Source organism: Neoarius graeffei, chromosome 20 (genome assembly GCF_027579695.1).
Source record: "Neoarius graeffei isolate fNeoGra1 chromosome 20, fNeoGra1.pri, whole genome shotgun sequence".
NCBI lineage: Eukaryota > Metazoa > Chordata > Actinopteri > Siluriformes > Ariidae > Neoarius > Neoarius graeffei.
The window spans coordinates 12938723-13082901 of NC_083588.1; the positions used below are offsets into that span (position 1 = coordinate 12938723).

Sequence of the window (144179 nt, forward strand, 5' to 3'; positions counted from 1 at the left end):
GTAGTCAGCTGGGATAGGCTCCAGCTTGCCTGCGACCCTGTAGAACAGGATAAAGCGGCTAGAGATAATGAGATGAGACTAGGTTCATTAAAAGATATTGTGGATGTGTACAAAAAAAAAAAAATAATAATAATAATAATAATAACTACAGGATCAGGAAGGAGTGGTCAGAATTCCTCCTGGAGTGGGCAAGGTTTAAAAACAGTCCTGCCCAGTGCTCTGTGTTTAACCGTGAAAGTTCAAAGAAAATCATAATAATAATTTTTTTTTTTTAATTATCGGCATAGATTTCCACAGTGTGTCGTCAACTCTTCAACCCCAACTGTGTTTAACTGTCTCCTGTGTTTGAATGGGAAGCTAGGGTTGGCTGAAAATTATTTAATATTCTGTACGTGACTGAACAAAATGACTGGACTGTTAGCTTTCTCACCACTGTAATTTGATTTCTCTTTACTGTGAGTAAACAGAATGGCATTTTCACCTTCCCCTTGTGAATGGACCAAAAAAACAACAGCTATTGGATTTCTTTTCATGATTAATAGTCTTGCTTTCTTGGCCTAGTAGTTATACCAAAAGAAGATCCAAAGTTTTTTTCCTTTTATCATTTCTCTTCACTGAGAAATTGTGATTGGTCAGAAACTTATTTGTTCCATCTTCTGCCCCATGTGACTGAACTGAAAGATGAGATCCTGACCTTTTCTTCTCTGACTTCTGTTAAACAGAAGACAAGCCTTTGACATTTTCTCTAATGTAATCAGATGGAAGACAAACCTTTTTTTAATCGCTTTCCTTACTTTGGTCGGAAAGAAAGGCTTTCTGCTTTTTATCCCACTGTGGCTCGACAGGATGAAGAGCATGTAGTTTTCCTCCTCGCAGTATACAGACAGTGCGAAGAATTCTGAAGTTCTCAGATGGATGGCTACAGATGACTACAGGAACCGTCACACTCAACGTGAGCTGATGTTTCACACCTTCAGCACTTTCAGAGACTTTAACACATGCCTCACACACTTCTCAACTCCACAGGTGCTCTTTTTTTTTTTTTTCCCCCTCACTCTCAGAGCGTGTTTGTTGGTGCTAACTCTAACACACAAAACTCTGGCTTCAGGTTGGCAATAAGCAGTAAAGGACAGTAGATGTGACTGTGAGCAAAAAAAAAAAGAAAGAAAAGAATGAGGTTATTAATGAGCACCACAGCGAGCAGGGCTGGAGGAGTATCTACTGTATTTTGATATTCTGAATGACGACACATCAGGTCTAATGATTATCTGAACTGGGATGAATTGATCTGATTGTATGTGTAATAGCTATCTATTGATATTGGTTAATCCCTTAAACTCCCGGCTCATCGTTGAATTATTCATATTAAAGTATATTATTCATTAAACACAATTAATTAGTCAGTAACTGTAGAGAAACTATTAGGAAGGAAATGTAGCAGGGTTAGTCTGGGCCTTTCAGGGAGTGTAATGGGTTATTTTCTTCCCAATTTCTGGTGCTGTTTAATTTCTTAGCACTCCGTTCTGGAGTTTGTTTGTTCGTTTGTTTTTGTTTGTTTGTTTGTTTGTTTTAGGGCTTTTGGGGGGGCCTGATTGAAATCACTTGAATAATTTCTGCAATTGTTCTCATGATCTGTACCTGGAAGAAGAAACTTTACTTGTATTTTAGTGGCACCATGCAGAATGTTCCAGTGCCATCTGTATGATGTATTGGCTGTGTTCAACAGATCACAGCTCTCCTTTATTGCTGGATTTCACGTGACGTCACATCCGCCTCATTAGTTATTCAAAACTTCAGCTGGTGGTCTACCAAAGCTCAGTTGACAAAGCTTTTGTACGGAGAAGGCGCATCGCTCGCATGAAAAATGACTTGCGCTTGCTTGCGTTGTTTTAGGTTGTTCGGCTTGAAACTGATAAAAGTTTCTTCAGGGTTCCCTATGAACGAATAAAAAAGGGTGAACGAACACAGGATTTCACAAAACGACGTCGAGAAAGGTGGCTTTTGAACCTCTCGCTGAAATCGAAGAGAGCCGAGTCGAAGCATGCTCGAGTTTGCAGCGATCACTTGGTGAAAGGTTTGTATTTCCCTCTCAGCTATGTCCTTGGTGTTTTCCAAGTAGTTTTCTTGCTATGTGTCGTTATTTTACGGTACTTTTTTTCGTCACGAAGCGATAAAGCTGATTCTCCAGCTGTTTCTTTGTTTACTCCTCACAAAATCCATATGCATGAAGGTCGCGACAAAATTCTTATCCAGCCATACAGTTACAACGCGCCGTGATCACTTCTCCATCTCGTTTAACTAAGATCCAGGTCTTTAAAAGGGTTTCTGATGATCTTTGTGAATGATTTACCTGAGAGCTAAGAGCCAACACAAGTGAGAATCAAGCGAACTGTTGTTTGTTTACACTTCAACTTACAGCGCTTCGTTGTAAAGACGCAAACGAAAAGCTTTAAAAAAACCAAACATACTTACACGGGCAAAAACAATACAGGATTCATTCGGCAGCGACTCAAGACCGAGGTCCTTTACCCAGCCACATACAAAAAAGTCGTAAGCCTCCATACTCTTCCACACTTTCATCTGTTTTGCGGTGTAGAAGGACGTCTGCAACACCAGATAGTTCAAGATGTCGGGGAACTCGACTGAAGGGTCGTTTTTGAGATCGTATGACAAATCCTTCTTTCCCAGACTGTAGGGGTCGATTCCATTGCACATAGCAATCTTCTGAATATATCTAAAGCAAGCAGTGGCTTCTAGATTACGAGCGTACTCTGATAAGTTATCGCTAATTGTTTGGACTACGGCAGCCGTTTAGACCACCAGCTATTTCACTTCCGGTAAAACCACTAAGAAAAGTCACGTGACTGAAACCCAGCAATTAGCTACGCTCCCCCCCCAAGCAGAGGGCGCGCTGTCATAACTGCACTCCAAATTGTATTTTTATTTTTGTCCTGAAGATGGAAAACAAAACAGAATTTCATATTTGATGTGAAAAACAGAGTCTTTCATTAGATTTTCTATTTCCGAGCCCAGGTAATGTCTTTTTGGAATTGAAAAAAAAGAAAAACACTGTTATGACGTCTTTGTGAATCGTACGCAGTGTGATGGATCATGTTCTCTTGTGTGTCTCGCTGCCAGTGATGCCGAAGACTTGAATTTCTCTGAGAGACCACAGCCATGCACACAGTACTATACTGATTTTTTTTTTTTTTTGTGAAGCTTTAAGGTGTTATTTGGTTTCCTTGAGTGTTTCTGCAAACTTGTCAGAGAATGTTTCAATGGGACACACAAAAAGCACCAATGCGTTGTTTGTAATCATTTACGTTTTGCTTTACAGTTAGCAAAAGTTACATAGTACTTAAGATATGGTTTTCCGTTTCCTCATATTCTAATATTCCAGTTTTATTCGAAAAGATTTGACTTTGGACTGGGTTTCTATTTGTCCGATTGGGACGATATTCGAGTGTGCACAGTGTGAATCGGTTTGGGTCCTAATTGTGACTAAATTTTATGTTGGCGTAAGATTTGATTTGAGACCAGTTTCAATTGAGGACGAGGAGTTTCAGTTAAGAATCTGATTCAGAATGATTCATTTTGGAACTTCTTGTTCTGTTTCATGCATATGTTTCTAAATATCAAAATAATTACTATATTGAGCAATAATAAATAAAACAAATTCAATGAAATCACAGTTTGCCTTTGTGTTTAAAACTGATTCTCTTTTGTCCGATTGTGGTTCTTCTTTCTCCATTGATTCACTTTGAGACAGGATTTTTTTTTTTTTTTTCTCTCAGGGGAACCAATTCGGTTTATGATTACATTTCATCGACATGAAGTCTTAAAGAGACTTAAAAGTAGACAACCTTTCGATTTCATAAAACCGGTGAAATTTAGTTCCCTCTGAAATTTGTTCATTGTGACATATGTTTATTTCTGTAATATCTTTTAAAAAACAGGCCATTCTGTGGCTGGGAAGTTATTTAATTTGAGGGGTTTCCCGAGCAAATAATATGTATGAAATCGCTCGCTTCGCGCAGTCAAGCAGACAGAGGAAGTCCGCATGTCCGTGCGCAGGTTTACCTTTGACAGTGCGCTGACAGTTCCATCATTCTGTCGCTAAACGAACAGCTGATCGCACCGAGGTGCTCGCTGAGCGCCGATATTTATTAGTTTGGTCCTGCGTTTCCTTTCCGTCGTCTATAACATAACGTCTTTTCTTCTCGCTTTCCGTTACTGTAGTCGGTCTTTCACATTTCATTCACACTCACGTCCTCCATTTTCCTCTCCTGTTTCAAATTTGTATCCCACAATGCTTTGCGCGAACAGGGAAAGCCTACCATGTCATGTCCGACGTAGTATCTTGTATTGCGTCACAGTCAGTGCTGGGCACATTACTTTGAAAAAGTAATTAGTTACAAGTACTAGTTACTTCTCCAAAAAAGTAATTGCGTTAGTAACTGCGTTACTTCACTAGAAAAGTAACTAGTTACCAGGAAAAGTATTTATTGCGTTATTTTTTTTTTTTTTTTGCTTACAGATAAACGAGGATAACTGTTCTTTTCTAGTGAAGTAACGCAGTTACTAACGCAATTACTTTTTTGGAGTACAGAGTCAGTGAGCAATTAAGTCCTCACAGTTTACAGCATTATGATAACCTGGTTTATTACAGTTAGCTTAGCTTTCACCATTTACAATAGGTCAGGAAGATCTTTGATAGTGTTTTTAAGGAAGCATCCTAAACAAAAATCACAGGCAAAATAACATAACAGATCAAGGATGAATACCCTGTTTATCTGTTATGTTATTTTGCCTGTGATTTTTGAAATTATGCCGGTGTTTCCAGTTCGAAAATGCGACTTTGCGGCTTGGTGCTGCCATTGTCTCTTCCCCATCTCTGTGTGCGCGTGTGTGTGCATAGCGGGAAAACACAATCGACTCCACCCACCTAGAACATCTTAGCAAATCACGATTTGTTCTCTTGCATTCAAAGGGTGAATGGGAGAATGTAAAAGCCATATTGGTACATAATTATTATTATATATTGCGGTACCGTGTTGCCAATGCTCATGTTGTCAAGGCGCCCATATCAAATTGTAATGCATCACGTTACTTCCCGAGTAACGGTAACGGCGATACAAATATGGATTAAGTAACTAAGTAATTATTCCGTTACCCAAAATGTGGCTCCGTTAGTAACGCCGTTATACTCTAACGCCGTTATTCCCAGCACTGGTCACAGTGAAGCAAGAGATAATCGCGGAGAATTTAGGGCCACGTGGCCATAAATTCATTAATTGTTCCGTTTAAAAAAAAAAAAACTAATAAAATCGGAAGTCTGTGATTCGAATTCAGTAGCTTTTGGTCCACTAAACAAAAATAACTGGGTGTCGGAGAAAATTCTTTTTAGGACCTACATTTGAAAAATCTGAAAGGCAGTCTACCTTTGAGCATTTTGCCTAAAAATTTGACTACGTTCAGACTGCACCCTGAAACGACCCATATCCGATTTTTTTTGCCCATATGCGACCTGTATCCGATTTTGTTATTGACAATCTGAACGACACAGATCCGATTTTTTCACATGCGACCCAGGCCGCTTGGATATGTGGTCCTAATTCCGATGCATATCCGTTATTTTCACATGCGACTGCAGTCTGACCGGACAGGTCGCATTCATGCGACCTACACGTCATCAACAAGAGACAAACGTCTATATTCTGCGTTGGCTAATCCCGCCTCTTTGGTGGAAAACAACAACATTTGTACAGTTTTCAGAATTTAAATAGACTTTTATAGAATTGATCAAGCTAATGGTGGATTTGGTAGGGACCTGGATGTTAAACCATCCTGTATTACAAGATTATAAGATTGTTCTGGAAATTTCCAGTAATTTGACACCTTCGGTCTCATTAGTCTGCTGCCCACATTAATCAGATTATTGTGTGAGTTCCGCCGCCGCCACAAAAACCACATCGCCAGGTCTCGCCTCATCTCCATGCTTTACTTGCAAACTTGAAGAGTGCGCTTTTTTTTGTTGTTTACATATTACGTAGATGTGCTTATTACGTGTCAATTTGCGCATGCGGGACACTTTTGGGTCGTTTTCCGTTCATATTGGAGATCGCATACAAGTCTCATATAATTGGTAATGTGAACGGCCTAACAAAAAAATCGGATTTCACAACAAATCGGATATGGGTCGTTTCAGGTTGCAGTCTGAACGTAGTGTTTGTCCCTAAAAGAACTGCACACAAAGGGACTCCTTTTTCAAACTTGATACGAACTGATTAATTCGTAAGATCACTCATAGTAGCATTTACACAAAATTTGTTATTCATGAAAATACGAGAAGTTCAGAAAAAAAACAAGTTTATATCCTATCTGTGTATCCGAGTGTGTATATTTGCTCAGAAGACGACTAAGCGATATAAACCTGACTGGCCTTGAAGCACATAAATCACTGCTGTGAAATTTAGATAGATTCTCATCTCATATTCAATTGTTTATGAACATTTCTGTGAATCCCAGTCAATTCAATAACGGCATTAATTAAAGACGAATAATCCAAGACAGTCAAAAAGAACAAATGCCACCCTAGAAACAAACAAACAAAAAAGCCACGCTGCAGCGACTCAGACGGTGTGCAAGTTGGTTCTATTTGCCACGGCATCTTCTTTTAATGCAGCATTACGTGACCGATCTGTATGTCTCAAAATGCAATGTGTTGTATTTCGCCATAGACTTTTCCAACACCGCGTCAGAGAGGGTGCTTTGATTTACAAGAGATTTCTGGCTGATTGTTGCCAAGACACTTTGCTTGAAATGGGGAAAAAAAAAAGGTCATGTACCTTCTGGCTCTCCTTTTTAGTTATGTTGTCCTAGTTAGTCTTGCCGAAGTCCCTACTTGCACTAAGTGCAAAATATAGACTGTTCTTAACCATGAAGTGATATTGGGCAAACCTAACAACCTGTGTGTGTCCCCTACCTCGTCTCTCCTTCTCTGTTGAGTTACATTTCGATCCTGAGACACCAGTGATGCTGAACTCTTCTGCTTCTTGGACTCACCTGATCCATCCTGATACCCTACTTCTGGCTGGAGTCTCATCACATCGCTCCTGTCAAGGACGGCCCCAAATGGACAGTCGAAAGTCGCACTTGGAAGATGGTTCTGGATACTTAGTTTTGCTATTATGGCTGAGGACTACTATGATAACTTTCAGACTGCAGTTGTCATGAACAGTTTTGCACTCAAGACTTCAATGAACAGTTCATAACCTCAGCAAAACAGACTTTGTGTTAAAACTATAATGAATTTCCGGGTTACACAGTTGTACTCTGTGAGTATATAGGGCACAGTTAGTTATTTATAAATCATGCTATCTGTTATCACCCAGATGAGGATGGGTTCCCTTTTGAGTCTGGTTCCTCTCAAGGTTTCTTCCTCACCTCGATGGAGTTTTTCCTTGCCGTCATCGCCACAGGCTTGCTCACTGGGGATATTAAAGTCTTTCATTTTCTCTAAACCTGCTTTGTGACAATGTCTGTTGTGAAAAGCGCTATCCAAATAAACTTCGCTTGACTTGATGTGCCAAAATCACCTGGATACAGGAGATAAAGTTTCCCTCCGTTTTCATGTCAAAACATTCTTGTGCCACCTCAAGGTCACATTTAATTCATCTTTCCTCTAATTTGTCTCCGGATTTCAGCATTTTCAGACGCTAAGGTTAAGAAGTATATGAAGAGTTTGGTTCCAAAACGCGATAAACGCCAAATTTGAAAAATTTAAACTCCCGCCACCAAACCATCAGCAATTATCATATCTTACTCGTACCATATTCAGTTCTCACCAAAACATGATATCTGCCATTGATTTAGACACTGCATTACGGCCTTTCGTTCCAAAACGCAACAAGCGCCATGACCGATTTTTCTCAAAACCAGACATATCCATTTGGCCAATCAGAGGCCGCCATTGGCCTAAGATGGCTGCGCCCATGAAGTAGGAAATCGCTTTGGCACTTCTCGCATTCATTGGACAATTTCACACTGAATTATGAATAATTTCAATGGAACGGAGGAGGCCGTGATGGTTTCACCAGTGGGGAAGAAATGTAGGCTGTCAAAAGCAAATCGTAATCGAGAACGCATGAAGAAAATGCAGCATTTGGGTGCCGGGAAAATGCCAGATGTTCCGTGCATGCATAAAGCACGTACCGTACATGTGTGTCTTGCCATGCTGATAAACTCACACCGGCTGACGTTGCCCATTTTTCAGGATACTCAAGCACGTTATATATCCAATTTCGGATACATCCGTCATGAAAGAAGACAGATAAATGCACTTTAATTAGAAAAGGATATGTCGCATTTTGGGGAAAAATGCCGTGGTGTGGATATGTAGCGACTTGACAAAAAAATCATGACTTAGTTCAGTGAAAAGCTGTTAAGTAGTTCTGGATTTCATTTTTGAAGTTTATCATCATTAAGGAATTAGTCAATAAATTTTAAAACAGGATACAGTGGTTTTCCTTTTATATCACTTCCCGTAATCAGAAAAAGTGATTTTTCTCGAAACAACGGAATTGGATATATAGCGTTTTGGAACCAAAGTCTTCATGTTTTTATTATGGAATCAATTTTGTGCCAAAATGGTCATACAATACTTTTGAAATATCAAACAAAAACGACAAATCAAAATACAAAAAAAAAAAGTCAATTTTTTTAGACTGGCAAACAAATTATTCATGTAATCGTGCAAAATATCAGTCAATACAGGTGTTTCGTGGCAAGTCAAATGTTAGACTTGGCTCCACTACCCAATATAATAGCTGTCTTGCTAACGTTAAACATAACTGCATAATGTGCACTACTGCAACACATACAACACATTTGTCCTGCACTTACACTTTGTTGAATTAATTCAATATCATAGTCGCCACTGAAGTCCACTCGATCCTTGTTTACCGTCAATGGATCGGTCACTCGTCAAACAGTCCGCCAGAATCCGAGTAGGGAATGGCCGCAACAGCCTCCGGGGGAATCGCTGAGCGTAGCTGTCAGTCAAACACAAGTTAGCCAATGGGAATGCATTCCTGGACAGCCCACCCACACGTGAAGTTTGTGCCAAAACTGCAAGCAAAAAGTCAGGGAGCGCAAACGAGAAAGCTGGAACCGCAACCAAAATAAATTACGTCAAAGAAAACTGAGAAAGACGCGGAACAAAAATAAAAGGTTTCTGAAGAGTAATAGACTGATATTTTGCACGATTACACGAATAATTTGTTAGCCAGTCTAAAAAAATTGACTTTTTTTTTCTCATCTCATTATCTCTAGCCGCTTTATCCTATTCTACAGGGTCGCAGGCAAGCTGGAGCCTATCCCAGCTGACTACGGGCGAAAGGCGGGGTACACCCTGGACAAGTCGCCAGGTCATCACAGGGCTGACACATAGACACAGACAACCATTCACACCTACGGTCAATTTAGAGTCACCAGTTAACCTAACCTGCATGTCTTTGGACTGTGGGGGAAACCGGAGCACCCGGAGGAAACCCACACAGGGAGAACATGCAAACTCCGCACAGAAAGGCCCTCGCCGGCCACGGGGCTCGAACCCGGACCTTCTTGCTGTGAGGCGACAGCGCTAACCACTACACCACCGTGCCGCCCCGACTTTTTTTTTTTGTATTTTGATTTGTCGTTTTTGTTTGATATTTCAAAAGTATTGTATGAACATTTTGGCACAAAATTGATTCCATATTTTATTGACATCGAAGTGTGTGTGTGTCAAAACAACTTGCACTTCTACCTCTGAGAAAGTCCGTTTTCCCAGTCTTTCATCATTTTAGCTTTGCCTTTTATTGAATTTTGTGGGCATCACCACATCCAAATCAGCTGTGGTGATCTGAACACACTTTGTAATTTTTGCGTGATTGGCATTTATTAAGATACTCACACGTGTACTTAAAAAAAAAAAAAAAATCAATACTCAGTAGATCCGGCGGACATTTTTAGTTCAGTTTGGTTGACGCAAACATTTACACACAACTTTTTCAATTGGCATCCAATCAAATGCTCTCTCGGTCACATTTGCCGTGTTCCTCGAAATAAACTGGCAGAGACAAATCCCAAGTTCGCATCAAACGTGCCATTCATGCAGTTGTGGTTGTGGAGTTTCCTGCAAGTTCTCCTTCCAAACGATACCTTGTGTTTGGAGTTGATACATGTGGAAGTCTATGGATATCTCGGATGATACAGGATATGGAACGTGACAATCACAGTGGGAAAATTGGCAGTGAGAGATCTTCCACAGATGAAAACGTATGGGCGTCTTATTTCTCCAGTTTGTATGCATCTGGGTTTTCGACCTCTCGGTCTTCCTTCTGATTTCAGTTTCTCTGTCTTTGTCCGTTTCATCACGTCTGCTCTTGAGGAGCCACTGCTCCTTTTTTAAACTTGAACTTCCTCCTCTTCCTGTGTGATGCGTCTGCCGTGTGTACATGTTCCAGGTTTCCTCCTGGTGCACAGCGGACAGTAAACAGTCTTTCTTCTGCCATTTCACTGCCTCCAGCCGCTTCCACTTCACCAGCATGGCTTGTACACTCCACCCCGTCCTGTGTGCTCTCTCCTTCCACTGTACAAGCTTCTTCCTTTTGGGTCGTTGGCTCAGTGATTGGCTGGCTGCTTTCTGGCATTGGGTTGCATCCTAAATTGTGTGTCTGGGGTCTGGAGAAGAGCTTTTCGGCAAGCTTCTGCTTCTTCTTCAGCATTCTGAGGAATACAGTGCATCATAGGAGTTCGGAGAGTTGAACTCATGAAAGGTTCACAGCCTCTCGCTCTCACACACTCGATTATCAAGAAAAGACTTCAACTAATTAACAGTGAAGGGCTGTAATCAGAGTTGGAGTTTAAAGTCAAAACGTTTCGTCAAACATTACTGGTATTCAGAGTCGGATTATGGCGGTGCACACGTTGATTTTCTGGGCCCCTGAGTCACGTTATGAAAATTAGCTCACGCCCCCAACGTTGTCAGATTTTCTTGAGTACAGGTGGCCATGATGGAGTGTCCTCCATCATGGGGGGAAAAAAAGGGATAGAAAACGCGGACTGAAGAAGGAACTCAATTTTTTTTTCTTTTCTGTCAAATGTAATAATAATGCAAAAGCAAAAGAATTTAAAAATGTAAAAAATATATACATATCCAATGATATATAACTGAGGACAGAGCAGCATCGAAATAAAATCTAACGCAACTCTCGGATGCCAATTTATTACTGCATGAACAGTCCTTGTCATATTCATCCCATTAATTATGACAAATCTGGTTTCATACACCTTCCACACTTATTCTTCAGCAGCTCAAAAATAGCACTTGATCCAGCACATCATTAGTTTGCATTTTATTTTTTTTATACTATGCGAAGACAGACAACTGTCCCCGCCAAATCCGAATTCGAGGTCATGAAATTCTAACGTGCACGCAAAACTCTTACAGAACTTCTAAAATCGGTCTGAATAGCTACTAAGACGTCCGATTTCAGTATCGCTCAGCTCGTAACTCAACTCTGAATACGGTCCAAAGTTAAAATGTAGTGCACGTTTGACATACTGCATCCCAAAATAGGCTTTTCAAGGCCTTGTCAAACAGAACTTCACCCAGAATTAATTATGATGGATGAACACAAAAGTTACAGTGCTTTATATTTTCACTTGTGATGTTAATGGTGCATCAACAAGACTACACAGGGAGACTACAGGAACAGGAAACGTGGAGTGCGGTCACCACCTTCCTCACCTGTCAGTGTGTGTGTGAGAGCCAGGTGAGGTGTGTTTGCTGATGACATCATTCCTCAGTCTGTCCACAAGATGGCAGCAGGGTCCTAATATCCGCCTACGAACGATGCACAAATAGTCGGCGTGCATAAGAGTGGGAATGGATTTGTTTGTGTGTGTATATTTGTTCTTTCCACATTCACTGGATATGAGCAATCATGCGCTCTGATTGGCTACTCTACGACTAGGCTATCAGCTCATATACCGTGAGTCGAGAAAAACAAAATGGCGGAGCGTGTTGCTGAACCAACCGAGGATGAAATAAAAACTACTCGTAAACAAAACACCAAAAATTATTTAAAAGAAACAGAAATAGTAAAAAAGAATATACGGATTTTTTTTCCCCTCCCAACATCGCCTGTTCCACACTCCAGCCAAATAGGTGGCAGTAATGGAGTGTTTATGTAATGGAGTCAGTTTGCCGACCTCCAAAAAAGAAGAAAAAAAAAACCAAAAATTTTTTTAAAAAGCAACAAAACATGAAATAAAAGTATTTGATGTTAAGAACATATCTTTTTTTTTTCAAGAATTATCGCATTTTTCACAAATTGCAACTGTCATTTCGCCGGTTTGTTTCCATTCGAAGTGGAAATTATTTTGTCGGCCGTTTTGTATGGAATCAATTTTGTGCCAAAATGTTCATACAATACTTTTGAAATATCAAACAAAAACGACAAATCAAAATACAAAAAAAAGGGTCAATTTTTTTAGACTGGCAAACAAATTATTGGTGTAATCGTGCAAAATATCAGTCTATTACTCTTCAGAAACCTTTTATTTTTGTTCCGCGGCTTTCTCAGTTTTGTTTGACGTAATTTATTTTGGTTGCGATTCCAGCTTTCTCGTTTGCGCTCCCTGACTTTTTGCTTGCGGTTTTGGCACAAACTTCACGTGTGGGTGGGCTGTCCAGGAATGCATTCCCATTGGCTAACTTGTGTTTGACTGACAGCTACGCTCAGCGATTCCCCCGGAGGCTGTTGCGGCCATTCCCTACTCGGATTCTGGTGGACTGTTTGACGAGTGACCGATCCATTGACGGTAAACAAGGATCGAGTGGACTTCAGTGGCGACTATGATATTGAATTAATTCAACAAAGTGTAAGTGCAGGACAAATGTGTTGTATGTGTTGCAGTAGTGCACATTATGCAGGTGTTTCATGGCAAGTCAAATGTTAGACTCGGCTCCACTACCCAATATAATAGCTGTCTTGCTAACGCTAAACACACCTGCATAATGTGCACTACTGCAACACATACAACACATTTGTCCCGTACTTACACTTTGTTGAATTCATTCAATATCATAGTCGCCACTGAAGTCCACTCGATCCTTGTTTACCGTCAATGGATCGGTCACTCGTCAAACAGTCCGCCAAAATCCAAGTAGGGAATGGCCGCAACAGCCTCCGGGGGAATCGCTGAGCATAGCTGTCAGTCAAACACAAGTTAGCCAATGGGAATGCATTCCTGGACAGCCCACCCACACGTGAAGTTTGTGCCAAAACTGCAAGCAAAAAGTCAGGGAGCGCAAACGAGAAAGCTGGAATCGCAACCAAAATAAATTACGTCAAACAAAACTGAGAAAGACGCGGAACAAAAATAAAAGGTTTCTGAAGAGTAATAGACTGATATTTTGCACGATTACACGAATAATTTGTTTGCCAGTCTAAAAAAATTGACTTTTTTTTTTTTGTATTTTGATTTGTCGTTTTTGTTTGATATTTCAAAAGTACTGTATGAACATTTTGGCACAAAATTGATTCCATAGTTTTGTATCAAGGTTTTATGTATCGAATTTGCAAAAAAGAAAAAGAAAAAAAATGTTCCGTTTCTCACAGTCCAGTGATTGTGGATAGAATAAAACAGTTATTCCACTCAATCTCGTCGTACATGGCTTATAGCCGACTCGGTGCAACATGCCTTGTCAGCGGGTATACGACTCGATTTCATGGAATAACTGCTTTTATATATATGTTTGTGTGTGTGTGTGTGTGTGATACCCTTCTTTCGGTGCAAGTGTGTGTATGAGCGACTGTAGTTCTCCTTCAGGCTGTGTTGGCAGCAGGAGGCACAGGAGCTGCTGGAGAACTGGTTCTGAAACACCACTGAGTTTGACAAGCAAGGCAACGAGGAGGAGATCCTACACACACACACACACACACACACTACTGAGTTAGCTAACAATGCAGAATGGAAATCCTACACACACACACCATTACCTGGTCAAAATGTGTGTAAAGCCTCTTCAGCTCCTGCTGTTCCCTCAGATCCTCCATCACCTGCTGCCTTCTGATCTCCATCCTCAACCTACACACACACACACACACACACACACAGTTGGAGACTTCTTTTTCTCAAAACTATTTTCCACACACACCTTAACTCCTCCCGTGTGTGGTCCTACCTCTCAGTAAGGGTGTGTGTGAGCTGCTGTCTCTTATAAAGTGCCTCCTGCAGGCACTCGGTGATTGTGCACTCCGTGTTTACTCGGAACAATTCTTCCTCCTCGGATGTCAAGACCTTATTATGACCAAGCCCATCCATGGAGCGCTCCCACTCAGACTCCTCCTTCTGCAACAGTAGCTCCGCCTCTTCTAATGCCTGCACAGAGAGAAAATACGAAGAACTGACAGTTCAAACAGAATGGTGCGAAAAACAATATCATCACTCTTTACAACCGTGGCAAGCAGAAAAGTGTCTCAAATCGAACAAGACGTGGACGGGCTCCGAGAGCGCAAGGCCACATCGGGTTCCACTTGATACTCCTGTCACACAAGAACAGGGTTCTGTTCCATATTTCTGAATACTCACCAGGCTGTGTGTGTGTATGGCGTGTGAGAGATCTTCCCCTATCGGTGCACGTGAAAGTGTCTGCATCAGCAGCGTCTGGAGCGTCAGCAAAGCGGAGTGCGTTTCCAGAACTCGGTTCTTCTTCTCCACTTTGTCCCACTGCACAGCCACGACCTGCATCATCACTCTCTCCTCGCATGTCCTCATCTCATCCTCGCACGCACACGCTTCGTCCTTGCACACACACGCCTGTGAGAAACAGGAAAGGACAGAGTGAGATTTTAAAACGCACACACACACACACACACACAGGGATGAAAACACAGTCCCGAAATCTCACCTGGACATGTGTGAAGTTGGGGCAGGGGTCACCAGAGGCGTGGTCAGCAGTGTGTTTTGTGCTCTGATTGGGCGCAGCGTTGTGTCCTTTCTCTTGTGATAGTAAGTGTGGCAGCACCAGGCAGCGATCCAGATGACACACACTCTTCACATACTCCAACTGCATACACAGCAGATCGCTCTCCGACAGAGAGCACTGACTCTCCCACACACTCCTGATAGAGACAGGGAGGTACACATCACACACACACACACACACACACACACCTCCAAGCAACAACTTGTCACCACTTTGTCATCACTTCTCTTCTCATTTGCATAAAGTTAAAATTAACTCAACATTTTCTCACCTCGCTTTCTGTCCCTGCAAAATCTCAAACTCACATTGAAAATGAATGAGCTGTGGCCGTTTTGTCTTTTCCCTGACGGTGTAAACACAAGGCCACACACACACACCCACCTGCAGTATGTGTGCATTCTCGCTCTCCTTTCTCTCTGCTGCTGCAGCTCCTGCTCTCGGATTTGCTGAATTCTGCTGCGTGTCAGTCGCAGTGTTCTAGCCGCCTCCCTCTTCCGAACGCCAAGCTCCGCCTCAGTGTCGGCCAGGCATCCGCCTACCACCGAGCCTGCCCTCATCTGGAGGAGGAGCCAACGTGGGACGCCCGCCTCCTGCAGCGACTCACCTGTCTCACACTCCACCTGCTTCAAGTCGGCTACAGCATCTCGCAACACACACACCAGCACCTGCACACACACGCACACACACGATGAAATGGAGAACAAGGCATAAATGTGTATAATGACTGACAGTATGTGTCAATAATATATGTGTGTGTACCCGCCGTATGTGCGCTGCTGCTTCCTGGTCCAGATGTGTAATAAGTTCTGAGAGGTGTGTGTTGTGAGCGCAGAGGAGCGTCTGCCAGCGCATCAGGTAGTCCTCCAGCGGCCCGTCACACACACTCCCACACACCAAATCCTGCTGCTCACGCTTCTGCTCACATAGCTACACACACACACACACGAGGTTAAACTAATGCAAAAGTCATAAATGTATGAAAGCTCATGTGGCTGTGCTGTAATGTGTACCGTCTCAGCGATGCGTGCTCGTCTCGTTTTGATGACGTCACAATGAGCTGAGCTGCGCTCCCGACCCAGTGTTTCCTCAAAAACTTTCTGGACACGCTGAAGCTCCGACTGAGCACGCTCCAACTGCTGCACACAGTGCTGATCAGACAGAACACCCTCACTACACACACACACACACACTTGTGAGAACCTACAATGATTAATGCAGCTAATGAATGATGTGTCTCCACTTAAACCTCAGCCTCAATCAGCAAAAGGTTGCTTCAATCACCAACATGGTTGCTTCTGCCAGGAGGTTATGACTTCACCTTCGATGAGTCTTTAAGAGCAGGGGTTCTCAACCTTTTCTACTTTGAGGCCCATCTATTCACATTTGTCATGAGTCGGGGCCCATTAAAAAAAGATCCCTGATTATTTCGACTCATCCATTCAATTAGAATCTGATTATCTATTGTAAAGCCTATTAATGGGATGCGACATCACTCCCTGTTACAGATGAGAGCCCAGGAATTAAAGAAATGCAATAAAAACAAACTTTTTAATTGTCGGTATTGTATTTAAAACTGGTTGGATGTGACAGAAGCCAAACCATGCATGCAGGACATTCTCAGTCAAAAGGGATTAATGATCCAAAAGTGGAGTCTGGTCCATTAACACAAGAACGTATTGCCATGTTTGTGTTCAGCAAACAAGCAAGTTATTAAAACCGAGAAGTCCACTCAAAAATAGTGGATATAGAACCCACTCAGTGGGATTAGATCCTTACATGCGAACAAGGAAGGATTTTTCCGATGAAGGAAAAAATTTACGAGTTAAATTTGACATTAGTAGATTAAATTTTGATCCTATTAGAGCCATAACTTTGCAAATACAAAGACAATCATTATGCATCGTATTAAATGAACTGAACGTGAAGATAATTAACAGAATCAAGAGATTTAAGGTTTTTTAAAGATTCTGTATATTTTCAAGCTTTTGTATTTGTAATTCTTTGTATGTCTATGTGCACGACCCCACCAGCTCTGCTGATCAACTTATCATGTTTAAATAAAGTCATTCATTCATTATGAGTGGAAAATTCTTCATCCGTTGAGTTCGTTGACATCTCAAACTACCTGGTGCTGCAGACATCGTTCTACACGGACACACAGATGAAAACCTGGAAGGGCATCGAGGAGTACAACTTTTTATACGTGGCTGGGTTAAAGATCTGGGGATCAGGACACTACAGGATAAATCCTGTCTCGTTTTTGCTCGGGTAAATAGGAGCTTCTGGGCTTTGTGTACACGTCTTTGAGAAGGTTGCTAAGACGCGAGAAGTTTTAGTATCAGGTGTAAAGAAACCACAGCCGCTCGATTCTCAATCCTCCATCTATATAATTTACCCACGAACATATATATTCAGAGCCTAATCTAGGAATTTGAAAATAGGGGACAGATCCCTCACTAGTTGTAGAAACAGGGGACAGAAAATATTAACATGGGTAAAAATATCCCTCATTTGTTCCAGTTAGTGGGGACAGAAAAATAAGTAATACATTGGTAGATATTTTCAAGAGTACATCTATAAACAGAACAGTTTTATTAATAAAACTAAATACATGTAACAAATATTCATATCAGATGTTAATCTATATAATATCATAATTATGGCACTATACATATCCTTTAATACAGTGATATAAAAACCATATCAGCAAACACTTACAGTGGTGCTTGAAAGTTTGTGAACCCTTTAGAATTTTCTATATTTCTGCATAAATATGACCTAAAACATCATCAGATTTTCACACAAGTCCTAAAAGTAGATAAAGAGAACCCAGTTAAACAAATGAGACAAAAATATTATACTTGGTCATTTATTTATTGAGGGAAATTATCCAATATTACATATCTGTGAGTGGCAAAAGTATGTGAACCTTTGCTTTCAGTATCTGCTGTGACCCCCTTGTGCAGCAATAACTGCAACTAAACGTTTCCGGTAACTGTTGATCAGTCCTGCACACCGGCTTGGAGGAATTTTAGCCCGTTCCTCCTTACAGAACAGCTTCAACTCTGGGATGTTGGAGGGTTTCCTCACATGAACTGCTCGCTTCAGGTCCTTCCACAACATTTCCTTTGGATTAAGGTCAGGACTTTGACTTGGCCATTCCAAAACATTCACTTTATTCTTCTTTAACCATTCTTTGGTAGAACGACTTGTGTGCTTAGGGTCGTTGTCTTGCTGCATGACCCACCTTTCTCTTGAGATTCAGTTCATGGACAGATGTCCTGACATTTTCCTTTAGAATTTGCTGGTATAATTCAGAATTCATTGTTCCATCAATGATGGCAAGCCGTCCTGGCCCAGATGCAGCAAAACAGGCCCAAACCATGATACTACCACCACCATGTTTCACAGATGGGATAAGGTTCTTATGCTGAAATGGAGTGTTTTCCTTTCTCCAAACATAACGCTTCGCATTTAAACCAAAAAGTTCTATTTTGGTCTCATCTGTCCACAAAACACTTTTCCAATAGCCTTCTGGCTTGTCCATGTGATCTTTAGCAAACTGCAGACGAGCAGCAATGTTCTTTTTGGAGAGCAGTGGCTTTCTCCATGCAATCCTGCCATGCACACCATTGTTGTTCAGTGTTCTCCTGATGGTGGACTCATAAATATTAGCATTAGCCAATGTGAGAGAGGCCTTCAGTTGCTTAGAAGTTACCCTGCGGTCCTTTGTGACCTTGCCGACTATTACACGCCTTGCTCTTGGAGTGATCTTTGTTGGTCGACCACTCCTGGGGAGGGTAACAACGGTCTTGAATTTCCTCCATTTGTACACAATCTGTCTGACTGTGGATTGTTGGAGTACAAACTCTTTAGAGATGGTTTTGTAACCTTTTCCAGCCTGATGAGCATCAACAACACTTTTTCTGAGGTCCTCAGAAATCTCCTTTGTTCGTGCCATGATACACTTCCACAAACATGTGTTGCAAAGATCAGACTTTGATAGATCCCTGTTCTTGAAATAAAACAGGGTGCCCACTCACACCTGATTGTCATCCCATCGATTGAAAACACCTGACTCTAACTTCACCTTCAAATTAACTGCTAATCCTAGAGGTTCACATACTTTTGCCACTCACAGATATGTAATATTGGATCATTTTCCTCAATAAATAAATGATCAAGTGTAATATTTTTGCCTCATTTGTTTAACTGGGTTCTCTTTATATATTTGTAGGACTTGTGTGAAAATCTGGTGATGTTTTGGTCATATTTATACAGAAATATAGAAAATTCTGAAGGGTTCACAAACTTTCAAGCATCACTGTATCCACAGTTTATAGTATTGCACAAACATTATGATCAGATCTGAACTTTAAAAATGTAAAGATTTTAGATCAAAAACTATATGAAGAATTATATACTGCAAAACCTTACAAATATGACTAGTTTTCTGTTATATGACTAGGTTACTGTTTTACTATAAATCATGTGACTAGTCTATTTTTACCAATTTGACCACCAGTAGTATAATGTTGCATTTCAAATATGACTACGTTAATATTACATCATTTGATATAGTTAAGTCTAAAATCCATGCAGCAGGGATGAGAGTGGGTGGTCACCAAAAAAGCAGAAAACAAGATGCCGCCCGAAGCCAGGGGTCTGGGAGGGATACCCCCCCCCAGGAAAATTTTTAAAAATAAGGCCTTACATACCACTTTTCCTGCAATCTGAGCTGTAGCAGATAAAAAAAAATCTGTTGTCTTTTTTATATATTTACATGAAAATATGTTTCAAATCAATAGGAGTATTGTTTGAATTCAAAATAAAATCATATTCTACATTCAAGGGTATGGTTATAATTTATGATCAACAAAAATGACAAACTAAATTCACATTAAACATAAGTTTTATTAATTATCAAAATGTTCATCTCATCTCATTTCATTATCTCTAGCCGCTTTATCCTTCTACAGGGTCGCAGGCAAGCTGGAGCCTATCCCAGCTGACTACGGGCGAAAGGCGGGGTACACCCTGGACAAGTCGCCAGGTCATCACAGGGCTGACACATAGACACAGACAACCATTCACACTCACATTCACACCTACGGTCAATTTAGAGTCACCAGTTAACCTAACCTGCATGTCTTTGGACTGTGGGGGAAACCGGAGCACCCGGAGGAAACCCACGCGGACACGGGGAGAACATGCAAACTCCACACAGAAAGGCCCTCGCCGGCCCCAGGGCTCGAACCCAGGACCTTCTTGTTGTGAGGCGACAGTGCTAACCACTACACCACCGTGCCACCCCAAAATGTTCATATATTAAATAAAATTTCTTAGGGAGAAAAGGTCAGTCACCCTATGTCCTCATTAGTTGCATATGATTTCAAAGTCTTTTGAAATATTTAAGTTTTCAAAACTGTCAGCATTAATTCAGATTTACTGACCATCATATACATGTTCAATGTATTAAATCAAACGAATGCTAAGTTTATGGGATAATGTCTATGTACACTTTATACAATTATTTATAGTTCACAGTCACTTCTCATTTTCATTTAATCATTTCGACTTCTTCTTCAGCCTTTTGGCCAAAGACAAAAGCTTGTCAGTCCTCTCTCTGTTTTTTATACCAGCATCGATTTCACGTACCTTCGCTTCGTCTCGCTTGTCAATTGTATTTGGCATTTTGAGTAAAAAAGCCGATACGAAAGAGAAACGTATTTTTGAAGTGCAGCGACGATGAACATGTGCAAGCTTCGATAAAATAGAACAGATGCGGGTACTTTTGTAAGAACTGTTCTGATTGGCTTTTGTTCTCTCTCACACTCTTGTAAGAACTGTTCTGATTGGCTATCATGCTCTCGCCAGCGATGTTTTGGCCAATTACACTGTAGATAACACGTATTCTACCGCGAGACTTAGCGAGACTAAAGATGGCGAAAATGTAAACATGTAACATCGTCGTACGCTTGAGTATCACAAAGGAACATACCCCAACCCCCCTCAATGAAAAAAAATCTCAACGGATTTGGCATAATATCAATTTTTGCTCAGAAAAAGCGGAAATCCGCCGAAAAGCGGAAAACTCTCATCCCTGACGTAGTCTTGCCACTATTAATTAATAATAAGATGAAAAATCTGACTTTCTGAATAAAATAAAATCACTATCAAATATTTAAAAATGCTATCATATTTGTTTTGTTCAGACCACCTTTCATGAAAGTGAAAAACATTAAACAATCTACCTATGTTTAAACTAGATTTTGACATAAATGACTGGAGATAATCTCAAAATTCAGACTTCCTAAACAGTATATTATCATGATAATCTCTTATTATTTACAGGAATGTTACAGTACCTACCATTATACAAGAACAGATTAAATCTATTTCATAATATCTTGTATCGGGTTGTGTAATGTCGGCTGGATTAGTATCTATTTTTAAGTTCATTTCTTAGACAAGGATTTTAAGATCGTTACCTTGGTAATAGTTTCAGCGTGAATCTTCTGCCTTCCTCAGAACTGTCACCAGATGTCAGGTGGTGATGTGCCTTATCAGCCGATTTTACGTTACGGAGGCGTGAACGTCCTGCCCAATTTGACAGGTAGTTCATGCCTCCTGCTGTCAGGTCGCTCCCCCAGGACGGCACTCCAGGTGTGCGACAGCGCATACACGCCCTCATCCCGGTTTATCGTCCTTTGTGCCCGCTTGCGTATCTCCACTGCCTCTAAAATCCAACGCTGGTATCTATTTTCTTCAGCGCGAATGACTCTGGCCTCTTCCCAATTCATTATGTGATTTTGTGTTGGATTAGTATCTGTCACTTCTGTGTCTTCGTTTTGTTTCCTTTTTTCGTCCAAAGGTCTTTCAACGTGACCATGCGTTTTGACATTGTTATGTTTGGATGAGACAGAACGATATGCCATGTGCTTTTGGGTATTTTTAAAACACTTCACACGATTGGTTGAGATACACTGTCTTCCGGTTCAGTGACCAATGATATAATACTTCACAAAACTGTTTTACCCGCTAAATAAACCATTCGGAATACTTCGGTCCTTTCCGATATTTTCCGATTGGTGTGTAAACAATGCTATATTTACCGCAGTGCTTGATAGCTGGTGCTGACAAATTGATACGCACAAGATTCAGTAAAACGCGACTACACGCTCTCTACTTATAAATGCGCGACAAAATGAATAGATACGCGATATCACTCTCGTGCCCAAAAAGTGGATGTGCGACAGACAGATAAAAAAACGCGTATTATCGCGTATTACGCGCCCTAGATTAGGCTCTGTATATTTATTCAGCCCCCTGCTCTGTGTGTGCGTGCGCAGGTTAAATGTGACAAAATAAAAGGCTTGTTCTTCTTAATTTCCCCCAAAATGTATTTGCTCCACTTGAAAAGCGGACAGCAAAGCAGCTCCCGGATTTGGGACACTATGACATCCTGAACTATTTAGTACCTGGCTTCAAACTTGAAAATATTTCCGTCTAGTGGGCCGCAGCCCAGTGGTTGAGAAACACTGTTTTCGAGGATAACGACTCCAAACCTACACAGAAATCAACACAAAATCAGTGTTTTGTGATGGATACACAGCACTGAACATGTTCTGCATGGAGATATGGTCCATGTGATGGCGATCCCTCGATTTTCTAAATTACAGGAACAGGTTCAGTGCTTTTCAGGAAATAATCATTCTGGAAAAAAAATGACCCATTTTCATTTTCTTTTATGAAGAGTGCCAATTATTTTGGACCCGAATGTTCTTGCTCTATCAGCGCACTTGACCCGATTCAATTAAAACAGAAGACAGATAGAAAGAGTCTACCTCTCAAAGACAGAGAGAGAGAGAGAGAGGTATTGCGTACCTGCGGATGCGAGTGAACCAGCTGTCGATGTGTCGAGAGAAAGTACCGAACATGTCACACATTGAACGCTGGAGATCTTGCAAACCCTGCAACAGAAAGCGCCGCTGTGCCTGTTGCTCGCTCAGCGCTGCTCTCTGATTGGCTATGAACAGATCAAGCACCGATTCCAACTGATCCTGTGGGCGGAGCATCTCAATTACTCAAAGTTAAATCCTTAAAGGAATACTCCATGCTGAAACACATTAAATGTGTTTATACTGAAATATTTCTGACGTGTTTAGAGATTCTTCTGTCTGCAATTTTTATTTTTTTTACTGGTTTACAAGCAAATATAGTAGTTCAGGGTGGACTTTTTGGCATTGTATTTATTCGTTAACGTAGAGCATCTGGGATACCTGACAGGTATAGTATCTGTGCAGGAGCTGATTGGCCACGTGTGTTCCTCCTGTCATGGCTACCTCCTCGATTTCCTCACTGATGATGTCGTGGAGTTCTTCTCTCCTGCGTAACGCCTCCAAACGACGCTGCTCCACGTTCTTTTTGCACAAACCAGACAAATCACAAAGTTGGTTTAAACAGACCGATGCTGGTCAAACGAACCCTTATAGTGTGCGTCTGCCTCACCTGTCGCTCTGTGTGATCTTCCATGGTAGAGTGTGTGTTGAGTTGCGACTTCTGATCCTCCTGCATGTCGGTCACGTGACTGAGCAGGTCCACCATGCTTACGTCATTCCCGGAAGTGCTTACTCTGGCTGTTAGTACCCTGAACACACCTTTCAGCATCTGGACACGCACACACTCTACCATCATGGCATCCCGCAACAGAGAGGACATCTCTAAACTGAAAGACACAATCAATGGGAAAATAATAGCGCCAGTAGAGCATGTCATTAATTTGATTTATATTTACATAAATAAATCATCTCTGAGATGAAGACTGAAAAAAAAACCAGAGAAAGTGGTCGAAGAAGGTACTCTGGCATTAATGATGCATGTTTCTGATCTGATCTGATCTCCTCTGCCCCCTAGTGGACAGAAATGTTAAATTCGATGTCCAAAACGTACAAATGAACAAGAGGAAGTAAAACTCCAGGCTAAGAATTAGTTTTCGGAGTTATGGGTTTAGACAGTTAAGCTTTAGTTGTAAGGTGTAACGTTAGAGATTTAGAGTTCAGAAGTTAGTGTGAGAGGTAATACGGTAAGGGTTAGGGGTTACTAAGGACACGATCTTACTTGTCCAGGGCACGTGACATGTCCTGTGGATTCTCCAGTGCCATGATGTCGATGATTCGATCCTCAAATGTAGCATCCTCACTGGCTGTGTCACTGGAGTTACAAAGCGCCTCCTCTGGCTCCGCCTGTACGCTAAAGCTCCGCCTCTCCTAATAGTCGAGAGTCCAAATCAGCACCATTATGTGTGCGTTGATCTGTGTGCTCAAGTTGATCGTGTATGTGCGTCTCACCCTATACCGAGGTGTGCGCATGAAGCACTTCTTGTAGAAGCAGCTGGCGGTGAGGAGTGTTAAAGACAGCAGCAGTGTGGAGATCAGAAAAGCCAAACAGAATCCTGCAAAGTGTAAGGCATGATTCACGCACGCCTGCGGAAAACAACATACACACCAGCCCTCTGATTTAGCATCCACGTTAAACTGCGGTATCACGTTTCTGTGCATGCTCGTTTTCACCTTTTCAGTCGTATTTATCCTCAGAGTGAAATTCGCCATCACAGGCCCAAATAAATTGATATCATTCTGTATAAACAAAAACACAATCAATCACGGAAACAATCTGTGAATCAGTGGCATGGGCAGTGGAGAGATTGGGAGTGAGCGAGTGAGTCAGTGGATCAGTGAGTCAGTCAGTGAAGGAGAGAGTGAGTGAGTCAGGCAGTAAGTGAGTGGATCAGTGAGTCAGTGAGTGAGTGAATGAGCAACAGAGAGAGAGAGAAACTAAATGAATCAGGCAGCAAGTGAGTGGATCAATGAGTCAATGAGTGAGCAATTGAGAGAGAGAGAAACTAAGCGAGTCAGGCAGCAAGTGAGTGGATCAGTGAGTCAATGAGTGAGCGAGAGAGAGAAAGAGCGAGGAAATAAGTGAGTCAGGCAGCAAGTGGATCAGTGAGTCAATGAGCGAGTAAGCGAGAGAGAGAGTGTAACTAAGCGAGTCAGGCAGCAAGTGAGTGGATCAGTGAGTCAATGAGTGAGCGAGCGAGTGAGCGAGAGACAGAGTGTAACTAAGCCAGTCAGGCAGCAAGTGAGTGGATCAGTGAGTCAATGAGTGAGAGAGAGAGAGAGAGAGAGAGAGAGAGAGAGAGAGAGAGAGAGGAACTAAGTGAGTCAGGCAGCGAGTGGATCAGTGAGTCAATGAGCGAGCGACCAAGAGAGAGAGTGTAACTAAGCCAGTCAGGCAGCAAGTGAGTGGATCAGTGAGTCAATGAGTGAGAGAGAGAGAGAGAGAGAGAGAGAGGAACTAAGTGAGTCAGGCAGCGAGTGGATCAGTGAGTCAATGAGCGAGTAAGCGAGAGAGAGCGTGTAACTAAGCGAGTCAGGCAACAAGTGAGTGGATCAGTGAGTCAATGAGTGAGCGAGAGAGAGAGAGAGAGAGTGTAACTAAGCGAGTCAGGCAGCAAGTGAGTGGATCAGTGAGTCAATGAGCGAGCGAGCGACCGAGAGAGAGAGTGTAACTAAGCCAGTCAGGCAGCAAGTGAGTGGATCAGTGAGTCAATGAGAGAGAGAGAGAGAGCGAGGAACTAAGTGAGTCAGGCAGCGAGTGGATCAGTGAGTCAATGAGCGAGTAAGCGAGAGAGAGCGTGTAACTAAACGAGTCAGGCAGCAAGTGAGTGGATCAGTGAGTCAATGAGGGAGCGAGCGAGAGACAGAGAGAGAGAGACAGAGAGAGAGAAACTAAGCCAGTCAGGCAGCAAGTGAGTGGATCAGTGAGTCAATGAGTGAGCGAGAGAGAGAGAGAGCAAGGAACTGAGTCAGGCAGCGAGTGGATCAGTGAGTCAATGAGCGAGTAAGTGAGAGAGAGAGTGTAACGAAGAGAGTCAGGCAGCAAGTGAGTGGATCAGTGAGTCAATGAGTGAGAGAGAGAGAGCGCAAGGAACTAAGTGAGTCAGGCAGTAGAGCCCTGCACTCCCGCGGGAGTCCCGCGGGACCCGACGCAAAGCAGTGCGGCGCGGGACAAATTTTGAAAGCTCATTGCGGGCGGGAGGGGGAGTGCACAATGCGGGCGCGGGCGGGAGAGGTGATAAGCTGCAGTCCCGCTAACTAAAAACGTGTTTAAAATAACATTTATAAATTATTAATTTATGTCTATCGTATATAATTTGTGCTGGATATTTTATTTGGCATTAATAAAAACATTTTAAGATGCCTAAATTTGCAGATGTGGTCTAATCTCGCGTACGTTTCCGATTCCTTTCCGCTCTTCTGTGTTTGAGATCTCCGATCATGGCAGAAGAGCAGAGCTCCTCTAGTGAAGCTCACAGTGCTTCAGAAGTAAGTGCTGCTTTAAAAAGAGGTACATTTACCGTTAAAAAGTCAAGAGTATTAGTCCTAAGTATTAAAAAGTATTAACTAGTATTAAAAAGGACTGTGTATCGCACAGATTGTTCAATTTAAAGCTAGAAATAGTGTATAATCTGAGGAGCTGGTTGTGGTTGCCCAGCACTTCATATGAGAGGAGAATGAAATCGCGGTTGGAATCATAACGCCACAGACTCGGAAGTGGGAGTGCGAGTGCGCAAAGCGAGAGCTGTCAATCAAAGCGAGAGCTGTCAATCAAAGCGAGAGCTGTCAATCATGAGCGCATGCAGCGCTCAACTTGGAATGTGTCAGCAGAATGTCAGAGTCTAAACAATAAACTTACAATAAATGAAGGATCGGTCAGTGGAGAGCTCAGCTAAGCTCAGCATGTTTAATTCCTCAAGCCAATGACAAGAACTTTCGTGAGAAATAACGCGAACATCTGCATCATGCGGGATTTGCGGTCGGGAGTGGGACAAAATATGGCAGGCGCGGGTGGGAGTGGGACTGAAAATCATAATTCTTTGCGGGAGCAGGTGGGAGCGGGATTGAAAATTCTGTCCCGCGCAGACCTCTATCAGGCAGCGAGTGGATCAGTGAGTCAATGAGCGAGTAAGCGAGAGAGAGAGTAACTAAGCGAGTCAGGCAGCACGCGAGTGGATCAGTGAGTCAATGAGCGAGCGAGCGAGAGAGAGAGAGTAACTAAGCCAGTCAGGCAGCAAGTGAGTGGATCAGTAAGTCAATGAGTGAGCAAGAGAGAGGGAGAGAGAGAGAAACTATTGCCGCTTTTCCACTACCAACGCGGCTGAGTTGGGCTGAGCCGTGCGGTGCTGAGTTGGGCTGAGTCGAGCTGAGTGGGGCTGTTGGAGTTGCATTTCAACTACAACCGCGCTGAACCGTGCTGGCTGGAAGTGGGTGGACACATTGGGTGGAGTTAGCGAAAGTGGGTGGACGTCACGTGATGTCGTTAGGCGGCGCAAACAGTGACATCAGTGACCTTTTAAGCGGTAGTCTCACGACCCGGATAGTAAACAATAAACATGGAGGACATGGAGTCGTTAGTGTTGCTGGTCTTGGTGCTGTGGCTTGTTGTCACCGACAACGCCAACAGATACTGGCAAGAGCGTATAGATGAGGCGAGGCGCATAAGGCTTCAGAAATTCTCGTAATTCGTAATTCTTCTTCTTCCGGGTTTACGGTGTTTACAGATCCCAGCGTGCTCGCGGGGCGTGTGTGGGCATGTGAGGACACTCCTCCTCACCAATCAGTGCACAGGGGAGTGTCTCCTCACGCCCCTAGCCCCACTCAGCCCAGTTTGGCTCGCTTCAGCCCCACTCCAAAACCGTGCGAGTTTTGGGTGCTGAGTAGGGCTGAAGCGAGCTGAGTCGTGCTGCTCTTTGGTAGTCAAAACGCGAGCCGTGTCGGGCTGAAGTGAGCTGAAAAAGGGTAGTGGAAAAGGGCCATAAGTGAGTCAGGCAGCGAGTGGATCACTGAGTCAATGAGCGAGTAAGTGAGAGAGTGTAACTAAGTGAGTCAGGCAGCAAGTGAGTGGATCAGTGAGTCAATGAGTGAGAGAGAGAGAGAGAGAGAGAGAGAGAGAGAGAGAGAGAGAGAGCATGTAACTAAGCGAGTCAGGCAACAAGTGAGTGGATCAGTGAGTCAATGAGTGAGCGAGAGAGAGAGAGAGAGCGTGTAACTAAGCGAGTCAGGCAACAAGTGAGTGGATTAGTCAGAATGAGCGAGCGAGAGAGAGAGAGAGAGAGAGAGAGAGAGAGAGAGAGAGAGGAACTGAGTCAGGCAGCGAGTGGATCAGTGAGTCAATGAGCGAGTAAGCGAGAGAGAGAGAGTGCAAGTGAACGAGTAACTAAGCGAGTCATTTAGCAAGTGAGTGGATCCGTGAGTCAGTAAGCGAAAGAGAGAGAAAGATGATGAGTGGGTCAGTCAGCAAGTGTATCAGTGAGTCAGTAGCCCTTTTTACACAGATATTCTGTAATATTGGCGTGACGAAGACATTCCAGCTTTTGTGATTTCACTGAACTAAATAAAAGCAACATGAAGTCGCACCAATACGCGTTTTCACACTGCGAGCCAACGTTCCGCAACCAGAGGCGTGACGTCACAACAGAGCAGCATCATCTCGGGTGACAGATCGACACATAAAAAACATGAATACCCCGATCATACGGGCGCTGCTTTCAAAACAACGGCGGGTGAACTGAGTGTTGAGGTGCTTTTGTTAGCCGTCACCTTTATACCACTCTTCAAACACAAGCAAAAAGTTACTGAGCATCATCTGCAACATGTCATCAATAGTTCAATAATTCACATTTCAGGGAAGTAACAGCTTTAATATATAGAACATGAGATGTTCTATATATAGAATATATATATATAACATGGGATCAGAAATATGTTGGAGGAGAAAGCGAAGACAAGCAATTTGAGTCAGAAAGGCATGCGGACCTTCGATGCCGGAGACGTTTGAATTCCCGCTGGTCTCGGAAAGTAGAATGTCAACGTCAAAAACTCGACGCCCCTGTCCCTTTTATACAGATGTCGATTCCGGTTCTGTTAGTACCGATCGTTCCGGCTCAGAAACAAAACGACGCAGAGCTCCTGTTCCGCATTTGGACATTTTATACCCGAGACGGAATAGAAGAGTAAGAAATTCCAACTTGAACAGGATGTGTAAAAGGGGTTAATGAGGGAGAGAGACAGTGAGTGAGTGAGTCAGTGAGTCCAAGGCAATCCTGTTTAGAGGGTTTCATATAAACATGACTTCAACAGTGATCTGTGTGTGTGTGTACCTGAGATATACTGGAGAAGGTGAGGAAGGCTGGGAGAAACAGATCTTCACTGGTGCGACCTTTCACGCTCGCTGTGTATGATACAGCATAACTGGAGCCAGCTAAACTCACACACACGACAAAAAAATAAAATGGGGTCAATTCATGTGAAATCACCAGAGGCCTCGCCACTGACCATCTCAGATTTGCTTCATACTTTCTGAAGATATTGTCAGTGTGCCCAATAAATAGTGTACAAAATTTTAGGCTTGTACCTTCATTAGTTTCTGAGATATAGGGGCTTTAAAAAAGAGGCGTGGCCCCAATTTCACTGTTGAAACGCGTGCTACAGAAAACAGACCTAACTTCCATAAGTCATTACTTTTAAACTATTCATGCAAGACACATGAAATTTTCAAGGATTGTTCTTCAATGCCAGGCGCCTTTAAATACTAAAATAGAAAGTTCACAGTTCAATATTTGCCAAGTTATGGCTTGCTGAAAATCATATATAACTCATGTTTTATATATACAGGTAGTCGTCGACTTACGACTGCGTTTGGTTACGACTGACCGATCGTAAACTGATCTGGTCGTAAGTCGGCCTATGTTAAATGAACCTAAGTATATTGTGATGTGTAATGATATTGTAATCATCTTAAAGTCTTATTTTATCAACATTTTCTTATTTCATTACCTTGGCTCATTATTTGGTTTAAGTCAAACACTGCATACTACACTGCGTACAATACAATTCGTTTAATACAGTTAGGTCCACATATATTTGGACACTGACACAAATTTTGTTTTTTTACCTGTTTACTGAAACATATTCAAGTTGTAGTTATATAATGGACATGGGCATAAAGTCCAGACTTTCAGCTTTCATTTGAGGGTATCCACATTAAAATTGGATGAAGGGTTTAGGAGTTTCAGCTCCTTAACATGTGCCACCCTGTTTTTAAAGGGACCAAAAGTAATTGGACAATTGACTCCAAGGCTATTACATGGGCTGGTGTGGGCAATTCCTTCGTTATGTCATTCTCAATTAAGCAGATAAAAGGCCTGGAGTTGATTTGAGGTGTGGTGCTTGCATTTGGAAGATTTTGCTGTGAAGAAAACATGCGGTCAAAGGAGCTCTCCATGCAGGTGAAACAAGCCATCCTTAAGCTGCGAAAACAGAAAAAACCCATCCGAGAAATTGCTACAATATTAGGAGTGGCAAAATCTACAGTTTGGTACATCCTGAGAAAGAAAGAAAGAAAGCACTGGTGAACTCATCAATGCAAAAAGACCTGGACGCCCACAGAAGACAACAGTGGTGGATGATCGCAGAATAATTTCCATGGTGAAGAGAAACCCTTTCACAACAGCCAACCAAGTGAACAACACTCTCCAGGAGGTAGGCGTATCAATATCCAAATCTACCATAAAGAGAAGACTGCATGAAGTAAATACAGAGGGTTCACTGCACGGTGCAAGCCACTCATAAGCCTCAAGAATAAAAAGGCTAGATTGGACTTTGCTAAAAAACATCTAAAAAAGCCAGCACAGTTCTGGAAGAACGTTCTTTGGACAGATGAAACCAAGATCAACCTCTACCAGAATGATGGAAAGAAAAAAGTATGGCGAAGGCGTGGTACGGATCATGATCCAAAGCATACCACATCATCTGTAAAACACGGCGGAGGCAGTGTGATGGCTTGGGCATGCATGGCTGCCAGTGGCACTGGGTCACTAGTGTTTATTGATGATGTGACACAGGACAGAAGCAGCTGGATGAATTCTGAGGTATTCAGAGACATACTGTGTGCTCAAATCCAGCCAAATGCAGCCAAACTGATTGGTCGGCGTTTCATAATACAGATGGACAATGACCCAAAACATAAAGCCAAAGCAACCCAGGAGTTTATTAAAGCAAAGAAGTGGAATATTCTTGAATGGCCAAGTCAGTCACCTGATCTCAACCCAATTGAGCATGCATTTCACTTGTTGAAGACTAAACTTCAGACAGAAAGGCCCACAAACAAACAGCAACTGAAAACCGCTGCAGTAAAGGCCTGGCAGAGCATTAAAAAGGAGGAAACACAGCGTCTGGTGATGTCCATGAGTTCAAGACTTCAGGCAGTCATTGCCAACAAAAGGTTTTCAACCAAGTATTAGAAATGAACATTTTATTTACAATTATTTAATTTGTCCAATTACTTTTGAGCCCCTGAAATGAAGGGATTGTGTTTAAAAAATGCTTTAGTTCCTCACATTTTTATGCAATCATTTTGTTCAACCCACTGAATTAAAGCGGAAAGTCTGAACTTCAACTGCATCTGAATTGTTTTGTTCAAAATTCATTGTGGTAATGTACAGAACCAAAATTAGAAAAATGTTGTCTCTGTCCAAATATTTATGGACCTAACTGTATGTGCAAAACAAAAAATACGAAATACAGGTGTGAAAAATAGAAAAATTTTAGTTTGAAACATACCAAAATACAAATGTAAAACATAGCAAAATACAAAATTTAGTGACCGCTGGCATCACTGGTGCTTGTCTGTGGGTCGTCTACGTCATCATCAGCTGCTGCAGCGCTCAGGCTGGCGGAAGCATTTGCTCGTTTCATAAACCAGGAGCTGGGGCGGAAACCGTATGATGGAGTGCGCGAAGGAGCGCGAGAGAGACTGCGCGTGTGCCTGGAGCTGGGGCGGAAACTGTTGTACGCGGCGAGAGGCGCTGCCGGGAGCTGGGGCGGAAACTGTCGTACGCTCAGCTAGCTCAGCTGGGAAACACTTGCCAGTCATAACCAGACGGTCGTAAAGTCGATCGGTCGTAAGTGGCATAGGTTGTAAGTCGACGACTACCTGTATATATAAAACTCATGTTATAGTAAAACATGCCGTACTTGATACCTTAATATTTGTAGTTTGGTTTAGGGTACCAACTTCATATTTTGTGCATTTGCTAATCAAAACAAGCTCTTTCCAGTGGTATAATTGTTTTTATGGTGGACCTTGTCATACATTTGTAATATGCATTTGAATTATAGGTGCAAAATGTTTTTTTTTTAAAGCCTAATAAATCAGAAAATTTGATTCCTTTTGAACACATACCTAGTTGCCTAAAGAGTACTATAACATGAGTAATAAACAAGAAAATTTGAAAGATCTGGTGTGCTGGAGATATGGGGCGTCAAAGTTGCTCCAAAGCACATTTTTTATTATTTTCAGCAAGCCATAACTTGGCAAATATTGAACTGTGAACTTTCTATTTTAGTATTTAAAGGCGTCTGGCATTGAAGAACAATCCTTGAAAATTTCATGCGTCTTGCATGAATAGTTTAAAAGTAATGACTTATGGAAGTTAGGTCCGTTTTCTGTAGCACGCATTTCAACAGTGAAATTGGGGCTACGCCCCTTTTTTAAAGCCCCTACATCTCAGAAACTAATGAAGGTACAAGCCTAAGGGCGTATTCACACCTACGTTGTTTGGTCCGGACCAAACGAACCAAATTTCCCTTGGTCTGGACCTTTTGGGTTGGTCTGAATACAAACCACCGAACTCAGGTCCGGACCAAACAAGCGGACCGAGACCGAGCTGCAAGGTCGGACTCGGTCCGGACCAAAGGAACCCTGGTGCGGATCTTTTGGAGGTGTGAAAGCAGACCGGACCTAATCTGACAGTTTTGCTTTTTTGTACCTCGGGAGCTTCCGTCGTTTGTCGAGCATTATGGGAAACAGAGTCTTGACACTCCACCGCAAAGTGCAAACACTGTTTCGGTTGTCAAGGGAACCTTACAACAGTCGTTCAGTCATTCAGACCAGTGGCAGGCTAGACTACAGAGTACAAAAAATGAGTAGGGGGCAAACGTGGGCCAAGGAAGAAACGCGTACCCTTGTGGATATATGGGCAGATGTTCACATATCTGAGCTTTTGGAGAGAACACACAAAAATGCCGACGTGTTTGCTGTATTCAGTGAGAAAATGAAGGAGAAGGGGTTCACGCGCTCCCCAGAACAATGTCGGCTAAAAGTGAAGAAACTCCGTCAGACCTACATTAAAATCAGGGACATTCTTTCAAAAAGTGGCGGTACTAGCGACGCAAAAAAGAAATTCATCTATTACGATGGATAAGGCAAATATCCTGACACATACCTCCTCCGTCTTGCGTGAAGAGCCAGAACTGTCACAACATGATGTGCGCTCATCAGTGCTATCCTCCGTAGCCGCCTTGCCCTTTGAAGTCGTCGTTGATAAATTACTTGTACAACAGCATAGTAATCGCACAATTGTGAAAACAGTAAAAACTGGAAAAAACATATAGCTTTGATGACATTAAAAAGAATAACAGCACGGAAAGCCTCCATGACTACTTTTGAACTTAACGCTTTGTGCGCGTGTCGTCTCTGACCAATAGCTGAACGACCTCAGGACGCGTGGCTTTGTTGACAGATTTTGGTCCGCTTACTAAAATGTACAGTGTGAAAGTGAACCGCACCAAAATGAAAAAATAAAAAAACATTTGGTTCGGACCAAAGCAAGTGAACTATCGAACTATCCTGGTCTGAATACACCCTAAAATTTTGTGCACTATTTACTGGGCACACTGACAATATTTCCAGAAAGTATGAAGCAAATCTGAGATGGTCAGTGGCGAACATTTTTCTAAATCTGGTGATTTGGGGTGGAATTACCCAATGTTTAAAAATTAACAGTAAATGATATGGCCTGGGTTGTGTTGCTAATTAATCCATCCTGAGCGTGTGCACGTGTACCAAGCAGTGTGTCCAGGCTGAACGTTTGGTACTCTTTGTCCTGCACTTTCCCATTGGTCTGCAGGCTGATGATGTCAGAGATGGTGTCACGTATACTGAGTTGTGATAGGTCTGTTCCGCGCTCAAGGTTTTTAACCACCAGGTCGACGCTTACCTGGGGAAACTCACTTCCTGTTACCACCTGATACACACACACACAGAAAATAAATGAAGTCTGTCTGCACACGTTGGGTCGTTTTACATTCCTTTCTGTCTCATGGAACTCAACAGGTGATGAAGAACCAAGAGAGAAAGAGAGAGAGAGAGAGAGAGAGAGAGAGAGAGAGAGAGATGGGACTACCTGAGCACATTTCTGGAAGTGGACCCCAAATTCTGATGACTTTACGACAGACCCCATCTACAACAGGAAGTAGATATAGAGATGTAAGTATCTGATCAGATACTCTGATGTGCTCATGAGAGACAGGTCTCACTTGAGGCAGTGTGTGCCGTGGCCCTCTTGGATGGTTTCGCCAAAGCGCTGTCTCTCTCAGCTGATCAACCAGACCATACAGGCTTTGTCCCCAGGGGCCCCTGGGGGCTGCTGAGCAGAGAGTGAGTTCCTCATTCCACTGACTAAAGAGGAAAGTGCTTCCTGTTTTTCAGAACAGAGTACACTCTGAAGAATGTGATATCAAGGTGGTATTCCATCAAGTGTTAAAACTAACTCAAGCAGACACCACGACTCGAGTCAATAGGCCTCATTTATTCATCTTTTCGCAAAGGAAACGTTTTCATAGACCAAACTATACTCAAGCTTCCCATCGGATTGACATTTTGGTACATGCTGGTTATGCTGACAGCTCACAGAAAAGGTTTAAACGGTGAAAGAGCACCCCTCATGTGCAACGTGAAATACATGCTCCAGTAACGCAGCTCACAATATATTAAAAAAAAAAAAATTCCAGTTTTTGCCCTTATTCCTGAAAAACAGACACTAATCCTATTTCATTGACATGGCTAATGAAAATGTATATTCTACTATTATTCAATCCACATTCACTGGATATGAGCAATCGTGTGCTCTGATTGGCTGCTCTACGACGAGGCTATCAGCTCATAAACCGTGAGTAGAGAAAAACAAAAATGGCGGCGCATGTTGCTGAACCAACCAAGGACGAAATAAAAACACAACTCAAAAACAAACCCCCCCAAAAAAAGCGCAATAAAACAGAAAAGAATTAAAGCCCTAAATTCTGGCATGATAAAACACAGACAATTGAGCGCCAACAGCGCGAAGCGAAACTAGGGGGGTGCGGGGGCATACATCCCCCCCCCGAAAATTTTTTGAAAATAGATGCTCTCAGGTGCATTTTCAGGGTCTCTGAGAGGTTTTAGATACATGATTATAGGATAGATTTTAACAGTGCTTCAATGATTTCTGACCTAAATAATATTAATGTATACACATTTGAAATTTCACCTTAAAGTTCAACATGCAAGTTAAACTGTTTTGTTATAGATTACTGAGGTATACGATAGATTTGAAAATCTAAGGGGATCCCTTGCACTTAATTATCTATGATCAAGTAGTGTTGTAACAAAAATGTGCATGAAAATTTGAACAGTGGTTTGCTCCATCTTATGCGATCCAATGAAGAGAATCGATCATCATGACCTCCTGTTGATCACAAAGGGATCTGAACCTAAGACCTGCCACCTTAAAATAAGTCGCTGTATTACTATAACTGTAATGATTTAGAATGTTTCTGATGCAATTACCGTAATATATGTAGAACTAAGATGCACTGAAAAGAAAAGTAAGGCAACTGCATTATAAAGTTTAAATTTTGGCACTTTATTAAATGGACTAGATTAAGATTAAAACATATTTAAAGGAAAAGAAAACTTAATTCATACATTTAAGTTTGCAGAAAGATTATGTATTTATAAAAACATTCATGAAGAGATTGTGTTAATAAGTGTCAAATGTAGCATAATTTCGAATAATAATGATAAGCGTATTTGGCAGTGTGATGTCACTGTGAGCCTTTAACAAAAGAATAATCCGGAGCCTTCTTTTGTTAAATGGATCCCAGTGACATCACACTGCCAAAACTGCTTATGATTATTATTTGAAATTATGCTACATTTGACACTTATTAACACAATCTCTTCATAAATGTTTTTATAAATACATAATCTTTCTGCAAACTTTTTTTTTTTTAAAGATATTTTTTTGGGCTTTTTGCACCTTTATTGGATAGGACAGTGTAGAGACAGGAAATGAGCGGGAGAGAGAGAGACGGGAAGGGATCGGGAAATGACCTCGGGCCGGAATCGAACCCGGGTCGCCCGCATTCATGGTATGGCGCCTTAACCACCTGAGCCACGACGCCCCCATCTTTCTGCAAACTTAAATGTATGAATTAAGTTTTCTTTTCCTTTAAATATGTTTTAATCTTAATCTAGTCCATTTAATAAATTATATTCAGAGATGCCTACCCCAAATTTTGAATTTCAGTATTCTTGAAAACATTTTTCAGTATTTTGGAATGACTTTCAGTAACATTAATTTATGCGCATTTCCATTATAAAGAGGTATATATACCAATATGTTTAACATTTAAATTATTAAAAAGAACTGTTTTGTGTGAATTGAATAAACAAAACGCGAGCAGCCATCTCAACTGAATTTCCACTCGACAAATTTCTAGAGCATACAGTATATCACATTTTTATAAATACAATAGTGTTCCCTGTTTGCAGACATTACGGTTGACTACCAATCATTGGTATTGAATGTAACTCCTCAAAAGTATTATATTATTGTGGCAGCGGGGGCGTGGTCAAGTGCCGGTCTATGACAGGAGGGCGGAGTCAGGGAAGGTAAGTGGCAGAATCACTACACCTGACTGCAATTAACCTGTGTTTGTGTGTCTTCCCAGTGACCGCGCCCTACTTAAGGAGGGAGAGCGAGAGCAGAGGAGCTCATCTCCGGACTAGACGCTGACTGTGTGTGTGTGTCTAGCCATATATAATTGTTCACTGAAAAGTGTGGCAATAAAGCCTTTTTGAAAACCTGATCTCTGTCCTGCCGTCCTCTGTGCTCCACCCACACCTCGTGAACCGTTACAGTGGTGCCGAAACCCAGGAACCAGAGTGGAGCACCAGCAGATCAGCCCCATGGAGTCCTCCCCGTTCGCCGACCTGGTCCACGCCCTCGCCACGGCCCAGCAAAGCCAGCACCAGGCGCTCGCCACCCTCCGGAAGGAACAGGAGCGACGCTTCGAAGCCCTGGTGCTGGCCCAGCAGGAAGACCGCGAGGCGTTCCGGCACCTCCTCGCGTCGGCAGGGTCCACCAACGCTCCGGCCGCGGGCCCGTCTCCCCTCACCGTTACCAAGATGGGTCCGCAGGACGACTCCGAGGCTTTCATCACGTTATTCGAACAAGTCGCAGAAGCCTCGGGGTGGCCAATGGAGCAGCGCGCGGCACGCCTTCTCCCCCTCCTAACGGGAGAGGCGCAGCTGGCCGCGCTACAGCTCCCCGCCGATCGCCGGCTGGCCTACGTGGACCTCCGCCGGGCCGCCCTCCAGCGTGTGGGGCGCACACCAGAGCAACAGCGCCAGCGCTTCTGTGCTTTGCGCTTGGAGGAAGTCGGCCGGCCGTTCGCGTTTGGCCAGCAGCTCCAGGACGCCTGCTGGCGGTGTTTGAGGGCCGACAACCGCGACGCCGAGGGGATCATCGACCAGGTGGTGCTGGAACAATTCATCGCTCGCCTACCAGCAGGAACCGTGGAGTGGGTCCAGTGCCACCGCCCGGCGTCGCTGGATCAGGCAGTCGAGCTGGCGGAGGATCATTTGGCAGCTGTTCCGGTGGCAGGACAGCAGACGGCGTCTTCTCTTCTCTCCTCTTCTCTCTCTCTCTCCCCCCCTCCTTCTGTGTCCCGTCCTCGCCCCATTCCCCCACCGCGGAGACGGGGGCCGGCGCCACCCCAGCCGGCCCGCCGCACCCGCGGTGCCCTCCCGTTTCTCCCTTCTGTGTCTGTCTCTCCCCCACCTCAGGTGAGTGAGCCCCAGAACACAGGTGCAGAGGGAAAGCCCGGGCCGGTTTGCTGGCGCTGCGGGGAGCCGGGCCATCTTCAACAGCAGTGCACGGCAATGGAAGTGGGCGCGGTGGTTCGGATCCCCAACGCGCCAGAGGCCGCCCTCGATCGGGCCGGAGCGTATCACATACCAGTGAGTATCCAAGGGGCTACATATCAGGCGTTGGTGGATTCTGGTTGTAATCAGACCTCAATTCGCCAAAGCCTGGTTCAAAACGAGGCATTGGGGGGAGCACAGGGGGTGAAGGTGTTGTGTGTGCACGGGGATGTTCACCGCTACCCTTTGGTGTCAGTCCACATTTTTTTCAGAGGGGAAAAAGCCATAGTGAAGGCGGCGGTTAATCCTCGCCTTACCCACTCTTTAATTTTGGGGACTGATTGGCCGGGATTTCGGGATTTAATGACACATTTAGTGAGGAGTGTGTCCTGCCATTTAACAGGGGGAGGTCCCGGTGTCGCTTTGGCGGGAGCAGCTGTCACAGAGCCGTCTACGTCATCTCCGCGTCAGAGTGAGGAGCCGCCGGCTCCTCCTCTCTCTATTGGGGAATCCCTCGCGGATTTCCCATTAGAACAGTCGCGAGACGAGACTCTGAGGCATGCGTTTGACCAAGTGAGAGTAATCGATGGTCAAATGCTCCCGCCGAACGCCACCCCGTCCTTCCCTTACTTCGCGATTATGAAGGATAGGTTATACCGAGTGACGCAGGACACTCAAACTAAAGAGCGAGTCATGCAACTTTTAATTCCGAAGAGCCGCCGGGAATTGGTATTCCAGACGGCTCACTTTAATCCCATGGCTGGACACTTAGGGCAGGATAAAACACTAGCCCGAATAATGGCCCGATTCTATTGGCCGGGGATTCGCGGCGATGTCCGTAGGTGGTGTACGGCATGCCGCGAATGCCAGTTAGTAAATCCAGCGGCCATTCCAAAAGCGCCTTTGCGCCCTCTACCGTTAATCGAGAGCCCGTTCGAAAGAATTGGGATGGATCTCGTCGGGCCATTAAATCGGTCAGTATGAGGGTACCGCTTTATATTAGTTCTAGTGGACTATGCAACGCGATACCCGGAAGCAGTGCCTCTGCGCAATATCTCAGCACGCAGTATTGCAGAGGCACTCTTCCGCGTTATCTCCCGAGTTGGAATCCCGAAAGAGATTCTGAATGACCAAGGCACCTCGTTTATGTCACGTACACTGAACGAACTGTATGGGTTATTGGGTATTAAGCCGATCCGCACCAGCGTGTATCACCCACAAACGGACGGTTTAGTTGAACGGTTCAACCGCACCCTCAAGAACATAATTTAAAAATTCGTAAGTGAGGACGCACGTAATTGGGATAGATGGCTCGAACCCTTGCTCTTTGCAGTGCGAGAGGTCCCCCAAGCCTCCACGGGGTTCTCCCCGTTCGAATTGTTATACGGGCGTAAGCCGCGCGACATCCTAGACGTGCTGCGGGAAAATTGGGAGGAGGGACCTTCACCAAGTAAAAATGAAATCCAATACGTTATTGACCTGCGCGCAAAACTCCACACGCTCACGCACCTAACTCAGGAGAATTTGCGGCAGGCCCAAGAACGACAAGCCCGCCTGTACGACAAGGGTACGCGCCTTAGGGAGTTCGCACCGGAAGAGAAAGTACTCGTACTGTTGCCCACATCGAGCTCCAAATTAGTCGCCAAGTGGCAAGGACCCTTTGAGGTCACACGGTGAGTCGGGGACATTGACTATGAGGTGAAGCGGACGGATAGGGGCGGGGCGCTACAGATTTACCACCTCAACCTACTCAAACTCTGGAACGAGGAGGTCCCCGTGGCGTTGGTGTCGGTGGTTCCGGAGAAGGCGGAGCTGGGGCCGGAGGTGCAAAAGGGAACATTGGCATCGCGTACCTCTCCGGTCCCCCGTGGAGACCACCTCTCTCCGACCCAACTCGCGGAGGTTGCCCAGTTGCAGACCGAGTTTTCGGACGTGTTCTTGCCCCTGCCTGGCCGCACCAACCTCATAGAGCACCACATTGAGACGCCCCCGGGAGTGGTAGTGCGTAGCCGCCCTTACAGGTTACCCGAGCACAAGAAAAAAGTGGTTCGGGAAGAACTCGAGGCCATGCTCGAAATGGGCATCGTCGAGGAGTCCCACAGTGACTGGAGCAGCCCGGTGGTCTTGGTACCCAAGGCCGACGGGTCGGTCCGGTTCTGTGTGGACTATAGAAAAGTCAACGCAGTGTCTAAATTTGATGCGTACCCAATGCCTCGTATTGATGAGTTGCTCGATCGGCTAGGCACGGCTCGTTTTTACTCGACGCTGGATTTAACAAAGGGTTATTGGCAGATCCCCTTGACTCCATTATCCCGGGAAAAAACGGCCTTTTCCACACCGTTCGGTTTGCACCAATTCGTCACACTTCCGTTTGGGCTGTTTGGGGCGCCTGCTACGTTTCAGCGGCTGATGGACAGGGTCCTCCGCCCCCACGCCACCTATGCGGCCGCATACCTTGATGATATCATCATTTATAGTAATGACTGGCAGCGGCACTTACAACACCTGAGGGCCGTCCTTAAGTCGCTGAGGCGAGCGGGTCTCACAGCCAACCCAAAGAAGTGTGCGATTGGGCGGGTGGAAGTACGGTATCTGGGCTTCCACTTGGGCAACGGGCAGGTGCGTCCCCAAATTAACAAGACAGCAGCAATTGCGGCCTGCCCGAGGCCCAAGACCAAAAAAGGGGGTGAGACAGTTCCTGGGGCTGGCTGGCTACTATCGGAGGTTTATACCTAATTATTCGGACGTCACCAGCCCGCTGACTGATCTCACTAAAAAGGGGGCACCAGATCCGGTCCAGTGGACGGAGCAATGCCAGCGGGCTTTCTCTGAGGTAAAGGCTGCACTGTGTGGGGGGCCACTATTACACTCCCCTGACTTTTCTCTCCCTTTTATGTTGCAGACCGATGCATCGGACAGAGGGCTGGGGGCGGTTTTGTCCCAGGAGGTGGAGGGGGAGGACCGCCCCGTCCTGTACATTAGCAGGAAGCTGTCAGTATGTGAGGGGCGCTACAGCACTATCGAGAAGGAGTGTCTGGCGATCAAGTGGGCGGTCCTCGCCCTCTGCTACTACCTGCTGGGGCGCCCTTTCACCCTCTGTTCGGACCACGCGCCCCTCCAGTGGCTCCACCGCATGAAGGATGCCAACGCGCGGATCACCCGTTGGTATCTGGCACTCCAACCCTTCAATTTTAAGGTGGTCCACAGGCTGGGGGCACAGATGGTCGTGGCGGACTTCCTCTCCCGGCGTGGGGGGGGGGGTGAGTCGGCTGCAGGCCGGACGGCTGCCCGGCCTGAGTTGGGTGGTGGGGGTATGTGGCAGCGGGGGCGTGGTCAAGCGCCGGTCTGTGACAGGAGGGCGGAGTCAGGGAAGGTAAGTGGCAGAATCACTACACCTGACTGCAATTAACCTGTGTTTGTGTGTCTTCCCAGTGACCGCGCCCTACTTAAGGAGGGAGAGCGAGAGCAGAGGAGCTCATCTCCGGACTAGACGCTGACTGTGTGTGTGTGTGTCTAGCCATATATAATTGTTCACTGAAAAGTGTGGCAATAAAGCCTTTTTGAAAACCTGATCTCTGTCCTGCCATCCTCTGTGCTCCACCCACACCTCGTGAACCGTTACAATTATATTGCCTGGCAAAATGTTCTACCTGTTAACGGATTCTAATAAAATTTTTAAAAAATTTCTTATTTCATGCCAAAAAGAGAGTCCGACATTGTTATCTTAATGTCCCAATATATAAATACTTCAGCATAATGCTTCAGAAGAGACATTGAATAAAATGACATTTATAATTGTATTTAAAACAGTGGAATGATCAATTTTTTGCCACAATCCCAACAGCACTAATCATAAAATTCTGTTTTTGATCATACTACATATACATTTGCACTTGCAACACTGAAAAGACTTTGAATTACAGAAGTACAGCCAGTGTTTGATATTTCAGTGAATAAAAATCATACATGTAAAAAGAAACTGAATAAGTTTAACTCACATTTCATGGCACTAATTGGCAAGTTCAACTCCAAGCATAGGTCAACCATCACCGCTTCAGCACGTGTCACGTTCCGTGTCTTTTCATCCACAGATTTCGTAAAAAACTGCTGGATACCCCCAGATTTACTTTTCGCCTGATTCGCCATTTCAGCATACTCCATATGTTTTTTTGTAGTTGACATGCCGCGTACAGTCATCGCGACCACCATGAATGATGTTAATGTCAGTTCTACACAGTTTGCAGTGCGCGTATCCATTGCCCTTTTGACTGGGTGTAACGCACGGCCATTCTACCGTATCGAAAACAGCACGAACAAATGTGCGGAATCTGCGCATGTCACACACAGCATGTGCGGAATCTGCGCATGTCACACACAGCATGTGCGGAATCTGCGCATGTCACACACAGCATGTGCGGAATCTGCGCATGTCACACACAGCATGTGCGGAATCTGCGCATGTCACACACAGCATGTGCGGTTGTCGTAAAAATAAATAGCCTAGCCGTGAATCGCGCATGGATTGAAAAAGTCACTTGGACATTTAAAAACAACTCACTGGAATTTTTTAAGACTTTATAATAATTCCGTACAGAATAACACTGTTTGCCGTAACATCGTATTTGCGTAACTTTTCCGTACAAAATACGGCCAATCCGTACTAGTAGGCATCTCTGTATATTTGACACATTTGGACAACTTCACTGCGTGAGAGTGTTTATAAGCACATAATCTTTCTGCAAACCCAAACTAACGAATTAAGTTTTCTACTCCTTTAAAGCAGATTAATTCTCCTTGGCTTTTGCTTGGCCCAATAATGTTGATCAAATTGTGCAGCGAGTCTTCTCCTAGCTTATTAAAGTCAGTCGGCTTTGTCCGTCTGGTGCGGGACAACATCGGCAGCCAATGAGATCGCTTATAATAAAACGGAAACTTCCGGGATGTTTGACGTTTTCTTTTGATGTTTTTATTGGACGGTTTGAACACGTGATCTTGACGTAGCCAACAGATTACAGTTTGTTTACATCATACCACGCGGACATATAACTTTGACAGAATCAACACAAACATTGGGAAAAAAGACGGCTTGTTTAACACAAATATCAATCAATATGTAAATGGATCTGTTATTTGCTCTCCTATGTATCTAGTTACTTGTGGGTAGGAAATTTAATGTATCGGTATAAATCTAAGCGTATCGGATTTTAACTAAAGCGACTAAGCGTATCGGCAGGCAGAGCAAGTGTATCGGGCCCGATACGCTAAAACGCTTTGGGGGAAAACCATGTAAAATATGGAATGAAAGTATTTGATGGTCAGAACGTACATATCTTTTTTTATTTTTCAAAAATTGTTATTCTTATTATTGCATTGTTCACAAATTGTTCCCATCGTTACGCCGGTCTGTTTACATTCTAAGCGGAAATGATTTTGTCGGACGTTTTGTAGAAAGTTTTTATTGATTGAATTTGCAAAAAAATAAAAATAAAAATGCTCTGGTTCTCCAAATCCAGTGCACGTGGATCGAATCAAACAGTTATTCCACTCAATCTCATCGTACATGGCTTTGAGCCGACTCAGTGTTACGTGCCTCATCGGCTCTCAGCTCATGTACAACTCGATTTCGAGGAATGACTTAAACATTCCCGTTTAGGTGCAGCCGTGCATGCTCCAACTGTGTAATCGGTTTGTGTCCAATGCACAGACAAGAGGCTGTGTTGCAAATTGAGCTGCAGCTTCCGAACGTGCTGGATATGCTCCAAAAACCTGAATAGTATCAGCATATCTGACATGCCGGGAAATCGGAAAATGTGAAATTCGGAATGAGGCTAAATTCGGAATATCCAAACGGAAGATTTCATGACCCGGATGAAATTACGAACAGTCGTATTCGGAATAACAGTGAAATATTAGTGTTTATATAAATGTATCAAGTGTTAAAAGAAATGTATTCCTGAATGTTGAAGTGTAACACTGGATTTTACCTGCATTCAGGTCCAAATGCTCACATTGATTCCTCTGGTCCAATCCACCGAAGCACTACACAAAACAGTAACACACAGAGTGCATACATACAATTTAATTTCATTTGTATCGTGCTTATAAAGCAAAAATAATCCTGAATGAATGATATGAAGATTAATCTTTAAGAATAATAATTAACATGTAGGCGGCACGGTGGTGTAGTGGTTAGCGCTGTCGCCTCACAGCAAGAAGGTCCGGGTTCGAGCCCCGTGGCCGGCGAGGGCCTTTCTGTGCGGAGTTTGCATGTTCTCCCCGTGTCCGCGTGGGTTTCCTCCGGGTGCTCCGGTTTCCCCCACAGTCCAAAGACATGCAGGTTAGGTTAACTGGTGACTCTAAATTGACCGTAGGTGTGAATGGTTGTCTGTGTCTGTGTGTCAGCCCTGTGATGACCTGGCGACTTGTCCAGGGTGTACCCCGCCTTTCGCCCATAGTCAGCTGGGATAGGCTCCAGCTTGCCTGCGACCCTGTAGAACAGGATAAAGCGGCTAGAGATAATGAGATGAGATGAGAATTAACATGTAATCCTCAGTTACGTGAAAGGTATTTATTATGTGAAGATTAAACATGTTGGTCATTTTCACTTTGGCTAACCGTTTCCTTAATTACACGCCATATCGTTCAACGACCTGCTGATGGTGGTGCCAGTAGGAATTCATCTCTGCCTAAAAAGAGTGATGCAGCAGCACTTTAGTCTTTTAGTCTGTCCAGTTGAAACACTCTTCCTCAAACACAGGGCTCGAAATTCTTTTTTTTTTTTTCACCAGCTAGCCGGACTAGTTACCTTCCAAAGTAACTCGCCAAACAGAAAATCAACTAGCCAAAATTTGTTCATGTATGAATTTTACTTCTGTCAAAAATAATGCAAAAGAGAGCAGTTACCATTGTTCATGACTAATGTGCATTTATTTCAAGACCCAAGTATTTTGATACTGCTATTAAATACATAAATGAGAACAGCACAGAGCACCATAATATAATATCAACAAATAATAATATATTGGAAAACTTGGCAACTTGGTGTATGAGTATTGAAAGCAAAATATGTCCAACATGCTTTCTGTATTTAACCATTTATGAGAGAGAAAGCATCAGGAGCTTCATACTGACTAGGAATTAACTTGAAAAAAATTAATTATTCCATAAAAATCGTATTGCAGCCAAGGCCTCCCCTGCTCCCACGTTTGCTTATAAGTCCTTTGTCGTTTCTCCTCTTCAGACCGAGGTCGCGTTGTCCCCGTCTCTGGCGGTTTCTGTACACCTTTCAGAAAATTCCACATCACAACGTAGCTTTGGCAGATGTAGATGTAAACAACAACAAAAACACGTGTTTAAATGGGGGATAATGTGGCCACATCTATTGAATTTGATAACATGATGTGGCAGCAGGAGCGTGGCCAAGCGTTGGTCTGTGAATGGAGGGCGGAGTCAGGGAAGGTAAGTGGTGGAATCATTGCACCTGATGGGGATTAACCTGTGTTTGTGTATCTTCCCCAGTGACCGCGCTCTTTAAAAGGAGAGGAGAGCAGAGAAAGGGAGCTCTCTCTCTCTCCCCAACCAGAACACGTGTATGTGCGCGCACGCGCGCGGCTGGGAAGTGATAAAAGGCTGAAAAGCTAGCAATAAATAGTTCATTGAGAACTCAGTTCTGGCCTGCCATGCTTCTGTGCTCCACCCACCTGGTCCAATACTACACGTGATTACCGCGATATTCAACGAGATGTGTTATATGCATGCGCAGTAGTGAAAAAACCGACAGCCTGACTCGTACACGATATGATTCGGAATTCTTCGGTAGTTTCCGTCCTGCCAATAAACACATCGATTAACACAGACACGGCACACGCTTAATATGTGGCGGCTTTAGTTGACGGTGTGTCTGAATCTTCGCTTCATATATATTTTTTATTTTTAACTAGCCAGCCGGGCTGGCTAGTGACAGGAATTACCCGCCAAATTAAAAATTAAGTCGCCTCGGGCGACTGGACCACCGCGAATTTCGAGCCCTGAAACATGAAGGTTTCCAAATACCGCAGTCAACGCGAATGCATTTATCCAACCAGTGTTGGTTTCTGCATTATTTGACTTACCTCAGAAGTCGTTCATCTTTTGTGAGCAACAAGTTAACAGCTAACTGCAATGAATGAATGAATGAATGATGTATATTTTGCCATCAGTGATCTGTTTAGTCAATTTTAGGGTAGTATCTCACTGGGCTGTGACAGCCCGCGACTAGTTGGAGACACAACAATTGCGATAAAATATGCGAATTAGCGACAATTTTCACTTGGAATCGCACTGAATTGATATTCGCATATTTTACCGCAATTGTCGTGTCTCCAACTCGTCACAGGCTGTCGCAGCCCGGCTTTCCCTCGGCAGGCAGGGAAGTAGAGGAAGCCTCACGGAAACTGACTTGAGAAGGGTTCGCGACGGCTTTGCGACACCGGCGACGCGTTTGCGGCTATTTTGAGAGAAATTTTGTCGCACTCATTTTTTGAACATGTTCAAAATTTCAGTGACGAAGGAGCGACACTTTGCGACTCATGCAAAGAAATTGAGAAGCCCCGCGAATGTTTCAAGACACTTTTGAAACTCTCTCGCGAATGACGTTCGCAATTTGTCGCAAGCTGTTGCAGCCCAGTGAGATACTGGCTTTACACATTTAACAATCTGATTTATTCCATCCACATTTACTGGATATGAGCAATCATGCACTCTGATTGGCTGCTCTACTACAAGGCCATCAGCTCCTATAACGTGAGTAGAGAAAACAAAATGGTGGAGCGTGATGCCAAACCAACCTAGGATGAAATAAAAACGACTCGAAAACAAAACCCTAAAACATACAAAAAAGCAACAAAAGTATTTGATGGGAAGAACGTATCTTTTTTATTTTTCAAGAATTATTATGATCACATTTTTCACAAATTGCTCCTGTCATTTCGCCAGTTTGTTTACATTCTAAGCGGAAATTATTTTGTCGGACGTTTTGTATAAAGGTTTTATTGATCGAATTTGCAAAAAATAAAAATGCTCCGTTTCTCAAAATCCAGTGAATGTGGATAGAACAAAAGAATGATTCCACTCAATCTCGTCGTACATGGTTGATAGCTGACTCGGTCGGCTATCGGCTCATGTACGACTCGATTTTGTGGAATAACTGTTAAATATATCTGTCTGTTGATTGCTCTAAAGCAACTACTTGTCGACACAACATTAGCTCATTTAAAGGAAAGACGTGCTACTAGTTTCTTTTCTTCTGTACTGAAACTGCCATGTTGATTTGATATCTCATCTCATCTCATTATCTCTAGCCGCTTTATCCTGTTCTACAGGGTCGCAGGCAAGCTGGAGCCTATCCCAGCTGACTACGGGCGAAAGGCGGGGTACACCCTGGACAAGTCGCCAGGTCATCACAGGGCTGACACATAGACACAGACAACCATTCACACTCACATTCACACCTACGGTCAATTTAGAGTCACCAGTTAACCTAACCTGCATGTCTTTGGACTGTGGGGGAAACCGGAGCACCCGGAGGAAACCCACACGGGGAGAACATGCAAACTCCACACAGAAAGGCCCTCGCCGGCCCCGGGGCTCGAACCCAGGACCTTCTTGCTGTGAGGCGACAGCGCTAACCACTACACCACCGTGCTGCCCCCTTGATTTGATATCACTTTTGAAATTCAGAAGAACTTCAAGTTGAAAAGACAATCCTGATTCGGAAATCCAAATTGATGGGGCTTTTCTTTGATTTGTTCTGGTCAGAGATTGGGAAATTACAGTCTCTAGTTGAATGCAGTAAAAATATGACATTCCCGAAACGTGCCTGTTATCAATTCAATTTTATTTATATAGAGCGGTGGCTACAATTATCGACACCTTAACCATCTTTTGGCCGTTGCAAAAGTAGAAACGACTTTCAATACGTAAATTGTGCATGAATAATTACTCAAACTTCCACTGGGAAAAAAAAAAAAAAAAGAGTTGATTCCTGATTACTTAGTGTATCAGATCACGTGACACCAGTCCACAATTATCGACACCTTTGTCCACAGTTATTGACATCCAGATGATTATTTATAAAAAAAAATAATCAGTATGTAGTATTCAGTTAAAAAAAACATAGTTTTTATTTAAAATTTGTTTTACATAGACTTATCTTTCATACAAAATATATTTTATATAAATATATCGATGTCGGTGTTTCCGTAAACGAGGAGATAATTCAAATGTTTGTAAACAAATGAACTGATAATGTTTAACGTGTCAGAAAATCTTTTTCTTCCACTTTCGAAGTATTTCCAGAGATCACATTTTGTTAATCATTTCATTGTTGTTTGTATTAATTTCTCGTTTTGTAGTTTACCAATAAACGTCAACAGGCAACTGACATTGTAACCGCATGAAAATCCAGGTCAAAGGTCGCATATCATTCCTCAAACCAAAATATAAAATGTCTAAATGATATTGTAATATGTGGTAGATATTTACAACAAACTGCAAAAAAATATTTTCTGAATGGAATCGAAAAATCTGAATATTTCAAGCATGTAATTTTTTATATGCTAGGAATTTAATTGCGCTCTAATTCCATATAATACAAAAGGATTCCAAATACTCTATAAATATTCCATTCTGTTATGGATCAGAAAAAAATTACAATAAATCACAGCACCTTTTTTTTTTAAAGTACTTCATCGACTTCAACAATGTTACACAAAGATTGATCCATAACAGTTGTAAATGTCCCTTCATTCCACAGGGTGTCGATAATGGTGGACACCGGTGAAAGTGATCACTATTATCGACACCTCACGTGACTTCTCAAACACGCGTTTAGATACAAAATGCCGACTGTCAAATGAAAGAGTAAGAAACAAAGTAGGTTTCGACAAGGAGATCATGAAATATCGGTGAATTTGATCAGTAAAAACATGTCCATGATCTTTCCACCATGCTTACCTGCCATGATAACGTCCGGGGTTTTCCGAAAAATTGCTGATCGTGCTGAAAAAAATTCCATCTCAGGTAACGAGCTGCATCATCAGACGACAAGCTCAAAGGGCGAGGAGGGTCTTCCGGTTGATTAATTAACCGATAATAACTGTTGTAACTGAAACTCACCTTTGTAAAATTGTTTTTATTGGTAAATCTGAAAAGGTGTCGATAATTGTCGCCGCCGCTCTAGTGCTTTTCACAATGGATATTGTCACAAAGCACCTTTAGGCCATCCTTAAAAAAAAAATCCGTTTCCTGCCCACCGGGTGAGCAAACAAATTTTCAGTCGGGAGGGAGGGATTTTTTTTTTTTAATGGATGGATAAGAAATCGCAATGCTGTGTTTGCTTTTTCTTTCAGTACTTTTTTATTACAAAAGCAGACACATTTAATAAAACGACAGTTTAATCAACTGAAACTTGTACAAAAACTTTAAGTTAGCATTTTAAATGCTGACTGCAACATTTGCAAAACTTTTACAAAGGTACTTAAAATGTCCGACACACGGACTTTTTGTAGTTCTAAATCGAGCGTTAGGCCTAGTTCGGATGAAATTACACTATTAAAATGATCACTGAATGATTTGTTTTTCTGAATCTTTACTATTTTGTTGTTCGCTAGAATACCATTTTGCGATTTCACACTTAAGCAAATGTTTGAAAACTTCGGATCTCCTTCCTTCATGGTGGCTGACATTTTTTTGTGCCGCACGGCGCATGCGCAGAGCTGATTCAGTTCAGAGTGCGCGCGCACTCGGCGGAGGCAGTAGTGTGTCGGAGGGAATAGAAGCAGAGATCACGCTTATTTTGTCTCTGGTAAACCAGTCTTCTCTCGTTCAATTCCGTGCTGGCATCAAAAGACACCGTTGATTGTAAATGAAACCAAACTGAGTGGTTGGAGTGTATTTTCATACACAAATGGAGAAATGTTCGCTGAGTGTGTAATTGTGTAGCCACCACTGCAGACCGTTGTCGTTGTTAATTCATAGCATGCTCAGCTGCGTGAATGTGTCATGCACCGAAAATCAGAGATTTACAAGCCAGGAACGCCTCATGATACAATACGCAAGAAAAGAAAGAAGATTTACTGCCATTTTACTTTGTATTTGAGTAAAGTGAATAAATAAATGGTCTGTGGAAAATACATTTAATCCTGGGAACTGCGTGCACAGGAGTTTGTTTTGTGTTTACCCTCCCCGGCTGGCTACTTATTTGTCGTGGCTGGCTAGTATGAGCCTTAGTGGAAAGCCCTGGGAATGCGTAAATGTCAAGTTCGAGTTTAGATTTACGAACCTGAAAAAAATGTCGAAAAACCGGCGTTAAAAAAATATATATATTCAACCGCACAAACGGCACTCACCCGGCCGGTGGACCGGAAACAGAACATTTTATAATAATGGCCTTATACATATCCTGATATGGATTTGGGTCGTTATTGATTATTAGTACAGTCTGAGCTTTCATATTCAGATAATTATGGAGACTTGAGCATAGTTTTAAGCAAGTGCAATCATGAGACGAAGTGAAATCATTTTATAATTATTGCTATCTTTTCTTTTGATGAATGACGTTGTAACTGCACTCGCATTGCCCCCTGTGACGTCACCACGACACTAACTTCTAACAGGAACAACGAAAATAAAGCATCAACCAACATATCTGCATCATTACCACTGAGCACATCATACAGATTTCTGTACAAACACGTTTTATGTGTTTCAGGATGGACTTTTCCTTTAAGGAAAAGATAGTTTACCGACTAAAGTTATGATGAAAATAATCATCATCATAATCCTAATAATACTCACTAATATGATGAGTAATTAACTTATAAACACCATAACAACACTGTCACATCAAATAAAGATGAGCCACACCATGAAGTTATGGGAAAGGGTATTGGAGGCGAGATTGAGAAGAGACGTAGCAATCTGTGAACAGCAGTATGGGTTTATGCCAAGGAAGAGCATGTCGGAGGCAATTTTTGCTTTAAGAATGTTAATGGAGAAGTACAGGGAAGGCCAGAGAAAGCTACATTGTGTGTTTGGAGGCCTGGAGAAGACGTACGATAGAGTGCCGAGAGACGAGTTATGGTATTGTATGAGAAAGTGTGGAGGGAACGAGAAGTATATTAGAGTGGTACAAGACACGTATGAGAACAGTGAAACGGCAGTGAGGTGTGCAGTTGGAACGACTGAATGGTTCAAGGTGAAGGTGGGACTTCATCAAGGATCTGCTTTGAGTCCTTTCTTGTTTGCCATAGTAATGGATAGCTTGACGGACGAAGTGAGGCAAGAGTCACCATGGAACATGATGTTTACAGATGATATTGTGATACGTGGTGAAAGTAGAAAGTTGGGTTTGGAGGGATGCATTGGAACGAAGAGGAATGAAGGTGAGCAGGAGCAAAACAGAATACATGTGCACCAATGAGAATGGGGATGAGAGTGTAGGAGTAGACATAAAGAAAGTTGGTGAATTCAAGTACCTGGGGTCAACTGTGCAGGAAAATGGGGGCTGCGATAGTGAGGTGAGAAAGAGAGTGCAGGCAGGGTGGAGCAGTTGGAGAAGGATTTCGGAAGTCGTTTGTGATAGGAAAGTCCCAGCAAAAGTGAAAGGTAAGCTGTATAAGACAGTAGTGAGACCAGCTGTGATGTATGGACTGGAGACCGTACCCTTAAAGTGCATATCACGGGTAAATTCAGGAGCAAGATCAATGTAATCCTCCTATTTTATATTAAACTTTGGTCAAATATGTGTAACATTCTGCATTCTCTGCAATTTTTTTACCTTGCGCAATACCAGAAAAATTCAGTTGAAATCAAGCCGTTTAAGTTGAATTGGTCCGCCTCTGAAAAAACTTGCCATTTGGATTTCCTGGCAAACATTGATTTCGTGACGTCGCCTCCCTCTGAATCCTACGTCAGCGCTGGTTTGTTTATGAGAAAACTACCTGATGGTTTTCTGCAAATTTCTTCAACGTTATCGCGTAATTATTAAAATGGTTAACAGATGTATCGTAGGAGGGGGTAGCAACACCAATCTTGATGGGATTAGTGCTCATCGTTTCCCAAAAGCCCGGACAGTGAGAGAGAAATGGGAGCGCTTGGTCTACACAGGCTGTGCACTGAAACCATGTAAGCTCACGCAGCCTGCTGGCGCTTCCGCAGGTAACGTCACGAATCTGGCTCCAGAATCCCTTGGGATTTTTCCAGACGTGTTTTGTTATTTTATTTTTTTCTGCTGGAGACAGATGGCCTTGTGCAAAATTACCCTTCTGGATGAGTGTGTAAAGGGACATTTCATATAAAAAGAAACACGAAATTGGTCCAGAATATGCACTTTAACGAAGAGACAGGAGGCAAAGTTGAAGGTGGCGGAGTTGATTTGCAATGGGAGTGACAAGCTTGGACAGGATAAGGAACGAGCACATCAGAGGGACAGCACGTGTGGAGAGCTTGGGAATTAAGCTAAGAGAGATGAGACTGAGATGGTATGGGCACATCCTGAGAAGAGATGCAGAGCATGTTGGAAGGAGAATGTTGAGGATGGAGCTGCCAGGCACACGAAAACAACGAAGGCCAAAGATGTGGTGAGAAAGGACATGAAAGTGGCAGGTGTGGTAGAGAAGGATGCGGAAGACAGGGAGCAATGGAGATGAAAGATCCGCCGTGGCCACCCCTAATCTGGAGCAGCCAAAAGAAGAAGAAGAAAGAAGAAGTTACAGTCTGAGGTTTCATATTCAGATAATTATGGAGATTTGAGGCAAGTTTTAAGCAAGTGCAATCATGAGACGAAGTGAAATCATCCCATAATTATTGCTTTCTTTTCTTTTGATGAATGACGTTCTAACTGCATTAGCATTGCCCTCTGTGACGTCACCACGACACTAACTTCTAACAGGAATAATGAAAATAAAGCATCAACCCATACTTGCCAACCCTCCCGATTTCGGCGGGAGGCTCCCGATTTTAGCCTCCACCTCCCGATCGTATTTGTTAAAAACTGGATAATCTCCCGGTTTTGGGAAATGCCTACCGCCAAGTTAAAAATACTCCCGATTACGTCCAATCAGAATCGTATGAGAAACACTGCTGACGTCAACTGATTTTTAACCAATCAACGAACAGAACGACAGTCACTTCCGTAATGTAGGATTCACCCAGGCTGTCCGACATTTTTTACAAGCAATCATTCATCATGGCCACTAAACCCAATACCAAACGGCAAAAATATGAATGCAGATACCAGGCTGCATGGGAGAATGAATTTCCATGGATAAGCAAATGTTCGGCCAGCCAGTTACACATTTTACGCTAAAGATACCTTAAATCAGAATATAATCGGCATTTGAGTGTGAAATTAAACTAGTCTTCCGTACCATTTCAGAAACAAACCGTACAACTTCTAAAGTGTTTAGTGAAATTTTGCAGGACAGAGAATTTGTTTGGTGAGTGTATTTGAATAGTGTGGTAGTGTCTTAGTGCTATTTTGAATTTTTGTTTGAAAGTTTTACGTGAAAGTTTACAAGTGAATTATCTGGAAAGTGATTGATTTTGATAGAGTTTTGAGGTTTTAAGTGAAAGATTACGAGTGAGTGTATTTTGGTCGTACTAAAATTTTGCATTCGAGTGAATTTCTTTGTGGCGTATATTTTGATCGGATTTATCGTGCCATTTTTAAGTTTTGTTTGAAAACTTTCAAAGTTTGCAAACGAGCAAATTCCTTTGATACATTCCGATAGGATTTGGATAGCATTTCTAGTGCTTTTTAAAAATTCTGTTGGAAAGTGTTTAGTGAGAGAGATGCATTTTAGTCGTACTAAGACAGTGCAGTATTTATTTAATTGAGTTGTGACTATTTTGGTTCTGTACGGGGCGGCACGGTGGTGTAGTGGTTAGCGCTGTCGCCTCAAAGCAAGAAGGTCCGGGTTCGAGCCCCGTGGCCGACGAGGGCCTTTCTGTGCGGAGTTTGCATGTTCTCCCCGTGTCCGCGTGGGTTTCCTCCGGGTGCTCCGGTTTCCCCCACAGTCCAAAGACATGCAGGTTAGGTTAACTGGTGACTCTAAATTGACCGTAGGTGTGAATGTGAGTGTGAATGGTTGTCTGTGTCTATGTGTCAGCCCTGTGATGACCTGGCGACTTGTCCAGGGTGTACCCCGCCTTTCGCCCGTAGTCAGCTGGGATAGGCTCCAGCTTGCCTGCGACCCTGTAGAAGGATAAAGCGGCTAGAGATAATGAGAGAGAGAGAGAGAGAGTTGTGACTATTTTGGTTCTGTATGGGGCGGCACGGTGGTGTAGTGGTTAGCGCTGTCGCCTCAAAGCAAGAAGGTCCGGGTTCGAGCCCCGTGGCCGACAAGGGCCTTTCTGTGCGGAGTTTGCATGTTCTCCCCGTGTCCGCGTGGGTTTCCTCCGGGTGCTCCGGTTTCCCCCACAGTCCAAAGACATGCAGGTTAGGTTAACTGGTGACTCTAAATTGACCGTAGGTGTGAATGGTTGTCTGTATGTGTCAGCCCTGTGATGACTTGTCCAGGGTGTACCCCGCCTCTCACCCATAGTCAGCTGGGATATTATATTAAAAGTCAAGACAAGATTGTGATTTGAGATTTTTCACTCTGAGCCCTCTCATGCCTGATACATGAATCCCATAACCTACAGTCATTGACAGAACAATAAACAATTCAAAAACTCTTTAATTGTATAAATTTCAAAGGGTTTGCAATTAACTGGGATATTTTACCTACTAAAGTAATAATAATAATAATAATAATAATAATAATAATAATGAGTAATTAACATATAAAGACCATAACATCAAATGAAGATGCATGCATGTGTAATAAAGTCTCAAAGTGCATGATGTGTTACCTGACCACTGGTGCTGCGCTCATCCGGTCCCGGGACTGTGCCGTTTCCTTCCGGTTTCAGAGTCAGCACGCGCGCATTGTGGCGGCGGCGGCTCGCGAGCAGCAGGAAGCAGAAAGAGAAGGTCGCGCGAGCCCAACGCATTTAACATCCGGGACAAAATCATAAAGCGCCATAAACATTCACATCACACAGAATTAACAGCATTTCGCTGCATGGACGTGATTTCAAACAAACAAACGAATCCAGCAGAGCTGCACTTCCGCTTTTCCTGCTCCATATTGTTGAGTTTCGGGAAAAAGGGGTGGAGACTGACTAACGTTCAGATTTCCCAAAACTCCAAACTTTAGGAATTCTGATATGAAGCCCCGCCCTCTCGAATCCAATTGGCTATTCTGTGAGAAGGAACGCGAGTGCTATTGGTCACGAGCGGATTCCGCTCGGATGCGGCGAAGAAGAGGAGAAAATCCTAGATGATGCTGGTTTAATAAGCTTGGACTACATATACAAGCACCGCAGGTACACTGCAAAGATTGTTTATGTGTTCATGTATCGTGTTTATAGGTGTGGGCTTTTTTTTTTTTTTTGCGCTCAAATAAACATCCGGGAAAAGTTTTAACTTCCAGACTAAAGTTTGTGCGCATGCGCGGAGCGCCATTTTAACCCTCAAAGCGATTCAACTCTCGTCGTGAACCCGTGACAAAGTTACCATGGCAACGAAGAGTCAGTGCTTTTTTTGTGTGTGTTAAAGGAAAAGCCCATGCGTAATATGAACACATTTAATGTGCTTATGTTGTAATATTTGCTGTGGGTTGAAGGGTCTGATGATTCTAGTGCTGATGTTGCGGTTGGTGGTGAAAAAGAAAACTTTGCTGTGAAAAGTTAGATGTTGTGACGTCACAGAGAGGCAGAGGAAAGGAGCTAAAGCACACACAGAAATGTCCTTAGTTGACGTCATTGACTTATTTATTGATGTATCATGATCATAAACATGGGCGGTATACGGTGGTGTAGTGGTTAGCACTGTGGCCTCATAGCAAGAAGGTTCTGGGTTCGAGCCCTGTGCGGAGTTTGCATGTTCTCCCCGTGTCTGCATGGGTTTCCTCCGGGTGCTCCGGTTTCCCCCACAGTCCAAAGACATGCAGGTTAGGGTGATTGGTGGCTCTAAATTGGCCGTGAGTGTGAATGGTTGTTTGTCTCAATGTGTCAGCCCTGCGATAACCTGGCGACTTGTCCAGGGTGTACCCCGCCTCTCACCCATAGTCAGCTGGGATAGGCTCCAGCTTGCCTGCGACCCTGTAGGACAGGATAAGTGGTTACAGATAATGGATGGATGGATCATAAACAAGATCGTCGAATTACAAATTCAGGTGCACATTTGGAACAACGGGGATCAGTGCTTGGTCACTGGGAGCAATGGTGATCAGTGGTGTTGTCGTCAAGACCACCTAAACTGAGACCAAGACCAGAGTGTATTAAGACCAAGACGTTGAGGGGTTGAGATCAAGTCAAGCCCAAGTCCAAGGCCCAATCCCAATTCTAATTTCTACCCCTACCCCTCCGCCTTCCCCTCCGCCTTCCCCTTGGCCCTTCCCCTTGAAACTGAGCTACAAGGGATAGGGCTTGAAATTCAACCCTTACGTATTGGGATAGCCCTTCAACGATCGCATACGTCATCGCGTACCTCCGTCAGCGTTTACGTTAGCAAAACGCGACACGTCATTGGCTGCGACCAGCCGCTACAGTCAGAGCCAGAGGCAGAACCAGAAATCTCTGCTGGCAGGGTGTGATTTGTTAACTAACACCACTGAATGGGATATCTTTGGCGCTTCGTGCACCACATCCGACAGAATGAGGTGTCAGAACACTCATGTAAACAATAAAAGCGAGAATAACAGAACAAAACGTACGCAGTAAAGCAACCGAAAACAATACTCACTCCCAAAGCTTTTTAGCAGCAGCTTGGATTTCAGAAATCGCTGCTCATTCTCAGCTCGAAAGCGAATCAAGCGGCGTGTTTCCTCTGGATAACAACTTAAAACACGTAAATAATGGAGAAAATACATTTATGACAATCTTTCGCCGCGGGAACCGCCATCTTTCTGAAATCCGCATGAAATCTCGCTGAAATCCGCATGGCATTGTGGGAAATCACTCAAACCCCTTCGTTCGGAGTCAGCTCCAGGAAAATCTCCGTTTGGAGGGGTACAGAAGCCCTCCCCCTTCCCCTACCCCTCCGCGTTAACTGGGATTGGGATACCCCTACCCCTTCACGTGAATGCGCAAAATGGAGGGGAAGGGCTAAGGGGTTGGTCCAAGGGGTGAAATGGGATTCGGCCCAAATCAGACCGAGATCGAGTCAAGACCAAGACCAGATCAGTGTGTGTGAAGGGGTGGGGGAGGGGTGACAGACGTTAACAGGAAGAAACATTTCAAACTAGCAATGAGTGACGTTATTGGTCGCATTTGAAGCAGGACATTTTACATCCAATCACAAGAACGATGTGAGCAAATAAATCAGACGATGCACAGGGAATTTAGTGAAATCCCAGCAGTTGTGGCTTTGACTGGTCTTGAAATAAATCCAGAGTCCTCAATGTGTGAGACCGAGTAAAAATGCGGTCGATTCCGAGACGAGACCGAGACCTTCAAAAAGTGATCTTGAGACCAGTCTCGAGTCCTACAACACTCCTGATAAATCAGTGATTGGTCATTGGGAGCGATGTGAGCGAGGCCTTCAGTTGCTTAGAAGTTACCCTGGGGTCCTTTGTGACCTCGCTGACTATTACACGCCTTGCTCTTGGAGTGATCTTTGTTGGTCGACCACTCCTGAGGAGGGTCACAATGGTCAGTGATTAGTTGCAAGCATCTGCTGATATATATAGACATAAAATCAGCAGATGTGATCTGGAGAGCCTTATTGAGTTCAAGACAGTGACTGACATGCTCAGAAAATCACTAGATTTGTTTCAAAGCTCTTTTCGGGATTAAAGTCACAAAAGGAGTCTAAAAAATCACCAAATCCAGCAACAATTTCTCTTAGTTAGCAACACTGGTTACAGTAGTATTTAAAAAGGAGAAAAAAATGGAAACTGACTCAAACATACATGATAATAGTTAGGTTATGGGTGTGAGGCAGGAACACAGGAAATCCCAGATCCCCTTGCTATAGGTCAGGGATATCCAACAGGGTCCAGTTTAATAAAACATCTTCCTAATAATGGTCCCAATAAGCAACTAATGTGACTGAACAGTGACATCGGTTAGCTTTTAACTTTTGCTGATTAATTAATGGCGATACACATGACAATTCAAAGTGTTAATGTTTTGTTTTTTAGTGGTGCTTCACTTTTTTTTGGCGAGCACCACAATGTGGAGGATACACACATAATTCTCTGTCCCTTGTCTTTAAAAATTGTTTTTGTCGTCAACTTTTTTGTACAAGCCATTGGTGGGTTTCCCAAAAGCCTCTTAATGCGAAGGGCATCTTAACAAGGAGAGTGTTCATTGTGCTGCTCACTCAACCATTTAACGATGATCTTTGTGCTACGATGCTTTTGGGAAACTCGGCACATATTGTCACTTCACTAATCAGACCAGCTGTGAAAATTTCTAACTTAATCTCTCTTGCCGTGTCGCTCATTTCTGGTCTGATGAGCTGCCTTCAGCTAAATAATTTGCATAAATGCATGTGATAAGCCACGACAAAATCCATGCTGGTTCTGCAGCCACACCACAGTCTTTATTTTGTGTGTGTGTGTGTGTGTGTGTGTGTAGGATGGAGTGCTCGGGCGATGTGCTGCTCCAGCAAGCAGAGTGTGTATCTCTCCACTCGGGTGTGTTGTTGGGAAGTGTGTGTTCAGGACTGCTGTTGGGAATGATCGCCGCCGTACTTATACACACACTCCTCTTTAAACCCTACTGTCTGTCTGCAAAGGTCTCACACATACACATACACATCTGCACGCATGATAACATTTCTTGCCATTTCAAGCACTTCAAGCTGTTATTTACCATCACTTGAACTAATTCTTGGCGGAAGGATATCATGGTGTTGTTGCGATGCATTCCAGAATGCTTTGTGAACGAAGCACGACAGATGTTAGATCTGCAATCCTGTAGGGTACTACACATGGAACCAAAATGTTGAAATGAAGCTTATATTAACAGGCTTACACACACTAAAGGAGCTCATTTACGTTTATGATTTTATGAAACCTAATTTATTCAATCAAAAGTTTGACAAGTGTTAACGTTCATCGAAATGTTGATCACTGAATAATATCCACCGCGTCGCCATTCTTCTGTTCAAAGTCCAACGAGGGTTTCTTCCTTGAGCTTGCTATTTTGGCAAGAAGCTTCGACTTTGTGTTATCAGAGGGTCACAGGTTCAAGCCCCAGAGCTGCCACTGTTGGACCCTTGGGGGAAAGCTAGCCCAAGTTAGCCTGTCCACATCAATCCACATCAAAATGTATGTTGTAAAAAGAAGGTTATTATGGCTGGCAGGAATGGAACCCAATGTGGTTGTCTGTTTTCGATTGCATGCCGAGATGCTTTTCTGCTCACCACGGTTGTAAAGAGTTGCTATGAGTTGCTGTATCATTCCTGGCAGCTCGAACCAATCTGGCCATTTTCATCTGACCTCTCTTATCAACAAGGGGTTTGTTTCCAACCACATAACTGTCGCTCGCTCACTGTTTTTTTTTGTTTGTTTTTTTTCACACCATTCTGTGTAGCAACTGTTGTGTGTGAAAACCCCAGGAGATCAGCAGTTTCTGAACTACTCAAACCAGTCCATCTGGGTCAAATCAGCCATCAGGGATTGGCAAATTAGATAACTGCAGAAAACAGCAGATGGATGGATGGGTGTATCGAATTAAGTGGCCAGTAAGGGTAAATGGATGGCGTACCTGTGTTCTCTCCATGTTCGCATGGGTTTCCTCCAGGTTCTCCGTTTTGCCAGATTAAGAAGTATCAATAGCAGTAAACCACTCACTCTGGACAATAGAAGAGGATGGACTCTCTTGGCATCTTCCGAGTTTGCTTCACACAAATTTGATCTAGAGTAACATTAACCCAGGAAATCGACAGATCTTGGAAGTGTGGCTCACGGGAAACAAGAACGTGCTGGTGGTGGTGAAGTATTTCCAGAAGCTCTGCTCAGGAAGGTTACACCAGTTGACCGTTCACTGAACCTTCAGTACTTTCCCTTTAGAAACGCATCGCACCAGGAAATCGCCTGATTTAGCTCCATCCTGGTGAAGAAATTTTAAAAGCGAAAATCTGCTATGACTCCAGGTTGACAGTGTAATATCGATGTCTTGTAATGCGAACAGTAGAAGTACCTCGGATTCAAACCATCACGCTAATACACCAACAGTATATTCTCCTACATTAGAGAAGGGTTTAAAAAAAAAAAGAGTGGGTTGAAATGTTCCTGTAAGTTGAAATGAGCGTGCTGTGTAGTCTAAAGGTGACCCGTGGAGCCTCATGGATGTGGACGAGAGAGACGATGAAACGGAGCAGGATGGCATGGGAAGGAACACACAGCCTGCTGAAAGAGTTTGTACCCACACACAAGCGTATAGATAAACAGGAAATAATTACAATTAATCATTTCACCAATCATTTTTCTGTCTTTCTGTCTGTCAGGTGAGCCACACAGACAGTCCTGGAATCAATGACGTCAGTGCGTTTGCACTGAAGGCGAGGGTGGTCTACCCCATTAATCAGAGATACAGAGTAAGAATTATCATTGAAATATTTTTATATTTATGTGTCAATCCTCTGGAGTGTCGACTCACTGACTCCTGAAGAAGCAGTGAAGTGGATTATTGAGTTCGCTGGATTGGCAATATGATGCTGTCAGTTTGATATGATGTCATAACAATGTTATACATGCCCTCCAGAATTATCGGCACCCTCCATAAACAGGATTGCTCCGACATTAATTCAGTTGCATAGAGATCTTGCAGTCACGTCACTGGAAAGTACACAACCGCCATCTTGTCGGTCAAAAACACTGCTGAATACTGCTGCACTCGTGTACAGAATGGATCAATTTCAACCGATGGACTACACGGCTCATTTTTCTAATGAACAGATAACTAGATATATGTCTAAAATAAACGATCTACAGATTTGTGACCCTTATGGCTTACCGGACGGAGTTTTCACGACCGGATTTTGAACTGTCAGTGGAATACCCGGACGTGTATAATTACCTCATTAACTTTCCCTCGTTGTTCAGTGGTGAAGCACTGCATGCTTATAAATCTCTGGACAGTTATCTTTACAGAAATTCAGGATTTGTCAGCGACTCAGATGTGGCATCTTGTAAACAAGAATCCTCATTGGATGGGTAAGTCACTTAAGTATTGAGTATAGCACTGACCAGCCGATTATAGAATAGAATAAGGTAATTCCAAATCGTCCGTCTTGTTTACATGGATCTGGCGTTGGAGAGGTAGAGGCTTGGCAGTGGAGATTTGAGTGGCTGTTTTCTGAGCTTAGTCAACAGGCCGGCTCTGCAGCCTCGCTTTTGCTTCCGCTCCCGGCGCCGCCTCCTTCGCTTTGCTTCCGATAACAATCCACGGAGACCCCGCTGGTCTCGCTATCTCGTCCAGAATGTTTTTTTTTTTTTCTCGTCCGGAACGTTGTGCATGCGATGGAAATCGCTACAAACCGTCATTTTCTGCTGGAAACCAATGTCCAGTAAGTCCATACGGTTGTAGTGGATATTGAAGTCCGGTACAGACGAACAACACGCAAAAATACACACAAAAAACATAAAAAACGTGCAAAGGTAGGGAGAGCTTGTAGCCACAGCCGTTGTAGTAGAATTGTATATAGTAGGGTTTTCCAGAAGAAAAGGTAGAAGTAAAAGCAGAAGTAGAACCAGAAGTAGAAGTAGAAGGCGGAATATGGCGTTTGACCGACAAGATGGCGTCTGTCACAATCTGGATCGGCTGTGACGTCACATGCAAGTGCTCCATACATGATTTATTGACCCATCATAAAGATAAACATGGGTAGAAATGTGAATTGTGATTTCATTGCACAGTTATCTCAAACAACTCAATCCATCTACAGTACTGTGCAAAAGCCTTAGGGCAACCTATATAAACATATTTTTTTTTTTTTCATACAAATGTTGTTCTAGATTTCTATTTTATGATTTTGACATTATCGAATCAGGACAAAAACATTTCAGAGTTCCAAACGTTCATTCGTTCATTTTCCAGCACAAAATTAAATGTTACAGAAAAAAAAGTTTGTATCCGAGCAGCATATTCCATAAACATATTTCCACTTTTCAGATTAAAAAGAGAAAATATAATGAAGGCATCTGGGTGTTACGGCAAAATTAAGAAGCAGGTGTGATAGTCAAAGTCCAGAAGAACTCTGACTGGTTCTGTAAGATGCTCAGTAAAACCTACAGCTCATTTCCTTATAAAACTGCACTCATTGTACCTGAGATGACTATTTTTTTTTTTTTGAAAGCAAAGGGTCATCTCACACCAAATATTGACTTTATTTCATTTATTATGGCTTACTGATTACTGTTTATAGTATTTTTTTCATGTTGAAACATTTCATTATTATTTTTCAGCCATTTTTAGTTGAAAGCATTTATTTGCATGTGCCTAAGACTTTTGACTGTATGTTATTATTATTATTATTATTATTATTATTATGAGGGTTTCCGGTGCTTCTAAAGAACCAAAATAGCCTGTCTAGAATGATCACGTTTAGTAAATCCGGTCATGTTTTTACCTTTGACTTATTAATCAACAGAGGTGGAAAGAGTACTAAAAAATCAACTCAAGTAAAAGTAAAAAGTAGATCATTTAAAATGTACTTTGAGGCTACGTTTACACTAGACCGTATCTGTCTCGTTTTCTTCGCGGATGCACTGTCCGTTTACATTAACCCCCCTGAAAAAGCGGGGAAACGGGAATCCGCCAGCGTCCACGTATTCAATCTAGATCGTATCAGCTCCGGTGCTGTGTAAACATTGAGAATACGCGAATACGCTGTGCTGAGCTCTAGCTGGCGTCTCATTGGACAACGTCACTGTGACATCCACCTTCCTGATTCGCTGGCTTTGGTCATGTGACGCGACTGCTGAAAAACGGCGCAGACTTCCGCCTTGTATCACCTTTCATTAAAGAGTATAAAAGTATGAAAATACTGCAAATACTGATGCAAATACTGCCCATTGTGTAGTTATGATTGTCTTTAGGCTTGCCATCCTTCCACTTGCAAGTAATAAGTGATATGCGCTGGGATCTCACACACAGCGGCTCAGTCCCGAATCGTGGCTTGTTCACTTCACTCGCGCGCTCTGTGAGCTGCGCAGGGCTGGAGTGCGCACCCTCCAGAGGGCACTCGCTGTTCAGGGCGGAGTGATTTGGAGCGCAGGATGCCTGCGGAGCCGAGCGTATCCGCGTATTGGTGTTGCTGTGTGCACGGCTAACGGTTTTAGTGTAAACGCGAATCATTTTAAGAACATTAATCTGATGATCCGCTGATTCGACGTAATGTAAACGTAGCCTGAGTAAAAGTAAAACGTTACTTTTAACAATGGGTGTTTTCTGCCTCCATTGTAGCTACAATGAGAGCAATGAGTGTGCTATGCTTCAATTCAAATCTGTGGCCGAGCGCAACGCAGCCTCGAATATGACCCACTACACACAGTCATGTCGTTTACATCGCCCTGACTACACACAAAGCATTGTCCACGAAATATGAAAGTGAAATGTTGCGCCGAAATCTCGTAGCTTGCCTGTGTGCACTGTGTGTTATTGAACAAATGAAAAGGATTAATAAACCATGCTAGGGGTAACGAAAGGTTGGTTTCAGCACCGAAAACCGTTGCAACCGTTTCAATTCAAACATTATTTGTTTTGCTTAGTATTCCTTTCTGGCCTGTTGGATGTAGAATGGTAGGAGGACTGATCACGTCAGGTTGGCAAGCTAACTTGCTTGCATGATTAGCCAACCGAATAACAGACTAGTTACCGTTATGTTACAGTACCAACAGGTTGCTACTTCAACATTAGCAATGCCATCCACTATTTTTGGAATATAACCAGCCTATTGTCGGTTTTACTAAACATTATGATGCCAATGACAATACTTACCTCAACATGCTTGCGCAGATTAGACGTCGAATTTTTGTATGCCGCAATGGTTGTCTTCTTGGGCACACATAATCTGCATTGCATAATGAAACTGTCACCCCTTTTCTCTACGAAGCTGAAGTGATCACGTATGTAGGGCCAGGGGTGCACTTCATTACTGGAAGAAATTGCGTTTTCTGCAGGGTCGTCCACCACAGGTTCCTCGGTCTCCTCCATGTCCGCCATCGTCTATGTGAGACTCGCGCGCGCGACAACTGTCCTTCCCGTGATTCATTTCCAGAACGCATTTCCCCTTCTCCGTTTTAGCCTTTTTTTTTTTATTTTTATTTTACTCAGTAACGGTTGTGATGTAAAATGTACCGAAGTACACTACTTAAAAGAAAACATACTTAAGTAAAAGTAAAAGTACACTCTTTAAAAATTACTTGAAAAAGTATAAGTACACAAAAAAGCTACTCAAGTACAGTAACGTGAGTAATGTAATTCATTACTTTCCACCTCTGTTAATCAACATACGAAGAACAGAGAGAAGACGCACCAAGACAGTACAGTAATACAGTCAGTAACTGTTGCTATGGATACATCTCCAAAAACAGGATTTTACTCTGGTGGGGTTTTTTTGTTTGTTTGTTTTTACTTTTAAATGAAAAAAAAATTCCATATTTCATAGACGGGCTTTTCCTGTTAATTTATTTCAGTCATAATGATGATAATCATTCATCAGTAATAATAATTATCTGATTGTTAGCCATTAGCAGATGGAGCCTCCGATCCCTCACCCCATGACTCCGCCTCTTCGTCTTCTGATTGGCCGGATGAAAGCGGAGATGAGGATGAGAGCGTTTCATCTGGTCCCGCCCACAAAACACATGCGAACCTCACGTTCAGGAGAGCACAACACTATGCACACACACTGTCCTACCCTGAGTGAGTACACACAAAGGCTGGACAATATAATGTCGATATCATGATAAATCGTTCTACATTGCACTTTCCTGAGATGATACGAAATGTCTTTTTCATTCGCAGATGTTTTTTCGTGAAAGTTATGTATTTTTCGTCGGTTTTTAGCTTTTTAAACATTATCATGAATGTAAATTTTGGTTTTTTGTGAATAAAATGTTCTGTTTTAAAGCTAGACTGCCTTTCAGATTTTTCAAGTGTAGGTCAGAAAAAGAATTTTCCCTGACATCCAATTATTTTTGCTTAGTGGGCTGAAAGCAACTGAATTCGAATCACAGACTTCCAATTTTATTCCAGTCACAGACTTCCAATTCACAAATTTAGGGCCACGTGGCCTGAAATTCCCTACTATTTTTTCCTGCTTCATGACCAATATTACATATCTGTGAGTGGCAAAAGTATGTGAACCTCTAGGATTAGCAGTTAATTTGAAGGTGAAATTAGAGTCAGGTGTTTTCAATCAATGGGATGACAATCAGGTGTGAGTGGGCACCCTGTTTTATTTAAAGAACAGGGATCTATCAAAGTCTGATCTTCACAACACATGTTTGTGGAAGTGTATCATGGCACGAACAAAGGAGATTTCTGAGGACCTCAGAAAAAGCGTTGTTGATGCTCATCGGGCTGGAAAAGGTTACAAAACCATCTCTAAAGAGTTTGGACTCCACCAATCCACAGTCAGACAGATTGTGTACAAATGGAGGAAATTCAAGACCATTGTTATCCTCCCCAGGAGTGGTCGACCAACAAAGATCACTGCGAGAGCAAGGCGTGTAATAGTTGGTGAGGTCACAAAGGACCCCAGGGTAACTTCTAAGCAACTGAAGGCCTCTCTCACATTGGCTAATGTTAATGTTCATGAGTCCACCATCAGGAGAACACTGAACAACAATGGTGTGCATGGCAGGGTTGCGAGGAGAAAGCCACTGCTCTCCAAAAAGAACACTGCTGCTCATCTGCAGTTTGCTAAAGATCATGTGGACAAGCCAGAAGGCTACTGGAAAAATGTTTTGTGGACGGATGAGACTAAAATAGAACTTTTTGGTTTAAATGAGAAGCGTTATGTTTGGAGAAAGGAAAACACTGCATTTCAGCATAAGAACCTTATCCCATCTGTGAAACATGGTGGTGGTAGTATCATGGTTTGGGCCTGTTTTGCTGCATCTGGGCCAGGACGGCTTGCCATCATTGATGGAACAACAAATTCTGAATTATACCAGTGAATTCTAAAGGGAAACGTCAAGACATCTGTCCATGAATTGAATCTCAAGAGAAAGTGGGTCATGCAGCAAGACAACGACCCTAAGCACACAAGTCGTTCTACCAAAGAATGGTTAAAGAAGAATGAAGTTAATGTTTTGGAATGGCCAGGTCAAAGTCCTGACCTTAATCCAAAGGAAATGTTGTGGAAGGACCTGAAGCGAGCAGTTCATGTGAGGAAACCCACCAACATCCCAGAGTTGAAGCTGTTCTGTATGGAGGAATGGGCTAAAATTCCTCCAAGCCGGTGTGCAGGACTGATCAACAGTTACTGGAAACTTTTTTCTTTCGATTACGTTCATTATGTCTTATATTAAATATAGTTAGTTTTTTTTTTTTTTTCTTTTTTATCAGACATCTAATTTTTGGGTTTGTTTACCTGACATGTTTCGACGTACAACTTCCGTCTTCCTCAGAGTGTCACCGGATGTTAATTGGTGACGCATCTTTTATCAGCTGCTGTTTCTGAAGGCGTGGCCTTCCTGTCTGGTTTGACAGGTCGGTCACGCCTTATACTGTCTGTTCGTCCCCTGCAAGATGTGACTCCAGGTATGGATCAGGGAGGCCATAGAGATCCGTAAGCGAAGCCCGAGGACCATCAACCGGGATGAGGGAGCATACATGCTCTCCCATACCTGGAGTCACATCTTGCAGGGGACGAACAGACAGTATAAGGCGTGACCGACCTGTCAAACCAGACAGGAAGGCCACGCCTTCAGAAACAGCAGCTGATAAAAGATGCGTCACCAATTAACATCCGGTGACACTCTGAGGAAGACGGAAGTTGTACGTCGAAACATGTCAGGTAAACAAACCCAAAAATTAGATGTCTGATAAAAAAGAAAAAAAAAAAAAAAAACTAACTATAGTTACTGGAAACGTTTAGTTGCAGTTATTGCTGCACAAGGGGGTCACAGCAGATACTGAAAGCAAAGGTTCACATACTTTTGCCACTCGCAGATAGGTAATATTGGATCATTTTCCTCAATAAATAAATGACCAATTATTATATTTTTGTCTCATTTGTTTAACTGGGTTCTCTTTATCTACTTTTAGGACTTGTGTGAAAATCAGATGATGTTTTAGGTCATATTTATGCAGAAATATGGAAACTTCTGAAGGGTTCACAAAATTTCAAGCACCACTGTAGTACACATGGAGCTGAAGGTGTGTGTTTGTGTGTATTAGTGATGAGAGGAGACTCAGTCTGCTGTGTGTAACGTTGCAGAATCTTCATCAACATATGGCTCAGCTCCAGAAGGACCAGTGGGGAGTAGGTTACGCATACTCACAGAGTATATACATGATAAACTAATCTATACTAATCTGCTTCTTTTTCTTCTTGTTACAACATATCATTATTTCAGATATTCCTCCAGATTGTACAAGCTCTGTTCAGCACCGATGATCAACTCATACAGCAGCAGGAGAAGGTGTGTGTCTGCTTGTGTGTGTGAGGCTCAAAGACATAACTTACGCCAGGGACACTGATGACATGTCCCCATCACATTTTGTAGTCCGTTAACTTGTTTGTACGATTTAGTCTTTGCTGTTTTAATCAGCTCCACTCTTCTGGGAAGGCTTTCCGCTCGATTTTGGAGTGTGTTTGTGGGGCTTTGTGTCCATTCAGTTAGAAGAGCATTCCTGAGGCCAGGCACGGATGTCAGACGTGAAGGTCTTCGGCATTCCAGTTCATCCCAGTGGGATTGGAGTCAGGGTTCTATGCAGGACACTCGAGTTCTTCCGCTTCGACTCCAGTTTGGAGGTGTTCATGGAGCTCGCTTTGTGCACAGGGGCATTGTCATGCTGGTTGATATTTGGGCCTCTTAATTCTCGTGAAGGGAAATTGTAAAGCTACAGCAGATGTAGGCATCCTACACAATTGTATGCTTCCAACGTCATGGCAAAAGTTTATGGAAGAATCCCAGATGGGTGTCATGGTCAGGTGTCCACAAACTTTTGGTCATATAGTGGTGTGTGTGTGAAAGAAAGACTTGTTTACCCATGGTCACTCTGAACAGAAATTCGAGAAGCTGAAAAAGGAATCGTCTTCTGGACTACTGAGGTCCAAGATGGAGCCAATCTGTTCCATCGAAGAAGTCGAAACAGCAGGAAGAGAGAAGCTGGAACAGACACTACATACGGTAATTGAACCCACACACACTTGTGTCCACACAAAGTGAAAGCTGTCATATTTAATTGTTTGGCTGGTGCTACATAACCTGCATCACTATCAAGTTAAAGGTCCACGATGGAGGATCCAGTTGATGGCAACCAACTCAATACCCCTCCCTCCCATAATCCCTCCCTTTCCAAGTGTGTATTAGACCGTACAGTGACGGTCAGGTGCCTGTAGCATACTTCCAATACTTACATTCACACTCCCATGCTTTTTTCTCGTGCTAAATAATAAGTATGATCCTACATTTTACAAAATTTGGGTTCTCAAACTTGTCAGCCAGCACCAGCAAACACTGATTCCTTTTCTTTCTCCTTAATCTTCCTTCCTTCCTTCCGGATTCATGCTGCCATGAGTACAATCCCAGTTCCAAAGAAGTTGGGAAGCTGTTTAAAACAGAAATAAAAACAGAATTTGATGATTTGCTAATCATAGAAACTTTATATTTCACTGTAAATAGTACAAAGGCAACATATCAAATGTTAATCAGGTGGTAAAAACACAAAACGTGCACGACGCTCTCTGGAAGTTTGTCCGTTCTGGGCGCCTGTAGTGGCGCAGCACGGTGGCTCCATGGAAGTGGACTTGCTCCCTATGTTGATATAAAGGGCTCATTCTAAGCTTATGAAAACACAACGATTCAGAGTTACAGGTAATTATATACGAATGAAGACATACTTATGAATCCTGTATTCCATTTCTGCAAATAGATCCCCCGAAATCCTTCATATGGCCCTGTTCCACTGCCCCTTTTCCAGTACTGGCTTAACTCGTCTCCATTCTACTGGTGAATAAGTGAATGCTGACACCTTTCTGTTTTAGCCAGCATTAACTTTTTCAGCAGTTTGTGCTCCAGTAGCTCTTCTGTGGGATCGGACCAGACGGGCGACCCTTCGTGCCCCATGTGAATCATTGAGCCTTTGACACCCATGACCCTGTCGCCGGTTCACCGGTTGTCCTTCCTTGGACCACTTTTGGTAAGTACGAACCACTGCAGACCGGGAACACTCCACAAGATGTGCCATTTTGGAGATGCTCTCAGACCCAGTCATCTAGCCATTACAATTTGGCGCTTGTCAAAGTCGCTCCTTACGCTTGCCCATTTTTCCTGCTTCCAACACATCAACTTCAAGAACTGACTGTTCTCTTGCTGCCTAATATATCCCACCCCTTGACAGGTGCCATTGTAATGAGATAATCAATGTCATTCACTTCACCTGTCAGTGGTCATAATGTTATGGCTGATCGGTGTATATAATACCAGTATATAAATACTGCGACCGTTAAGTCCTGAAAGTTTGGACGCAGAAATGATGAATTGTGGCAACTTCAGCTTGACACACACAGACATGCGCGTGAGCGGCGAAAACAAGCACAATCGGTGAAATATTATTGATTGATTGATTGATTGATTGATTGATATTTAAAAATGGAGGGTTGTTCAGGACGTCCCGTTTTGCACAACGATGACGCAGTGATGCAGTTGTCTCAAATCAATCAGTAGTCCAAAGTGTTTTCACGTCAACTTTTGGTGCGGCCTCAGCTCACTCGGAACCTTGACAAAGGTGGTGCCAAAAAAGTACCAGGTGCTATCCACAACTTTGGCCTGATGGAAAACTAAATAAGTCGAGTCGAGCTGGTAGCAGGCAGTGGAAAAGGGCCTTTAAGGAACTGCAGATTAGAGTGAGATTATGGTAACTATGGTAACAGGGAACTGATTCAAAGTTGACCGCTAAAGCGATCACTTTTATTGTTTACAGATAACTGTGTGTGTGTGTAGGCTATGACTTTTGCGAAACAGTTGGAGCAGCTTTGTCAACATGTCCATCGTAGCAAGCGGAATGATGGCACACAGGAAGTGACACGTACACTCATCAGCTGCATGCTGCTGGTGGAAAAGCAAATGAAAGACATTCATTCCAGCATCATTCAGGTTTGGAGGATCACGTACACACACACACACACACACACACACACAATAGACAAACAGAAAGAAATGTAGATATGACAGACAGAAAGACAGACATATTCAAGCACCTAAAAGATAGACAGACAGGTAGAGAGGCAGACATTGTAAACAGACACGTCGACTTGACCTTTAACACACATTCTCTCTCTCTCTCTCGACCAGACACTATGGGAAAGGCAGCAGTGGTGGGAGGAGTTATCTGGTTGGCTAAGAATTAGGACTGCTTTAATGAGGCAGGAGGCGGAGCTTATTATACAGCTCACGAGCCAATCAGCAGAGGAGCTGACGGCTGATGGACAGCTGGAGTTTGATCACATGGAGAGGCTGATCAGTGAGCTGCAGTGTGTGATGAATAACGAGCTGCAGCACTGCACTGAACGTATGCGTTACACACACACCGCATTCAACACACTAATTCAAATTGTACCACACTGCTGTCACACATTTACTTGAAGAACTCTGTGTGTGTGTGTGTGTGTGTGTGTGTGTGTGTGTGTGTGTGTGTGTGTGTTTAGAGGTCACAGATCACACTCTGCAGCTGGTCAGTGATCACTGTAGGAAGATTGATGTGAGGTTGAAGAAGATGATAAAGGCTCAGAACAAAGAGAGTCACACGATCCAATCACATGATCATCAAGACGCTCAGCAGGTTGCTCAGGTAACACCTGTGCATCACTGGTGCCCAATTTACCCATTCGTCTGTAACTGTAAATGTACAGTGGTGCTTGAAAGTTTGTTAACCCTTTAGAATTTTCTCTATTTCTGCATACGGTAAATATGACCTATGCGAGGGCCACCTGGCTCAAGGTAGCCACCACATATAAGGAGACATACACTGTTAGTGGTATATATACATGTGCGCATTTATTTTACAACATTTACAAACTATAATGAACCAAGCAAGCAAAGACACAACAAGCAGGCCGCCAGCCACACCCGCTGGAAGAGCAAGCTACCAGCCTCTCGCCGTCAGGCCAGGGCTGAAAATGAGAGAGCTACCAGCCTCTCGCCGTCAGGCCAGGGCTGGAAATGAGAGAGCCCTCTCCCAGGTGACAGAACCCCAGCTAAATACCCTGGACTCCGCCTCCTGGTTACGCCCAGACTGCAGGCTCCAACTCCACCTGCAAGCTATGCAAAGAACACAGCAAAATCAAGATACAGCCTGCAGTTGGTATTACTGTGGGAGCATAGAGTGTGGGAGGCAGTGGCATAACACCGGACGGCACGATTGAGCCAGGGCGTCACACCTAAAACATCAGCAGATTTTCACACAATTCCTAAAAGTAAATAAAGAGAACCCAGTTAAACAAATGAGACAAAAATATTATACTTGGTCATTTATTTATTGAGGAAAATGATCCAATATTACATATCTGTGAGTGGCAAAAGTATGTGAACCTCTAGGATTAGCAGTTAATTTGAAGGTGAAATTAGAGTCAGGTGTTTTCAATCAATGGGATGACAATCAGGTGTGAGTGGGCACCCGGTTTTATTTAAAGAACAGGGATATATCAGAATCTGATCTTCACAAGACATGTTTGTGGAAGTGTATCATGGCACGAACAAAGGAGATTTCTGAGGAGCTCGGAAAAAGCGTTGTTGATGCTCATCAGGCTGGAAAAGCTTACAAAACCATCTCTAAAGGGTTTGGACTCCACCAATCCACAGTCAGATAGATTGTGTACGAATGGAGGAAATTCAAGACCATTGTTTCCCTCCCCAGGAGTGGTCGACCAACAAAGATCACTGCGAGAGCAAGGCATGTAATAGTCGGCGAGGTCACAAAGGACCCCAGGGTAACTTCTAAGCAACTGAAGGCCTCTCTCACATTGGTTAATGTTCATGAGTCCACCATCAGGAGAACACTGAACAACAATGACGTGCATGGCAGGGTTGCAAGGAAAAAGCCACTGCTCTCCAAAAAGAACATTGCTGCTCGTCTGCAGTTTGCTAAAGATCATGTGGACAAGCCAGAAGGCTATTGGAAAAATGTTTTGTGGATGGATGAGACTAAAATAGAACTTTTTGGTTTAAATGAGAAGTGTTATGTTTGGAGAAAGGAAAACACTGCTTTCCAGCATAAGAACCTTATCCCATCTGTGAAACATGGTGGTAGTATCATGGTTTGGGACGGTTTTGCTGCATCTGGGCCAGGACGGCTTGTCATCATTGATGGAACAATGAATTCTGAATTATACCAGCGAATTCTAAAGGAAAACGTCAGGACATCTGTCCATGAACTGAATCTCAAGAGAAGGTGGGTCATGCAGCAGGACAGCGACCCTAAGCGCACAAGTCGTTTTACCAAAGAATGGTTAAAGAAGAATAAAGTTAATGTTTTGGAATGGCCAAGTCAAAGTCCTGACCTTAATCCAAAGGAAATGTTGTGGAAGGACCTGCAGCGAGCAGTTCATGTGAGGAAACCCACCAGCATCCCAGAGTTGAAGCTGTTCTGTATGGAGGAACAGGCTAAAATTCCCCCAAGCCGGTGTGCAGGACTGATCACCAGTTACCGGAAACGTTTAGTTGCAGTTATTGCTGCACAAGGGGGTCACACCAGATACTGAAACCAAAGGTTCAAATACTTTTGCCATTCACAGATATGTAATATTGGATAATTTTCCTCAATAAATAAACGACCAAGGATAATATTTTTTCTCATTTGTTTAACTGGGTTCTCTTTATCTACTTTTAGGACTTGTGTGAAAACCTGCTGATGTTTTAGGTCATATTTATGCAGAAATATAGAACATTCTAAAGGGTTCACAAACTTTCAAGCACCACTGTAACTCCTCCTCACTACATAATCAAACATGACTAGCTCTTTCTACATATGATGTAATAAAACGTGTGGAGATACCAGTGGACTCGACAAGCCCCTCCCGTTGAAGATGACAAGCCCCCTCTCACTGATCATGTCATTGTCTGTCTCTCAGCTGATGGCAGAGCTGAAGTTAAAACACTGGACACAGAGACAAGAGTTTGAGCTGCAGCAAGACAGGAAAGTGTCCGATGCTGTGTGTGACCTGTGGAAGGTGGGTGCTGGTATGTCTGACGTAATCCTCTCGCCTTAAAAGATCTAAAATCAAATTAAAAGCACGTGTGTATGTGTGTGTGTGTGTTTCAGAAATTATTTTGTAATTTTTCGGAACGTGTCAGGATGTTGTGGCGAGAATGTATTGTAAGCATGCTTACTACAAGCTCCACCCTTTCGAAAGAACACAGCTGCACACTTCTGAACAACATGGAGCTTAATTGGTCCAATCAGATGCTGCAGAAAGAGAGCCACACCCACCAACAGCTGCAGATGCTCAGAGAGCAGCTGGAGCAAAGCAAACAGGTGCGTGTGTGTGTGTGTGTGTGTGTGTGTGTGTGTGTGTGTGTGTGTGTGTGGATGTGTGTGTGTGTCAGTGTTAATGGTGATTATCTCTTTATTTTTGCAGATTTGGACTGAACAGGAAGCATTAGCTACCGCTGCACTTAATCACCTCAGCAACCAGAACATGAAAGTTACTGTCGCAGTCATTACCAGGCACAAAGACCTAAGAGACAGGTGAGGGGTGATGTTCCTTTAACCCCACCCATACTTGCATCTCCTCCTTTTATTATACCCCCGCTCTGAAGGAGGGAGGGTATACTGGTTTACCTCTATCCGTCCGTCCCTATGTCCGTCCGTCGGAAACACCCTTTTTCTCAGCAACCACAAATCATCGCCACTTGGGACCAAACTTCAGCTTGGGGTTCTATACCGTGTGTACCGTTTTCAGGTCTGTCCCACATCGACTTCCTGTTTACCGACCAAATGTATTTACGAAACATATAGCGTGAATTTACAAAATGTTAGTAACATTTTTCTCAGCAACTACAAATCACAACTGCTTGATATTTGGTACCGAGCTTCAGCTTGGGGTTCTATACCGTGTATACTGTTTTCAGGTCTGTCGCACATTGACTTCCTGTTTACCCACCGAATGTATTTACGAAACACATCGGGTGGATTTTGACGCTATTTCAAGAAGCACAATGCTATTTCAAAATGAGAGTTTACCAGGATGCTATTTGAAATCCATGGGGAGAGACACTGCTCTTTACTTACTTGTTTCAGGGTTAATTATTTGTTGAAGTCAACATTCATAATACAGTGGGGCAAAAAAGTATTTAGTCAGCCACCAATTGTGCAAGTTCTCCCACTTAAAACGATGAGAGAGGCCTGTAATTTTCATCACAGGTACACTTCAACTATGAGAGACAGCATGGGGGGAAAGAATCCAGGAAATCACATTGTAGGATTTTTAATGAATTAATTGGTAAATTCCTCTGTAAAATAAGTATTTGGTCACCTACAAACAAGCAAGATTTCTGGCTCTCACAGACCTGTAACTTCTTCTTTAAGAGGCTCCTCTGTCCTCCACTCGTTACCTGTATTAATGGCACCTGTTTGAACTCGTTATCAGTATAAAAGACACCTGTCCACAACCTCAAACAGTCACACTCCAAACTCCACTATGGCCAAGACCAAAGAGCTGTCAAAGGACACCAGAAACAAAATTGTAGACCTGCACCAGGCTGGGAAGACTGAATCTGCAATAGGTAAGCAGCTTGGTGTGAAGAAATCAACTGTGAGAGCAATTATTAGAAAATGGAAGACATACAAGACCACTGATAATCTCCCTCGATCTGGGGCTCCACGCAAGATCTCACCCCGTGGGGTCAAAACGATCATAAGAACGGTGAGCAAAAATCCCAGAACCACACGGGGGGGAACTAGTGAATGACCTGCAGAGAGCTGGGACCAAAGTAACAAAGGCTACCATCAGTAACACACTACGCCACCAGGGACTCAAATCCTGCAGTGCCAGACGTGTCCCCCTGCTTAAGCCAGTACATGTCCAGGCCCGTCTGAAGTTTGCTAGAGAGCATTTGGATGATCCAGAAGAGGATTGGGAGAATGTCATATGGTCAGATGAAACCAAAATAGAACTTTTTGGTAAAAACTCAACTTGTCGTGTTTGGAGGAGAAAGAATGCTGAGTTGCATCCAAAGAACACCATACCTACTGTGAAGCATGGGGGTGGAAACATCATGCTTTGGGGCTGTTTTTCTGCAAAGGGACCAGGACGACTGATCCATGTAAAGGAAAGAATGAATGGGGCCATGTATCGTGAGGTTTTGAGTGAAAATCTCCTTCCATCAGCAAGGGCATTGAGGATGAAATGTGGCTGGGTCTTTCAGCATGACAATGATCCCAAACACACCGCCCGGGCAACGAAGGAGTGGCTTCGTAAGAAGCATTTCAAGGTCCTGGAGTGGCCTAGCCAGTCTCCAGATCTCAACCCCACAGAAAATCTTTGGAGGGAGTTGAAAGTCCATGTTGCCCAGTGACAGCCCCAAAACATCACTGCTCTAGAGGAGATCTGCATGGAGGAATGGGCCAAAATACCAGCAACAGTGTGTGAAAACCTTGTGAAGACTTACAGAAAACGTTTGACCTCTGTCATTGCCAACAAAGGGTATATAACAAAGTATTGAGATGAACTTTTGTTATTGACCAAATACTTATTTTCCACCATAATTTGCAAATAAATTCTTTAAAAATCAGACAATGTGATTTTCTGGATTTTTTTTTTTTCTCATTTTGTCTCTCATAGTTGAGGTATACCTATGATGAAAATTACAGGCCTCTCTCATCTTTTTAAGTGGGAGAACTTGCACAATTGGTGACTGACTAAATACTTTTTTGCCCCACTGTAAGTGTCCCTATTCCTTCGATTGCTTGCATTCCGTTATAAGCGAGAGCGGGGGGACATGGAAGTGAGCAGTAGCTCACAATTGATCTTGTTTAATAATCTGACATTTAGCTCCACCCCTTTTTCCATAGGGTATCTTTTCACCCCACCTCTTGTTATATATTGTCATTTAGTTCAGCACCTTTTATCATAGTCTGTCCTTAAACCTCACCTCGTCTTTCCATGTTCTGTCCATCTGTCACCTTTGACTCCTAACTGGTGCAACAGAAAAGCGTTTGCCAGTTTTGTTGTTTTGCGAGCTCCTTTTACTCCCGGCTATGGATTGCTGTAACATCACTGGGATTCTTGAACTCATTATCTCTGAATGATGACGAAGTCTGTGGTTGGAAGTCAAGGGAGCAAAACTGGCCAAGCATTCAGAGACATTTCTGTCTCTGCCATGTCAAACAGAACAGCATTCACGAATTGTGGGCAGAACAGGGCAGACGGTACTTTCCTACAAGTCTGTTCTGCTGCTCTGTGACTTGGCATAAACAGCAGGTGGAAAAGAATGCAGTTGATCATTGGCAAGACCAAATTGGGAAGAATATGGGGGTTAAAAAAAAATTGTCACCTTTTGCCACACCTCTCATCCCAAGGTCCACCCCTCCGATCATTACCCTGCCAATTTGCCTTTGTCACCCTGTGCAAGGTAAACACTTAAGTACTTGTCAGTTGATCTGCCTTTTACTCAAGCATCTCCATTTCTGCCAGTCAAGAAACAGTTCCTCTTCCTCCACTTTCTTCAAGATTTTTCCCCTTTTCTCCAGAGCTGTTTTGATGTTATCCATCCATCTTATCCGGGGCCTTCCCACTGGCCTGGGGGCCTTCCCACCGGCCTGGGACCCTCAGGCTTGTAGTGGCAGTACTTCAGTGGGAGCCTGTTTTCATCCATTCTTCTCAAGTGGCCAAACCATCACAGTTGTCTTCGTTCTATGAACTCTTCTCTACCAAGTATGTTCAAGTCCTTCCTTATGTCATCGTTCCTCACTTTGTCCATACGGGTCACCCCTTTTACGATTCTTAACGCTCTCATTTCGGCAGCGTTGAACTTACTTTTGGTTTTGGAGTATAATGCCCAAGCTTCATGTCCATATGTGAGGATTGGTCTGAGTGTGGAGGTGTACAAGATGGTTTTGACTTTGACAGGGACGTTTCGGTCTTTGAGTCGGGGATATCAGAGGCCAACGGTGCTACTCATCTTGCTGATTCTATGATTGATCTTTATTTCTCAGTCATTTGATTGTGAGAACATACTGTAACTCCAAGGTATTTGACGGTTTTGGTCTGTTTCAGTTGTTGTTCGTCCAGATAAATGGAGATTTCTTGTGGCTGTCTTGATAGGTGGAGTACCTCGGTTTTGTCTCCGCTAATTTTCATTCTGTTGTCCTTGAAGGTGTTGTTGGTCCTATTGATAGAGTTTTGGAGCCTTTCAGATGTGTTTGCGGAGATTGCTAGGTCATCTGCATACCCGAACAGCTCTTCTTTCTCAGCTTCGTTTTCTACCTCTTGTCAGGAGTTCTTTAAACATTGGTCCATGAACAATATAAATAAGAGAGGAGAGAGGGCACTTCCCTGTCTGACTCCGCTTTTGACCTCAAACCATTCACTGCCCTCGGCTTGTGTCTTCACTTTGTATTTCTTTCCAGTATGTGTACTTTTAGTTGCTTGTTGGAGTTTCTGGGGTACCCCATATTCTTCCAAAGCTAAGACCTCCCATCAAGATGTGCGAGGTACTCTGTCGATTTGCCTGCCTCACCTTTCCTCAGTATACTGTCATTTAACCCCGCCCATCTTCCCACATTCAGCCTTCTATTTATATGAACTTTTGAATGCAGAATCTGACACCGAAGATTAGTTTCCACATCTTTTTTCAAAGCTACCGTAAACAACTGAAGCCTCACGGCTTCTGTTGGCTAATACAGCAAAAATCAGGCTTGGCATGCGTTGGTGGGAGCTTTCTGGTTCTCACTGAAATGAATGGTGCTGGTGTGTTTTTGACCAAAACCAAAAAAATCTTATGAATGTGGCTTAACTCTTATTTATGGAAGAAACCAGAGATGAGGATCCCAAGTCCATAAAACTTCATATGACTGAGCTGCTGTGTGTTTCCTTCAGTGTTGGGGTGATTGAGGGAAAACAGCACCTCCTGCTGTCAGACCTCCAGCTCCACTTAACAACTCAACACTTCTGTAACACAACTTTGAGAGAGATGACAACGACACAGCTCTCTCTTGCTGACACACAGGTACATAGGCACCCAACCACGGATACACAGGAACACTCACATACACATTGAATGTACATCCTCACTTATGCTGCTCTCTGATTGGTCAGAGCCTCCAGCACGAGCTCCTCTCGGACCTCGAAACAGCCTCTGAGCTCCTCCGAAGCCACGCCCAGTTTCTGATTGGCCACGCCCTCGACCACAATGTTCGACTGCGATTGGTCACCTCGGTACTCTCTGACAAGACAACAGCTGATGACGGACAGAAGGTGAGGCAGCAATAAGATATGAACGCATCGTTAGAAAAATGATTAATATTCATTTATGCATACATGTCAACCTTTGGTCAATCAAACCTGTATAACCAACCTCCAAAATCCTTATTTCCCTTATAAAATCCTTATAAGATGCAAATTAAAATAATTTACCTAAAATTTGAATGATAATTAACAATGATGTATCCCAGTTACTTTTTATTCAATATTAAAAACAATAAACCTTCAGAATGAATACAAAGCGCCAATGTTTGACAAAAACACAAAGTGTCACTCTAATGTTCTGAATTGTACTCCATGACAGCTTTTTTAGCACTCTGCACCAATACCTCACTAGGCTGCATGTCACAGCAAGTGTCTAGCTGTGTTGATCTTACACTGCAGTAGGCCAGGTCAGTGTGTCTGCATTCAGGTTCTTTCTGCTCTCTGTGTGTATCTTCCTGACTTGAGAGAAAACTCTCTCACAGTCAGCATTACTGTGGGGTAAACAGAGCACTGCCTAACTTGAACTAAAACGCCCACTACCTTGTGTTTTCTGTCTTTTCCAGTTGTTGGAATATCAGTTTTTGAGCGCGCAAATACTGTCATCAGTGGCTGATTTTGCCTTTGGCTTGCATTCCGCTGATGTAGTTTCGATTTGAAATGTTCTTTCACATCATACACTCCCGATGCTGCAACTTTGATGTCACGCACACACAGTGTTCAGTGTGCGTATTCTTCGTTTTTGGAGGCTGCCGGTTGGATTATGCCATTGAAAAGGTCCTTCCATTCAGGGAGAAACCTACCGCTGTATTGTGTTTTGAATTTCTTTGCCGGAGTGCCCATTCAGAATCTTTTCAGTCGCTACTGAAAGTCGCTCAGGTGGAAATACGCTTTTCAAACAAAATGTTACTTCACGGTTGGTGGGATTCTCGCAATGCGGTGTGCGCATGATCAGAAGTGGAACGAAGTCTCGCTACCACGAGAATGCGCGATTTCATAAGACTCTTTACTGGCTGTGTTGCAAGGATGGATGGCGGTGGAGCAGACAGAGAGCCGGAAAACTTCTTCCTCCAAAAATATATTTTTTATTTTTTCTATTTTCAAAACTTTTCTTAAAATAATGCAAATATTTACAGTGCACCAACCAAAGGTTCAAATTGCCAAAAAGAAAACTATACAAACAAAATAAGAAAACACAAAAATAAAGAGGCTTCAAGTTTGCCAGACTAAATTAAAAAGACCCTGAACAAAACTATTAGTCAGCCAAACCACAGCACCTTCAAACAAGACGTTCCAACCACAACTGAGGCTCTGGAGCTACTGCAGAGCTTACATACCCGCAGCCCCTCCCACAGTTGAGCCCAAATTGCAAAATTAATCAGTCAACTAAATAATGACATCCTAAATACAAAATAACAATTTAAAGAAACAAACACAAAATATACAAACATCCAAAATAATTTTCATTAACCAAAAACCCTTCAGTGCATAGTAAAATACATGTTTCCCCAACACCAGTAAAACACCCCCGTTAAAATAGTCCGTTCTACCAAACACCCACGAAACCCCTCCATAACAAGCCACTGGTACAGTCCCTCGGTTTCTCGCAACAAACAGGAAGTATGTGGAGTTCGCGTGATGAGTTACTGAAAACTGTTTTGTGTTATAAAAATGCTAGAACTAAATAAACTTGACGTTAGAAATAACCGGTTTGTACGTGTGTTTCCTAGACCATAGACAATGCTTAACAGATGGGAGATGAAAATGCTTAGAAATGTGTGATGCGTTTTACCTATGAGTGGAGCCAAACAAATGTTACTAGAATGCCGGTAGGCCTTTCCCTGCACTCGTAACAAATGCTGCTCTCGTTAGAAACTATGGCAAACGGTGGAGTATGAAATGCTTGAAAACCAGTAATACCCATACAGAAAACAGTAATGGAAATGAAGTGCAACTCACAGCGACAGGTCAGCCAAGATGTTTGAACGTTGCCGGCAGATTGCTGCCTATGCGCTGTGCGCTTGCATGAGAGAGGTGTGTGTGTGTGTGTGTGTGTGTGAAGGTGTGTGTGCGCGAGCGTCACGGCTCCGTGACAGGCTGTCTGTGCTTTCTGTGGTGTACAGTATGTTTGTAAATGTTATGCGCTCTTTTATCATCGTGGGAATTGATTATAGCTCTAAATAAATATTGAAGTTTTTTTTAAAGAATCCGTATAACTTTATTTGTACGCCCGTATACTATGTTTATTGAATCAAATCCATATAAAATATGGACATTCCGTATAGGTTGACATGTATGTTTATGTAAATGAGCGATATAAACCTTAATGGTTCAACTTGCTGCATCATAACAGCAACGGAGCTGATGAATTCTCTAATCTGATTGGTCAGAAAGTGATGATGCACTGTTTTTTTTTTTTTTCTAACAACCTTTCTCTGACAAGGTTAGAGTTATACGATCTTTCTAATGTGACTGTTTCTATAGTAACAGCTGATTCAGAAGGACTGTCCACAATAACCTCGGGCGAACACTGAATATTAAAAAAAACCCATGTTAGTTATCAAACCTTCTAATCATTGACAATGTGAAGTTTTCTGTCAGGAATTTTTTTTTTTACTTTTATGGAAGGAGTCTCCAGTGTCAGCTCTTTGTCCCACTCGGTAACATTTCTGCATGTTTTCAGGACAGGAGATGACACGTTCTGGTTTTTTGGTAACGAGCTGCATTGTTTTTTCCTTTTGAGCTTCAAGGGGGGGGAGGCTGGGGAATGAGAGAGCAACTATTTATAGCTATGAAGGAAGGAATTAGAAATGAGGAATAAAGTGATTGATCTCTTGGATATGATACAACATTTAACGTAACCATACACTGTGAAAGATACGACCTGCTGCGATCATTGGCAAATTCATGGAGTATAAAAGGGATAAATCAGATCAGGGAGCGTTGTTATTGGAAAATAATCAACTTCAGGTGTCACTCCACCAGCCCGTTGATTATTTTCCGACAGCACGCCCCATGTTTTTTTTTAAGTTCCTTCCTAAACGCTGTGCCTCACTCTGAATGCGTGTCTCTTTTCTTTCTGTCTTTACAGGAGCAGCTGATGAAGGCACTGTGTGACAGCGTGTGTGTATCGCGCGACTCTCTTTCCACTCTCATAATGAACTACCGCTCTCACCTTCAAACAGTCGTCACGGCAACACAGCTTCGTGCACCACACCAACACTCACGTATGCACTGTTCACATGCATATTACACAATCTCTACAAACCCTAACTGTGTTTTATGTAGTGTGTGTGTGTGTGTGTGTGTGTGTGTGTGTGTGTGTGTGTGTGTGTGTGCGCGCGCAGAGTTGAGAGAGAGATGGCAGAGGACAGCAGAGTGTGTGAGATCTCTACAGAGGGAACTCAACCACTGGGCGAGAAAACCGCACTCAGCCGAGTTCTACAGGAGGTACACACACACACACACACACACCATCGGCTTAGATTTGGAGGCGGTATAAGGATTTATAAGTGGGTGAATTTTCTTCCTAAATCACATCTGCTCCACACCACCCAGTGTTTTCACTTAATATAAATATTTTGATTGCTTTTATTTGGCTGCTGCTGAAATGAGGAAAGGAAAATGTGTGTGTGTGTGTGTGTGTGTTCAGAGTCGAGCAGCAGAAGCAACGTTTTCTCACTCACTGTGAGGAAGAGTGTGTGTGTGACAGGGTAGACCTGCAGCACCAAACACAAACCATCAATCAGGAGCTTCAGGTAAGTTTTCTCTCTCTCTCTCTCTCTCTCTCTCTCTCACACACACACACACGCTCAGTATGGTATGTGTTATAGCTGTGCACACACGGCATACTGACTTCAGAAAGATTGACTGAAAGCTTTATCAGATCAGTGAAACGTTTAACAGCATAAACAATGCAGAGATTTGGTGCACGATACAAATGTGAAAAATGTGCTGCGTGTTTTAGAAAGAAGAGGAGAGTTTCCTGTCTCGACTCGCAGCTCTAACAAGAGTACCTGTGACAAACACACAAACAAACAGACATGCAGGTCAGATACAGATATCATATACACACACACCAAGCTGTGCGGTGTTTTTTCAGGAAGGGTGTTGGATTATTTTGTGTGTATGTTTTTAGGCCCAGAGCAGAGTGTCGTGCCAGTGAAGTGCAGAGAGAACCAACTGTTTTCCACACCGCCCACTGCAGGTGATCCACCCGTTCCCCGACCACACACCTTCGTACTTGCCCACACTTGCTCCATCAGCCCATTTCATTTTTTCTTTTTGCCCCCCTCTCTTTCTCTCTCTCTCTCTCTCTCTCTCTCTCTCTCTCTCTCAGCAGACTGATAGACAGTCAGGTCCAATGAGAGATGGTGAAATCTTGACTTGTGTATGAACACTTTTTAATAAAACTTGTTTGGAAAACAACTTTTATTTTTGTCTCTTACATTACTTACACACACACAATTACCTGTATATTCCAGATACATTACCACAAGCTATAATCCTTGTAATGGGAACAGTCAAATAATCAAAATGTGTGTAAAAGTTGATACGGTGACATTTCTGTAGGATGTTTATTTTGCATTTTTGGAAGGAGTCTCCAGGGTCAGTGCTGCCTCACAGTCAGAGGTAAAGCTGTCAGCTTTTTTTTCAACAAAGGAAAGTCTTCTCTTTTAAAGATTACGAAAATCTTTATTACATCAGCAGATGTGCAGGTTCGACAACATGAAGAATGCACAATAACATGAAGAATGCACAACAGCGCCCCTAGTGGTTGTTATAAATAATACAGAAAATTTATCACTTGTTTTCCCAGCAGTGTTCTCAGTCACAAATTGTATTTCCTATTTTGTTCAAGACAAAGGGGGGGGGGCTGCTAAGGGAACCACTGTTTTCGATGTTATAATGTAAATGAAAACAGGACTAACTTGTTTTGTGCAAGGTCCACAAAATTAAGTGCAACTAGAACATGAACTTCACAAGAACTGTTATAAATTTATGAGCCCATGTTAGCAATCCAACACCAGTATCATCTCATCTCTCATCTCATTATCTCTAGCCGCTTTATCCTTCTACAGGGTCACAGGCAAGCTGGAGCCTATCCCAGCTGACTATGGGCGAAAGGCGGGGTACACCCTGGACAAGTCGCCAGGTCATCACAGGGCTGACACATAGACACAGACAACCATTCACACTCACATTCACACCTACGGTCAATTTAGTCACCAGTTAACCTAACCTGCATGTCTTTGGACTGTGGGGGAAACCGGAGCACCCGGAGGAAACCCACGCGGACACGGGGAGAACATGCAAACTCCACACAGAAAGGCCCTCGCCGGCCCCGGGGCTCGAACCCAGGACCTTCTTGCTGTGAGGCGACAGCGCTAACCACTACACCACCGTGCTGCCCCACACCAGTATCAGTTCTGCTCATTAACACCGATCACAAATAGGCTATGATGTAAGATAAGCTCAGTTTAGAGAGACAATCACTAATTTTGTGTTCTTCGATGTGACATATCTAATTTATAATTCCTTCATGCGTCTTCAGTGACTACTTAATCCTGATCAGGGTCACGGTGGATCCAGAGATGCTTGTCAGAACACATGGAGCAAGGTGGGAGCACTCACACTCATTCACACCTAAGGGCAATTTAGTTTCGCCAACCAACCAAGAATCCTGTTTTTAGGAGATGGAAGGAGGGAGGAAACCAGAGAACCCAGAAGAAACCCATGCAGCCACAGAGAGAACATGCACATAAGTCCTGCCATTTTTAAGAATCGGAATCAAGTTTATTGTCAAGTACGTTCTCACATACAAGGAATTTGCTTTGGTGATTGGTTCTTGAACAGTTAAGACAGAAGAATTTAGCAAAGGCAAAAAGTAGCGAAATACATACAGTGGTGCTTTGAAAATTTGTGAACCCTTATTGCTGCATAAATGTGACCTAAAACATCATCAGATTTTCACACAAGTCCTAAAAGTAGATAAAGAGAACCCAGTTACACAAATGAGACAAAACTATAATACTTGGTCATTTATTTATTGAGGAAAATGATCCAATATTACATATCTGTGAGTGGCAAAAGTATGTGAACCTTTGCTTTCAGTATCTGGTGTGACCCCCTTGTGCAGCAATAACTGCAACTAAACATTTCCGGTAACTGTTGATCAGTCCTGTGCACCGGCTTGGAGGAATTTTAGCCCATTCCTCCATACAGAACAGCTTCAACTCTGGGATGTTGGTGGGTTTCCTCACATGAACTGCTCACTTCAGGTCCTTCCACAACATTTCGATCGGATTAAGGTCAGGACTTTGACTTGGCCATTCCAAAACATTAACTTTATTCTTCTTTAACCATTCTTTGGTAGAACGACTTGTGCGCTTAAGGTCGTTGTCTTGCTGCAAGACCCACCTTCTATTGAGATTCAATTCATGGACAGATGTCCTGACATTTTCCTTTAGAATTTGCTGGTATAATTCAGAATTCATTGTTCCATCAACGATGGCAAGCCGTCCTGGCCCAGATGCAGCAAAACCATGATGCATCCAAACCATGATACTACCACCACCATGTTTCACAGATGGGATAAGGTTCTTATGCTAGAAAGCAGTGTTTTCCTTTCTCCAAACATAATGCTTCTCATTTAAACCAAAAAGTTCTATTTTGGTCTCATCCGTCCACAAAACATTTTTCCAATAGCCTTCTGGCTTGTCCACGTGATCTTTAGCAAACTGCAGACGAGCAGCAATGTTCTTTTTGGAGAGCAGTGGCTTTCTCCTTGGAACCCTGCCATGCACACCATTGTTGTTCAGGGTTCTCCTGATGGTGGACTCATGAGCATTAACATTAGCCAATGTGAGAGGCCTTCAGTCACTTAGAAGTTACCCTGGGGTCCTTTGTGACCTCGCCGACTATTACACGCCTTGCTCTTGCAGTGATCTTTGTTGGTCAACCACTCCTGGGGAGGGTAACAATGGTCTTGAATTTCCTTCATTTGTACACAGTCTCTCTGACTGTGGATTGGTGGAGTCCAAACTCTTTAGAGATGGTTTTGTAACCTTTTCCAGCCTGATGCGCATCAACAACGCTTTTTCTGAGGTCCTCAGAAATCTCCTTTGTTCGTGCCATGATACACTTCTACAAAGGTGTTATGAAGATCAGACTTTGATAGAGCCCTGTTCTTGAAATAAAACAGGGTGCCCACTCACACCTGATTGTCATCCCATTGATTGAAAACACCTGAGTCTATAATTTCACCTTCAAGTTAACTGCTAATCCTAGAGGTTCACATACTTTTGCCACTCACAGATATGTAATATTGGATAATTTTCCTCAATAAATAAATAAATGACCAAGTATAATATTTTTGTCTCATTTGTTGAACTGGGTTCTCTTTATCTACTTTTAGGACTTGTGTGAAAATCTGATAATGTTTTAGGTCATATTTATGCAGAAATAGAGAAAACTCTAAAGGGTTCACAAACTTTCAAGCAGCACTGTAGAACAAGGTTTTTTTGGTTCATTATTATTATTATTATTATTATTATTATTATTATTATTATTATTTACTTCCTTACTGACTCACTTACTTTATTCAAATGCTAATAATTGGAGAGCAGCTAATTCAAGTGCAGCTTTGTATTACTGCACCTGCACCAGTCACTGGTTTCAGATTTTGCGAAACTGTAATGTAATTTATCATATAATCTCATTTTATGCTAAAAAATAGTTTTAGACAGTTTATTTTATGCGACTTATTTGTGTTTAGGATGTTGTGTTAGCCATGTTCACACACAATTTGAGCTTTCCAGTTGTGGTTGGCGAATCGATCTAAAATATCGATATATCGATACCAACGTTGGTATCGGTATTGATCGATATTTGCGTGATGAGATCGATATGTACGTTTCCGTTTCTCTTCTCTTCGTTCAGTACACAACTCCCGTTACATCAAAGTGGTTGTGCATGTGCAAACACCACTCCTCTCACTCACTTCGCTCATGCTCGCTCTGTCCCCCAAGATTTAATTATTTTGTTAGTTATCCTAGGTGATTCCCCAAGAGCTACAGTTATAATAAGGAGCCTTGCTGAAATGGTTGTAAAGGACCTACAACCTCTATCTGTGTTAGAAGATGAGGGTTTTAGAAGTTTTGTAAATACACTTGATCCAAGATTCCAAGTAGGAAAGATTTAATTGGGGGGGATACCAGCACTGTACGAAGAGTGTCGCTCAAAAGTGAAAAAATCTCTGGATGTTGCAAACAGTGTTGTACTCACAACAGATATGTGGACATCAAGAGCCACAGAGGCTTATTTAACTGTCTCATGCCATGTCATTGATGAGAACTGGCAAATGCAAGCATATGTCCTAGAAACCAGTATTTTTTCAGGAAAACACAGTGCTGATAATATGTGCCTCGAATTAAAAAGAATCAGTGATGAATGGGGCATAACTGCCAAGGTTCAGGCTGTAATCACAGATAATGCTGCCAATATGGTTGCTGCTGTGCGCAAAGCAGGTTGGGCACATTATCCATGTTTTGCACACACCTTAAATTTAGTAGTAAAAGACTCCATTAAGGCTCTCCCTAATCTTCTTGACATCCAGCAGAGGTGCAGTGCTATTATAGCTTTCTTTCACCACAGCACAAACGCAACAGAGAAGCTCAGAAATTCAGAAACAACTGGGAGTTTCCAGAACACAAACTGATACAATCAGTTGAAACAGGGTGGAACTCTGCGTTCTACGTGTTTGAGAGATGACTTGAGCAAAAGGAAGCTGTTACTACAGTACAACCCCGATTCCAAAAAAGTTGGGACAAAGTACAAATTGTAAATAAAAACGGAATGCAATAATTTACAAATCTCAAAAACTGATATTGTATTCACAATAGAACATAGACAACATATCAAATGTCGAAAGTGAGACATTTTGAAATTTCATGCCAAATATTGGCTCATTTGAAATTTCATGACAGCAACACATCTCAAAAAAGTTAGGATGGGGCAATAAGAGGCTGGAAAAGTTAAAGGTACAAAAAAGGAACAGCTGGAGGACCAAATTGCAACTCATTAGGTCAATTGGCAATAGGTCATTAACATGACTGGGTATAAAAAGAGCATCTTGGAGTGGCAGCGGCTCTCAGAAGTAAAGATGGGAAGAGGATCACCAATCCCCCTAATTCTGCGCCGACAAATAGTGGAGCAATATCAGAAAGGAGTTCGACAGTGTAACATTGCAAAGAGTTTGAACATATCATCATCTACAGTGCATAATATCATCAAAAGATTCAGAGAATCTGGAAGAATCTCTGTGCGTAAGGGTCAAGGCCAGAAAACCATACTGGGTGCCCGTGATCTTCGGGACCTTAGACGGCACTGCATCACATACAGGCATGCTTCTGTATTGGAAATCACAAAATGGGCTCAGGAATATTTCCAGAGAACATTATCTGTGAACACAATTCACCCAGCTAAAACTCTATAGTTCAAAGAAGAAGCCGTATCTAAACATGATCCAGAAGCGCAGACATCTTCTCTGGGCCAAGGCTCATTTAAAATGGACTGTGGCAAAGTGGAAAACTGTTCTGTGGTCAGACGAATCAAAGTTTGAAGTTCTTTATGGAAATCAGGGACGCCGTGTCATTCGGACAAAAGAGGAGAAGGACGACCCGAGTTGTTATCAGTGCTCAGTTCAGAAGCCTGCATCTCTGATGGTATGGGGTTGCATTAGTGTGTGTGGCATGGGCAGCTTACACATCTGGAAAGACACCATCAATGCTGAAAGGTATATCCAGGTTCTAGAGCAACATATGCTCCCGTTCAGACGACGTCTCTTTCAAGGAAGACCTTGCATTTTCCAATATGACAATGCCAAACCACATACTGCATCAATTACAGCATCATGGCTGCGTAGAAGAAGGGTCCGGGTACTGAACTGGCCAGCCTGCAGTCCAGATCTTTCACCCATAGAAAACATTTGGCGCATCATAAAACGGAAGATACGACAAAAAAGACCTAAGACAGTTGAGCAACTAGAATCCTACATTAGACAAGAATGAGTTAACATTCCTATCCCTAAACTTGAGCAACTTGTCTCCTCAGTCCCCAGACGTTTACAGACTGTTGTAAAGAGAAAAGGGGATGTCTCACAGTGGTAAACATGGCCTTGTCCCAACTTTTTTGAGATGTATTGTTGTCATGAAATTTAAAATCACCTAATTTTTCTATTTAAATGATACATTTTCTCAGTTTAGACATCTGATATATCATCTACGTTCTATTCTGCATAAAATATGGAATTTTGAAACGTCCACATCATTGTATTCCGTTTTTATTTGCAATTTGTACTTTGTCCCAACTTTTTTGGAATCGGGGTTGTACTTTGTCTTCTTGGAAAGAGCTCACTGTGCTTGAGTGAGGAAGACTGGTCCATGGTTAGTCTCTCCATTGATGCCCTGAGACCATTTGAAGAAGTAACAAGAAAGATATCAACTGAAAAACGTTTCAGTTTCAAAAGTGATTCCCCTGGTTACACAACTTCTGAGATCAACTGCATCTCATGAGTGCCATGGTAGTGAGCTAGCTGCTGAGCTGTCAGCACAATGCCAGCACCGTTTCAGAGGTATTGAAACCTTTTATGGTCTTGCTATCAGCACCTACCTGGACACAAGATTTAAAAACTTTGGGTTCCGTGACATGGCAAATGTTGAAGCTGTGAAAAAAACGACTCATCACTGAAATGCAATTAGTGAACCAGACCTCAGCCCCTTCAGTGTCAGCTCCTGAACCAAGCACAAGCTCTGCCACCAGCTCTGTCTCAGCTCCTGCAACTACCTTAAGCTCCCCTGCAGGGGCTTCTCCATCCCTACCTGCAGCAAAAGGTGGGATATGGACAGAGTTTGACTCTCAGATCCTTACATTCCAGCAGCATTGCACAACTGCCACTGATGCCATTATTGAAATGCGCCAGTACTCAGAAGAGAAGCCAATTCCACGGGATGGAGACCCACTTCTTTGGTGGAAAGCGAATGAGCCAACATTCCTCTCTCTGAGCAAGCTTGTCAAGAAACACCTGGGAGTAATTGCAACATCTGTACCTGCAGAAAGGATTTTCTCTAAGGCAGGACAGTTAGTCAGAGAATAAGTGCAATAAAGGGGAAAAATGTAAACATGTTATTGTTTCTGAACAAAAACCTATAAATCTGTAGTTCTCAACATGGGGACAGGGCCCAAAAGGGGACTGCAGGGGATAATTCCTTGGACACAGGAGGGCTTTGAGGGCAAAAAGCCAAAGGTCGTAAATGAGAGCCAAAAGTAGTTTGTGCTTTTGTTTAGTTATTTGCACTATTGCCTTTCATATCATCTCATTATCTCTAGCCACTTTATCCTGTTCTACAGGGTCGCAGGCAAGCTGGAGCCTATCCCAGCTGACTACGGGCAAAAGGCGGGGTACACCCTAGACAAGTCGCCAGGTCATCACAGGGCTGACACATAGACACAGACAACCATTCACACCTATGGTCAATTTAGAGTCACCAGTTAACCTAACCTGCATGGCTTTGGACTGTGGGGGAAATCGGAGCACCCGGAGGAAACCCACGCGGACACGGGGAGAACATGCAAACTCCGCACAGAAAGGCCCTCGCCGGCCACGGGGCTCAAACCCGGACCTTCTTGCTGTGAGGCAACAGCACTAACCACTACACCACCGTGCTGCCACTATAGAGTGCTTCGAGGTCAACGCGAACCCAGCGGCGGCCATATTGGAAGTCAAAGGTCGCCTGGGTCAGGCTGTGTCAGTGCATTGTTGTTGTTCAGCGAAGCAAAAAGGGGTGACAATGCCGAATACGTGTGTCATTGTTGGCTGTAGTAGCCGGGGGGAAAAGGGTGGCAAAAGCTTCTACAGACTCCCTAAAGTCGTGACTAACCAGGGAATTGCAGCACAGGAGAAAAGCGAATGGAGGAGACGACAGTGGCTGGCTGCCATCAACCGATCAAATTTAGGACAACTTGACTGTATCCGGATTTGTTCTGATCACTTTGTGACAGGTAGGTTAAAGGAACAGTCCACTGTATTTCCATAATGAAATATGCTCTTATCTGAATTGAGACGAGCTGCTCCGTACCTATCCGAGCTTTGCGCGACCTCCCAGTCAGTCAGACGCAGTCAGATGCGCTGTCACTCCTGTTAGCAATGTAGCTAGGCTCAGTATGGACAACGGTATTTTTTGGGACTGTAGTTAGATGCGCCCAAACTCTTCCGCGTTTTTCCTGTTTACATAGGTTTATATGACCAGTGATATGAAACAAGTTCAGTTACACAAATTGAAACGTAGCGATTTTCTATGCTATGGAAAGTCCGCACTATAATGACAGGCGTACTAACACCTTCTGCGCTCTTCGGCAGCGCATTGATATCTGAGCTCTGTATCAATGCGCTGCCGAAGAGCGCAGAAGGTGTTAGTACGCCTGTCATTATAGTGCGGACTTTCCATAGCATAGAAAATCGCTACGTTTCAATTTGTGTAACTGAACTTGTTTCATATCACTGGTCATATAAACCTCTGTAAACAGGAAAAACGCGGAAGAGTTTGGGCGCATCTAACTACAGCCCCCAAAAATACCGTTGTCCATACTGAGCCTAGCTACATTGCTAACAGGAGTGACAGCGCGTCTGACTGCGTCTGACTGACTGGGAGGTCGCGCAAAGCTCGGATAGGTACGGAGCAGCTCGTCTCAATTCAGATAAGAGCATATTTCATTATGGAAATACAGTGGACTGTTCCTTTAATATTGTCTTGAATTTCATAGTTACTAAAATAAATGTGATACAAACTATTATCTTTTCTATGTACTTTCAGCAATGATTAATGGATATATTTGTCACATTAGGTAGCTTATGTCTACTGCAGTGCTTTGTTGCATCAAATGGCATTTAAGATCTAGGCCTAGTAATGTTTATGTACACATGCTGTTAGTACAAGTTACATACTAGGCCTACATTTTAGTCACTGACTAAAATAATTGATAATAATTATAATAGTTATAACACCAACACATCGCGGACCCAACCGGACACAAATCTATCGTATGCTTCCATGCTCTTGTAGTTCTGGAAATCCTTTAGTTCACAAAATGGACTTGGGTGAAACACTAGATAGTTCACAAGATCTATGTATGTTAAATGCGGCAACAAGCTGGGGTCAGCTTTCCATTCCTTCTCACTAACAGTGTATGAATCTACATTCCCAATGAAACGTAACTTCTCAGCATAACGCTCCCGTGCCTGCTTATCTAAACTATCACAGTAGTGCTCCATCACTTCAGATGTCTAAATTCTTAAAAAATCCAAGCTTCTAAGCCCTCTAACGCGGAAACGAATCGGTGAATGTAAATAGCTGATGTGTACTCTGTGAGCGCTCTGGAACGAGTGACTTCCAAGATGGCCTCGCAGACCGCAGTGTTACTATTTTTATCATCATCTCGGAGCCCTCTATTGCCTTTATTTTTCACAAACAATTATGTGTAATGAAAGGAATATTTTTTATATTGTTATATTTTTTATATTGTTGTTGTTTATGAACAAAAACTGAACAAAACTCAACTGAAAAAGTAAAATTTAAATTTGTTGATTGTTTGTTGATAAAATTGCAAATATTGCAATATTGCATTGAGTTCGTTAATAAAAAAGTATTTTTCATTTGCCTACAATCTTTGTCCTGTGTTTTATTATGATCATAATCATGATAACTAATTAAAGGAAAAGTCACAAGATCATTCAATGATCATGAAAATTAAAATTTTAATTTTCATTCAAATTTGCATATTGATGACGCTTTCACTTCAATAAATTATGACGCATTGCTCTCTCCAACACGAAAGAAGATAAGCTGCTTTTCTCAGTACAAAAAGTATGGGTATCGGCATTGATATCGGCAATTCTGGCCCAGTATTTACTTGGTATCGGATCGATACCAAATTTTGCAGTATCGCCCACCCCTACCTTCCAGAAATTCGTTCATGTCCAGAAACCATAAGCTACGTCGCCATCTTGCGGCGAGAAAGAGAATCTCAGCAAGCTCTGCACATGCGCAGTAGCACTGCGTGACAAACGCCCGCTAAATACTGTACTGCGCATGCGTGATATCTATCCAGTGAAGATGGCGGCGAGTAATGGTGGTGGGATGGAAGTGGATGCGGCTGGTGAGTGGTTCTGTCAGAAAGTTGTCTTCCTTCGCGCGTTTCACAGCATTACTGTATTGTAGTTCGTATTGTTTTATTTTTGTAATCATGTTGTAAGAAAGAAACACAGTAAGGTGTTAAAATTAGAGCTGTCTGCACAATAACAGAGCTGACTGAGGAGCTTTTACCTCTGGAGAAACGTTGTGCTTAGTGGTGATTGGCTAGCGCAGCCATCGGCTTGTTTTTGATTGGGTGATTTTCGTTGTTGTCCCGCCTCTCCGTAAAAACGGTGTGTTGTGATTGGTCCGTCGCGTGTAAGCTCAATTTTGTTTTTTGACAACAGCTTAGGTAAAATGTTCATAATAGTATGAACAGTAATCATAATTTGAAAGGCTTTAAATGCATGAAATTTACTCAAATATAAATTAATTCGTTTCAGTTTATTTCGGCATTCATATTTCTTACTGTATTTGGAAGCAGAAAATTCCCAGAGAAGTTTCTAGACCTCATCCTGATGTGTGCATATACAAGTAATAAAGGCAGTGTTCATAAGCTAAACCTGATTCTTATGAACGTCCCACTTCCTTTGAGGGCAGAACCTTAAACATCATGTCCTTTTTCATAAACAAAACATCAGTGTAAGTGTAACACACTTCCGTTCAGCACAGCTTCATGTGCCACTGATCAAATCTGTCCCATTATTTATGATTTATTGTTGATATGTTCATTACCTGTCAGCTCTTTTTAATACATCTTGGAGCATGTAGTTATGTCACATTGTCTAAATACGATCTGTGGATGTGTGTGTGTGTGTGTTGCACAGCGAGCCCCAGCGTGATGGCGTCCGGTGTCACTGGCAGTGTATCCGTGGCACTTCATCCTCTCGTGATCCTGAACATCTCAGACCACTGGATCAGACTACGATCACAAGAGGGACGAGTAATACAAGGTTCGACAGGCAGAGAAAGATTTGAAGTTGAGAGCTGTAATGTCTTGGATGTAGCGTAACGTATGTATGTTTGTGTGTGTCAGTGATTGGCGCTTTAATTGGGAAGCAAGAGGGCCGCAACATCGAGGTGATGAACTCATTTGAGCTGCTGTTCCACACAGTGGAGGACCGGATTCACATTGACAAGGAGTATTACTACACAAAGGAGGAACAGTGTAAGTACACACGCATTAGTGTGGAATTTACAACCCCAAATCAGAAGAAGTTGGGACGGTATTTTGAAATTGAAATTAAAACTGAAAACGACAACCTGTATCGCACTCAAAACAATACAACAGAACATCATTTGATGTTTTACCTCGTGATTTTTTTTTTCCCCCTCAAAATAAACACCATTTCTTTTTTGATTCTTGCAACGCATTTCAAAAAAAGTTGACACAGTAAAGCATTTACCACTTGATAATGTTGCCATTCCTTCTCACAACACTTGAAAGATTTTTAGGGACTGAAGACACCAAGTGATCAAGTGTTTCAGGTGTTGTTTTGTCTCGTTCTTCCTGCAAACAGGTCTTCAGGTGTGCAACAGTACAGGGTCGTCCTTGTCGTATTTTTCGTTTCAAAATTTGCCACTCGTTCTCTATTGGGGACCGAGGGGACAGGCATCCTCTTCTTCCACAGCCATGCCTTTGTAATGTAGCTTTACACTGTCTTGTTGGACAAGATCGTGTCTTGAAGGGAGCAAAATCTCAAAAGAAGATGAAAGTTGCCATCACAGAAATGCAAGTTACCTTTACCAAGGGCCAAAACTGCCCCTTTCCCAACTTTTTTTGGAACGTGTTACAAGCCTGAAACTCAGAAATGAAATGAAGTTGACCAGACAAAACATGAAATATCTTGGGTTCGTACAGTACTGTGTAATGAAATGAAATATTTCCATTTTCCATCCCGTCCCAACTTTTTCTGATTTGGGGTCGTATGCGGCTTCTAAGCAGCAGAGAGTGAATGTATGCAAAAGTTTATGTGAAAAAAAGGTTTTGAATAATTATGACTTTCCGATTACTCATCCATTTGTACCGAGTAAGCCCTTTATCCTTGGAAGTGGGCATGACTTTGGAATACACCCTGGACGGGATGCTAGTCCATCACAGGGTGCCATGCGCGCACACATTCACTCGCTGATGAACACTGAGTCACCGGTCCACCTGGTAACTCGGTGGGCATGGCTGCCCACTCTTCTGGGTATGTGTGCGTGTTCACTCTTTCAGATGGGTTAAATGCGGAAAGGAATTTCACTGTGCTTAGTGTACGTGTGAAAAATCAAGTTGTTCAAACACTGAAAACATGCACAACTCTACGCAGACAGACATTTCAGATAAAGATGAACGAAAGCCCTTGTAGCTGTGAGACGAAAGCGTTGTCTGCCCCACCACCAGTCCCAATTTTAAATTATTTTACTAGAATATTTCTAATCTCAAGCCGGTGGGGCGACATGTACTGAACGAAGGCTAACGTTCAATATAAGCTAAGTTAGCAAGAGAAAGCTGGCCCAATGAGTGTAAGAGACCCAAGCAAGTGAAATTAATAATACTGTGCTACACAACTCGAGCGAAAAGTAAGCTTTAGTAAGGTCTTTTCATTGTGTGTGTGTGTGTGTGTTAGTCAAGCAGGTGTTTAAGGACATGGAGTTCCTTGGCTGGTACACGACCGGTGGCCTTCCTGATCAGTCAGATATCCACATTCATAAGCAGGTGGGCGGAGCTGAGGAGTGTGCATTTATGAATATGTAAATCAATCTGAAGAGCTGCTGTTTTCGAATGAAAATGGCTTCGTGTGTGTGTGTTTTGCAGGTGTGTGAGATTATTGAGAGTCCACTCTTCCTGAAGCTCAACCCAATGACCAAACACACGGATGTAAGACGCTCACTCACATACACGTACACACAGGCACTCGCTAAAGGCGGTGTGTTACTGTACACTATCGATATCACACACATTCACTCTCTCCTCCTCTCCAGTTGCCTGTGAGTGTGTACGAGTCTGTGATTGACATCATTAACGGGGAGGTGAGGATGAAGATGGCTGTGTTGTGTGTGTGTGTTTTTTTTTTTTTGGGTGCTGACTAATTGTGGTGTTGTGGCGTCGCTAGGCGACCATGTTGTTTGCAGAGTTACCATACACTTTGGCGACAGAGGAGGCTGAGCGAATTGGAGTGGATCACGTCGCACGCATGACGTCCACAGGGACGGGAGAGAACTCCACAGGTAGTGCTCAGGGGGTGCAACGATGTAGTGCACATCATATCATATATTGTATTGTTCAGGATGACATTTGATACACTGGTGGATCAAGTCAGACATTCAGCAGAACGCATATCGGACATTCCACCGAACGGGTGCCATTTGCTTGTTGTACCACTCCTAAATTAAACTTAATTTGTTATATCTTTTCAACACTGATTATAATAACACATATTTAACTATTCAAAATGTTAAAAGGCTACGTTATTTATTTATTTACAAGGTTTGGAAGTCAAAGATGGCTGCATACTCTTTATATGAGTAACAGGACTGAGTTTTTAGCCTAGGATTAGCTAATACATGGAATTAAGCCACATGGCGTCATCGCTAATAGCATGACCACACTTAGCACATTCTAGTGATTTCCCAAAAATCTGTATTTTTAAAATAAACAAATATAATCTAAGAAATAATTTAAGTAACAGGACAGTATGTTGACATTGACCTTATCAGTCAAAGTTAAAAAAAAAATCATCAAATATACAGAAAAGTAAATGAGAGAACTAACTTTTGGTCTTCCCATGGCCTTCAGAAGACACAACTGATATAACTTCCTGTGGAGCATGTGATTTATGGAATGTTCCAAATTTGTCAGATGGGGTAATATGTTAGGGTAACAGGACTGAGTGAAAACACAGGGACACGACTAAAATGTGGATTTTAACTAAGATATTGTGGATTTCTTATGAAAAAATATATTTAAACCATGGAGAGGATATGGAGTCACACGAGTGCAAAAGAAATACTGTTTCTGAAGGATTTTAATTATAATATTTCATAGTTAAGTATAAAGTTAGAGTGCGGAGACAGGTAACATGCTATTTTACAGTGTTTTAGGTAGATTTTATTAATCCTTACAATTATATATCTTAAATTTGAAATCAGATCAATGTGCAGGACATTCTGCGTAATGATGAAATGTATTTTAAAGTACATTTTTATGTGCATTTATACACACAATTTTCTAGGGATGGAAATGGCACCGATTCGGTGGAATGGCTCATATGAAAGTGGGCTTTTTTTCACCCTCGCAAAACCACACTTCTGGTAATGAACATTTTTATCTCCCGCCGGCCGAAAGGCCCGAAGGGGGATTATGTCCGTCTGTCCGTCCTGGAAAGGGTACTCGCTTTCCGAAATCAACTCCTCTCACAGTTTTCAGAGGAATTTCACCAAACTTTGCAGGATTCTTTGTTATATGTCGGTAATACGCATATTGTAATTTCGGTCACATTTTACCAGAGTTCCAGCCCTTGATTTAACAAAATTATGCTTTCACAATTTCACGAGAGTGTGTTTTTGTTCTGAAATTATCTCCTCTCAAGATTTTTGGAGGAATTTCACCAAACTTGGTGAAAAAAGCATTGTTACAAGTCGGTCGTACGCATATTGTTATTTTGTTCAATTCGGTCGCATTTTACCAGAGTTGCAGCCCTTGATTAACGACCTTGTACTTTCACAATTTCATGAAGGTGCGCTTGCCTTCTGACATCAACTCCTCTCACAATTTTTGGACGAATTTCTCGAAGCTTGGCAAAAGGCCTTGTTATATGACAATAATACACATATTGCGATTTAATTTCGTTTGTGAAAATTTTCCCAGAGTTTTGACCCTTGATTAAATAACTTGGACAATTTCATGAGGGTGTACGTTCTTCTGAAATCAACTCCTCTCACAATTTGTGGAGGAATTTCACCAAACTTGGCAAAAGGCTTTGTTATATGACAGTTATACGTGTCTTGAGATTTCATTTAATTTGGGCAAATTTTCCCAGAGTTACGCCCTTGATTATTAACAAACTTGGACTTTGGCAATTTCATCAAGGTGTGCTCGCTTTCTGAAATCAACTTCCCTCGCAACTTTTATCTCCCGCTGGCTGAAAGTCCCGAAGGGGGATTACGTCGTGGCGATGTCCATCCAAAGAAGGGTACTCGCTTTCTGAAATCAACTCCTCTCAGAATTTTTGGAGGAATTTCACGAAACTCGACAGGATTATTCTTTGTTATATGTTGGAAATGCGCATATTGCAATTTTGTTCAATTCAGTAGCATTTTACCAGAGTTATGGCAGGGTTGCCAGCGGGGGATATTGTGCTCTCCGAGCACTCTTGTTCTGTGTTAGTTTTATAGACAAGCATTTCGATACTGACGATGCTCTGAGGGGGAAATATTTGATGTTCCATGAAGTCTCTTGAAAATGACTGGATTTTCTCCTAGCTGGCAAGCGCTCGGCTGCCGACAGATGATGAACGGCAAAACATTCGGGATGAGTTTCGGTGTTGATAGTGAAAAGACACCACTGAAGATTTGTTGCGCAAATGGATGTTTGACAGCACTTGCAAGACAATGTTCGGAGAACAAATGAGAAGCGCACAATGCTGTTTTTTTTTTTGGAAGAAAAGCAATACATGAAAACCTCAATATTTCATCAGTGAAGCATGGTGGTGGGTACATCAAGGTGCCATTTGAAGTGTCGTTGGACAGAAATTATCCAAAATGTATGTGAAGATAAATAAGTCGAATGGTTTTGCAAAAAGAGGAACCTGATGGAGATACTGTAACAGTGTTCTGGAAATACATGTCCAGTGTAATTATTCCCATTGAATCCATGAAACAGTAGTCAAACTAAACCTCTCTCTCTCTCTCTCTCTCTCTCTCTCTCTTTCACAGTTGCTGAACACCTCATTGCTCAGCACAGTGCTATTAAGATGCTTCACAGTCGGGTGAAATTGATACTGGAGTATGTGAAAGCAGTGGAGGCTGGTGAGACACCCACCCCCGTCGCGCACTTAGTCTCATTACTGCATTTCTCAGACTGAACTTGTTTGTCTGGGTGTGTAGGTGAAGTTCCGTTTAACCACGAGATCCTGCGTGAGGCGAACGCCCTGTGTCACCGGCTACCTGTACTGAGCACACTTAAGTTCAAGACCGACTTTTATGACGTGAGTCTCTCTCTCTCACACACACACACACGTCTGCCATGCAGAACCATAAACTACTGGCATAAGAGTGTATATTTGTGTTGAAGTAGTGGGCGTGTTCTTATTCGCTCTTCTTTGTGACCATCCCAAAATAATCAACACCACAAAGTGGAGTTAATCCATTTTAGAGTGTGATTTCTCTTGAATTGGTTCCTAATAGTAAACTAGTGCAGCGTTTCCCAACCATTCTTGAGCCACGGCACACATTTTACATCAGAAAAATCCCAATGCACACCACCAAACAAAAATTTCACAAAAAGTATATATCATCTAGTCTCAATTTACTTACTCATTGTGAAACCTGGGCCTGTTTAGTTGAACACAAAGCTGATATACTCGCAGGAATTGAAGAAAGACACACAGCTCGGAGTCTCTTTTTTTTTAGTTTTTATAGCAGTCATGCTTGAAAAGCCCAGCTCGCATAGATAGGTTGTGGAAAATGGAAGCAGAGCTGAAAGAGCTTTGCTTGCCAGAATGGGGAACTCCTTGGCAGCAGTCAGCCAAAAACTGTCCAAAGGTAGATCAGCAAAGCTCAGCTTAAAACCACGATTTAGTCTCAGTCCAGTTCTTTCCTCTTGCTCCTGCACTGTTGGACAGCTTTTCCCCCACACACCAAGCATAATGGAGTCGGCTCGGTTGGTTCCCCAGTAAAAGTAAATCCAAAGGAAAGATCACTTTCATTGTATTGTCTTGAGTTCACCTTTTTTTGCTTTCTTCTGACCACTACTCATACTCGGGCCTTCATCTGGGTCAGGATTTTCCCCAGGACCCAGTTCGGATTGTGCACTTTTTTTCAAATATTTATCCATCGCTATCACCGCTGTCACACCTGAAGCATGACAAATTCTTTTGTTTGAATGGTAACAGGTAGATACACAGGTTAATTAGCTACCTGCTGCCATCTAGTGGAAGAGTATTTAATTGTTCTGCCTGTCACTGTAGGTCGCTGGCATAGACAAACTATTTGCAGTAAATAAATAAATAATTTTCGGACCAATTAAGTGAAATTGGATAATTTCCCATGGTACACCTGATGATCTCTCACGGCCCACTAACATGCCGCGGCACAGTGGTTGGGAATCACTGAACTAGTGGATGGAATGATGCAACTGTTCACATTCTATACTCTGTGTGTGTGCGCGCGCAGCAATGTAACGACGTGGGTCTGATGGCGTATCTCGGCACTATCACCAAAACCTGCAACAGCATGAACCAGTTCATAAACAAGTTCAACGTGCTGTACGACAGACAGGGGATCGGCCGGCGCATGAGGGGTCTCTTCTTCTAACGCACGCACGGGTTTCATATAGGGGATTGTGTAAAGTTATTTCTGGCCTGTTATATATTAATACAACTTCAGCTCCATCACCACCAACTCATGCACTCTGATGTATTCTGCTCTATAGTGTGTGTTCTGTTAATAAATGTGATTCTGATTTTTTTTTTTTGAATATTGTGTTTTCTTGATTCTGAGCGTCAAGATTTAACAAACTAGTCCGACACTAATTTTCAAGTGAAACCATCTGTAGTTTCTGAATGAACTACTGATTTTCCACCCGATGTGGAAAATGTTGACGCAGGTACGATCGTGTTCAATGAGGTGGAAGCCCATTAACTCTCGTCTGTTCATGAACTTGCACCCAACAAAAACTGTGATCCAAACACACACACAACGTAGTTGGATTCGTGCCCTTCCAGTTTGACCTACAGTTCACTGCCTAACATGTTGCACGGCCACGTGTTCTAGTGTAGCTGCCTAATCCTGAATTGTTCTACGTATTATGAGCTAGCGATACGTTTTTATTCAATACTGAAATGCAAAAAAAAGCTTGAACAACTCTGCTTATTTTCATGATGTTAATGCTTATGAGAATTCCTACATTTGGAATCAACAGAATTCCATAGTTGTAGTGCTTTTTAGCTCTTGTTACTCCGAAGCTCCTTTAATTTTTCCCCTCCAACGCTGAACAGAAGAAAACATAAATTTCCTGATTCAAAAATTGAGTGATCAATCTCGCTTACTTGTTTTATTTAAAAAAAAAAAAGTTTCTTTGTTGGCAGGTTGCATTTTGCTTGTAAATATTGTACGGTTTAGGGTTTGTTTTTTTTATTCATTTACAGTATGTTCAGTTGATAATTTAGGGTATGGTTATGCTTTCAGAATAGTCGTGAAAATAAAGTATCATGGATGAGAGAGGTTCAGTATCTTGAGAAATCTGGATGATGCAACTTCCTGTTAAACGTGACTTGTGGAATATTTGAAACACTTCATATGGGTGATTAAATGTTTCGGGACCCGAAAATGTATATTTTTCATCACCGGTACTGGATAACACATGGAAAATCATCTTTCAAGCATGAGATTCATACATTAATGCAAAAACCATGAAGTATTTTAATTAATGTCCGACTACAATTCCAAAAAAGTTGGGACGCTGTGTAAAACAAATAAAAGCAGAATATGAAAATTTGTAAGTCATGGAAACCCTGTATTTCATTGAAAATAGGACAAAGACAACATAAATGTTGAACTGAGAAATATATATATATATATATATATATATATATATATATATATATATATATATATATATATAAAAATTTTTTTTTTTTTTTAATTTGATGTCCACAACATGTTTCAGAAAAGTTGGAACAGGGTCAACAAAAGACTGAAAAAGTTGCGTAATGCTAAAGTAAACTAATTTGGTGAATTGGCAACAGGTCAGTAAGATGATTGGGGATAAAAAGAGCATCCCAGAGAGGCGGAGTCTCTCAGAAGTAAAGATGGGGAGGGGTTCACCGCTCTGTGAAAGACTGCGTGGGTAAACAGTGCAACAGTTTAAGAATTGGACATCTGTGACACGTGTCTGGAGTGGAAATCACTGTACAGGCTCAGGAACACTTCAGAAAACCATTGTCTGTGAAAACAGTTCAATACTGCATCCACAAATGCAAGTTAAAACCAGATATAAACAAAATCCAGAAACACCGCCGCCTTCTCTGGGCCCGAGCTCTCTTACGATGGACTGAGGCGAAGTGGAAAACTGTCCCGAGGTCTGACGAATCAAAAGTAGAAATTATTTTTCAAAATCACGGACACCACGTCCTCCAGGCTAAAGAGGAAAGGGACCGTCTAGCTTGTTATCAGCGCACAGTTCAAAAGTTCATCTGTGACGGTATGAGGGTGCATCAGTGCACATGACATGGGTAGCTTGTACATCTGGGAAGGCATCATTAATGCTGCCATTCAGACAAAACCTTTTTCAGGGAAGGCCTTCCTTCTTTCAGCAAGACAATGCCAAATGGCTTTCTGCACGTATTAAAACCGCATGGCTCTGTCACAAAAGAGTCCAGGTGCTAAACTGGCCTGCCTGCAGTCCAGACCTGTCTCGCATTTAAACTATTTGGCACATTATGAAGCGCAAAATATGACAAAGTAGACCCTGAACTGTGAAGCAGCTGAAATTGTATACTGTATCGGGCAAGAACGGGACAACATTTCTCTCTCAAAACTACAGCAATTGGTCTCCTCAGTTCCCAAAAGTTTACAGAATGTTGTTAAAAGTAGCGGTGATGCAACACAGTGGGAAAAATGGCCCTGTCCCAACTTTTTTGAAATGGGTTGCTGACGTCTCATCTCATTATCTCTAGCCGCTTTATCCTGTTCTACAGGGTCGCAGGCAAGCTGGAGCCTATCCCAGCTGACTACGGGCGAAAGGCAGGGTACACCCTGGACAAGTCACCAGGTCATCACAGGGCTGACACATAGACACAGACAACCATTCACACTCACATTCACACCTACGGTCAATTTAGAGTCACCAGTTAACCTAACCTGCATGTCTTTGGACTGTGGGGGAAACCGGAGCACCCGGAGGAAACCCACGCGGACACGGGGAGAACATGCAAACTCCACACAGAAAGGCCCTCGCCGGCCACGGGGCTCGAACCCGGACCTTCTTGCTGTGAGGCGACAGCGCTAACCACTACACCACCGTGCCGCCGGGTTGCTGACATCAAATTCAAAATGAGCAAATATTTTTTCAAAAAACAAGAAAGTTTCTCAGTTTCAAAATTTGTCTTTGTACTATTTTCAAATGATCTTATTCTGTTTTTATTTCAGTTTACCAACTTTTTTGGAACTGGGGTTGTAAATCAAGGTAATGTAGTTATGGCCTGATGCAGGCAAAAATGCTGTACTGCCGTAGTTTAAGTTTTATGAATGATTTTGGTTATTTCTCTGAAACCTGTGCAAATAATGGAAAAAAAAAAGTTACTTGTATAAAATGTAATTTAGGTTTACGCCACTTTATATACATACTGTATTTGTTTATATAATATCAGGGGGACAGAAATGGCAGCGAAAAGCGATACAATAATCTATTGTCTTGAGCGTAGTAACTGAGTATGGTGACATCTCTGACACCGAGTCTGTGAAATGCTCTCAAAGCCAGAAATTAAAATTGTAAAATTCCAGACGGTTGTTTTTAGTTTATGTTACGAGGGGAATGCTGGTTTCCTAAAGAGCACCGATTCTGGGGGGGAGTGGGGGAGTTGTGTGTCTGTCACAGCAGGTATGGTGCTCGTTAGTGTCTGTGCTCTGAGTGTGATCATTTGTGTGAAACAGCAAGAGAGACGTGGCAGCGACGTCTACCTTTATACCCCAAGTGTCCTGCAGTGTGTGTAAGGGAATGCAGGATCAGTGGAAAAAGTTTGTTAACGGGGACCAGCTGCTGTTTTAGCACTAATAAATATACCCTGCAGGATGCTACCTTTATTCACCCAGCCTTTACATACGCACACTAACGAGCAGGACAACCTCCGGCGATACACACTCTGCAGGACACCGCCACGTCTCTCGCACACGCTGTTAAAATGCACAAGACAAGAAACTACGAGTGTATTTTAATTCGTTTTATTTCCACATGGATGTCTAACATACATGCTAAACAAACGTGAGTCAGAAGAAGTGAAAATGAAGAACAATGACAAATTCTGTAACAGGTTTCGATTTAGAAGCTCTAGTGCTGTGTTTGTATTGTGAAGGTCGAAGGCCAGGGTTATACTTGATTTATATTTTACGACATGACGATGTGGCAGCGACGTCGGCCGAAGGATTAAACGGTCTGTGCGCTAGGGGGCAGATCAAAGCCGAAACATTTGTACGTGATCGGCACCTTCTGGAAGACCTTCTCTGACGAGATCTTAAATCAGTGACGATGGCAGGAGTTGAGAAGACCATGTCTATTCCTGTTTGACTTGAGCGTGATCTCCAGCGTCGAGAGTATATCAGTTTATTAAATGTTCGAAAGACACTGGAGAGTAGATTTCTCAATGTTGTCGACGATATTGCTTCACGTACCGCCCTTGCCGTTTGTGATTGGGTTTTTTTTGTTTATTTTCATTCAGTGCTCGATTGAGGCACTGAATGAACACAGCATCCTTCTTGTGTACATGTAGTTCAAAGCAAGTATAACCCTGGCGTAACTACCTCCTGATTACATGTTTATTTATTTAGAGTTGGGGGAAGGGTAAGAAAAGCGAGCAGGATTGTACAGCTCTGAGTGGAAGTCATATTGATACGGAGAACCGTAGTACGGATAGGCGAGTTTCTTACGAATGGGAGCAGGTGGCGCTGGTGTCTCTTCTTCCTCCTCTTCTTCTTCTTCAGGCTCAGGTGGAGGGGGAAGGGATTTACCCTTGACGGAGCGATGAGGGTTGTCGATGAGACAGTCGGGGTCCCAGTAGGGGTCACAATCATACTCCATTCCTTTACGGATTACAGGTGTGGGAGGTGGTACAGGGGCGGGGCCTTTGACCGAGGAAGGTGGAGGAGGAGGTGGGCCTTCCAGCTTACAGCTGGGATTGTATCGGGGGTCACAGAGCACTGGCACTGCCCCTGAGGGCAGATACACGATGTGAGGCTTACACAGAGGATCTTTGATATTACACAGGTAAACAACGTCAGCCTGCGAGGGGCTTTTTCCAAGAGCAGAGGGTGGGGCAGAGATTTGCTTCAAGACAGGAGGTGGTGGAGCAGGGCCTTTTACAGAGGCGGGAGGAGGGGGAAGTTTGCAATGTTCATCTTTGGACGGGTCACATCTGGCCAGCAACGGAACACCGAGCTTGTTCTGGAACTTGGCAGCATCAGGACCATACACCTGCTCCAGCTGTCTCATCTTCTGATACAGCATTCGGATCCGGTCGACCTCATACAGCTATGCGGAGAGAATACAGGAAACACGAAGATCATTACGTGTTCTCATATTTTATACCTCGACTCTGATTGGTCAGATGCTGCGACTCCATCCAAGTTACAGTGTTGATCTAAAATACTCTCCGAGTAATGTTTACCTAATTCAGTAGGAGCCTCTTAATGTCGTCCCATTTTATTCAACACCTGGTTTGATGGACTTTTTTTTTTTAAACAATCTATAAAAACAAGTTAGTTATTTCGCTGCTTTAATGGAATCTCTTGGTGTAATGATAGCTAGCTAGCTGTGTTGCTTCATGGTGCGACTGTACATGTTTGTGCTTAGCTACTCCAATAACAGCACGTCATTGGAACTTAAAGGTCCCATGGCATGAAATTTTCACTTTCTGAGGTTTAACGTTAAAATGAGTTCCTCTGACCTTCTTAAGTCACCCCAGTGGCTAGAAATTTCATAATGTGTAAACCAAACTATGCCCAACATTTGAGAATGGTGCGTCAAAACGGCGCGTTGATAAGCTCTTCCCTTTAGTACGTCAGCAAGGGAGATGATCCCCACGCCCCCCCTCTGGATTCCCACCCACTGTATGGATTGCCCCGCCCAGTTGTAGTGAGGAGACCACAGAGGACACAACAACATGGCATCACCTAAGCGAGCGAAACATGGAAATTGCGCTGTACATGGATGTGACAACACAGAAAGGAGTCTGTTTTTACTGCCGACGGGAGAGCCCCTGAAGACGCAGTGGCTTAATTTTATTTACTTCAATAATACGCCGTCGAGTCTACCTAAGACGGTGTGTGTTTGTCAGAAGCATTTTCCTGAGGAATGTTTCCACAACTTGGGACAGTACAGGGCAGGTTTTGCACATCAACTGTCACTGAAGCCTGGGTCCGTACCAAGCATCCCTGCCGCATCAGCCACAAACACCGAACAAGTAAGCGTATAACTGGTCGTTTTGCCGTGTTTTAAAATCGGTGCGTTAGCCTAGCAATGGCTACATTAGCTGTGCAGCTAACCGCTTCCTGCAGTTAGCCAGGTAATCTGCGCTACAAAACTAAAGAGCATGCAGCATGCTCTGTTAAACTGAGTTTAGTCTGGAAATTGACTAACTTACGAGCTTATGTTTGACTATTGCTCTGCAATGCATGTCTTTGTTGGATAAGCGATATGTTGCTGTAGTTGCTGCTTCTATCCTCTTTGGTTATGGAGTGCGTATTCAAGCCTAGGGTATTATACGTTCGTAAACTACCACTCCGAACACCCTCACTCTCTGTTCTCTGTGTCACGTTGAGTTTACGAAAGGAGTCCGAGGGAGAACGGGGTTTTGTCTTAGCAGCGTGGCTACAGGCGCAGATAGCAGCGAGTATGTGTGTGTGCAGCTTGGTCAAGCCCCTCTCCCTCCCCCCATGGCCTGCCCCCACCCTCTACCCTTCCCCGCCTCCATGCTTCTCATTAGCAAAACGACGCACTGGGAAAAGCGCTGAAATGGGGCTTTCTCCCAGGAGGCTATATTTACGTGCCGAGGGTTCATTTCGAGAAAGGCTGCGGATATAACATCCGGAAGCCTCCACGAGCCCGTTTAAAGCATCAACAAACCACCATGCCGTGGGACCTTTAATCGTGTTTCATCGCTAGAACAAGCTAGCTAGTTGTAGCGCCTCATAACTTAGGCTTATAAAATACATAGTTGAAGTGATGAGGATTTCAGCCAGTGATACAGTCATTATAACCCCAGAGTAGCTGCCTGGTCCCCATAGTTTGCTGAGATAAACTTCCACTGTTTATATCTGGATTCACTTGATGAGCTGGACTTTGGAGCTGACGGGATATGTGCATGAAAAGTTTTCATGTTTTTAGATTGAAGTTCTCGCTGTAGTTTGTTTTTGTGAACTTCCCATCTGTTGCATTAACGCAGGAGTTCAACATGCTGTTTGGCCATACTAGCCAGCCGTAGAACTGGAATTGGTCCGCAGCGTGTTTGTAGGACATGTTTTTTTTTTTTTGTCATATCTGTGAAGATACTCAGTCATCCAGGTACATAGTAATTTGTGGTTGGTAGAAGAGAGCAACTGGACTTGCTTGAAGATTCTTGAAGACGTTTCGCCTCTCATCTGAAAGGCTTCCTCAGTTCTGTCTGACTAATAGGGAGTATCAAGTATTTATCCTCTCATGGATCATCATAGAATCCGAATCAGAATACTGATGGCTGCATTGTGGGTGGCTGATAAAAGATGTCTTAGACAAGATGTCTTCAAGCAAGTCCAGTTGCTCTCTTCTACCAACCACAGATTACTATGTACCTGGATGACTGAGTATCTTCACAGATATGTTTCTACGCACTTTGGGATGAGTTCCCTTCGACTGGTGCGGGAGTATGAGAGGACTTCCAGAAAACTGGCAGACATCTTAGCCAGAGAGGATCGTTCATTTTTGTCAACCTGGAACGACCATCACTGAACAGAGGTGGGTGTCTATGACATCTTTTATCAGCCACCTACAATGCAGCCATCAGCATTCTGATTCGGATTCTATGATGATCCATGAGAGGATAAATACTTGATACTCCCTATTAGTCAGACAGAACTGAGGAAGCCTTTCAGATGAGAGGCAAAATGTCTTCAAGAATCTTCAAGCAAGTCCAGTTGCTCTCTTCTACCAACCACAGATTGTTTTTTTTTGTCGTTCTGTGCCGTGTCGTGTATGTTGGATGTGTTCAGTCCTTACCCCTTCAGTGTGGCCAATGCTGCTGTAGTAGCGATAGTAGGACTGGAAGTCAGGATACTGTCGGTACCAGCGCGGGTCCACGTTCCGCCGAGATCGCGAGAGAAAAGCGTTAGCTTGATCCGCATCTATACTCACTGTCGCCGATTCTGAAACGGAGATCATCATGGGGAAGGAAACACGTATGAACACCGGCTCAGTGAGAGAAGAGTGTATAAGAACAATTGGGTTTGCATGCGAATCTTTGATGAAGATGCTTACCTTCGGGTTTGATGGCATCGAGCAGCGATTTTGTCTCTGACCATCCTGCATAACACACCAATAACACGCCAGTTAGATTGCAGTAACAAACTTTTAAAAGAATATACATCAGATTACAGTAACACACCAAGAACATGACTTTTGTTACTGTAATCTGATGTTACTGTAACCTGACTGGTGTGTTACTATAACCTGATTACTGACTGATGTTACTGGAACCGATTACTGTTACTGTAACACCAATCACATTGCAGTAACTCAGCAGCTTACAGTAACAATAACATTCCAGTAACACACCAATCACATTCACATGATTGTGTGCCTGTCACATGACTTGTGTTACTGTAACCTAATGAGTCACTGTAACATGTAAGCCAGATTCCAGTAACACATCATGTTACAGTAACACAAGTCACGTTACACTAACTTGTCAGGTTGCAGTAACACAAGTCATGTTCTAGTAGCATCTGTTACAGTCACACAAGTCAGGTTACAGTAACACAACCATCTTACAGCAACTCGTCAGGTTAAAGTAATATCAGGTTGCAGTAACACAAGTCAGGTTGCACTCACACATCAGGTTGCAGTAACAAGTCAGGTTGCACTCACACATCAGGTTGCACTCACACATCAGGTTGCAGTAACAAGTCAGGTTGCAGTCACACAAGTCAGGTTACAGCAACTCGTCAGGTTAAAGTAACAGGTTGCAGTAACAGAAGTCAGGTTGCAGTCACACAAGTCAGGTTGCAGTCACACAAGTCAGGTTGCAGTAACAACCATCTTACAGCAACTCGTCAGGTTAAAGTAACATCAGGTTGCAGTAACAGAAGTCAGGTTGCAGTAACACAAGTCAGGTTGCAGTCACACAAGTCAGGTTGCAGTAACAACCATCTTACAGCAACTTGTCAGGTTAAAGTAACCTCAGGTTGCAGTAACACAAGTCAGGTTGCAGTAACACAAGTCAGGTTGCAGTCACACAAGTCAGGTTGCAGTAACAACCATCTTACAGCAACTTGTCAGGTTAAAGTAACAGGTTGCAGCAACTCGTCAGGTTAAAGTAACATCAGGTTGCAGTAACACAAGTCAGGTTACAGCAACTCGTCAGGTTAAAGTAACATCAGGTTGCAGTCACGTGACAGTCACACATCAGGTTACAGTAACACAACCATATTACAGTTACTCGTCAGGTTACAGTAACAAGTCATGTTACAGTAAGTCATCAGATTACAGTAACACAGTCTTGTTACAGTAACTCGTGAGGTTACAGTAACACACCAATCACATGATAGTAACACAACAGGTTACACATACACAATAATCACACGACTGTAACTGACCAATCAGTTTACAGTGAAACATAAATCGCATTGTAGAGTAAGCCAATAATCAGATTAAATTTGCCTAAATAACTGAATGATAATAATTAGGAAAAAGGAAATCATTATTTGCAACACTGCTGTCTTTCTGGTTTCTAAATTTCAGGCTTCTGTTGGCATTGTTTCTGACCCAGAAATTGGCTTTGACTCCAGCCAGTAAGTAAATAAGTAAATAAATAAATAAGCTTCTTTGCTCTGCCCCTTCTCCTTATAAGGCAACTCACAAGGTTTTCACAAAAGATGTCAGTTCAGTTTGGGGAAAGTTGGGTATGTCAGTGTTCTCATTTCGAGTTTCCTCAAGTTGCTTTAAAAATTACAAATAGCTCATCTCAGATTAGCTCGCTGGCAAAATAATAATAATAATAATGCATCCATCTCAGCGATTTTTTTTTTGAGAATTAGAAGCCTTTATTTGATAGCTCTGCGTAACGAAGGCAACAGCGTTCTCGGATGCCGTTAACGTCACAGCCGTACAGCCGGCTTCAGTACCAATGGCTGCACCCAGGTAAGCCTATTTTCAGCAGCATCATAACTTTTAAAATGGACAAATTGTTGGACAACTTTTGAATAAAAATAGAAGTAAATGTGTGCACCCATTTTGACCATGTTAGGCTTTTCATGATGGATCCAAGGCTGTGTTGCAAATTACACACACTGAATGTAAATAACGTCAAGACACGACACCCCCACTTTTTTCCCCCCAAAATGCAAATTCCTTACCCTGGTACATGACAATATGGAGTCCAGGGTGCCATGAAGTAAAGCTAGAACATCTGTACACCTTTTATTTTGTTAAATTGAGTGAATCACAACCTACGATTAACAAACTGATTTTTCCTTGCATTCTTAGTTTGAGTTATTTCTTTTAAATTGAATGGTTTTCGTCCAAATTTGATGAACTCAAAAATAAAAGTGTAATTGATACTCACGCGGCAGTAGCACGATGCAGGACAACACACAAAGGAGCCTCAGGACCATGTCGGCTGTGTGGACACATACACACATGATTGTCTTGCTTAACGTCATTGTGAGAACCTTCTACCGACCAACTTGGTCATAATATAATGCTGTTCTTCTTGAATTATTCATGTGTGTGCATGAAAGTGGATATACATGCATCAGAGCCCCTGGGCCTTATCAGAAATAACACAGTCGTACTCTGTTTTAATATGATAAAGGGCTTATATTTTTTAGGCTGACTTATTGGTACAAGCATGAGGATATGGCTTTTTGATGGAGATTACAGTCACATTGTATCAGGACAATCAATCAAATTCTGCTGTGCGAAACCGGCACTCCAAAAACAAAAGGGTTCCTTTGATTCGTCTCACCATAGAAGTGTTAACTAGCTACAGGAACCATTAAAGGTTCTGGGAAGAGCTAGAGGAACCTATTTAGAGTGTGCATAAAGCCTAGAACAAAAACCTGTAAATTTACTCGATATATAAAACTGAACTGAATACAAAATTCCAGTGTTGCTTTTTTTCCCCTCTCTCTCTCTCTCTGTGTCAAGAACAAACTTTTATTTTGACCTCATGTTTCCAATTTAGAACGTACAACAAAATATGAACTTGTAGATATTTTAGAACGCGTCACATCTTGGGACGTTGTCGTCATTTGTCATGAATGAAGAACCTAATTAAGAAATAGAGCTGATGTACAAATATCAAGACAGTGTGACCGTCTGGGTGTGTTAAAAAAGATATATATCAAAGAAACTGACACCAAGGTTTTGGCGAGATGTTACATATTTCTGGATAGATAATTGCTATTTCCATATGTACAGTAGTGCCTGATTTCTTATTTGGGAGGAATCAATTTTTCCAACTTGGGCATTATTTCATCGCATCTTACCTAGAAATGAAGAAAATTTATATTCAGTATTATGTTCAAAGATTCTCGAGTACACCATATAACGGCTCTGGAAAAAAAAATTAACACAACTCCATTATGAACAAGTAAAGCTCTAGCGAAACTATTGTGGACTTCAGGAAGAGAGTTGAGGTAAAGAAGATAAAATGGTGAAGAGGGAATCAGGTGGGAAAGGAGAAACAGATTCCAGAGGATGGAGAAATGGGAGAGGAAACACAGAGGAGGAGAAAAATACTTTGTGTTTATTGCAGCAATTCAGAATGGCGAAATATTTCATTGAAGACCCCACTGAAGTGGTGAAAGAAAGGCCCACCACAGTGAGCAACAACGACAAAAAAATCCCACACGTTAATTCAAGACAAACTTGTGGTTATTCAGATATTTTCATTTGTAAGATCTGTCATTTCAGGAATCACAGACGGCCTGTAATTATTCAAACCAGGTCTGTCGTTGATGCTTGAAACAAACAAACAAACGAAAAAAGTTACACAAATTAATTTCCCATCACTAATGTGATATAATGTCTGAACAATCAGTTTTCATGATTTTATACCATTAATAACGTCTCACAACCGAAGCTCTGCACTTGTGCAAGTGACGATATCATCGCATACCTTCTTACACATATATTATTTGCATGTGTAGCTGTAGTGTAAACTCACCTTGAACACGAGTCCACTTTTCCTGCCCAACATCACGCTCAGGTGTATTAAATACACCCATGCCCGTCACTCATGCAGGACAGATGAATGATTGGCTTGTTTGTTCGACAGAACCCCGCCCACCTCTGCCCCACCCCAACCACCGCTCCGCCTCTTTCCTTCCTCCCCCCTGGGGCGCTCTAATGAAAGTCTGAAGGAAAACCTGCACTCAGCACTTTCTACACAGAGGCAGTAAAACAGACTAGCTGCAGGGTACACGTACATTCAAACACACACACACACACACACACTCACTCATTAAAGCCACTTCATACACACCAAAAAAATGAAAAATATTGGTCAGTGCCATAATTTCAACTTGTCTGTAGTGATTAGTGTGTCTGTCCAGCCCTGTAAAACTGATAGCATGTTGAATACAGCACTAACATACACACACAAAATGAAGCGTTGTGTCAATTCCAGATGTTTGAAGGCGACGTCATAAAACCGCTCCACATTCCGGATGTGTTAAAAAGTTCCGAACACACGTTAACAGGATCAGTAGCTATCACTACTCATGATTTATGCTCCACAGAGCAGGGTGTAGTGAGATCAAAAACACACACACGCATTCCTGTACTTTTTACTTTGTGGGGACCCTCATTGACATAATACACTCCTGAGCCCCTTACACTAACCTTAACCATCACATCTAAATGTCGAACCCCAGCCCGGACCCTCACCTGATTCGAACCTGAACCATAAAACGAAGTCTTAACCCTCAGACAGCCCTCTGAAGAAGTGAGGACCAGCCAAAACGTCCTCACTCTGTTGGTAAAAAGCGTATTCCGGTCCTCAATATGTAACAAGTACACACATTACAGAGTAACCAAAAGGAAAAAATTTTGGTCCTTTTAGTTTTGTCAGAAAAGTGGTAATTTTGTGTTCAAATAAAGGGGGGGGAGGAGGAAGAAAAGAAAAAGCACTTCTCTTTGTGGGGACCAGTCGAATGTCCTCACAAGGTCAAACATGACATGAGCTGGAGATGGGAGTGAACTCTCCTCGCAACCTCATCATCCATCCGTCATCTGTAGCCACTTATCCTGTTCTGCAGGGTCGCAGGCAAGCTGGAGCCTATCCCAGCTGACTACGGGTGAAAGGCGGGGTACACCCTGGACAAGTCACCAGGTCATCGCAGGGCTGACACATAGAGAGACACAACCATTCACACTCACATTCACACCTACGGTCAATTTAGAGCCACCAGTTAACCTAACCTGCATGTCTTTGGACTGTGGGGGAAACCGGAGCACCCAGAAGAAACCTACGCGGACAGAACATGCAAACTCCACACAGAAAGGCCCTCGCTGGCCACGGGGCTCGAACCCAGGACCTTCTTGCTGTGATGCGACAGCGCTAACCACTACACCATCGTGCCGCCCTCAACCGCATCGTGTCTGTTGTTGTTATTTCGATGTTTTGTTACTAATCTGGCTGTTGTGTTCGTGTTGCCACTGGTTTGCATCTTGAGGTAAACCCACCGTATTTGCATTCATGATGGCGTCTCTTTATCGTAGACTTTGAGAACGTTATGCCAACTTCCTCGAGCGTTCTTGACTTGTGAAGGTGTTTCCCTTCCCCAAGGAAAGGATTCTGCAGCTATCCACTTTCGTTGTTTCCCGTCATCTTCCAGGCCTTTTTGTGTTGCTGACAATATACAGTTATGTGCAAAATAATAGCAGTGTGGAGTACAATTAGTGAGGGCATTCATTCTGCGAAGAAACAGGTGTCAAGTACTGTATGGCCCTTATTTAAAGGAGGGCAGCAAATGTTGTCCCTGCTGGTTTTAGCCCTTGCTCAGTGAGTAAAATGGGTCGTTCCAGACATTGTACCGAAGGAGAAAGAACTTTGATCAAGAAGTTGATTGGAGAGGGGAAAGCATATAAAGAGGTGGAGAAAATAATTGGCTGCTCAGCTAAAATGATCTCAAATGCTTTAAAATGGCAAACAAAACCTGAAACACGTGGTAGGAAAAGAAATACTACCATCCGCGTAGATCATAGAATGGCAAAGAAGCATCTGATGATCAGCTCCAGGGAAATCAAAGAAGATCTTTAGTTAGCTGGGAGTACTGCAACAATCAGAAGACGCCTATGTGAAGCCAAACTATTTCCAAGAAACCCTCGTAAAGTACCATTGCTGAAAAAAAGACGTGTTGAAAAGGTTAGTTTGCCAAAGAATACATCGACTGGCCTAAAGAGAAGTGGTGCAACATTCTGTGGACAGATGCGAGCAAGATTGTTCTTATTGGGTCTAAAGGCCACGGACAGTTTGTGAGACGACCCATAAACACTGAATTCAAGCCACGGTACACTGTGAAGACTGTAAAACAATGGAGGTGCAAGCATAATGGTTTGGGGATGTTTCTCATACTTTGGAGTCGGACCCATTTGTCGCATACCAGGCACCATGGACCAGTTTGAATATATCAGAATACTGGAAGAGGTCATGTTGCCTTGTGCTGAAGAAGAAATGCCCTTGAAATGGGTTTTTCAGCAGGACAACGACCCCAAACACACCAGCAAGCGGGCAACATCCTGGTTCCAGACCAACAAGATCGAGGTTATGAAGTGGCCAGCCCAGTGGCATCAAAACTGCTGTTTTTGATGCAAAACCCAAGAATGCAGAAGAACTGTGGAATGTCGTCCAGTCAACTCGGGCTGGAATCTCTCTTCGCAGGCATCAGATGTTAGTTGACTCCATGCCACACAGATGTAAAGCGGTTATCAGAAATAAAGGTTATACAAGTAAATATTAGTTCAGTGATTAACAGAAAAGCTAAATCTGTCAACAAATTTCAGTTTATTTTGTAAATATTCGAGTTTGTAAACGAAAATGCAGACACTGCTGTTTTTTTGAACAGCCTATTATTCTTTTTTCTTCATTTTCAGTTTAAAATTGATATTTTGTTCATGTTTTCATTTGGAATTGAATGTGCAGTGCTCCCGGTGCCTTTGTGTATATGGAAATAAATGCTATTATGAGGACTGAGCTTTTTCTCAGTTGTTTTAAACACACTGCTATTATTTTGTACATAAAAGTGTACCAAATTGTTGATTTGTCCACTTCTATAGTTTCTGCTATCTCTCTAATAGGTCCGTGGGTTCCCCCCCAGCCGAATGAGGACTGGGTCATGATCAAAATACAAACCGTTTTGGAGAAGTGCAAATCTTTGGGATTTCCATGTCCAACCATCCAGCAGCATTCACAAAAAGGGCAAGGCTTCGTAAAATATCTGCAGGGTTCTTGGTTTGGCATGATGGCCCGTTTAATTACATTGTAAAACATGGTGTCGTGAGGAACATTTATGACATCTAATCCGCCAGTCAGTGCATGGGTGGAAAATACTTGAGTAATTGCATTTCATTACTGTACACGAGTATTATTTTGGTTTATTTATACTTTGCTAGCACGACTGAAATTTAATACCTGTCTGACTTTACGAGCATTACTTGACTTGTTACAAAGCTCAGAGGACTGTACACTGCATATCGTGTGGGCTCCTGCACTTTTTTACATTTTAATTTCACATCCAAATCAAGTTTATCATAGTTGAAAAAATATCAAGAAACATCAAGGGTTGTCGGCTGTGGCAATCTTCTCATCTTCAAGCTTCTAGAACTAGCCATCCCCATCTCAAGACAAACCACTGGACTGCAGCGATGAGCTTGAGGATGAGCACCCCCGGCCCTACCTCAGTGAGATGTTGCAATAGTCTAAAGACCTATCGAAAAAAAGGCGTCTACTTTCCTTTCCGAGAAGGCATCAAGTCATTTCAAAAAGTCTGCCGAAGTCAATTTTGCTAACAATTTCTTAACCCGTTTTCTTTGCTAACGCTAGCATCCATTCCAGTCGCTAATGTAATTGACGGGGGGGGGGGGGGGGGGGGGAGTAGTATCTATAGCATGTCAAAGTCTAACATATTTTCAGATTTTACTTTTAATTGACTCACTCACGAACTACGGTGTTAATTACACATATACCCAGCACATTTGCAGAGATTAAATGTTTCCCAAAAGCTTCTTAATGCTAAGAGGTTACATTCATTGTGTTGTTCGCGCCAGCATTTAACGATGATCTTTGTGCTGCCATGCTTTTAGGAAACTCAGGCTAGCAGAGTCGCTTCTAACAGTTTTAGATAAATAAGTGTTCATTTTCCAGACTTGGTTTCAATGCTGGAGGCATCAAATGGCTATTCGATGGGAAGTTCCTCATACGGTGCGCTTACGTTTACCAAGTTGAAGATTTTCCACTAGAGGGAGCTAGTGTTGCTCTAAGAGCTGCACAGAAAACACAAAAAAGTCACACCACTGCTGATACATTTACTGATAATGGGAATAATTGGTTAATCCCACTGGATTAAAAATATTTTTTACAGTAATCTCTGTAATTCGACAAGTTAGTAGATATTTGCATGCTCCATGTACTAACCATGACAAGGTTGCTTACCAGTCCTCCCATCAGAGAGACAATATATACAGTAGGAGTGCCAGATTTTTGTAAAAATCCACAGTGTTCTTTGCTGACTTCACGTTCCTCTTTACTTGCTTTCGCAATCAAGTGATGAACGTTCCTACCAATACAGTTGAACTGAAAACTGACGGAGACAAACGAACACAACGTGGCCTCAAAGTAGAGGTGCGAGTACAGAGCTTTATTTAGGGAGTAATATGTACAGAATAAAACAAACCATCAATATTCATCATGAACAGGAAGGCGATGACAAAATGTCCGATTAGCAATATGCTAATAAGCCACAGGCACTTAACCAGCAAACGCACGTATACGGGCGTGTTAAAAGGTGGCTTTGCAAAAGCGTGTGCGGATTAGACAAAGGTGATGCGTGTGCGCGTGTTGTTGATCTGCCACACGTTGAGCTCTTCGTACTCCTGCAGCGCAGCGTTAAACTGAGCCGGAGTGAAACCACGCGACACACACCGGTGTTCTGCGTCAGCCATGCGCACCGCCCGCACCTTCCCGCCTTCGGACACCAACTCGCGCACCAGAGAGAAGATCACGTCGGCAGGACGCTGGGACCTAGAGACACACAGGCAGACAGACAAAGACTAAATCAAGAACCCAATCCATGAGATGATGACTGCTATTGTGCGAGGAGACGTCTTACCAATCTTGCTGCTACGCTTGATCTGGTTTTCTATTCAAATTTTAAGTAGCATACTATCACGCAGTCATTTGTGCCGTGTATGGTCCTGTACATTTTGTGCTCGCCTCACATTGTTGCATATTTGCATTTTGAAAGTCCTGCGTACCTCATTCCTGCATTATGGAAATGCTTAAAATATGAGACAGCTGTAAAAAAAAAAAAAAAAAAGTCAGACGTAAAACTGATTTTAAAACACACTATCGGGGGCTTTCGCTGGCCTGAGTGGGGCATCTTTTCCAGCTCTTCGGAAAACATTTTGCCTTGGATTGTGGATTAAAACACCTTCGTTGTTTTTTTTTTTTTTTCCCCTTTAAATGGAGCATAGAGCTGGGCGATATGACCTTAAAAAAAGTGGATTTTTCCACAAAAGAAAAAAAAATAAAAAACCTGATTTTCATCGATTTCCCCCCCCTACTAAAAATCAAACTACAGATGACAAAGAAATGGTTCAAAACAAGTTTTACCTTCATTTTGTTTTCACTTAAATTTCCCCTTTGGGGTTAAAGTGCAACCAGAAACCAAAAAACAAGCTTGTAGATGAGATGGCAGACCATGCCACTGTAAACAGTGAGAACATACAGTAACTTTTAGAAAGCTTTCTCCAACATAGCCTAGTTTCAAACTAGCACCGACACAATGCGCCCTCAAACTAAATAAATAATAAATGCCGCCTAAAAAAATAAATTGTGCTTTTTGACAAAACTGAAAACAGGAAAAAAAAAAATCCTGACTTTTCCACCGTACGTATGGGCACCATGTCTTTTGCAATAAACATCGTGACAGCATCTGTGATTCCACCGCACCCCATTCTTATCATAAAGCGCACAGTTTGAAAACGTGTCCGGGACGGTTGCTTGCTTTACTTTGGATAGTGAGCTCGTGCTGCGGCTGTTTTCATTCCGCTGGGAGCAGCACTTCTCCCGCTCCGCTGTGCGCTTCTGTTTAAGCTGTTGGAATAAATTCGTCGTGCTGCTGCCAAAGGAAGCAGCCGTTTTCAAACACACCTTTAACGAGGACTTGTTTGGTCTGCATCCGACACCACAAAACCGAACCAATTCTAGATCACAGAGGAAGTTACTTCTTTCTTGGGCACAAGTTGCGGCTTTCCCCCCCAATCGCTGCCGTGTTTTTTTTTTTTTTTTTGTGTGTGTGTGTGTGTATGGCAAGCGCATGGGAGGAGGGCGATAGGGTCAGTGCCCAATCCGTTCTGCACATGTGCAGAGGGGAGCGTCAGTGGCAGAAGTTAAAATTGAGAGAAAAACGATTTTCATTTAAAAAAAAAATCGTCCTTAAACTAGAAGTCCCAGAGAGGGGCCATTTGGCCTTTTTACCTAGAAAACCCACAAGAGGGCCAATTGGCCCCAAGTCCCCCCTGTGGACACTCATTTTGTTATGGAAATGTGGCTGTTAGTGGCACACGGCCGGAGCCACTTGAACTTGTGTGGGGGAGGGGACACACCTTAGGAGGTTCTTTTGAGAGCAAGCTTTATGGCCCTTTTCCACTACCCTTTTTCAGCTCACTTCAGCCCGACACGGCTCGTGTTTCGACTACCAAAAACCAGCACGACTCAGCTCGCTTCAGCCCTGCGTAGCCCCTAAAACTCGCACAGTTTTGGAGTGGGGCTGAAGCGAGCCAAAGCGAGCCGAGTGAGGTTGGGGGCGTGAGCAGACACTCCCCTGTACACTGATTGGTGAGGAGGAGTGTCCTCACATGCCCACACGCCCCGCGAGCACGCTGGGATCTGTAAACACCGCAAACCCGGAAGGAGAAGAATTACGAGAATTTCTGAAGCCTTATGCGCCTCGCCTCATCTATACGCTCTTGCCAGTATCTGTCCGCGTTGTCGGTGACAACAAGCCACAGCACCAAGACCAGCAACCCTAACGACTCCATGTCCTCCATGTTTATTGTTTACTATCCGGGTCGTGAGACTACCGCTTAAAAGGTCACTGATGTCACTGTTTGCGCCGCTTAACGACATCACCTGACGTCCACCCACTTTCGCTAACTCCACCCAATGTGTCCACCCACTTCCAGCCAGCACGGTTCAGCGCGGTTGTAGTCGAAATGCAACTCCAACAGCCCCACTCAGCCCGACTCAACACGGCACGGCTCAGCCCGACTCAGCCGCGTTTGTAGTGGAAAAGCGACATTAGTTCTGAGATGGATAAATACCTCAGTGAACATAGCCATAAAGACTTAAACTGGACTGAGCTGTATGCAGTGGAAAGGATCAACAGGAAGGAAGGGATCAACACACTGACATTTATTGTTAAAAAAAAAAAAAAAAATTTACAAAGAATGAAAAAGCAACTTTTTTCCCCAGTTTTGGTGTGGAGGGTTGTTGCAGAAGTAATTATTTTTGTGCTAAAAATAGTAAAAAAAAAAAAAAAGAAACCCAAGCATATTTACAAAGAATGAAAAACCACGCATTATGAGTGAAATACATTTGAGCAGTCACTCACAATCCTGGCACTGCCATTGCTCCTTTCGGCATTTCCCACATGTATATCGGTAGCAGTCAACACAGCGTACAGTTGCACGATTGTCCTTACATTTAATTTTAGCCTGACACTTTGCTCTTTTTCCTAGTTGTGGTGTGGAGGGTTGTTGCCGAAATAATTGTTCCTTTTGGGCCTTTTTCATACCCACGTGGGAGTGAGCCAACTCTCTTGCAAGCTCCAGCAGGAAATCCACCCGTCTCTCCTGCCTCCCGGTGCATAATTGATAGAGCACGTGTGCATTCAGTGCTGCCATATCTATCATGTTATAGAACACTGCTACTGGCCAGCGCCGTGTTCCTGCGCGGACAGTGTACTCCCGCACCATCTGGTCCATGACATCGACGCCGCACTTTGTTGTGTTGTACAGTGTGATGGTGTTAGGCTTCTTTTTGGTGGTATCCTGTGTCTGAATCATGCTGTGCATGCTGCTGAGAACATATACAGTCTTCTTCCGCTTGGGCGCATACACCGTCAGTGTGGCACCAGTGGTTGAAAATACTTGGGTGGTAAATTCATTGCGGTGCATCTGTCTAGTTGACAGTGGAATTTCTTGGCGAATCTTGTTGACTGTGCCGAGGATGGTTGTATTCCGGCTAAGTAGTCGTTTTGCAAGTGACAGTGATGTAAAGAAATTGTCCGTGGTAACATTTCTGCCCTTGTCCAGGAATGGTTCCATCAGCCTCATGACTACACTCTCAGACACACTCTCCCCACGAGGCCGAGTGGGGTCCTTGCCAAGATATGGGAGGATGTTGCAGACGTATTTGGTTTTCAAGTCACACGCCACCCAAAACTTGATCCCAAACTTGTCTGGTTTAGATGCAATGTACTGTAGGAAACAGCAGCGAGTCTTGGACGGGAAAAGTTGTTCGTCGATGGTGATGTGTCGACCAGGGATGTAGGATGTGATGCAGTTGGTGACAAACAATCCCCATATGTTCGAAATTGCAGCAAACTTATCGGTCTGTGCTCGCTCGCTGCGGGTGTCTCTGTCATCAAAGTGCAGGTGATGCATGATGTTTTGGAAACGCCCTCGGGACATGGTTTCGATGATCTGTGGGCTTCCCAGGTTTTTCGACCAGCAGTCACGCAGTGATGGCACCCTGATGATTCCCCGCATAATGGTGATGGAAATAAATGCCATTAGTTCAGGGAGGCCCATGAACCAATCCACATGCTCCGTTTGCTTTGCATGTTGAACTGTACATTCTTGAATGATACCGAGCATGTCTAGAGTGATGAAACACAGGAAGCTCTGAAGACGACTTGTGATTGACCTCCTGGCCTTAGCTGTTGGCTCTCCATCTGCGTTGTATGGCGATGGCGGGGTGAAATGTGGACCCGTTCCCACCTGTTCTTCATGCCATACTGTGCCGTCTTTCGCAGTCTCGGTCACATCAGTCCCCAGCCGAGCTCTCTTTTTTGGTTGGGGAGCAGTTTCCTCATATGTAGTGTGAAAAAAATGTAATTATGAGCAATGGGAAAGTCAAATGATATCACAAATGCAAGCATAGAAGCTAATAATAATAATCCCAGAACATCTCAAATAGGTTGGCTAAGGTGCAGACACCTCAGGAGAAGTAGAATCAAACAAAACTGACGGCAGTCCGCACTCAAACAAAATGGAGGCTCTATTCACATGGTGCTATATTTTCCAACTTCCTCACTGAAATGAAATCTTACCTGAAGACGACGGAGACAGCTCGGAGTCTGAATCCACATGAAGGTCGATGTCTTCTCCATCCGAGTCGCAAGGGTTTGCTCCATCCAGGATCATTTCCAATGCCTGTTGAATGTTGAATCTCTGCATCTTCGTTCCTTGGAGAGGAGCTTCTTTCACCACAAAATTCTTGAGGGAACTGAAGCGATAGTCCATGTGCACCGAGGTATTTATCCATCAAACAATTGTCTGGTTGGAGTCACGAGTTGTTATGGTCACATGGGACATTCACATGTTCACGTTTTAGAATAGAATGTGTTTTTATTCCTCATTCTCACATTCACACAGAAGTAGCCAACATGACTTCACCACTGAAGTGTGTGACCCCCTCACCCCACACACTGCTACTAACAGCCTCATTACCATAACAAAACGAGTGATTAGTGTATTAGGGAAAAGCGGTCGGGCCAAATGGCCCCTATGTGGGTATTCTAGGTAGACAGAAAAATGCTGGGACTTCTAGTAACGAGGACTTGTTTGGTCTGCATCCGACACCACAAAACCGAACCAATTCTAGATCACAGAGGAAGTTACTTCTTTCTTGGGCACAAGTTGCGGCTTTCCCCCCCAATCGCTGCCATGTTGTGTGTGTCTCTCTATGGCAAGCGCATGGGAGGAGGGCGATAGGGTCAGTGCCCAATCCGTTCTGCACATGTGCAGAGGGGAGCGTCAGTGGCAGCAGTTAAAATTGAGAGAAAAACGATTTTCATAAAATAAAACATCATCCTTAACTGTAAATTCGCATTCATTCATCGATAAAACCGATTCATCGGCCAGCTCTCATGGAGCTGGATCTTATGGTGAGAGGGCTTGCAGTTTCCAGTGATGCCATGGCGCTTTACCATGTAGAGTTACTCAGGGCAGGCAGGTCATGGCCAAAAGACCAAGCTAAATCTCATCCACTCGAGAAGGAAAATGGCAAATCACTTCAGTGTGTCACCAAGAAGCCCTGATTGATGTTCAGAGATTGATACCAGAAGATGAGATCGCAAGTGTGAAGGTGCCAAACATGCTTCTGCAGACTAACAGAGCACAAGCACATGTCGGTCCATGATAAAGGACGTGGTTGGCTTAAAACCGAAAGCACGGCCAATTGCCAGGAGCCAAAAGGAAAGTATGATGTAAAACAGACACCATTGGAACAAGGAATCCAAGAGCCACGTATTAGAGGAAACTAGATGTGGTCAAAAATGAGATGGAAAGGCTAAAAACTGATGGGAATCGAGAGCATAAAAACTGAGGGGCGGGAAAATAACGGTGCGAGACCGCAAAATAACACCACCATCGGATTGAGCTGGAAATGAAGGTCGGGTCGTGAAACTTGGAGCATGCTGAAACGTAGAACCTGTTTGGGCAGGGTGTGGGAATGCTTTTTCAACCCTACTTGAGGTAAAGTCGCCAAACTGTCGAAGTGGTTAAATCAGATTTGACTGGCAAGTCTATCCACGCAGATTATGTGCCGGTGGCAACTGAAAGTGCAGTTATGACCCTTTCAGCACTCGTTTTGATCTGGGCCAAAACTTAAAGTGCATATCATGGGTAAATTCAGGAGCAAGATCAGTGCAATTCTCCTATTTTATAGGAAACTTTGGTCAAATATCTGTCACATTCTGCATTCTCTGCTATTTTTTTTTTACCTTGCGCAATACCAGAAAAATTCAGTTGAAATCAAGCCATTTGAGTTGAATTGGTCCACCTCTGAAAAATCTTGGCATTTGGATTTCCCGGCAAAATGTTGATTTTTGTGACGTCATGTGCAGGACGCCTCCCTCTGAATCCTACATCAGCACTGGTTTGTTTATGAGAAAACGACCTGATGGTTTTCTGCAAATTTCTTCAACGTTATCGCGTAATTATTAAAACCGTGAACAGACGTACCGTAGGAGGGTGTAGCAACACCAATCTTGATGGGATTAGTGCTCATCGTTTCCCCACATTGTGCTCAGGTGGCAATTCCATATTTCAATGCAAAAGCGCTAGCTGCTAAACTTGGTCTACGCAGGCTGTGCACTGAAACCATACAAAGCTCGAGCAGCCTGCTGGCGCTTCCGCAGGTGACGTCATGAATCTGGCTCCAGACTCCTTTGGGATTTTTCCAGACGCATTTTGTTTTATTTTTTCTACTGTAGACAGATGGCCTTGTGCAAAATTACCCTTCTGGATGTGTATAAAGGGACATTCTCTCAATTTAATAAATAAATAAACCCCACACAGGAATTTGGTCCAGGATATGCACTTGAACAGTTAGGAGCCTAAATCTTGTGAACAGATCAATACGTTTTCATTTTTAGAAAAAAAAAAAAAAAAAACAGTTAAGTCCAGGCTACTGCTGCAGAAGGTTAGAGAATTTTTAACTGGACCTCGGAAGTACAACTCAAGTTCTGTCCATGTATTTGTGTGTCGACTGGACATCAGAAGAACTGGACAGATTTGTCTTGACCGTCAGTGCAGGGTCACCAAACAGATGCTTGATCCCACCCATTCATGTTGTTGGTTCATTGAAAGATTTAAACGGTGCATCATGTACCAACCATTATGAAATAAATTACAGGATAATTAAAATTACCATCATGTAGAAAAAGACACCAAGTTTAAACTTATCCAGCTCATATTCCAAGTAAAATTAATATCTTAATTACTTATTTTCACGAAAATATTCTTTAAGCTCAAGTTGCACTGAAAATGATAAAACATTTGAGTTCAGGTGATCTCTTTTTTTTTTTTTTAATAAAAGTACGACAATCAAAAATAATGTGTTATTAAATTCATTATATTGTTATTTTTATACCAAGTTGCAGGACCAAACAAACAAAGTTCTAACTGATGACTGAAGTTAACACTTTCAACACACACTGCAAAAAGCATCGACAAAATCGCAGAGGTTCCCGATTGGACCATTTGCTGTTTCCTTTTGGTCAAAAAATGATCTGGAAAAACTAATACATGCCTTCATCTCTAGTAGGGTTGATTACTGCAATGGCCTTTTCACAGGCCTGCCAAAAAAGACCATCAAACGACTTCAGCTGGTTCAAAATGCAGCGGCGAGGGTTCTCACACGAACAAAAAGAACAGAGCACATTACCCCAATTCTAAGGTCCCTTCACTGGCTTCCAGTAAGCTACAGAATTGACTTTAAAGCATTGCTGCTGGTGTACAAATCTCTAAATGGTACAGGGCCCAATTACCTCTCTGATATGTTGCAGCGGCCTAACCCAATCAGATCTACCAGATCGCAACAGAAAAATTTACTATTAAAACCAGTTGTTAAAACAAAGTGTGGTGAAGCAGCTTTTAGCTACTATGCAGTACAGTTATGGAACCAACTGCCAGAGGACATTAAAAATGCTCCTGCTGTTGGCAGCTTCAAATCTAGGTTAAAGACCAAGCTGTTTTCAGATGCTTTCTGTTAAATAATTAATATTTTTACATTTTTTATAATCTTTACTTTCTCTGCATGTTTTAAATTTACTTTAATTTTATTCTATTTTATTCCGCTGGTTTCTTTTTCTTCTTTTGGCATTTTATTATTTTATTTCTACTGTTTAATTCTTATTATTTTCTTTTAATTCTTTTAGATTAAAAATAAATTATGTAATTTTATTTCTCTATTGTTTACTGTTTTTGCTTCTGTAAAGCACATTGAACTGCCATTGTGTATGAAATGTGCTATATAAATAAACTTGCCTTGCTGTGCACCGGCTGTAAATAAATATCATGGAAAAACACTTCCATGGGTTAAGATCCCCGGTGTGTGTTCACAACCCTAACGTGCATGGATTTACCTGGTGGTGGTTGACTTGTCAGGCTGCAGCGAGTCTTTACTCATCTCCATCAACCTCATCGCTTCATTTACATCCTCCTTCTCTACCAGGTCGACCATACGGAGACGCGCCTGAAACCCACACACAACCTGAAATCAGCAACAAGCACACAACATACAGGACATGGATATTAACCGCCTAGACGCTCCACAGCGAGTTGTGCCGGCACTGTCAGACCGAGACAAGTGCAATGCCTTAGAGAAAATCCAGCAATTGCCCAAGTCTCCGCCTCTCAACACCAGCTACTCTCTCTATCGTTGCTTCCAAGCTCCACCACGAAGCTCGCGACAGTTCGAGGTGCAGTCAGTTTTGCATGGGTTTGCACAGCGGTGAATGATGAAGGCTGAATGCCAACCCCGCAAAGCTGACCGCTGCCACGACAACCCGAGCATGACGGCACCCAGGCGAACACACGCTGCTCCCTCTGCTGGACAGAAGTGCTAAATGCAGCTCGCTCATGACACGAGATGACAAGCAGGCACACGTTAGCTCTTTGACCTGTGCATGTTGTGCAGCTGTGTGTGTGAAGTGCTGGCTCTGCAGTAGGGCTTGTGTTCAGCTACCTGCACAAACAGCACTTTTAACACCCGGCCGCTCAGATCTCCCCGAATCCTGCGTCAAAACACGCTTATTGGCTCCTGAGTGAAACACGACAAACAAACAGCGAGTTCAAATCCCAGTCCAAAATCGGCTTGTGCTCTCAGAGAAAGGGGTGGCATGCGAAAGTGGGTGGATACCCATTTCCTCCCATCCTCACCCTCCTTAGATGATAGCAGTCATGTGACAGGTAAGATTTGACCATGATGAAATTAGAGAGAAGCGAGAGGGTCCTATTAACTGTCCGGAGGGGGGGGGGAAAGAAGAAGAAAAGAAAAAAAAACCCCACAGCGGACACATGAAATCCACCAACTGGTTAATTCCCAAAGATGAAGTCTGGATAGTGGACCAGATCCATTATGATAACGAGCACATTTTACTTCTACATATCAATGTTAAAATTAGCACATTAATATACTCCGTCTTGCATTTGGACACAACAGAGTGCATACGTAAATAGAGATTTAGGACAGAGCAATAAGAGGACACGTGCATACATTTTCTGGCTACACGGAAGAGAGCCGCCAGCTCTGCTCAGCCATGTCGTTTCATCTACGATTTGCGACAGTGACCGTGGCTGGTGCAAGACAGAAGTGCCCACAATGCAGTAGAACACAGACACGCTACCTGCACTGTAAGCACTTTATCCCACACAAACCATGATCTCATACCAGCGAGGGCGTCAGTATGGGTACCAGAAAAGCAGACAGACAATCATGCGTGCGGAAATGTACCAAGGCCGTGGACAGACGCAGGATAGACAGCAGGGTGCGAGCAGAGGTAAAGGTGGTATCCTTGCTGACTCGTGCTTCCTTCCTCATCTCCACATATGCGGCTGTGATGTAGTCAGTCAGGCCCTCGGGGATGACCGGCTGCTTCTTCTTACACTTACTGATGTACCGCCTTAGAGAGGGAAAAAAAAAAAAAAAAAACGCATTCATTAATAAAACATGCTCGAGGTGTTGCTCGAGTCCCGTGAATTTTATTTCCTATAGACCTCTTTCACATGACATCATCACGCCGCGAGATTTTGTTAGGTGCCATATTGGAAGACCAAGTACATGCACTCACAATATAAAACAAAGTACGAGCGAGAGTAAAGTGACACGATGGCTGATAATTCAGGTTATGCGAGTACATTACCAGCTGCAGAAAGGGCACAGTATGTGGAGAAACTGGCTGTGATTGATGGGTTTGACCCATATAAGACTCAGAAAAAAAAATTATGTGAATCCAAACACACAGTTTAACGCAAAAGTTCGTTTATATCCCGACCTTGTCAGCGGTCAGATTTATGTTAATGGACCCGGTAAGCTGGTAAATTTTTTTTTTCTTTACCAAATTCTAACAGAAAACGAGAGCGCCCGAAAGGGAAAACTGAGCCGAGCCGCCTCACGGCTGTAATGCAAATTGCTTTCCTCCTCAGTATACAAGTGCACTTCCATGGCAGGGAAAAAGAAACTACATTTTGCCACCTATGTAGTCCCCTATTTAAACAAATAGGAGTCATTCAGGATTCAGCCATGTTTTTGCTCCGTGTTTTTACTCGACCAAAGTTATACAGTATTATGAGCTTTAAATTGCATAAATAAAACCATTTGGTGAAACTTTGAAGAAGAGATTGTACTGGTTTAAAGTTTTTACCTAACGTTTTCATGTCGACTCCAATTAATACACTAGTAGAATCGATGACTAGTTTAGTAGGCCAAAACTTTTTTCAATTTTTGACTGTACCAGCCTGAAAAAACTTGCGACAGTCAAATGGAAAAAAAAAAAGCAAGCTGGTCAGGTTGTACTGGACTAATCTATGACTGATGAGTATAGTAAGTGATACTAGTACTGATACAATAAAACAGATGACTGTAATCTGGTAGGCAGCACGATTTATATTATTTCTCCGTGTCAGATACATAAGGAGGACCGGACACCAATTCTGCCATCTGTTTGCTACCCAGACATTGTAAACTATCTGTTGTTTACACCCAGTGCCTACACTGCTGATGACTTGAAAGCCTACAAAGGGCTACAGGCTTACAATTATGTTGTTAGTGGCTTGGTTCGTGATATTACAGCTGTTATGAAGAATAACCTACACATAGTTATGGCCAAGGTAATCTTGTTGATATTTATCTTTTAATAATATATCTTTTCAGTTGAAAAATTAATACTTTTTGTTACTATTAAGGTATCCATAGTTTAGTTTAATTTATCCAAATTATACATATATATTTATGATATATGCCTACACAACTGTTTTATTTATATAATAGGAGGGAGAGCAAGCCCCAAACCATCCTAAATTATTATTATTAAAATTGTAGAAGTCTGGGAGGCTTGCTCCTCATACAGTTATCAACTTGAGGCCAATTTAGCATGTTTTAAATCTGAATTTCTTGCGTTTGCTTACCTCAAAGTGTCCACAGATCATGCACAGACATCCATTATATCCACAGTTTTTTGCCAAGTCTCACACAGGTTTCTTTCAAGTCTACTGTTGGGCCAATAAATCATAAATAAAACAGCTCAGATTTGTTTGTTTAAGTCGTTTGCCACTCCACTTTATTCTCGTGGGTTCACATACCGCTGCCGTTATCACGAGTTTGTTGGTGTTCCAAAATGGCGCAGGGTCTGTTTACTTCCGGTTTCGGGTGACGTCAGTGAAAGGGGTCTATATTAGTCTGGACTGATGGGCCATTTTCGATCGCATCCCTTTCATTCGATCAAGCTGCAACGACGACAATTCACATTTTCATGGATGCCACAGTGTGTGTAGATTCTACTACAAGCTCATTCTCATACTTGATGGACAAATATTACCTTTTGCTGTGCTATTAAAAGGAATAAAACACAGTGCCAGGCTGTTACAGGCCTAGAATCTGAAGTGAGAGTGAGAGTGCGTACCTCATGAGCTTCATGTCGATCGGTGTATAGTGTGTGGGGGGTTGTTTGCAGTGCTGGTGGACGTGTGTGATGTGCTGCGCTAGCTGCAGGTCTTTCTGGGTGTCCGGTTTGTCCTGGATGAGCCAAAGCAGGTCAAAACGTGACAGCAGTGCAGCCGGAAGCTGGATGTTTTGCTCAATGCTTTTCCGTGGATTGTAGCGACCAAATGCAGGGTTTGCCGCCGCCAAGATCGAGCAGCGTGCGTTCAGAGACGTCATTATCCCAGCCTGCGACGCACACAAAATTGGTTGAAGTTACGGAAACAAGAGAAAAACACACTGGCACGTTTGATACATTTTTTAAAAATATTCCTTCTCCATGTCTCGCACAGACAGGTGCTGAAAAACGTCAGTACGTCATAAAAGGCCCAGCCTACGAGCGACAATAAATCTGTCGTCTCCGTGGCAACAAGTCCCGAAAACTTGACTTTCACTCAAAGTCACCATACTATCAGAGTACAATAAAATAGGATGGCAGAACGTAAGCACTCGGTTGATTCGTAACTCACCAAGGAGAAAGAACGTAAAAGACTAGAAATCACAAACAGCAGACATGTTTGTTTCAATTTCTGCAGCTCAGTTAGCCTGCTCGCACCAACTTCCTGTGGTTACTGAACATCATTAGTCACTGACCCCTGAAGGCAAGTTAAAGCCTGAAGCGATAGTCGCTTTTCTAGTTTAAAATCCCAACATTGCGCCCCAAGTGTTACCTTGGCAATGGAGATAGTCTGCTGCTCCATGACCTCGTGGATGGCCGTTCGATCTGCATCAGCCATCTTATCGAACTCATCGATACAGCACACGCCCAGATCAGCCAGGACCAGAGCCCCACCCTCTAACGTCATCTCCCCAGTAACTGGATCACGCATTACTGCTGCCGTCAAGCCCACTCCTGAAGAGCCACGCCCAGTGGTGTACTGACCTATTAAAAAAAAAAAAAATTGCACAAATGCTGTTTTGTTTTGTCCCCCCCCCAAATCCCTTCACACTTTCCAGTCCACCTCTTGGTGCGCTGACAGAACCAGTGCCAGAAAACGTCAAAACTTACTGCGTGGGGCCAGGCGATCGATGTACGACAGCAGCTGAGATTTGGCCACACCAGGATCTCCCATCAGACAGATATTAATGTTACCTACGACCACCCAGACGCAAAATTAACACAAAACGCTCAAGTCCATTTCATTCAATGGAATTAACCACGGCTTAACTGGAGAGTGAAGAAAAGAGAAAAATGTACACACCCCTGATCTTCATGCCACGTGGGTTCTGCTCAACCCCGCCCACCAGTAGCAACAGCAGCGCCTTCTTCACGTCCTCATGACCGTAGATCTCCGGCGCAATCGAGCCGGCCAACTTTTCATAGAAGCTCTCCTCTATAAAAACGCACACAAAATTGCCAACAAGGAAAAACACATTACCACCACTACCGTTACATTATACACAATGAGGCATACATATAAAAAAGGTAGTATTTTGTCTAACAGCATCCACAGAGAGGCCTTTGAAAGTTTAAATAGAGTCGAGTGGCAGCGTTCAAGTGCATATCCTGGACCAATTTCTTTTTTTTTTTTTTAAATATGAAAGCATGTCCCTTTACACACTCATCCAGAAGGGTAATTTTGCACAAGGCCATCTGTCTACAGCAGAAAATAAATAAATAAATAAAACGAGTCTGGAAAAATCCCGAGGGAGCCTGGAGCCAGACTCGTGACGTTACCTGCGGAAGCGCCAGCAGGCTGCGCGAGCTCTGCACGGTTTCAGTGCACAGCCTGTGTAGACCAAGCGCTCCCATTTCTCTCTCATTGTCCGGTCTTTTGGGAAACGGTGAGTACTAATCCCATCAAGATTGGTGTTGCTACACCCTCCTACGATACATCTGTTAACCATTTTAATAATTACGCGATAACGTTGAAGAAATTTGCAGAAAACCATCAGGTCGTTTTCTCATAAATGAACCAGCGCTGACGTAGGATTCAGAGGGAGGCGTCCCGCACGCAACGTCACGAAAATCAGTGTTTGCCGGGAAATCCAAATGCCGAGTTTTTTCAGAGGCGGACCAATTCAACTCAAATGGCTTGATTTCAACTGAAGTTTTCTGGTATTGCGCAAGGTAAAAAAATTGCACAGAATGCAGAAATGTGACAGATATTTGGCCAAAGTTTAATATCAAATAGGAGAATTACATTGATCTTGCTCCTGAATTTACCCATGATATGCACTTTAAGTAACGTAATGTAAATAAAACGTGAATGCCATTTTGTGTCGCACTTGGATTTTTCAAAATCAGAAACATCCCAAGTGATTATTCTGTCCGACTGACATTTCGCGTATCGATATGGACGCAACTCACAAATCCCCATTTCAACACACCTGTAATCTGTCGGAGCTCATCGTCGGTAAGCTCCTCCATCCCAAGCTCATCATCTTCAGTCTTGTTCATCAGTGTGATCGAGTGCGCCTCCAGATACGTCTCTGACAACAGACCCTGAGACACAGAGGCATACTGAAACGGTTTTGCAGACCGACAAGCACACGAGAACAGTTCGTAGTCGTTGCATACCTGTACAGCCTGTCTGAATCCAGTTCGTAGTAGAGGAAGGAACACTCCAGAAATGGTCACGTGATCTCCAGGCTGAGCTGCACGCGTGTTCTCTCCACGCACCGACACGGTCATACTGCGGGGGATATTACCGATCGGGACCTGCTCACTCTGCATACGCATCACAAAAAGAGAGGACAGACGCAGTCACCAAACAGAAATCCACGCATGTGCGTGCGCGTTTATAACATCTTATACACTTACGTGTTCCTGGATGCGCAGCTCCTGGAACTTCACGAACTTTGAACCCCGTGTCTGCAAGTACAGACGGCCCCCTGACCTGTTGGTCACACACTCCTGACTTGGACACATGATCAGCGGCATGAAGCTTGGAGACGCAATCTGTCTCACACAACACAGCCCATTAGCTAGCAGGCCACGTCATCATATTCATGAAATACTGACAAAATGTGATGCTCTCTTTTTGTCGTCATACCGGTTGGTAAGTCTCCGCACCACACTGGTCACATGTATAGGTGGCAACTGCCATCATGGGTTTGACCTCGGATGCCCTCGTCACGATGCCTCGGACAGTCACAAGCTTTCCGATGGAGTCTGCTTTAACTTCCCTGATGACCTTTAGCTTAGCGGAGGAAGGGGGACGGAAATACAGCTCACTGAGAGAACGAGAGATACACGAGAAAGTTAACGGGACGTGCATCGTTACTTTTGATGCGTCATCAATATCCATCGATGACGAAACAGTCTGGAACAATGCTTACTCTCGCAACGTTTGTCTACAGCACACCAATAGACACCTGCTTGAAATTTATCACAAAGATTCAAAAGTCATTTTCAAAAAGATGACAGTAACTCCTAAAACATCAGGTCATTACCGCAGTATGAAAAAGCGATATGGGAATACATCCATGTCACTAAATTGTCAGAATTTCACAGAATGACTGCTTCATTAAAGTCTCACCCTAGTGCACAGGGTCCCAACCCTGGTCCTCGAGCCCCCCCGTACATTTTCGCGCTTAGCTCGCTGGTTTACTACCATCATAGCTTCGCTAATAAAATTTTACAGCAAGATTTGCCCCAACTGCATTTCTAATATGCGTTTAAGGCCACACCAATTTAATCAGTTGATTCTCGGATGGCGGCATGGTGGTGTAGTGGTTAGCGCTGTCGCCTCACAGCAAGAAGGTCCTGGGTTCGAGCCCCAGGGCCGGCGAGGGCCTTTCTGTGCGGAGTTTGCATGTTCTCCCCGTGTCCGCGTGGGTTTCCTCCGGGTGCTCCGGTTTCCCCCACAGTCCAAAGACATGCAGGTTAGGTTAACTGGTGACTCTAAGGCCGAATCCCATTTCACCCCTTGGACCAACCCCTTGGCCCTTCCCCTCCATTTTGCGCGTTCACGTGAAGGGGTAGGGGTATCCCAATCCCAGTTAACGTGGAGGGGTAGGGCTTCTGTACCCCTCCAAACAGAGATTTTCCTGGAGCTGACTCCGAACGAAGGGGTTTGAGTGATTTCCCACAATGCCATGCGGATTTCAGCGAGATTTCATGCGGATTTCAGAAAGATGGCGGTTCCCGCGGCGAAAGATTGTCATAAATGTATTTTCTCCATTATTTATGTGTTTTAAGTTGTTATCCAGAGGAAACACGCCACTTGATTCGCTTTCGAGCTGAGAATGAGCAGCGATTTCTGAAATCCAAGCTGCTGCTAAAAAGCTTTGTGAGTGAGTATTGTTTTCGGTTGCTTGACTGCGTACGTTTTGTTCTGTTATTCTCGCTTTTATTGTTTACATGAGTGTTCTGACACCTCATTCTGTCGGATGTGGTGCACGAAGCGCCAAAGATATCCCATTCAGTGGTGTTAGTTAACAAATCACACCCTGCCAGCAGAGATTTCTGGTTCTGCCTCTGACTGTAGCGGCTGGTCGCAGCCAATGACACATTTGGTCGCGTTTTGCTAACGTAAACGCTGACAGAGGTACGCGATGACGTATGCGATCGTTGAAGGGCTATCCCAATACGTAAGGGTTGAATTTCAAGCCCTATCCCTTGTAGCTCAGTTTCAAGGGGAAGGGCCAAGGGGAAGGGGTATAAATTAGAATTGGGATTGGGCCTTAATTGACCGTAGGTGTGAATGTGAGTGTGAATGGTTGTCTGTGTCTATGTGTCAGCCCTGTGATGACCTGGCGACTTGTCCAGGGTGTACCCCGCCTCTCGCCCGTAGTCAGCTGGGATAGGCTCCAGCTTGCCTGCGACCCTGTAGAAGGATAAAGCGGCTAGAGATAATGAGATGAGATGATTCTTGGATTTTTTCAGGAAAAACATGAAGCGAGCAGGCGAAAAAAAAAAAAAATGCTCTGATGGTAAAATTAGCAGTGGAAATAGACCAAACAATACAGGCAAACCAGTAAACAGATAGGCTAAATAAATGATTAAATTACAGTCAATTGAACATCTACAATGCACAGAAAAAAAAAAAAAAAAAAAAGATTTGACCAGGAGTAGGCTACTTCACAAGTCTTTAACGAAAGTGAAAGGGGCGATTTTATTGGTTTTCCACGTCACGTGACCTTTTCTGTTGGCAGGAGTTTGATTTCGATTTTTTTTTCCATTTTGCATTTTCTTCAAGCGGCGATTCCGAGAACCGATTAATCGAATTGATGTGGCCTAAGCATAAGCAGACGCGGAATTTCAAAGCCTTGTGGTTAAATTTACAAAGCCTCAGGCTGCTGTAGTCAGCACTACACTGGAACCTTACACCACTCACAATCTTCTCATGAGCTCAGCGGGGTACTGGTTCCTGGGATCACGCGTGTCCGCAGGGTCACGACCTCTTCCCTCCATCATCAAGCGGTGCTCGATATAAACATCAAGCGCATCTTTAGCCACCACCTGAAATTAAAAGGCAAAATGTGCACTCTCAGACACAGTCAGTCAGTCAATCAGGTGATTTTTGATCGCGCACGCGTGTGTATACCTCGTGCTCTCGGTACTCAGGCAGGAGCTCATGCACAGAATCAGAAAACAGTGCAATGTATCGCTTCGTGTTCTCACAAATGCTCTCCACCAGTTCTGGGTCCTCCTCTGCCACATCATCCAGATCCACCACCAATGCCACCTGCTCTCTGTGAGCCAAAGACACCTACAAGGGAAAAAAAAAAAAAATTTAAAATATGGGACATTATGGAAAACTGGACCTCCTCGTAGGTTTCAGCTCTCAGCAACGACCATGGGGGCGTACACTGATTCTTGATATCGCACGTAAAAAGTGAACATGAAATAACCAAACGGGATGTGCTGTTACAGAAAAATAATCAACAATGATGCTTTGATACGACACAAACTGGCATCACCTGGAAATTGATTACTTTCCAATAAAAGCACACTCAAGAGCGTTTTATTCTTCTGATACAACAGCAATTTCTATGGTTTTCTTTATTAAAAGAACACACTCACAACGCTGTGGAACATCTATGAAACAATCGTTCTGGTTATTTCTTACACGAGTGTTAAATAAATGTTTCCTTGTGTGTGTTTATCAAGAGCCGCAGAAATCACGATTACGTGTTTCCAGTGTACTTTAATAGGACGGTTAGAATCTTCATCCTTATTTCAGCACTTGCTTGGATTCATCAACTCATGTTTACGCTCGGAGAACACCAGGTAGCTCGTGTTGGTGCCACACCCATGATTCGGGACCGTTTAATATCCAGCGTGGAGGACATGAGCAGCCTAAAATCCACCACTTGAGCGAATTAGGACAACACAAAAGGTTTTTCAGCAAGGACCCAAGAATGTCTTGAAGGTGGAACACCTTCCACTCGTTATTTACTTAAATTGTTTTATTGCAGTAATAATAATAAATTTATTGACTTATACTGCGCCTTTTCCATAAAAATGATCAAAAGAACATTACAAAAATGGTAGTTAAAAAAATTTAAGATCTAAAATGAATGATCATAAAGTCAATAAAAATAAACATTTATAATCATGTATATCTCACATAAATTTAGTAACAATGAAAGCCAATTAAAAAAAAAGTGATTTTAGGCATGATTTACGGCACATTACAAAAAATGGTAATAAAAAATTGAGACTCTTGAATAACATCATAACGTGATTTAAATAAAAGTAAACACGTACATCAAAAAAATATTAACTTGGCAATCTAATGACTAAAAGCCGATTTAAAAAGATGTGATTTTAGACGTGATTTCAAAGTCTCTAAAGATGAAACGTGACGGAGGTCAACAGGAAGCTCATTCAAGAGTTTTGGTGCTGCTGCGTGAAGAAATCCATCGCCAAAGGCGCATAACATTTGGCCTTGGGGAAAATGATAAAACGGCGCTCACACTTGAGCGTAACGAACACCTTGCATATTGCCCAACATTCATTAAAACCACGAATATAAAATATTACTGGAACGGGATATCCATTTTATTTGACGCAAGGCATGGTATTTTGTCTGGAAGAGAACGTAGTCATGTTTCACACAAGACCCAGGGAAACCAGGAAAAGTTCTTACCAACTGAGCACCGTATTTGAAGACCTTCTTCCCGGCTTCATCTTCAGTGTAGAACTCCTGCAGGAAGCGCTTACATTTCTCTACACACACACACACACACAACTGAGTAAAACCTGCAAGAGTAGGCGGGGTTTCGTAGAGGCGCGCGACAGAAACCTGCACTGCGCGAGCTCGTCCGTTGACAAACACCAAGTCACGTGACCTTGCAAAACATCTTCCCCTCCCCCCCGCAGAGGAAGTAACAACAAAGTGTAGTACACAAATCCTTCCAACAAAAATCAGCGCACAAGACAAGAAATTTAACTTCATTAACGATAACATTAAACCTACAGGATGTGTCAAATTAGTTCTTAGTTATACATTTTTAAGCGACGAATCTTTTGTTGTTTTTAATTTTCTCTCTCTCTCTCTCACACACCCCACAGAGCTGCTGTACAGTTTCTGAGCTCCCCCTCTCTCTCAGCCATCTTTTAAAACCTAAAACCCCCCACAGCCCAGATTAGGGTTTGTTTTATACGAACCAGCGTCCAGCGCACGACCTGATGAAGAAGACAAAGAACACGGTGTCGACGTCTCGGTGAGCTTTCGGTGTGTAGCCCGTTACTCGACGCATTGTGAACATACACACAACTTCGCTATTTTTGTAAACAAAGGAGCACATGGCTTCGCGAGCCCCGGAACAGAGGCGTCTACTTCCGCCGCGCGCATGCGCCCTGAGCGCTGATTCAAATAGTGCCTCTTTATCATCACAGGCGCAGAAAATAAAAAACAAAAAACGTTAATTGCAGACATTTATTATTATTATTTTTTAATAAACACCTCAGTAGTTCGTTAAAATGCAAAACACCGGGATAAATAAAAAGCAGAGCGCGCGGACTCTGAGCTCTCAGGGAGGGGAGGGGCTGTGTTGTGTGCCCGCGCAGGCGCGGATGAAGCTCGAGCTGCGTCACAGCTCATCCCCCAACCGAGCGAGCCGCCGCGCGTAGTGACACACAGACGGACACAACTACAGCGAGCCTGGGACACGCTGCGGGATTAAAGCGAAACCCGCGCTCAGTCAGAAAGCTTTATCTCGCCACTGAGGCGTGTCTGATCAGACATTTTATTTAAAATGCATGAAGGTGGATATAAACGCGTCGGAAGCGATCCGTGTTTACATGCATGAGCACGCGCTCTCCGCACTCTTTGTTTTCCGACGTCCATCCGGGTAACTTTAACCCCGCCCCTTCATCCGGGGTCTTTCAGGCTACTACCCGCAGCGTACAGGATAGGAAACACAGAGTGAGAGATTAATTGCACACGTTCGGTTTAAATTATTAAAAGTTCCTCAGAGTATACATTTCTAAAAGTTTTATTTATGACACGGAATTCTGAAACATTTTAAAAGCCAAATCAAACAGGTTACTCCACCTCTGACAGAGAATCATTAGCATGAAGGCTAACAATGGCCACTGAGTGACGGCGCTGCTGGAGTCTCCCACCGCACAGAAAGCATTAAAGAGTGAAATATTGATCATCATTACCACAAATCCAACACAAACACTTATAAATATATAAAACACTACACTATGTCAGATTTAGCCGAGCGCACCTTAGCTAGCTTTTCATTAAATATGCAGCGTGAACTTAGTTTAGAGCTCGTGCACTTACCTTTCTCCGCCGTGTAGTCTTTTGGTGCCATTTTCTCAACAAGAAAATAAAAATTCAGACACCTGGACACTTAAAAACCCACACGGGATGTGGAGCAAATTACCGCTAAGTGTTTGACTTTCTTTTAAACCGTATACCTTACTCTTATTTGTCAGACCCACGCGCTACCCACAAACAAGAACTACTGCGAAAACTGGCGCGAGTCTTCTCTCACTCTGCACCAATGAGAACACCGGACGAGCTGCGGCCTAGACCAATGAAAACGCCCGGACACCCGTAATCGAAACCAATCCAACCGCGTCAGTCTGTCTTCTAGAAGGAGGGACTTCTTCATGGCGCGAAAAACGAAGGGAACGCAATGCGTCACGTGACGGCGGCGTCCAATTGCATTGCGTGACAGAAGCGCGCCAAAATGGCTGCCGGGACAAAAGAGTCAGAGCGCGCGAGTCTGGAGCTTTAAAGCCAACAATAAAATGGCGGCGCTCATGCTGAGTGATCAGCGCGCCTGTTGAGAAAAAACAAAACAAAACAGACACTATTCAAGTAGCTTGTAAACTCTCTCAGCAACAACTTTGAATATTTAAACTTAGTTTTTTTTTCTCCTAAGAATCAGTTTATGAGTTATGTGTACAAATTCTATGTTATTACACTTTCCTACAGTGGGATGCAAAAGTTTGGGCACCCCTGCCTGGTCAAAATTGCTGTTACTGTGAACAGTTAAGCAAGTTGAAGATGAAATGATCTCCAAAATGGCAGAAAGTTAAAGATGGCTCATTCCCTTTATATTTTAAACAAAAACAATTTTTTTATTTTCATCTTTTACATTTTCAAAATGATAAAGGAGAAGGGCCCGAAGCAAAAGTTTGGGCACCCTGCATGATTCGTACCTAATAGCCCTCACTTTGGCAAGCATAACAGCTTGTAAACGCTTTTTGTAGCCAGCCAAGAGTCTTTCAGTTCTTGTTTGAGGAACTTTCATCCATTCTTCCTTACAAAAGTCTGCCAGTTCAGATTCCTGGGCCGTCTTGCACGCACTGCTCTTTTGTAGTCTATCCACATATTTTCAAAGATGTTCAGATCAGGGGACTGTGAAGGCCAGGGCAAAACCTTCAGCTTGTGCCTCTTGTGGATTTTGAGGTGTGTTGAGGATCATTATCCATTTGTAGAAGCTATCCTCTTTTCAATTTCAGCTTTTTTTTACAAATGGTGTTTTGTTTGCTTGCAGGATTTGCTGGAATTTCATTGAATCCATTCTTCCCTCTACCCCCGAAATGTTCCCCGTGCCATTGGCTGCAACACGACCCCAAAGCATGATCGATCCACCCCCACACTTAACGGTTGGAGAGATGTTCTTTTCATGAAATTCTGTACCCTTTTTTCTCCAAACACACCTTTGCTTGTTGCTGCCAAAGAGTTCCATTTTAACCTCATCGGTCCACAGGACTTGTTTCCAAAATGCATCAGGCTTGTTTAGATGTTCTTTTGCAAACTTCTGACGCTGAATTTTGTGATGAGGACGCAGGAGAGTTTTTTTTCCTGATGACTCTTCCACGACAGCCATGTTTGTGCAGGTGTCGTTGAACAGTCGAACAATGTATCACAACTCCAAAGTCTGTTAATCTTCCTGAAGGTCTTTTGCAGTCAAGCAGGGGTTCTGATTTGCCTTTCTAGCAATCCTACGAGTAGCAGTCTCTGAAATTTTTCTTGGTCTTCTAGACCTTGTCTTGACCTCCACTGTTCTTGTTCACTGCCATTTCTTAATTACATTTCGAACTGAGGAAATGGCAACCTGAAAACGTTTTGCTATCTTCTTGTAGCCGCCTCCTGCTTTGTGGGCCTCAACCATTTTCAGAGTGGCAGGAAGCTGCTTAGAAGAACCCATGGCTGCTGATTTTTGGGACTAGGTTAGAGGAGCCTGGGTATTTATAAAGCTTGGAAATTTGCATTACCTGGCCTTTCCTAACAATGAGTGTGAACAAGCCATAACCCTAACAAACCAAGGTCTGAGACCTTGATCAAAGTGATCAGAGTGCTCAAATCTCCTAGGGTTCCCATACTTTTGCAAGTTACTCCTTTCCTTTTTTCACTCTAAAATTGTACACAACCAAAATAATACATCGATGTTGCTTAAAATGTTGAAGTGTGTTTAACTTTATGCCTTTTGGAGTTCATTTCATCTTCAACTTGCTTAACTGTTCACAGTAACTTTGACCAGGGGTGCCTAAACTTTTGCATACCACTCTACGTCTCTCTCTGGGTAGAAATAGTAGGATTTTGGCAGAATATCAGAGTGTCATGTCTACACTTTAATGTTCTGAAAGTGTAAAAAAAAAAGTTGAAATTCCTGCCTGAAAAACTTTAAAACATGCTTTTATTGAAATGGGATATTCAAATAATGTTGGACATTAGTTAAAAAAAAAAAAAGAGAAAAATGTCCTTTAGACTGTGTAGCAGTGATGACGGTGATTTGTGAGGAAAACCTTTCACAATCTGGTATCAAAATAAAGTGAAGATTTCGCACTCGTTAGATTCAGTATTCGTTCTTGACTTACTTTCAAGTAGTAGATAATAAACATGGCATAAACAAACATCTTTGTGTCAACCAAATTTGCATGATGGGATACAAATCCCTTGATGCAATGCATGATCTAGAAGAAGGCTTCTGATTGGCTGTGTTGTGCATGCGAAAGAGCAGTGCAACCAATCAGAAGCCTTCTTATAGAGATCATGCAGAGCAAAGTTCCAAACATAAACCCAGATCCGAAGTTTCAGTCACATTCAACTCCAAGACTTTGACAAAGAACTGAGATGTAATTAACATTGGCCTTTCTTTTTATTTTTAACTTGACAAACATGAGTTGTCATGCTGAGTGCCTCCACATGACAAACAAGAGTAAATTTTATCAAGTAGGCCAAATATCTTTTGCTGTAGTGGTTTCCGACAGTTCCGTGAACTTGTCTTTTTTCCAGATATATGTGTCAGATCGGGTCTGATGGAACACCATGCAATCACATTTTCGTACCCAAAGAAACAATCCAGGTGGTCGTCTAGTCACGTTTCCCTCACCTGGACTTTCACTTGCTCGGCAAGAGTGTCCCCCCCCCCAACATATCCCAACCCTTGTTCCAGAGACCTACAAGGACATAATGTGCCCTAAACCAGATGTGCCAGAGGATAAAGAACTACAGGTGCAGGGAGATAAAGGACAAGAAGGACAGAGATGAAGTAATGGAGGTGGGTGAGAACATGCATGGGGCCACAATCAAGGACATGGCCGTGACAAAAAGGTCAAAGCATTTGTGTGTGTGTGTGTGTGTGTGTGTGTGTGTGTGTGTGTGTGTGAGTGAGTGAGTGAGTGAGTGAGTGAGAGAGAATACATCAACTTGAGACATTTTCAAGGAACTTTAGAATTTTGGAACTTTTGCACTGCAAGCTGAGGAGACGGTGGTACGTGAAGGGTACAAGGGTGAAAAAAATCCTGTAAAAACAAAAAACCCTACATTTTGTAAATATGTTTACACATTCCTTTAAAAGGTAAAGTGAAACCATTTTGTGTGCGCATCTGTGAAGCCATAAATATGTTCCCCAAATTTCACTTTTATATATTTTTTTGAAGTGTGCTTTGCTCAGAAGTTTGCAAGTAGATTTCTCCATTTCTGACTTTTTTTTAACACAAAGTATGACTATGGGTCAATTTTCCTGATGGATGAATCATTGGAAAGCCTTTTTTTTGTTTTGTTTTTTAAATAAAAGTGTTCATTCATGAAAATCTAGCTTTGAAAAATTCACAAACGTGACTGGTTTTGCAATGATGGGTCATTTTATATATTACACATACCACAGTGTGCTCTCCATACTTGTAAAGATGAGTAGAAGTGGTTAGAATAAGAATAACATCTTTTGGTGAAGGAGCTTCATTTCACACGGGGGGGGAGTCCTACCTCAAAATGATACACAAGACTGAATGCTGTTTTACTGGTAAAGGGAGGTTGGACAGAGTATAAATGCAGGGGTGCCAAAAATAGAGGTGTGTTTTTGTTGAAAATTATTTCTTGAGAAATTTGTTTTTCTCTGAATAAATTTTCATTAAAAGGTTGGATTTTTCTCTTTTTTTCCCCCCCAGTGTGAGATGAAGCAACTTCAGCCAAAGGTGGATATTTTCCCCCTAACTCTCTTTTTACTAATCTCTACAAGGGGTGATAATCTTGGAGGGCACTGGATTTATACGAGCTTCATTTCATCAGCTGGAGCTATGATTAAAGGGGCAGATTGTAAACCTCTGCTGCTTGGGAGCTGAATTGCACTTGAACTGAAAACAGTGAGAATCTGTTCACGAAACCTTAAGGAAGAGAGTTCATCATTTCCACACAGACTGAAGACTAAAAGCGATGAAAAGTAAAAGCGATGACGTTACCCTTTTAATATCAGCAAGAAATGTGTTGTGAAATGTACCATGTTCAAATCCCAGCAGTGAAGGAGACACTCACATGCACATAGAGAGAATCGAATTTCTGCTGTTGCTCGACTGAAATCGAAGTTCAAAATGCCATGTATACACCTTAATTCGGCTGAAATTGAACCGAACTTGATTTCTCGGAATCGAGCTACACGACCTAGTTTATGCGATTTCTGCCGAGCTACTTTGTGCATGTATACCCTATTGAGCTAGTTGTCGAGCTACTTCCAGAAGTGACGAGTGACGAGACCACAAGCGGGAAACACAACAGTCTCGGTCGGCATGACAACGAATCATGACAACGGCATGAATCTTTTCTTTTTGTGGCATTGTTTGCACTGTTAAAATTTAGCTCACTTACTGTATCACCAAATACATCTGTACAGCTGTTGCATAGCTGTGAATTGTGTGTGTGTGTGTGTGTGTGTGTATATTATATATATATCCAACATCTGAAGAATGTCAATAAAAACAAAAACAATTGAACTTTTTGTGTGTTTATTAAGACACAAGTTAAATTGTAAGCAAAAAAAAATTTTGTAAGCAAAAAATGGACTTTAGAAAAATATTATTGTGCAAAATAAGTTGTCTTACAAAACAGTGGTCGGCGCCGGACAGTTTGTAGCCATAGTCTGTTAGAGCAAGCCTAACAGCTTGAACACGGAACTGCTACTGTTGCCAGATTGGGGGTTTTAAGTGCATTTTAGCGGATTTGAACAGGTTTTGGACTGGAAAACGTCAGCAGTATCTGGCAACACTATAGCTCTTCTTCATGACGACAACCGGAAGTGTACCAACACGATGGGGCGTGTAGCGCCACGTGTGGCTCGGGTGCACAATGCACCTTGCACAATAGCCCGATTTCACTTGTGCATGTAGGATTGGATTTCTCTGGCACCCCTGCTGGGACCCTTTGCTCGATTACCAACAGCAGCTCGATTTGGATGTGCATGTAAACGTAGTCACTGTGGAAGACCTGATCAGGATTTTATTACTACGGTCATCTTTTCAGCAAGTTTAGCCTGGACCTGAACCCAGAGGAAATCCAGACTAATCGAGGGAGAATGTGAAATTTGTTGGCTTGACAGAGCCAACGTACCGTTCCTCTTGAGGCCTGTTATTCACACCAGAATAGACACCGGTCTTTAATTATCAGTTTTAATCGATTAACCAAATGACAGTACTATTATAGTGTACAATGAATATCTGTAAACATCCATTTTGAACAACTTTCATAAACATTAACACTCGTACAGAATTAACATCGAGACCACAGGTGTTTGTGGATTTCTTACTCAAACAGGTCTTCTAAGAAACTGGTGGAGTGGCGTGTTGATGGCTGAGAGAGAGAGAGAGAGAGAGAGAATTAGATTAAATTAGATTAGATAGAACTTTAGTGATCCCTTTGGGAGGGTTCCCTCAGAGAAATTAAAATTCCAGCAGCATCATTAAAGGATAAACAGAGAATAGAAAATAGAGAAAACTTCTAGATAAATTAAGTATTTACATATACAAATATAAAAGAGAATAAGATATGGGGAGGGAAAAAAGAGAAAGAAAATCATTCGTAATTTTGTTTGTTTTCTTCGCAGGATACTTCAGACATTGCTTGATAGGGAGGGAAGTATCAGGGAATTAACACTTGTGTTACTATGCAGTACAAATCCATGTAGTGCTCACCTGAACAAATAAACAAACAAACAAAACAATATAGAACAGACACATATAGATTCATTTTCTTCTCACCAAAGATACAGCACCAACCCCATCTGAGTCTTCATCATAGTCCTCAATGTCAGGTTCATCCTCCTCCTCAAAGTCCTCCTCAATCAGAGCAAGCCTGCATGAACAAACAATTTACACAAATCAACAATTA

General features: G+C 42.9%; 6 protein-coding genes across 11 annotated transcripts in view; 2 read left to right on the forward strand and 4 right to left on the reverse strand.

The window, feature by feature from the left end:
- Nucleotides 1-9996: 9996 nt before the first annotated feature.
- On the reverse strand, nucleotides 9997-55324 carry LOC132868406 (limbin-like). Of its 3 annotated transcripts, XM_060901265.1 has the most exons (22): nucleotides 55022-55324; nucleotides 44113-44167; nucleotides 34480-34640; nucleotides 34347-34403; nucleotides 34007-34187; nucleotides 29262-29362; nucleotides 24613-24678; nucleotides 24391-24525; nucleotides 24161-24309; nucleotides 23552-23768; nucleotides 23323-23463; nucleotides 22928-23103; nucleotides 16051-16210; nucleotides 15800-15967; nucleotides 15422-15705; nucleotides 14963-15176; nucleotides 14644-14871; nucleotides 14237-14433; nucleotides 14052-14139; nucleotides 13833-13972; nucleotides 11795-11890; nucleotides 9997-10770 (listed from the first exon to the last, which is right to left on the reverse strand). In XM_060901265.1, exons 1-22 carry the CDS (start codon nucleotides 55160-55162, stop codon nucleotides 10416-10418), a joined length of 3510 nt encoding a protein of 1169 aa, XP_060757248.1. In that variant the 5' UTR covers nucleotides 55163-55324; the 3' UTR covers nucleotides 9997-10415. The 3 variants fall into 3 exon arrangements, with proteins under 3 accessions (XP_060757248.1, XP_060757249.1, XP_060757250.1); XM_060901266.1 differs by lacking the exon at nucleotides 34480-34640 and having other exon boundaries at nucleotides 55022-55051; XM_060901267.1 differs by lacking the exons at nucleotides 34007-34187; nucleotides 34347-34403; nucleotides 34480-34640.
- On the forward strand, nucleotides 55091-83234 carry LOC132868407 (evC complex member EVC). 4 transcript variants are annotated; one of them, XM_060901268.1, is made up of 22 exons: nucleotides 55091-55537; nucleotides 58796-58955; nucleotides 60486-60581; nucleotides 60672-60761; nucleotides 64914-65092; nucleotides 67577-67661; nucleotides 67756-67821; nucleotides 68410-68532; nucleotides 70348-70500; nucleotides 70699-70915; nucleotides 71052-71194; nucleotides 73473-73571; nucleotides 73664-73876; nucleotides 73980-74089; nucleotides 78441-78570; nucleotides 78660-78818; nucleotides 81898-82033; nucleotides 82154-82256; nucleotides 82459-82564; nucleotides 82774-82855; nucleotides 82945-83013; nucleotides 83146-83234. In XM_060901268.1, the coding sequence occupies exons 2-22, from the start codon at nucleotides 58797-58799 to the stop codon at nucleotides 83151-83153; spliced, it is 2526 nt and encodes an 841-aa protein (XP_060757251.1). In that variant the 5' UTR covers nucleotides 55091-55537; nucleotide 58796; the 3' UTR covers nucleotides 83154-83234. The 4 variants fall into 4 exon arrangements, with proteins under 4 accessions (XP_060757251.1, XP_060757252.1, XP_060757253.1 ...); XM_060901269.1 differs by having other exon boundaries at nucleotides 83149-83234; XM_060901270.1 differs by having other exon boundaries at nucleotides 58796-58854.
- Nucleotides 83235-92953: 9719 nt separating this feature from the next.
- cops6 (COP9 signalosome subunit 6) lies at nucleotides 92954-100676 on the forward strand. The gene is made up of 10 exons (XM_060902516.1): nucleotides 92954-93020; nucleotides 93823-93948; nucleotides 94032-94163; nucleotides 95608-95696; nucleotides 95796-95858; nucleotides 95963-96010; nucleotides 96094-96208; nucleotides 98915-99007; nucleotides 99086-99186; nucleotides 100373-100676. The coding sequence occupies exons 1-10, from the start codon at nucleotides 92954-92956 to the stop codon at nucleotides 100511-100513; spliced, it is 975 nt and encodes a 324-aa protein (XP_060758499.1). The 3' UTR covers nucleotides 100514-100676.
- Nucleotides 100677-104124: 3448 nt separating this feature from the next.
- and3 (actinodin3) lies at nucleotides 104125-110859 on the reverse strand. Its single transcript, XM_060902517.1, has 4 exons — nucleotides 110728-110859; nucleotides 108423-108467; nucleotides 108165-108310; nucleotides 104125-105443 (listed from the first exon to the last, which is right to left on the reverse strand). The coding sequence occupies exons 1-4, from the start codon at nucleotides 110822-110824 to the stop codon at nucleotides 104736-104738; spliced, it is 996 nt and encodes a 331-aa protein (XP_060758500.1). The 5' UTR covers nucleotides 110825-110859; the 3' UTR covers nucleotides 104125-104735.
- A 6145-nt stretch (nucleotides 110860-117004) lies between these two features.
- mcm7 (minichromosome maintenance complex component 7) lies at nucleotides 117005-138082 on the reverse strand. The gene is made up of 15 exons (XM_060901272.1): nucleotides 137847-138082; nucleotides 136197-136276; nucleotides 134649-134813; nucleotides 134439-134563; nucleotides 132153-132333; nucleotides 131921-132058; nucleotides 131678-131827; nucleotides 131488-131602; nucleotides 130359-130490; nucleotides 130166-130249; nucleotides 129828-130039; nucleotides 129080-129345; nucleotides 126913-127081; nucleotides 125543-125652; nucleotides 117005-117408 (listed from the first exon to the last, which is right to left on the reverse strand). Exons 1-15 carry the CDS (start codon nucleotides 137875-137877, stop codon nucleotides 117198-117200), a joined length of 2169 nt encoding a protein of 722 aa, XP_060757255.1. The 5' UTR covers nucleotides 137878-138082; the 3' UTR covers nucleotides 117005-117197.
- Nucleotides 138083-143557: 5475 nt separating this feature from the next.
- LOC132868410 (cohesin subunit SA-1) overlaps nucleotides 143558-144179 on the reverse strand; it is a 57525-nt gene continuing 56903 nt past the window's right edge. Inside the window, exons 30-31 of the mRNA XM_060901273.1 lie at nucleotides 144050-144143; nucleotides 143558-143642 (exon numbers count right to left, since the gene is read on the reverse strand). Coding sequence (XP_060757256.1) covers nucleotides 143595-143642; nucleotides 144050-144143 — 142 coding nt within the window. The 3' untranslated portion in view covers nucleotides 143558-143594. The remainder of the gene's footprint in view (nucleotides 143643-144049; nucleotides 144144-144179) is intronic.

Excerpts from the sequence above, each read along its gene's own strand:
- LOC132868406 (XM_060901265.1), bottom strand. The coding sequence starts at position 55,162 with ATGCGTTGGGCTCGCGCGACCTTCTCTTTCTGCTTCCTGCTGCTCGCG. Across the intron at positions 23,464-23,551 it reads AAGATCACACAGAGCGACAG|AACGTGGAGCAGCGTCGTTT; the intron begins GTGAGGCAGACG and ends TTGTGCAAAAAG. Across the intron at positions 15,706-15,799 it reads CAGCAGCGCACATACGGCGG|GTGCTGGTGTGTGTGTTGCG; the intron begins GTACACACACAT and ends GTGTGTGTGCAG.
- LOC132868407 (XM_060901268.1), top strand. The coding sequence starts at position 58,797 with ATGGAGTGCTCGGGCGATGTGCTGCTCCAGCAAGCAGAGTGTGTATCT. Across the intron at positions 70,501-70,698 it reads TTCATTCCAGCATCATTCAG|ACACTATGGGAAAGGCAGCA; the intron begins GTTTGGAGGATC and ends TCTCTCGACCAG. Across the intron at positions 78,819-81,897 it reads CAGCTGATGACGGACAGAAG|GAGCAGCTGATGAAGGCACT; the intron begins GTGAGGCAGCAA and ends CTGTCTTTACAG.
- cops6 (XM_060902516.1), top strand. The coding sequence starts at position 92,954 with ATGCGTGATATCTATCCAGTGAAGATGGCGGCGAGTAATGGTGGTGGG. Across the intron at positions 93,949-94,031 it reads AGAGGGACGAGTAATACAAG|TGATTGGCGCTTTAATTGGG; the intron begins GTTCGACAGGCA and ends TGTGTGTGTCAG. Across the intron at positions 96,011-96,093 it reads TTGACATCATTAACGGGGAG|GCGACCATGTTGTTTGCAGA; the intron begins GTGAGGATGAAG and ends TGGCGTCGCTAG.
- and3 (XM_060902517.1), bottom strand. The coding sequence starts at position 110,824 with ATGACGTTAAGCAAGACAATCATGTGTGTATGTGTCCACACAGCCGAC. Across the intron at positions 108,468-110,727 it reads CTGCATCGTGCTACTGCCGC|GATGGTCAGAGACAAAATCG; the intron begins GTGAGTATCAAT and ends TGTGTTATGCAG. Across the intron at positions 105,444-108,164 it reads GCATTGGCCACACTGAAGGG|CTGTATGAGGTCGACCGGAT; the intron begins GTAAGGACTGAA and ends CTCTCCGCATAG.
- mcm7 (XM_060901272.1), bottom strand. The coding sequence starts at position 137,877 with ATGGCACCAAAAGACTACACGGCGGAGAAAG. Across the intron at positions 131,828-131,920 it reads AGCTGCGCATCCAGGAACAC|AGTGAGCAGGTCCCGATCGG; the intron begins GTAAGTGTATAA and ends ATGCGTATGCAG. Across the intron at positions 129,346-129,827 it reads AGACTATCTCCATTGCCAAG|GCTGGGATAATGACGTCTCT; the intron begins GTAACACTTGGG and ends TGTGCGTCGCAG.